This window comes from Tachypleus tridentatus, chromosome 10 (genome assembly GCF_004210375.1).
Source record: "Tachypleus tridentatus isolate NWPU-2018 chromosome 10, ASM421037v1, whole genome shotgun sequence".
Taxonomy (NCBI): Eukaryota; Metazoa; Arthropoda; class Merostomata; order Xiphosura; family Limulidae; genus Tachypleus; species Tachypleus tridentatus.
Genome location: NC_134834.1, coordinates 19,078,858 through 19,223,036, shown reverse-complemented (window position 1 = coordinate 19,223,036; position 144,179 = coordinate 19,078,858). Strand labels below are relative to the sequence as shown.

Sequence of the window (144,179 nt, the reverse complement as noted above, 5' to 3'; positions counted from 1 at the left end):
CCCCAAGGGTAATAGAAGTTACAAGAAGATTGGCGTTTTCGAGTGAACGTTCGTACAATGAACTACTGCCTGAGGTTACTTGAAAGTAAACAACGATTTGATCCACGAGACAATGTTTAATTCAATTTCATGGGGAAAGGAGGGAAGGGGGGTCTGATAGGGGGCAAGTAAAAATCACGTGGTAACTCTCATCATCTGAAAGATCAACTGGATGAATCAGTTTAAGAGTTCTCCAAAGCTTTTGTTTGTTTGAATTTCGCGCAAAGCTACTCAAGGGCTATCTGCGCTAGCCGTCCCTAATTTAGCAGTGTAAGACAAGTGGGAAGGCAGCTAACCATCACCACCCACCGCTAACTCTTGGGCTACTTTTTTTACTAACGAATAGTGGGATTGACTGAACATTATAACGCCCCCACGGCTGAAAATGCGAGCGTGTTTGGTGCGACGAGGATTCGAATTCGCGACCCTCAGATTACGAGTCGGATGTCTTAACCCACCTGGCTATGCCGGGGCCTCTCCAAAAGCAATCAGAGTCATCACACACATGTTTCGATCTGATTACAACAAACTACAATATTAAATATTTTTTTTCCACTGACGATACGCTGAAAGTTGCTTTAAAGACACAAAAGACCAGTAGCTGTTCCCACAGAGATTATCGTGGATATTACGTTTTTGACCCGGGACGGCCAGGTGGCTAGAGAACTCGACTCGCAATGTAAGGATTACGAGTTCGAACCTCCGCCTCACCAAACATGCTCGCTCTTTCCGCCGTAGGAGTGTTATAATGCGACAATCCCACATCCCACAATTCGTTGGTAAAGAGAGTACCTAAGAATTGGCGGTGGGTACTGGTGTCTAGCTGCCTTTCTTCTGGTCTGTCGCTACTAAATTAAGAACGACTAGCGCAGATAGCTCTCGTGTAGCTTTGCGCGAAATTCCAAGCAAATCAATTCAGTTCTACAGGCGATTATAGCCCTACGTAGGTTACAACTGAGGAGACACAACTTGAAACATTTTACTTAAAACAACAAACAGATTAATAATTAAATTAAATTAATAATTAAATAACTAAAAACGTTTCTTCTCATCATTTCTTTCTCTCTTTTCTTATGCAAGCTTTCATTATTTCTTTATAATTGTTACCCGTTCCAATATGGATTTTCTTTTGAAACGTTTCACTTAACACACTGCTAAACTAGCCTAGTGACAAATAAAACTAATCGTTCTTTTGTAGTGGCCCCAAATGTAACGGACTTTCCAACAAGATAGCTTGTAGAATTACAATTAATAGGTGTTTTAGTGACCCAAACTGTAATAGACTTTCGAAGAAGATAGGTTGTAGGATTACAATTAATAGGTGTTTTAGTGACCCAAACTGTAACAGACTTTCCAAGAAGATAGGTTGTAGGATTACAATTAATAGGTGTTTTAGTGACCCAAACTGTAAGAGATTTTCGAAGAAGATAGATTGTAGGATTACAATTAATAGGTGTTTTAGTGACCCAAACTGTAACAGACTTTCGAAGAAGATAGGTTGTAGGATTACAATTAATAGGTGTTTTAGTGACCCAAACTGTAACAGACTTTCGAAGAAGATAAGTTGTAAGATTACAATTAATAGGTGTTTTAGTGACCCAAACTGTAACAGACTTTCCAAGAAGATAGGTTGTAGGATTACAATTAATAGGTGTTTTAGTGACCCAAACTGTAACAGACTTTCCAAGAAGATAGCTTGTAGTATTACAATTAATAGGTGTTTTAGTGACCCAAACTGTAACAGACTTTCCAAAAAGATAGGTTGTAGGATTACAATTAATAGGTGTTTTAGTGACCCAAACTGTAACAGACTTTCCAAGAAGATAGGTTGTAGGATAACAATTAATAGGTGTTTTAGTGACCCAAACTGTAACAGACTTTCCAAAAAGATAGTTTGTAGGATTCCAATTGATAGGTGTTTTAGTGACCCAAACTGTAACAGATTTTCGAAGAAGATAGGTTGTAGGATTCCAATTAATAGGTGTTTTAGTGACCCAAACTGTAACAGACTTTCGAAAAGATAGGTTGTAGGATTACAATTAATAGGTGTTTTAGTGACCCAAACTGTAACAGACTTTCGAAGAAGATAGGTTGTAGGATTACAATTAATAGGTGTTTTAGTGACCCAAACTGTAACAGACTTTCCAAGAAGATAGGTTGTAGGATTACAATTAATAGGTGTTTTAGTGACCCAAACTGTAACAGACTTTCCAAGAAGATAGGTTTTAGGATTACAATTAATAGGTGTTTTAGTGACCCAAACTGTAACAGACTTTCCAAGAAGATAGCTTGTAGTATTACAATTAATAGGTGTTTTAGTGACCCAAACTGTAAGAGACTTTCCAAGAAGATAGGTTGTAGGATTACAATTAATAGGTGTTTTAGTGACCCAAACTGTAACAGACTTTCCAAGAAGATAGGTTTTAGGATTACAATTAATAGGTGTTTTAGTGACCCAAACTGTAACAGACTTTCCAAGAAGATAGGTTGTAGGATTACAATTAATAGGTGTTTTAGTGACCCAAACTGTAACAGACTTTCGAAGAAGATAGGTTGTAGGATTACAATTAATAGGTGTTTTAGTGACCCAAACTGTAACAGACTTTCCAAGAAGATAGGTTGTAGGATTACAATTAATAGGTGTTTTAGTGACCCAAACTGTAACAGACTTTCCAAGAAGATAGGTTGTAGGATAACAATTAATAGGTGTTTTAGTGACCCAAACTGTAAGAGACTTTCGAAGAAGGTAGGTTGTAGGATTACAATTAATATGTGTTTTAGTGACCCAAACTGTAACAGACTTTTCAAGAAGATAGGTTGTAGGATTACAATTAATAGGTGTTTTAGTGACCCAAACTGTAACAGACTTTCCAAGAAGATAGGTTGTAGGATTACAATTAATAGGTGTTTTAGTGACCCAAACTGTAACAGACTTTCCAAGAAGATAGGTTGTAGAATAACAATTAATAGGTGTTTTAGTGACCCAAACTGTAACAGACTTTCCAAAAAGATAGTTTGTAGGATTCCAATTGATAGGTGTTTTAGTGACCCAAACTGTAACAGATTTTCGAAGAAGATAGGTTGTAGGATTACAATTAATAGGTGTTTTAGTGACCCAAATTGTAATTGACTTTCCAAGAAGATAGGTTGTAGGATTTCTGTTAAGTAACTCTACATCTTTTTGGTTTTGTAAGAGGAACAACACCAAAGGTATCATAGTGATTATTCCATACGTTTTTTTAGGTAAATCAAACAAGGTTTTTTTATGGTTTTATTTGTTTGTGTTTGCATTTCGCACATTATAACATTGCTAAACTTGAAAGGGCGAACATGTTCGCTGTTAAAGTTAGATTCCAAGACCTTTAAATTCGTACTCGAGTTTCTTCCTCCCCTTCAGTGACGCAACATTTTGTTTGCAGACTGAAACCGCTAGAGTAGTTTCGATACTCGTGGTGGGACTTGTAATACTACAAGCACATATAGCCCATTGTGTTGCATTGTTCTTCATTCGAAACAAGCCATAATTAAACTACAATTTATTATACTGACTCAACGTTCAATAACGGTTTTGACTATACATGTTCATAAAGTGTTCATTTCGGATATTCTGACAGACCAGATGAAAGGTAATCACTTTACAGTTCCCATCATCAACCTTTGGAATTCTCTACTTGACTTGTAGAAGTTACTCTTTTAATACGTTGATGGCCTCAAAGTGTGAAGCGCTCTTTTGGGAACACGAACCATGGTTTAGTACGTTAATGATTAATTACAAGGCCACGCCCATTCCTCGTTACAAGAAAATAGTATTTTCTAACGGCAAGAAAACACAGAAGCACTTATATGGTTCAAATATTTATTAGTCCTAATCACTTCAACTCTTTCATTGAGTTGTACCGGTATTCCAGTTTTCTTCAGTAACTCTGGACAAAGATAAATCGAAAGGAAAAACCAAGTTTTAAGGTGACCCATTCATTACGTCACTTGGTAATTTTAACAGTCTCGTTTAATTAATTAATATTTGTATCCAATACATTTTGTTTTGTTTTTTAACAATGAACACAAACGTTTAATGTTGAAATAACTTTGTAAAAATGTTTTTGTGTGTTTTCTTATACGAAAGCCATAGCGGGCTATCTGCTGTGTCCACTGAGGAGAATCGAACCCCTGATTATAGCATTGTAGATCCGAAAACTTACTCCTGTTCCAGCAGGGAATTGCGAAAATGGAAAAATTCATAATTAAAATATATATCAGTATGTTTTGCTTGTTGTTTTTTTTTTTTCATATAGCAAAGCCACATCGGGATATCTACTAAGCCCACCGATGGGAGTCGAATCCCTGATTTTAGCGTTGTAAATCCGCAGACTTCTCGCTGTACCAGCGAGGGGCATACATATCAAACCTTTCCTTTGTTAAATCATGGTAAAAATGCTGAATATATGTTATCGGAATTTTATAAGCGTTCGATTATTTCAGTTATCAAGTGAAATCTTTATCTACGGACACTGTTGTTGTTGGTGTTTTTTGTTTTCGTTTTTTTGGAGAAAATTTTGATAGAAGATTTTAAGTCACCAATAAATGTATCTAAACATTTTTATTAGCAAAAAATTTAGAAACTGCGGATAGATAAAAGGTTACCGATAACCAATAAACAAAAATAAGTAAGATGGAAAATAGAACATCATGTCCAAGTTCACGTGCAGTTCGATTCTCTGTCCATCCGTAGATGTATTTTCTTTCTGTTATCAATAGTAGCGGACTTTTATCATCTACGTATTTCTCACACAAATTTCTTTAAGATCGATTCACACATACACTTGTTATTGTTTTTGTATCGAACTATTTTTTTAGGATTTTCGGCACTAATGATGGATAAATTAGATCCTTTTTAAGGGCATATTTTTAACGACATATTTTGATCAAACTGAGCTTATTCTGCCGACACGACGACCATGTATTCCTTTCTCACAAATTCCAATACTTGACATGACCTACTGATTAAAGAATTCGAATCGCAACCTGCGGATCTTAGGTTCAAATCTCGTCTCCGAATATGCTTGACATACTCATGGAAGGCGCATAAAGACCGTAATTTGTTCACGTTTCCTATGGTACAATTGTTTGTTTGTTTTTGAATTTCGCACAAAGCTACTCGAGGGCTATCTGCGCTAGCCGTCCCTAATTTAGCAGTGTAAGACTAGAAGGAAGGTAGCTAGTCATCACCACCCACCGCCAACTCTTGGGCTACTCTTTTACCAATGAATAGTGGATTGACCGTCACATTATAACGCCCCCATGGCTGAAAGGGCGAGCAAGTTTGGTGCGACCAGGATTCGAACCCGCCACCCTCGGATTACGAGTCGATCGCCTTAACCACCTGGCCATGCCGAGGCCACCATATCTGTAATTATACTCATCAAGTCATGATATTGTAAAAACATAAGGGGCGGTCATTAATTTAGGGTGGTTTTAGGGTGAAATAATATAAGAAATTAACAATTGTTCTTAAATGATTTGAAAGTGAATTAATATAATATATTAACTATAAGTCTCAGATTATTGAAAACTTAATTAACTTAATAGATTAACTATGATTCTCAGATTATTAAAGGTAAATTAATGAAATATATTAACTCTAATTCTCAGGTAATTTAAAGGTAAATTAACATAATAGATTAACAATGATTCTCAGATAATTTAAAGGTAAATTAACATAATATATTAACTACAAGCCTCAGATTATTTAAACGTGGATTAACATAATATATATCTATAATTCTCATATTATTGAAAACTTAATTAAGATAATAAATTAACTATGATTCTCATATTATTTAAAGGTGAATTAACATAATATATTAACTATAAGTCTCAGATTATTTAAGAGTAGGAAAAAGGAATTAGGACTGAACAGATATAAGAAGTTAGTTGTAACTTCCAGATTATTAAAAATGCCTTAGCGTTGGAGATTAAATGTAATTCTCAGGGTGTACGAGAGAAATATAACGTGAGAGATAAATTATAATAATCTAACAACTTTCAAAGTAACATAATTTATAAGCTCGTATTAAATTCCACAAACGTAACCCAAACAAAGAGTTGACGCTTCGTAGTTTGTAAGAATGCATAAACACAGTTAGGTCTTTATCTAATATCTCGATTAATAGGAAACGCCAACAAATAATGTTATTTGTGTCATGATTGTGCAGTGACTTAAAATATGCAGTGCATATATTTACTATTTTGTACTTTGTTGGTTTGGTTTTTGGAAAGCAAAATTCTGGAATCTCTCCTTAAAGTGACCATTGGGATAAATGGATGTATATTTGTATATCTTTTATTCTTTGCTATTATATGCCTAAACAAGTATAAATTGTGCATTATTTGAAGCGACACTGAAACTACAATACAAACTTGCTGCTTCGTTCCGGGTTTGAGAGTACAAAGAAATAAAAATGTTTTCGTTAAACAATGATAGCAGCCATAAAGCTATATTAAGGCCAGAACTATACATTTAAGTGTCTTGTTATATACGTATGTGAGTGCGTGCAATACGCTGTCAAAAGCAGACTGTATATTTCGTTACTTTAACATTTACTATTCATACGGTCCCTTTGTAGAAACACATGTTTGCTAACGATGCAATTTCTTTATCTCCATTATCCGCAGCCGGAACTAAGATGCATTTAGAGTATCTGGAGATAGGTTTTCAGAGGAAGTTAACGTCTTGCTTCAATATGGATTACGCTCTTACTCTCGAGTATGCTGTAATAAAATGCAAATCTCAAAACTTACCTTTTCTTTTCCAGCTAAGCTACGAAGCCGATTTTGTCCACCGATAAAGTATCTTTCCCTTTGAACGCTATAGAAAGATCGTGGATATTCATTCAGTGGATGACCAACACACCTTTGAAACTTAATTTTCTTAGAGTCCTAAAGGTCTCGAAATAGAGTTCAAGAGACTATACCGGTTAGAAATGGTCAACATCAGGGACTGCCTTAACTGTCAGCTAGATCAGCTAAAACTGACCATACTCACAATTGCTTTCTCTTGATGTGCGACATTGGTATGACTTGGCATTTAGGGTCATTTAGGGTTAAATACGACCCTGGTTTAGGGTTAAATCCGCCCCTGGTTTGCATAACGAAACGATAACATTTTCAATATACACTATAAGTTTGTTTGTTGTCAAAAAGACATCTGTCGGACTGTTTGTGCTGTGCCAACCATGCGCACTGAAACCCAATTTTTAGCGTTTACCACTGAGCCTCTAGGAAGCCAGTAATCTTTTTAAAATTAAACATTTGCGTTATCTTTCCCCTTTATTGAATGTGATTGTCACTGGTAATTTTCCGCTTTCTTATGTGTTTACTGGAATATAATGTTTCACCATTCAAAAAGCAAAAACAGGATCGGATTTAGTTGAAATAACCGGCTGCTAGATGGCGCTCTGCGAAAGTATTTTTTCACATTCATTGCGTTTCCAGTTTCCTTCATCTCTATAAGCGTCCTCATGTTGTTGTATATACGTATTTGTATTCTAAACGTTTTAAAGCGGAAATAAGTAAAATATGAAGGGTTTTTTTTAAATTATTGTCATTGCTTTAAAATATGAGGTATTTATATGATTAAATAGTTTAAGTAATTGCTAAATACGGATGACAAATAAGCAAACTATAAGAGAAAATTCGTATTTCTTTAAAATATAAGAATGGCATCAATGCTTATGTAAGGCAGAAAAAATAAACAACATTAAACTGCTTTTCAGATTTTTATCAGAAGAAATGAATTGATAAAAATATTTATATAGTCAGTGGTATAATACACGTTTAGTACACTAAACATCAATCAGTAGTATAATACACGTTTAGTACACTAAACATCAATCAGTAGTATAATACACGTTTAGTGCACTAAACATCAATCAGTAGTATAATACACGTTTAGTACACTAAACATCAATCAGTAGTATAATACACGTTTAGTACACTAAACATCAATCAGTAGTATAATACACGTTTAGTACACTTAACATCAATCAGTAGTATAATACACGTTTAGTACACTTAACATCAATCAGTAGTATAATACACGTTTAGTACACTTAACATCAATCAGTAGTATAACACATATTTAGTACACCATATGTCGGCGGCCTGGCATGGTTAGGTTGGTGGGTTGGGCACTCGATTCATTATACGTAGTTCTCGTGTTCGTATCCCCCATCACATCAAAAATGATTACCATTTCCTACGTGAGAGGATTATAAGGTAACTGTCCATTCCACTATTTGTTGGTGAAAGAGTAGCTCAAGAGTTGGCGGTGGGTGATGATGACTAGCTGCCTTCCCTCTAGTCTTACACTGCTAAGTTAGGGACGGCTCACACAGATATTGCTCGTGTTGCTTTTACGCGAAATTCAAAAACAAACAACTAAACATCAAAAATTATAATTAAATTTTATATATTTGTTTACTAGTGTTAGCATCAAGTTGGGAAAAAAAATTTTTTTTTGTCAACTCGCCAAAATAATTTCGTGAATTGAGAATTGGAAAAACGAAGATGACGCTGAACGTTCCTTTCAAGATAAGGTTATTCTGGTTATAGCGTCGAGCGTCGCTTTCAGTGTTTCACATAACTTTAGATGTCGTTTTAAAACGTTGAGTGTCTAATAATTCATTTCATTTTAGTTACAGGTTTGAGACGTTTAGCGCTACTCTCGTTTAACTTATTACATTTACTGTAGCGTGTATTATTTATTAGCACATTATACACACGTATATTACCTTTACATAACCATGTATTATTTATTAGCACATTATACACACGTATATTACCTTTACATTAGCGTGTATTATTTATTAGCACATTATACACACGTATATTACCTTTATATTAGCGTGTATTATTTATTAGCACAGTATATACACGTATATTACCTTTACATTACCGTGTATTATTTATTAGCACATTATACACACGTATATTACCTTTACATTACCGTGTATTATTTATTAGCACATTATACACACGTATATTACCTTTACATTACCGTGTATTATTTATTAGCACATTATACACACGTATATTACCTTTACATTAGCGTGTATTATTTATTAGCACAGTATATACACGTATATTACCTTTACATTACCGTGTATTATTTATTAGCACATTATACACATTAGCACATTATACACACGTATATTACCTTTACATTAGCGTGTATTATTTATTAGCACATTATACACACGTATATTACCTTTACATTGGCGTGTATTATTTATTAGCACATTATACACACGTATATTACCTTTACATTAGCGTGTATTATTTATTAGCACATTATTTTCACGTACATTAAATTTACATTAGCGCGAATTAACTATTTAATAGTACTTTATTGCGCAACTTTCCGCTTCGTTAGCGCTCCAGTGGCTCAGCGGTACATCTGCGGACTTACAACACTAAGAACCAGCTTTCGATAGCCGTGGTGGGCAGAGCACAGATAGCCCCTGATGTAGCTTAACTTAAAACAACAACACATTTCCACTTCGTTATAATTTTTGGTTTTGTAACGGTGTCGTCATTATGACGAACTTTACTTTTCATTTGTTTACAACAGTTTTCTTAAAGTGAAAAAGTGAAACGATTTTTATACAAAATATGGAATATCAGATTACCTCGTTTATTTCATTAGTAAGAGATGACAGCCATAAAGAAAGAATCAATTTCAATATAAAATATTATCATAGAGAACATATTAAAGTAGAACGTTAATTAATCCTGCCAGTGAAACTGTCCCCAGATTTATTTTGTTAAACATGAACAAATTTAAAATATCACGTAAAGAGATGTTTCCGTATATACAGCTGATTTATTTAATATGTTAGGTATTAGGGATTTTCTGATAGAGAGAACTTATCGTTTTCGTGTGATAAGTGTATTTCCAAAAGAGTCTATATCCTCTTTGAAGAGAACAACACGAACATTTAGTTACAAGAACCTGAGGTCTCCAACATGGGATCAAGGATAATGTGTCGAAAAACTTACGTTCCTTATAGGTGGCATTAATTTCCCTCCAGTGGTACAACGATATGTCTTCAGAATTACAACGCAAGATACCAGGTTTTGGTACCGTTTGTGGGCGGCGAACAGATAGCCCATTGTGTAGCTTTGTGCTAAATTACGAGCAGAGAAAATAATCAACTGTATGTCATTTCTATGAAGAACTATAAACGCTTGATAACATAAGAGAATGAAATTATAAATTATGGAACGTTATAAAAGCTCTTCTCGGTTCATGGTGGATGTTAATGGTATATTGTTCTTGCTATATCAAAATAATTAAAATCAATTGACCAATAACTACGCTTCTCTAATGTACATCATTAGTGAAAAAAAGATACACAATACGAATAGTTCATAAATAAAAAATCGGTTATCAGCTGCAATTTGAGAGTCGAGCGCCCCCTGACTTTTGTAAAAGAAATTAATTAACAACAAAACGTATTCGCCGATAAGAAGTTTTTTTCCAAAGATTTCAGAGAATGTAAACACTTGTGTAGCTAAATTTTAAATAATTATGTCTTAAACAAACGAACAAAGGAACAAATAACCTCCTAATATCCTGGAGATCCGGGCGTGGCCCATTGTTAGTTTGCTGGGCTGAGGGCTCACGATTCTCATTGTGTTGTCGAAAAACGTCACACTCCGTATCTCGAGACTGTTAGTGTGTTAAAAACACGATGATTAAATACATTAGGACAAGAACAACTGACTTTCAGCTAATCTGTTCGTTCAAAAATTGGGACAAATAACGCAGATAGTCCGCATAGAGATTCGCGCGAATATCGACGGTAACAAACCAAAGTTTTTGTATAAATGAAAAATAATAATTTAAGTTTGCTTACATGTCAATAGGGGAGCTTTCTTACTGGTTAACTGAACTTTCTTTACGGAAGAAGAAGGCTTAACGTGACATTTTGACAAGGACGTGTGTTTATCTTTCATTGATACTTAAACATCAGTGTTGTTATAGTATAAAACCTTTTAATTCAGGACCGGCTTGACCAGTAAGACAGACATAAGTAACCTAAAGTCTAACAACAATATATCCTAGTAGTCGGTGCTTATAGTAGAACATGTAGGTGATCTATATTGCTTCCTGATTTGTCGAAGTCCAACCGCGAGCGCTACCCCCACCACTAGCAACAGTGTATTTATTGGGCTAGAACGAGAAGACAGTTTAGCAAGCTTTGAATGCTTACACGCAAGTCAATGAATCTGAGTTACCCGTATTACTATCAAGTATATGATCGTCTGAAAGAGTAAGTTAATTATGAACTTTATGTTCAGGCATTTTTACTGTGCGTTAATTTGTTATCAGTTTCAAGAACGGAAATCAACTTTCGCTTGCTGGTTTCAATATTTAAAACGCGTTTGTTTTCGTACGTTTGTAAGCGTGACCATTCGTTTTTATAATTTAGTTAGTTTGATTCGAAGGCCCAGGAGGGCCAGGTGGTTAAGGCACTCGACTCGCAATTTGAGGGTCGGGGGTTCAGATCCCCTTCACACCAAACATGCCCGCCCTTTCAACCGTGGGGGCGTTATAATGTGACGGTCAATCCTACTATTGATAAAAGAGTAGCCCTAGAGTTGGCAGTGGGTAGTGATGACTAGCTGCCTTCCCTCTAGTCTTACACTGCTAAATTAGGGACGCCTAGCACAGATAGCCCTCGTGTAGCTTTGCGCGAAATTCAAACCAAAGCTATTTTATTTCTTCACAGACAACAGTACATGAAGTACATGATACATTGTTGGATCTTATTTTGAAAAATAGATTATCATATAATGTTGGAATAGGCCTCATGTAAGGACTGACCTTGTCACAACATTAATAAGCAGGAATTCTGAAATTAAATGCCCATAAGGTGATAAGAATAAATCTTGTATTAAAAACGCATATAAATAAAAGCCAACGGAATAACAGACCTTCCTCCCCCTAGGTAGATGGTTTTCTATTTAACCACCAGCTTCCACCACTTGGGAAGAAATCTCGCGTGGATTCCAACAATAAGCACTGCATTTACCTAAATGGGAAGCCACTCTGATATAATATTATTTCCGTAAATCAAATTATTTTTGTCTTCATTTCAACTCAGTCTTGCGCAAAAATGACAGTGAAACAATATTTAAAATTGCAAATATATTTTGAATTAAAAATTTAATAAGTAATATTATGAAAATCATATGTTATCTAAAAATTAAAAAATCAAATCGTTTATAAAAGTCAAACATAAAATAAAAATAACTCATAATGCTGATCATTCCTTCACGATAAAGAAGGAAATTATAACAGTAATCTTATTACAGTTTTAGTTTTAAAATCCTTCCTTGTGTTCTTTCAAATTCAAATATATATTTTGAAATTATAATACGTTGTTTAGTGTTGTCCTTATCTCTATAGTAAAAACACCAAAATAAATGTCGTCCAGTTATATCTCTCGTTCCCCTATCTTTAAACTTCGAGTCTACAAAATGTAATGTATAACAAAAGGATACAAACATTTTTTTTTTCCAAATAATCGATACAGACAATGAGTGCCTTCGTCACCTAAAGTTGACACTCGTCTCCTATAGTTTCTCTTTTACCAAAAGCTAGCAGACTGATTTATTGTCGCTCTCCGGGGAACGTCGGAAAAGTCACAAGCGGGGTAGAAATCAATGGGATTCTATACACGGTTTCGGATTTCAACCAGTTTCTTAACTTTTCCTCTCTCTGAAGTTAAGTTTCAACTCTGCGAAGTATTTCAAACACGACTGTTCCGAACATGATCTCGTTCGCAACTGATATGTTTACTGTATTTGTACTTCTCGCTAGATCATTGAATTACTGATTTTGTACTTCTTGACGGATCATTGACTTAATGTTCTTGTACTTGTCGACAGATCATTGGTTTAATGTTCTTGTACTTCTCAACAGATCATTGTTTAATGTTCTTGTAATTCTCGCCAGATCATTGCTTAATGTTTTTGTACTTCTTGACAGATCATTGATTTCGTGTTTTTGTACTTCTTGACAGATCGTTCATTTACTGTTCTTGTACTTCTCGACAGATCACTGATTTACTGTTCTTGTACTTCTCGACAGATCATTGATTTACTGTATTTGTACTTCTCAACAGATCATTGATTTACTGTATTTGTACTTCTCGACAGATCACTGATTTACTGTTCTTGTACCTCTCGACAGATCATTGATTTACTGTATTTGTACTTCTCAACAGATCATTGATTTACTGTATTTGTACTTCTCGACAGATCATTGATTTACTGTATTTGTACTTCTCGACAGATCACTGATTTACTGTATTTGTACTTCTCGACAGATCACTGATTTACTGTATTTGTACTTCTCGACAGATCACTGATTTACTGTTCTTGTACTTCTCGACAGATCACTGATTTACTGTATTTGTACTTCTCAACAGATCATTGATTTACTGTATTTGTACTTCTCAATAGATCATTGATTTACTGTTCATGTACTTCTCGACAGATCACTGTTTAATGTTCTTGTACTTCTCGACAGATCACTGATTTACTGTTCTTGTACTTCTCAACAGATCATTGATTTACTGTATTTGTACTTCTCAACAGATCATTGATTTACTGTATTTGTGCTTCTCAACAGATCACTGATTTACTGTATTTGTACTTCTCGACAGATCATTGATTTACTGTATTTGTACTTCTCAACAGATCATTGATTTACTGTATTTGTACTTCTCAACAGATCATTGATTTACTGTATTTGTACTTCTCGACAGATCACTGATTTACTGTTCTTGTACTTTTCAACAGATCATTGATTTACTGTATTTGTACTTCTCAACAGATCATTGATTTACTGTATTTGTACTTCTCGACAGATCACTGATTTACTGTTCTTGTACCTCTCGACAGATCATTGATTTACTGTATTTGTACTTCTCAACAGATCATTGATTTACTGTATTTGTACTTCTCAACAGATCATTGATTTACTGTTCATGTACTTCTCGACAGAACACTGTTTAATGTTCTTGTACTTCTCGACAGATCACTGATTTACTGTTCTTGTACTTCTCGACAGAACACTGATTTACTGTTCTTGTACTTCTCGACAGATCATTGATTTACTGTATTTGTACTTCTCAACAGATCATTGATTTACTGTATTTGATTTCTCAACAGATCACTGATTTACTGTATTTATACTTCTCGACAGATCACTGATTTACTGTATTTGTACTTCTCGACAGATCACTGATTTACTGTTCTTGTACTTCTCGACAGATCACTGATTTACTGTATTTGTACTTCTCAACAGATCATTGAGTTACTGTATTTGTACTTCTCAATAGATCATTGATTTACTGTTCATGTACTTCTCGACAGATCACTGTTTAATGTTCTTGTACTTCTCGACAGATCACTGATTTACTGTTCTTGTAATTCTCGCCAGATCATTGCTTAATGTTTTTGTACTTCTTGACAGATCATTGATTTCGTGTTTTTGTACTTCTTGACAGATCGTTCATTTACTGTTCTTGTACTTCTCGACAGATCACTGATTTACTGTTCTTGTACTTCTCGACAGATCACTGATTTACTGTATTTGTACTTCTCAACAGATCATTGATTTACTGTATTTGCACTTCTCAATAGATCATTGATTTACTGTTCATGTACTTCTCGACAGATCACTGCTTAATGTTCTTGTACTTCTCGACAGATCACTGATTTACTGTTCTTGTACTTCTCAACAGATCATTGATTTACTGTATTTGTACTTCTCAACAGATCATTGATTTACTGTATTTGTACTTCTCAACAGATCACTGATTTACTGTATTTGTACTTCTCGACAGATCATTGATTTACTGTATTTGTACTTCTCAACAGATCATTGATTTACTGTATTTGTACTTCTCAACAGATCATTGATTTACTGTATTTGTACTTCTCGACAGATCACTGATTTACTGTTCTTGTACTTTTCAACAGATCATTGATTTACTGTATTTGTACTTCTCAACAGATCATTGATTTACTGTATTTGTACTTCTCGACAGATCACTGATTTACTGTTCTTGTACCTCTCGACAGATCATTGATTTACTGTATTTGTACTTCTCAACAGATCATTGATTTACTGTATTTGTACTTCTCAATAGATCATTGATTTACTGTTCATGTACTTCTCGACAGAACACTGTTTAATGTTCTTGTACTTCTCGACAGATCACTGATTTACTGTTCTTGTACTTCCCGACAGAACACTGATTTACTGTTCTTGTACTTCTCGACAGATCATTGATTTACTGTATTTGTACTTCTCAACAGATCATTGATTTACTGTATTTGATTTCTCAACAGATCACTGATTTACTGTATTTGTACTTCTCGACAGATCACTGATTTACTGTATTTGTACTTCTCGACAGATCACTGATTTACTGTTCTTGTACTTCTCAACAGATCATTGATTTACTGTATTTGTACTTCTCAATAGATCATTGATTTACTGTTCATGTACTTCTCGACAGATCACTGTTTAATGTTCTTGTACTTCTCGACAGATCACTGATTTACTGTTCTTGTACTTCTAAACAGATCATTGATTTACTGTATTTGTACTTCTCAACAGATCATTGATTTACTGTATTTGTACTTCTCAACAGATCACTGATTTACTGTATTTGTAATTCTCGACAGATCACTGATTTACTGTATTTGTACTTCTCAACAGATCATTGATTTACTGTATTTGTACTTCTCGACTGATCATTGATTTACTGTTCTTGTACTTCTCAACAGATCATTGATTTACTGTATTTGTACTTCTCGACAGATCACTGATTTACTGTATTTGTACTTCTCGACAGATCATTGATTTACTGTATTTGTACTTCTCGACAGATCACTGATTTACTGTATTTGTACTTCTCAACAGATCATTGATTTACTGTATTTGTACTTCTCAACAGATCATTGATTTACTGTTCTTGTACTTCTCGACAGATCATTGATTTACTGTTCTTGTACTTCTCGACAGATCATTGATTTACTGTATTTGTACTTCTCGACAGATCACTGATTTACTGTATTTGTACTTCTCGACAGATCATTGATTTACTGTATTTGTTCTTCTCGACAGATCACTGATTTACTGTATTTGTACTTCTCGACAGATCACTGATTTACTGTTCATGTACTTCTCGACAGATCACTGTTTAATGTTCTTGTACTTCTCGACAGATCATTGATTTACTGTATTTGTACTTCTCGACAGATCATTGTTTAACTGTTCATGTACTTCTCGACAGATCACTGTTTAATGTTCTTGTACTTCTCGACAGATCACTGATTTACTGTTCTTGTACTTCTCGACAGATCATTGATTTACTGTATTTGTACTTCTCAACAGATCATTGATTTACTGTATTTGATTTCTCAACAGATCACTGATTTACTGTATTTGTACTTCTCGACAGATCACTGATTTACTGTATTTGTACTTCTCGACAGATCATTGATTTACTGTATTTGTACTTCTCGACAGATCACTGATTTACTGTTCTTGTACTTCCCGACAGATCACTGATTTACTCTATTTGTACTTCTCAACAGATCATTGATTTACTGTATTTGTACTTCTCAACAGATCACTGATTTACTGTTCTTGTACTTCTCGACAGATCACTGATTTACTGTATTTGTACTTTTCAACAGATCATTGATTTACTGTTCTTGTACTTCTCGACAGATCACTGATTTACTGTATTTGTACTTCTCAACAGATCATTGATTTACTGTATTTGTACTTCTCAATAGATCATTGATTTACTGTTCATGTACTTCTCGACAGATCACTGTTTAATGTTCTTGTACTTCTCGACAGATCACTGATTTACTGTTCTTGTACTTCTCAACAGATCATTGATTTACTGTATTTGTACTTCTCAACAGATCATTGATTTACTGTATTTGTGCTTCTCAACAGATCACTGATTTACTGTATTTGTACTTCTCGACAGATCATTGATTTACTGTATTTGTACTTCTCAACAGATCATTGATTTACTGTATTTGTACTTCTCAACAGATCATTGATTTACTGTATTTGTACTTCTCGACAGATCACTGATTTACTGTTCTTGTACTTTTCAACAGATCATTGATTTACTGTATTTGTACTTCTCAACAGATCATTGATTTACTGTATTTGTACTTCTCGACAGATCACTGATTTACTGTTCTTGTACCTCTCGACAGATCATTGATTTACTGTATTTGTACTTCTCAACAGATCATTGATTTACTGTATTTGTACTTCTCAATAGATCATTGATTTACTGTTCATGTACTTCTCGACAGAACACTGTTTAATGTTCTTGTACTTCTCGACAGATCACTGATTTACTGTTCTTGTACTTCTCGACAGAACACTGATTTACTGTTCTTGTACTTCTCGACAGATCATTGATTTACTGTATTTGTACTTCTCAACAGATCATTGATTTACTGTATTTGATTTCTCAACAGATCACTGATTTACTGTATTTATACTTCTCGACAGATCACTGATTTACTGTATTTGTACTTCTCGACAGATCACTGATTTACTGTTCTTGTACTTCTCGACAGATCACTGATTTACTGTATTTGTACTTCTCAACAGATCATTGAGTTACTGTATTTGTACTTCTCAATAGATCATTGATTTACTGTTCATGTACTTCTCGACAGATCACTGTTTAATGTTCTTGTACTTCTCGACAGATCACTGATTTACTGTTCTTGTAATTCTCGCCAGATCATTGCTTAATGTTTTGTACTTCTTGACAGATCATTGATTTCGTGTTTTTGTACTTCTTGACAGATCGTTCATTTACTGTTCTTGTACTTCTCGACAGATCACTGATTTACTGTTCTTGTACTTCTCGACAGATCACTGATTTACTGTATTTGTACTTCTCAACAGATCATTGATTTACTGTATTTGCACTTCTCAATAGATCATTGATTTACTGTTCATGTACTTCTCGACAGATCACTGCTTAATGTTCTTGTACTTCTCGACAGATCACTGATTTACTGTTCTTGTACTTCTCAACAGATCATTGATTTACTGTATTTGTACTTCTCAACAGATCATTGATTTACTGTATTTGTACTTCTCAACAGATCACTGATTTACTGTATTTGTACTTCTCGACAGATCATTGATTTACTGTATTTGTACTTCTCAACAGATCATTGATTTACTGTATTTGTACTTCTCAACAGATCATTGATTTACTGTATTTGTACTTCTCGACAGATCACTGATTTACTGTTCTTGTACTTTTCAACAGATCATTGATTTACTGTATTTGTACTTCTCAACAGATCATTGATTTACTGTATTTGTACTTCTCGACAGATCACTGATTTACTGTTCTTGTACCTCTCGACAGATCATTGATTTACTGTATTTGTACTTCTCAACAGATCATTGATTTACTGTATTTGTACTTCTCAATAGATCATTGATTTACTGTTCATGTACTTCTCGACAGAACACTGTTTAATGTTCTTGTACTTCTCGACAGATCACTGATTTACTGTTCTTGTACTTCCCGACAGAACACTGATTTACTGTTCTTGTACTTCTCGACAGATCATTGATTTACTGTATTTGTACTTCTCAACAGATCATTGATTTACTGTATTTGATTTCTCAACAGATCACTGATTTACTGTATTTGTACTTCTCGACAGATCACTGATTTACTGTATTTGTACTTCTCGACAGATCACTGATTTACTGTTCTTGTACTTCTCAACAGATCATTGATTTACTGTATTTGTACTTCTCAATAGATCATTGATTTACTGTTCATGTACTTCTCGACAGATCACTGTTTAATGTTCTTGTACTTCTCGACAGATCACTGATTTACTGTTCTTGTACTTCTAAACAGATCATTGATTTACTGTATTTGTACTTCTCAACAGATCATTGATTTACTGTATTTGTACTTCTCAACAGATCACTGATTTACTGTATTTGTAATTCTCGACAGATCACTGATTTACTGTATTTGTACTTCTCAACAGATCATTGATTTACTGTATTTGTACTTCTCGACTGATCATTGATTTACTGTTCTTGTACTTCTCAACAGATCATTGATTTACTGTATTTGTACTTCTCGACAGATCACTGATTTACTGTATTTGTACTTCTCGACAGATCATTGATTTACTGTATTTGTACTTCTCGACAGATCACTGATTTACTGTATTTGTACTTCTCAACAGATCATTGATTTACTGTATTTGTACTTCTCAACAGATCATTGATTTACTGTTCTTGTACTTCTCGACAGATCATTGATTTACTGTTCTTGTACTTCTCGACAGATCATTGATTTACTGTATTTGTACTTCTCGACAGATCACTGATTTACTGTATTTGTACTTCTCGACAGATCATTGATTTACTGTATTTGTTCTTCTCGACAGATCACTGATTTACTGTATTTGTACTTCTCGACAGATCACTGATTTACTGTTCATGTACTTCTCGACAGATCACTGTTTAATGTTCTTGTACTTCTCGACAGATCATTGATTTACTGTATTTGTACTTCTCGACAGATCATTGTTTAACTGTTCATGTACTTCTCGACAGATCACTGTTTAATGTTCTTGTACTTCTCGACAGATCACTGATTTACTGTTCTTGTACTTCTCGACAGATCATTGATTTACTGTATTTGTACTTCTCAACAGATCATTGATTTACTGTATTTGATTTCTCAACAGATCACTGATTTACTGTATTTGTACTTCTCGACAGATCACTGATTTACTGTATTTGTACTTCTCGACAGATCATTGATTTACTGTATTTGTACTTCTCGACAGATCACTGATTTACTGTTCTTGTACTTCCCGACAGATCACTGATTTACTCTATTTGTACTTCTCAACAGATCATTGATTTACTGTATTTGTACTTCTCAACAGATCACTGATTTACTGTTCTTGTACTTCTCGACAGATCACTGATTTACTGTATTTGTACTTTTCAACAGATCATTGATTTACTGTATTTGTACTTCTCAACAGATCACTGATTTACTGTATTTGTACTTCTCGACAGATCACTGATTTATTGTTCTTGTACTTCTCAACAGATCATTGATTTACTGTATTTGTACTTCTCAACAGATCACTGATTTACTGTTTATGTACTTCTCAACAGATCACTGATTTACTGTTCTTGTACTTCTCGACAGATCATTGATTTACTGTATTTGTACTTCTCAACAGATCATTGATTTACTGTATTTGTACTTCTCAACAGATCATTGATTTACTGTATTTGTACTTCTCAACAGATCACTGATTTACTGTATTTGTAATTCTCGACAGATCACTGATTTACTGTATTTGTACTTCTCAACAGATCATTGATTTACTGTATTTGTACTTCTCGACAGATCATTGATTTACTGTTCTTGTACTTCTCAACAGATCATTGATTTACTGTATTTGTACTTCTCGACAGATCACTGATTTACTGTATTTGTACTTCTCGACAGATCATTGATTTACTGTATTTGTACTTCTCGACAGATCACTGATTTACTGTATTTGTACTTCTCAACAGATCATTGATTTACTGTATTTGTACTTCTCAACAGATCACTGATTTACTGTTCTTGTACTTCTCGACAGATCACTGATTTACTGTATTTGTACTTTTCAACAGATCATTGATTTACTGTATTTGTACTTCTCAACAGATCACTGATTTACTGTATTTGTACTTCTCCACAGATCACTGATTTATTGTTCTTGTACTTCTCAACAGATCATTGATTTACTGTATTTGTACTTCTCAACAGATCACTGATTTACTGTTTTTGTACTTCTCAACAGATCACTGATTTACTGTTCTTGTACTTCTCGACAGATCATTGATTTACTGTATTTGTACTTCTCGACAGATCATTGATTTACTGTATTTGTACTTCTCGACAGATCATTGATTTACTGTATTTGTACTTCTCGACAGATCACTGATTTACTGTATTTGTACTTCTCGACAGATCACTGATTTACTGTTCATGTACTTCTCAACAGATCACTGTTTACTGTTCATGTACTTCTCGACAGATCACTGATTTACTGTTCATGTACTTCTCGACAGATCACTGTTTAATGTTCTTGTACTTCTCGACAGATCACTGACTTCATGTTCTTGTATATTAAAACCAGAAGATAATCAACAGATAATCATTCACATACGCTACATAAATATTCATAAAACAGTGACAGTCCTTACCTCTACATAACACGTACAAATATCACATACAATATATTTTCTTTTCTTATAATTACGGTTTCTAGCTTTCGTTAAACAAACGTACTGATAAACTACTGCAAGTGATCATTTTAAATTCGGTAGAGAAAATGTGGAATCTGAGAAGTATTTTATGATCTCCTACATCCACCCACAAACTGTAAATTATAAGGGGAGATGTTCCCCCTCTCCATATACAGTTAGAACATCCTGAAACACAGTTCAGTATACCAAACCACGCGCCACCCTATATGCTTTCTAACCCCTAGAGCAAAACCATTCACTTCTTTAAGTAAATCAGAGGTTTTGTCAGCATATCTAAAGGTTAACCTTGGGCTTTCCTCTGCCCCTTACCCTCGGTGGACTCAGCAGATAGCCTTACGTGGCTTTCCTTTAGGAAAACACACACAGACTAGGCTTTCCGATCCGCAATCGTTTCGCCAAGTTCGCCTCCTTTTGTTTGTTCACTCCAAAAACAAAATAGGAACCTAATAACGGATTTTATCTTTTAGCACAAGTGCTATGTAGTGACAACACTCATAAAGTAATACTTCTTCAAATACATGATATAATTAAGATATAAAAGATCCTAGGATGTTGAATTACAATAAACCTTCCGTCTAAATTCTTTTGTTATGGTCAGTTTTCATCAGTTTCCGTCTCATTTGTGCATTTACCGAAGACAAACTGGTGTGAACATTTATAATGTAACAGTTTATCAGCATTTCCATAAAACAAACAAACAAACAAACCCATAAACAAACAAATTCAATTTGGAGTAACTTGTTAAGCTGTATACCAATAAAACATTGTGTTTCTTTGGAGTAGCTGGTTAAGCTGTATACCAATAAATCATTGTGTTTCTTTGGAGTAACTAGTTAAGCTGTATACCAATAAATCATTGTGTTTCTTTGGAGTAACTAGTTAAGCTGTATACCAATAAAACATTGTGTTTATTTAAAGTAGCTTGTTAAGCTGTATATCAATAAAACATTGTGTTTCTTTGAGTAGCTTGTTGCTGTATACCAATAAAACATTGTGTTTCTTTGGAGTAACTAGTTGCTGTATACCAATAAAACATTGTGTTTTTTGAGTAACTAGTTAAGCTGTATACCAATAAAACATTGTGTTTCTTTGGAGTAGCTTGTTAAGCTGTATACCAATAAAACATTGTGTTTCTTTGGAGTAACTAGTTAAGCTGTATACCAATAAAACATTGTGTTTCTTTGGAGTAACTTGTTAAGCTGTATACCAATAAAACATTGTGTTTCTTTGGAGTAGCTTGTTGCTGTATACCAATAAAACATTGTGTTTCTTTGGAGTAACTTGTTAAGCTGTATACCAATAAAACATTGTGTTTCTTTGAGTAGCTTGTTAAGCTGTATACCAATAAAACATTGTGTTTCTTTGGAGTAAGTTGTTGCTGTATACCAATAAAACATTTTGTTTCTTTGGAGTAGCTTGTTGCTGTATACCAATAAAACATTATGTTTCTTTGAAGTAGATTGTTGCTGTATACCAATAAAACATTGTGTTTCTTTGGAGTAACTTGTTAAGCTGTATACCAATAAAACATTGTGTTTCTTTGGAGTAGCTTGTTAAGCTGTATACCAATAAAACATTGTGTTTCTTTGGAGTAGCTTGTTAAGCTGTATACCAATAAAACATTGTGTTTCTTTGGAGTAACTTGTTAAGCTGTATACCAATAAAACATTGTGTTTCTTTGGAGTAGCTTGTTAAGCTGTATACCAATAAAACATTGTGTTTCTTTGAGTAAGTTGTTGCTGTATACCAATAAAACATTGTGTTTCTTTGAGTAGCTTGTTAAGCTGTATACCAATAAAACATTATGTTTCTTTGGAGTAGCTTGTTGCTGTATACCAATAAAACATTGTGTTTCTTTGGAGTAACTTGTTAAGCTGTATACCAATAAAACATTGTGTTTATTTAAAGTAGCTTGTTAAGCTGTATACCAATAAAACATTGTGTTTCTTTGGAGTAACTTGTTAAGCTGTATACCAATAAAACATTGTGTTTATTTAAAGTAGTTTGTTAAGCTGTATACCAATAAAACATTGTGTTTATTTAAAGTAGTTTGTTAAGCTGTATATCAATAAAACATTGTGTTTATTTAAAGTAGTTTGTTAAGCTGTATATCAATAAAACATTGTGTTTCTTTGGAGTAACTTGTTAAGCTGTATACCAATAAAACATTGTGTTTATTTAAAGTAGTTTGTTAAGCTGTATACCAATAAAACATTGTGTTTATTTAAAGTAGTTTGTTAAGCTGTATATCAATAAAACATTGTGTTTCTTTGGAGTAACTTGTTAAGCTGTATACCAATAAAACATTGTGTTTATTTAAAGTAGTTTGTTAAGCTGTATATCAATAAAACATTGTGTTTCTTTGGAGTAACTTGTTAAGCTGTATACCAATAAAACATTGTGTTTATTTAAAGTAGCTTGTTAAGCTGTATACCAATAAAACATTGTGTTTCTTTGGAGTAACTTGTTAAGCTGTATACCAATAAAACATTGTGTTTCTTTGAGTAGCTTGTTGCTGTATACAAATAAAACATTGTGTTTATTTAAAGTAGTTTGTTAAGCTGTATACCAATAAAACATTGTGTTTCTTTGGAGTAACTTGTTAAGCTGTATACCAATAAAACATTGTGTTTATTTAAAGTAGCTTGTTAAGCTGTATACCAATAAAACATTGTGTTTATTTAAAGTAGTTTGTTAAGCTGTATATCAATAAAACATTGTGTTTCTTTGGAGTAACTTGTTAAGCTGTATACCAATAAAACATTGTGTTTATTTAAAGTAGTTTGTTAAGCAGTATACCAATAAAACATTGTGTTTCTTTGGAGTAACTTGTTAAGCTGTATACCAATAAAACATTGTGTTTCTTTGGAGTAGCTTGTTAAGCTGTATACCAATAAAACATTGTGTTTCTTTGGAGTAACTTGTTAAGCTGTATACCAATAAAACATTGTGTTTCTTTGGAGTAGCTTGTTAAGCTGTATACCAATAAAACATTGTGTTTCTTTGGAGTAAGTTGTTAAGCTGTATACCAATAAAACATTGTGTTTCTTTGGAGTAGCTTGTTAAGCTGTATACCAATAAAACATTATGTTTCTTTGGAGTAGCTTGTTAAGCTGTATACCAATAAAACATTGTGTTTCTTTGGAGTAACTTGTTAAGCTGTATACCAATAAAACATTGTGTTTATTTAAAGTAGCTTGTTAAGCTGTATACCAATAAAACATTGTGTTTCTTTGGAGTAACTTGTTAAGCTGTATACCAATAAAACATTGTGTTTCTTTGGAGTAGCTTGTTAAGCTGTATACCAATAAAACATTGTGTTTATTTAAAGTAGTTTGTTAAGCTGTATATCAATAAAACATTGTGTTTCTTTGGAGTAACTTGTTAAGCTGTATACCAATAAAACATTGTGTTTATTTAAAGTAGCTTGTTAAGCTGTATATCAATAAAACATTGTGTTTCTTTGGAGTAGCTTGTTAAGCTGTATACCAATAAAACATTTTGTTTCTTTGAGTAACTTGTTGCTGTATACCAATAAAACATTGTGTTTATTTAAAGTAGCTTGTTAAGCTGTATATCAATAAAACATTGTGTTTCTTTGGAGTAACTTGTTAAGCTGTATACCAATAAAACATTGTGTTTATTTAAAGTAGTTTGTTAAGCTGTATATGAATAAAACATTGTGTTTCTTTGGAGTAACTTGTTAAGCTGTATACCAATAAAACATTGTGTTTATTTAAAGTAGCTTGTTAAGCTGTATATCAATAAAACATTGTGTTTCTTTGGAGTAACTTGTTAAGCTGTATACCAATAAAACATTGTGTTTATTTAAAGTAGCTTGTTGCTGTATATCAATAAAACATTGTGTATTTCTTTTTCCCTGAAATAAATTAGATTTCCTGTACTATAGGCACGAATACGCAGAACCGTCCAAGCTCATTTTACGTACAGTACTCTTGTATTGATTTTGTGGTAAGCCCAATGGTAATGCTTTAGAGTGCAGAATATAGTGTTTGAACGCATAAGATAGATACTTTATTGGTATGGTTTGATTTTGGTATACTAAACTAGTAGCATTATCTACTATTTTAATCTGTACTTTGATATATATCTTGTTTTGTTTTTCTGGTAGTTATTTCTGTTCATGTTATGTCTTATATTGTTATTTATTATTGTTTTGTTCGTTTGGTACATATAATAATATTATACGTTTTATGTTATGAAAGAAACTGTTTGGTTAGATATTGTACTTTCACACCATAGAAAGATTAAAACTTTTAATCTTGAAATTTTATTACACGACCCCTCTTAACTAACTCATTTTGCTGTGTCAACAAAAGAGCTTCAGCTGTGATTTAACGAATTACTTACTCCCTTCGTAAAATCCGAGAATTGTGTTTATAGATGTTGAACGTACTGGTTACGTCTTAAAATCCATTTCCTTTCGAAATCTTGTTACGAAAAAAGTCACAAATTGAGTAATAAATCTGATAGATCCTTAGGGTATTCAGAACAGAAATACTGAAACATAAAAACAACACTGGTATCAGAACATTGATCCCGACATATAACAAAACAACAGTGGTATCAGAACATTGATCCTAACATATAATAAAACAACACTGGTATCAGAACATTGATCTAACATATAATAAAACAACACTGGTATCAGAACAGACCTACTAATACATAATAAAACAACACTGGTATCAGAACATTGAACCTAACATATAATAAAACAACACTGGTATCAGAACATTGATCCTAACATATAATAAAACAACACTGGTATCAGAACATTGATCCTAACATACAATAAAACAACACTGGTATCAGAACAGACCTACTAATATATAATAAAACAACAGTGGTATCAGAACATTGAACCTAACATATAATAAAACAACACTGGTATCAGAACATTGATCCTAACATATAATAAAACAACAGTGGTATCAGAACATTGATCCTAACATATAATAAAACAACACTGGTATCAGAACATTGATCTAACATATAATAAAACAACACTGGTATCAGAACAGACCTACTAATACATAATAAAACAACACTGGTATCAGAACATTGAACCTAACATATAATAAAACAACACTGGTATCAGAACATTGATCCTAACATATAATAAAACAACACTGGTATCAGAACATTGATCCTAACATACAATAAAACAACACTGGTATCAGAACAGACCTACTAATATATAATAAAACAACAGTGGTATCATAACATTGATCTTAACATACAATAAAACAACACTGGTATCAGAACAGACCTACTAATATATAATAAACCAACACTGGTATCAGAACATTGACCCTAACATATAATAAAACAACACTGGTATCAGAACATTGATCCTAACATATAATAAAACAACACTGGTATCAGAACATTGATCCTAACATACAATAAAACAACACTGGTGTCAGAACATTGATACTAACATATAATAAAACAACTCTGGTATCAGAACATTGATCCTAACATATAATAAAACAACAGTGGTATCAGAACATTGATCCTAACATATAATAAAACAACACTGGTATCAGAACATTGATCCTAAGATATAATAAAACAACCTGGTATCAGAACATTGATCCTAACATATAATAAAACAACACTGGTATCAGAACATTGATCCTAACATATAATAAAACAGCACTGGTATCAGAACATTGATCTAACATATAATAAAACAACACTGGTATCAGAACAGACCTACTAATACATAATAAAACAACACTGGTATCAGAACATTGAACCTAACATATAATAAAACAACACTGGTATCAGAACATTGATCCTAACATATAATAAAACAGCACTGGTATCAGAACATTGATCTAACATATAATAAAACAACACTGGTATCAGAACAGACCTACTAATACATAATAAAACAACACTGGTATCAGAACACTGATCCTAACATATAATAAAACAACATTGGTATCAGAACATTGATCCTAACATATAATAAAACAACACTGGTATCAGAACATTGATCCTAACATATAATAAAACAACAGTGGTATCAGAACATTGATCTTAACATACAATAAAACAACACTGGTATCAGAACAGACCTACTAATATATAATAAAACAACAGTGGTATCAGAACATTGATCTTAACATACAATAAAACAACACTGGTATCAGAACAGACCTACTAATATATAATAAACCAACACTGGTATCAGAACATTGACCCTAACATATAATAAAACAACACTGGTATCAGAACATTGATCCTAACATATAATAAAACAACACTGGTATCAGAACATTGATCCTAACATACAATAAAACAACACTGGTGTCAGAACATTGATACTAACATATAATAAAACAACAGTGGTATCAGAACATTGATCCTAACATATAATAAAACAACAGTGGTATCAGAACATTGATCCTAACATATAATAAAACAACACTGGTATCAGAACATTGATCCTAAGATATAATAAAACAACCTGGTATCAGAACATTGATCCTAACATATAATAAAACAACACTGGTATCAGAACATTGATCCTAAGATATAATAAAACAACACTGGTATCAGAACATTGATTCTAACATATAATAATACAACACTGGTATCAGAACATTGATCCTAACACATAATAAAACAACACTGGTATCAGAACAGACCTACTAATACATAATAAAAAAACAACATAGGACTAAGAACATAACTAATAACGTATAATAACAACAACAGTGGTCTAAAAACATAACTACTAACGTATAATAAAAACAACAGTAGTCTAAGAACATAATTACTGACGTATAATAAAACAGCACTGGTATCAGAACATTGATCTAACATATAATAAAACAACACTGGTATCAGAACAGACCTACTAATACATAATAAAACAACACTGGTATCAGAACATTGAACCTAACATATAATAAAACAACACTGGTATCAGAACATTGATCCTAACATATAATAAAACAGCACTGGTATCAGAACATTGATCTAACATATAATAAAACAACACTGGTATCAGAACAGACCTACTAATACATAATAAAACAACACTGGTATCAGAACACTGATCCTAACATATAATAAAACAACATTGGTATCAGAACATTGATCCTAACATATAATAAAACAACACTGGTATCAGAACATTGATCCTAACATATAATAAAACAACAGTGGTATCAGAACATTGATCTTAACATACAATAAAACAACACTGGTATCAGAACAGACCTACTAATATATAATAAAACAACAGTGGTATCAGAACATTGATCTTAACATACAATAAAACAACACTGGTATCAGAACAGACCTACTAATATATAATAAACCAACACTGGTATCAGAACATTGACCCTAACATATAATAAAACAACACTGGTATCAGAACATTGATCCTAACATATAATAAAACAACACTGGTATCAGAACATTGATCCTAACATACAATAAAACAACACTGGTGTCAGAACATTGATACTAACATATAATAAAACAACAGTGGTATCAGAACATTGATCCTAACATATAATAAAACAACAGTGGTATCAGAACATTGATCCTAACATATAATAAAACAACACTGGTATCAGAACATTGATCCTAAGATATAATAAAACAACCTGGTATCAGAACATTGATCCTAACATATAATAAAACAACACTGGTATCAGAACATTGATCCTAAGATATAATAAAACAACACTGGTATCAGAACATTGATTCTAACATATAATAATACAACACTGGTATCAGAACATTGATCCTAACACATAATAAAACAACACTGGTATCAGAACAGACCTACTAATACATAATAAAAAAACAACATAGGACTAAGAACATAACTAATAACGTATAATAACAACAACAGTGGTCTAAAAACATAACTACTAACGTATAATAAAAACAACAGTAGTCTAAGAACATAATTACTGACGTATAATAAAAACAACAGTGGTCTAAGAACATAACTACTACCGTGTTTTGATTGGTGTTAACATCTAGTAGACTAAGATAACAAAGTGTTTTGATTGGACTCAACGTTTAGTTGACTAAAATGATAAGTGTTTTGATTGAACTCAACATCAAGAACACTAAAATGACAAGTGTTTCGATTGGAGTTATCATTTAGTAGACTGAGATGGCAAGTGTTTTGATTGGAGTCAGGATACAGTGGACTGAGATGACAAGTGTTTTGATTGGAGTCAGGATACAGTGGACTAAAATGGGAAGTGTTTTGATTGAACTCAGGATACAGTAGACTAAAATGGGAAGTGTTTTGATTGAACTAAGGATACAGTAGACTAAAATGGGAAGTGTTTTGATTGGACTCAGGATACAGTGGACTGAGATGACAAGTGTTTTGATTGAACTCAACATCAAGAACACTAAAATGACAAGTGTTTCGATTGGAGTTATCATTTAGTAGACTGAGACGACAAGTGTTTTGATTGGAGTTATCATTTAGTAGACTGAGACGACAAGTGTTTTGATTGGAGTCCGGATACAGTGGACTGAGACGACAAGTGTTTTGGTTGGAGTCAAGATACAGTAGACTGAAATGACAAGTGTTTTGATTGGAGTCGAGATACAGTAGACTAAAATGGGAAGTGTTTTGATTGGACTCAGGATACAGTAGACTAAAATGGGAAGTGTTTTGATTGGACTCAGGATACAGTAGACTAAAATGGGAAGTGTTTTGATTGGACTCAGGATACAGTGGACTGAGATGACAAGTGTTTTGATTGGAGTCAGGATACAGTGGACTGAAATGACAAGTGTTTTGACTGGAGTCAAGATACAGTAGACTAAAATGGGAAGTGTTTTGATTGGACTCAGGATACAGTAGACTAAAATGGGAAGTGTTTTGATTGGACTCAGGATACAGTAGACTAAAATGGGAAGTGTTTTGATTGGACTCAGGATACAGTGGACTGAGATGACAAGTGTTTTGATTGGAGTCAGGATACAGTGGACTGAGATGACAAGTGTTTTGATTGGACTCAGGATACAGTGGACTGAGATGACAAGTGTTTTGATTGGAGTCAGGATACAGTGGACTGAGACGACAAGTGTTTTGATTGGAGTCCGGATACAGTGGACTGAGGCGACAAGTGTTTTGGTTGGAGTCAAGATACAGTAGACTGAAATGACAAGTGTTTTGATTGAAGTCAAGATACAGTAGACTAAAATGGGAAGTGTTTTGATTGGACTCAGGATACAGTAGACTAAAATGGGAAGTGTTTTGATTGGACTCAGGATACAGTAGACTAAAATGGGAAGTGTTTTGATTGGACTCAGGATACAGTGGACTGAGACGACAAGTGTTTTGATTGGAGTCAGGATACAGTGGACTGAGATGACAAGTGTTTTGATTGGAGTCAGGATACAGTGGACTGAGACGACAAGTGTTTTGATTGGACTCAGGATACAGTGGACTGAGATGACAAGTGTTTTGATTGGACTCAGGATACAGTAGACTGGGATGACAAGTGTTTTGATTGGAGTCAGGATACAGTGGACTGAGATGACAAGTGTTTTGATTGGAGTCAGGATACAGTGGACTGAGACGACAAGTGTTTTGATTGGAGTCAGGATACAGTGGACTGAGATGACAAGTGTTTTGATTGGACTCAGGATACAGTGGACTGAGATGACAAGTGTTTTGATTGGACTCAGGATACAGTGGACTGAGACGACAAGTGTTTTGATTGGACTCAGGATACAGTGGACTGAGATGACAAGTGTTTTGATTGGACTCAGGATACAGTGGACTGAGATGACAAGTGTTTTGATTGGACTCAGGATACAGTGGACTGAGACGACAAGTGTTTTGATTGGACTCAGGATACAGTGGATTGAGATGACAAGTGTTTTGATTGGAGTCAGGATACAGTGGACTGAGACGACAAGTGTTTTGATTGGACTCAGGATACAGTGGACTGAGATGACAAGTGTTTTGATTGGACTCAGGATACAGTGGACTGAGATGACAAGTGTTTTGATTGGAGTCAGGATACAGTGGACTGAGATGACAAGTGTTTTGATTGGAGTCAGGATACAGTGGACTGAGACGACAAGTGTTTTGATTGGAGTCAGGATACAGTGGACTGAGATGAAAAGTGTGTTGATTGAATCAATATTTATTAAACTAACATGTCTGCCTTTTTAACTTTTGAATGTTTCAATAGCATCTTTTAACAAGATGTTATCTTAGGAATCCTCAATTTTAGTTATCTGTTCTTACACTTTAAGAAGTATTCCTGAGATAAAAACATCTGACTAGTAAGCCTAACCTATCTATTCAAATGTATTAATCATAGGGAAGAAGTTCTTGTTAGTTGTCCTTCATTTACCCAGACTACAGATTTTAGTAAATTGGAAGTTGGTAAGCTAATCGTTGACCCACCGGGAGGTCACATACACGTATAAAAACGCTATTAATTCGAAACCCTCTTGAGAGAAAATATTTTTTCTCGGTTATTAAAAGGCATAATTTATCTTTTAAAAGCTCTGACGTTATATTGTATCTCCTTCTAATTAGTTTTCACGAATCAAGAAGCTGTTTTCTTCAGAATTGTTTTTATTTTAAAATTTTAATTCAGAAAGATACACCACCGAATATTAGTTGAGGACGACGTGATGTGAAGTTGTCACAATTAATTAAAGAGTTTGCTTGAATTTGTACTATATTATCATACGAATATATCTAAAACCCACATGATTAATATTATTAGTCCCTGAATTCGTAGACTAATTAATTATCATTATGTCAAATTATTAAGAAAAATCCGCCATGCAGGTGTTTACTAAACATGAGGTTTTTAGATTCAGTAATATTTGTATATATTTAATCTAAAATTATTATTTTTTTCTGACGTTGTTTCAGACGTGCTTATACTTTTGTAACCTCGTCTGGCACGTGCTTATATGTTTGTGACGTCATTTGGCACGTGCTTAAGAGTATTCTAGCACGTGTTTCTCCATATCCTTGCGTGTTGTTTATTCCATTTACTATTATTTTAAATTTGTGGGTGTGTGTGCTTTCTTATAGAAAAGTCACATCGGGCTATCTACTAAGTTCACGGAGGGGAATCGAACCTCTAATTTTAGTTTTAAATTTGTATTTAACTGTTTTTATGCCATTTAATACCGTTGCTCGAGGCAAATTTAGAGTCAAGCTGTTGTTTTCCCCAGTCAATAATTTTTGCAGTCGATAAGCACAAAAATAAATTGAAAACTAAGTAATTACCCCGCGAGCTGCGGAATATTTGCTCTCGATAAACAACAGTCATGACTCGTGAAACACTAAGGAAAAACGATACATGTCAATTTCCCCAGTTAATGATGTTTCACGTCAGCATTTTCAGTAAACAAGAGGAGGAGACCCAACTCGGATATTTAAACTAAAACTATTTATTTGACTTTATTATTGGGGCTCAGTGAACAAAATAACACGATTGGCATTACTCAATGAATGGTTAAAATTATGTTCAGCAAAAACTTTGAACTTACATACATACATTACGGTGTGTTTTAGTGTAAAATTACATTTCGATATCTGCTGTGCCCACCGGAGATACTCGAACCTCGGTTTTTACCTTTCTGAGTCGGTAAACTCACCGTAGTCCACCAGAGGGCTACATTTTACGATTTTATTGGTCGTTTCCTTTTTGGGTTTCGAATTTCGCGCAAAGCTACACGAGGACCATCTGCGATAGCCTACCTAATTCACCAATGAAAGACTAGAGGGTTGGTAGCTAGTCATCACCACCCACTGCCAACTTTTGAACTTTTACCAACGAGTAGTGGGATTGACCGTCACAGTGTAACATTTTCAACCAAATATAGAAAATCATTCGCGAAATTTGACGACATCTAAGGTTGGTTTCTTAATCGATATCTTGTCGAAATATATAATTCGATAGGTAATAAAATTTAAACCTTTCAGTTTAAACAAATCTTAACCTTAACCTATGGTTAACCATAAAGATGACCTAAGAAGTTCAAAACGTTGTTTCCTGCTTTATTAGTAAAAGTATTAATACACATACCAGTCGTCCTGAGATATATTGTTTTGAATTTCGCGCAAAGCTACACGAGGACTATTTGCGACAGCCGTCCATAATTTTGCAGTGTAAGACTACAGGGAATGCAGCAAGTCATCACCACCCACCGCCAACTCTTGGGCTACTCTTTTACCAACAAAGAGTGGATTGACCGTCACATTATAACGCCCCCACGGCTTAAAGGGCCAATATTAGCACATTGTAGGTCATTCGGTAACTATGTAACCGGAGTCCCACACTATATAAACTACATAGGACGAGGTAGCCAGACAATAAAAACTACATAAGACGGGCTCCAGACTGTATAACAAGGAGTTGCAGACTATATAAGCACTATAACAGATAGTTACAGACCATATAAACTATATAATGTGGAGCCACAAACCATATAAACTATATAACGGGAGTCCCACACTATAGAAACTACATAGGACGGGGTATCCAGACAATAAAAACTACATAGGACGGGGTATCCAGACAATAAAAACTACATAGGACGGGGTATCCAGACAATAAAAATTACATAGGATGGGGTAGCCAGACAATAAAAACTACATAAGACGGGCTCCAGACTGTATAACAAGGAGTTGCAGACTATATAAGCAATATGACAGATAGTTACAGACTATATAAACTACATAATGTGGAGCCACAAACCATATAAACTATATAACGGGAGTCACAGACTTTATAAATTATATAACAGGGAGTCATAGATTTGATAAACTATATAACAAGGAGTCATAGACTTTATAAACTATATAACAGGGAGTCACAAACTTGATAAACTATGTAACAGGGAGTCACAGACTTTATAAACTATATAACAGGGAGTCACAAACTTGATAAACTATATAACAGGGAGTCACAGACTTTATAAACTATATAACAGGGAGTCACAGACTTTATAAACTATATAACAGGGAGTCACAAACTTGATAAACTATATAACAGGGAGTCACATACTTTATAAACTATATAACAGGGAGTCACAAACTTGATAAACTATATAACAGGGAGTCACAAACTTTATAAACTATATAACAGGGAGTCATAGACTTTATAAACTATATAACAAAGAGTCATAGATTTGATAAACTATATAACAAGGAGTCATAGACTTTATAAACTATATAACAGGGAGTCACAAACTTGATAAACTATATAACAGGGAGTCACAAACTTGATAAACTATATAACAGGGAGTCACAGACTTTATAAACAATATAACAGGGAGTCACAGACTTTATAAACTATATAACAGGGAGTCACAAACTTGATAAACTATATAACAGGGAGTCACATACTTTATAAACTATATAACAGGGAGTCATAGACTTTATAAACTATATAAAAGGGAGTCACAAACTTGATAAACTATATAACAGGGAGTCACAAACTTTATAAACTATATAACAGGGAGTCATAGACTTTATAAACTATATAACAGGGAGTCACAAACTTGATAAACTATATAACAGGGAGTCACAAACTTTATAAACTATATAACAGGGAGTCATGGACTTTATAAACTATATAACAGGGAGTAACAGACTTTATAAACTATATAACAGGGAGTCATAGACTTTATAAACTATATAACATGGAGTCACAGACTTTATAAACTATATAACAGGGAGTCATAGACTTTATAAACTATATAATAAGGAGTCATAGACTTTATAAACTATATAACAGGGAGTCACAGACTTTATAAACTATATAACAGGGAGTCATAGGCTTTATAAACAATATAACAGGGAATCACAGACTGTATAAACTATATAACAGGGAGTCATAGACTTTATAAACTATATAACAGGGAGTCACAAACTTGATAAACTATATAACAGGGAGTCACAGACTTTATAAACTATATAACAGGGAGTCACAAACTTGATAAACTATATAACAGGGAGTCACAGACTTTATAAACTATATAACAGGGAGTCACAGACTTTATAAACTATATAACAGGGAGTCACAAACTTGATAAACTATATAACAGGGAGTCACATACTTTATAAACTATATAACAGGGAGTCACAAACTTGATAAACTATATAACAGGGAGTCACAAACTTTATAAACTATATAACAGGGAGTCATAGACTTTATAAACTATATAACAAAGAGTCATAGATTTGATAAACTATATAACAAGGAGTCATAGACTTTATAAACTATATAACAGGGAGTCACAAACTTGATAAACTATATAACAGGGAGTCACAGACTTTATAAACTATATAACAGGGAGTCACAGACTTTATAAACTATATAACAAAGAGTCATAGATTTGATAAACTATATAACAAGAAGTCATAGACTTTATAAACTATATAACAGGGAGTCACAAACTTGATAAACTATGTAACAGGGAGTCACAGACTTTATAAACTATATAACAGGGAGTCACAAACTTGATAAACTATATAACAGGGAGTCACAGACTTTATAAACAATATAACAGGGAGTCACAGACTTTATAAACTATATAACAGGGAGTCACAAACTTGATAAACTATATAACAGGGAGTCACATACTTTATAAACTATATAACAGGGAGTCATAGACTTTATAAACTATATAAAAGGGAGTCACAAACTTGATAAACTATATAACAGGGAGTCACAAACTTTATAAACTATATAACAGGGAGTCATAGACTTTATAAACTATATAACAGGGAGTCACAAACTTGATAAACTATATAACAGGGAGTCACAAACTTTATAAACTATATAACAGGGAGTCATGGACTTTATAAACTATATAACAGGGAGTAACAGACTTTATAAACTATATAACAGGGAGTCATAGACTTTATAAACTATATAACATGGAGTCACAGACTTTATAAACTATATAACAGGGAGTCATAGACTTTATAAACTATATAATAGGGAGTCATAGACTTTATAAACTATATAACAGGGAGTCACAGACTTTATAAACTATATAACAGGGAGTCATAGGCTTTATAAACAATATAACAGGGAATCACAGACTGTATAAACTATATAACAGGGAGTCATAGACTTTATAAACTATATAACAGGGAGTCACAAACTTTATAAACTATATAACAGGGAGTCACAGACTTTATAAACTATATAACAGGGAGTCACAAACTTGATAAACTATATAACAGGGAGTCACAGACTTTATAAACTATATAACAGGGAGTCACAGACTTTATAAACTATATAACAGGGAGTCACAAACTTGATAAACTATATAACAGGGAGTCACAAACTTGATAAACTATATAACAGGGAGTCACAAACTTTATAAACTATATAACAGGGAGTCATAGACTTTATAAACTATATAACAGGGAGTCACAGACTTTATAAACTATATAACAGGGAGTCACAGACTTTATAAACTATATAACAGGGAGACATAGACTTTATAAACAATATAACAAGGAGTCACAGACTTTATAAATTATATAACAGGGAGTCATAGACTTTATAGACAATATAACAGGGAGTCATAGACTTTATAAACAATATAACAAGGAGTCACAGACTTTATAAATTATATAACAGGGAGTCATAGACTTTATAGACAATATAACAGGGAGTCATAGTCTTTATAAACAATATAACAAGGAGTCACAGACTTTATAAATTATATAACAGGGAGTCATAGACTTTATAGACAATATAACAGGGAGTCATAGACTTTATAAACTATATAACAGGGAGTAACAGACTTTATTAACTATATAACAGGGAGTCATAGACTTTATAAACTATATAACATGGAGTCACAGACTTTATAAACTATATAACAGGGAGTCACAAACTTGATAAACTATATAACAGGGAGTCACAAACTTGATAAACTATATAACAGGGAGTCACAAACTTTATAAACTATATAACAGGGAGTCATAGACTTTATAAACTATATAACAGGGAGTCACAGACTTTATAAACTATATAACAGGGAGTCATAGACTTTATAAACTATATAACAGGGAGTCACAGACTTTATAAACTATATAACAGGGAGTCATAGACTTTATAAACTATATAACAGGGAGTCACAGACTTTATAAACTATATAACAGGGAGTCACAGACTTTATAAACTATATAACAGGGAGACATAGACTTTATAAACAATATAACAAGGAGTCACAGACTTTATAAATTATATAACAGGGAGTCATAGACTTTATAGACAATATAACAGGGAGTCATAGACTTTATAAACAATATAACAAGGAGTCACAGACTTTATAAATTATATAACAGGGAGTCATAGACTTTATAGACAATATAACAGGGAGTCATAGACTTTATAAACAATATAACAAGGAGTCACAGACTTTATAAATTATATAACAGGGAGTCATAGACTTTATAGACAATATAACAGGGAGTCATAGACTTTATAAACTATATAACAGGGAGTAACAGACTTTATAAACTATATAACAGGGAGTCATAGACTTTATAAACTATATAACATGGAGTCACAGTTTATAAACTATATAATAGGGAGTCATAGACTTTATAAACTATATAATAGGGAGTCATAGACTTTATAAACTATATAACAGGGAGTCACAGACTTTATAAACTATATAACAGGGAGTCATAGACTTTATAAACTATATAACAGGGAGTCATAGACTTTATAAACTATATAACAGGGAGTCACAAACTTGATAAACTATATAACAGGGAGTCAAAGACTTTATAAACTATATAACAGGGAGTCACAGACTTTATAAACTATATAACAGGGAGTCACAAACTTGATAAACTATATAACAGGGAGTCACAAACTTTATAAACTATATAACAGGGAGTCATAGACTTTATAAACTATATAACAGGGAGTCACAGACTTTATAAACTATATAACAGGGAGTCATAGACTTTATAAACTATATAACAGGGAGTCACAGACTTTATAAACTATATAACAGGGAGTCACAGACTTTATAAACTACATAACAGGGAGACATAGACTTTATAAACAATATAACAAGGAGTCACAGACTTTATAAATTATATAACAGGGAGTCATAGACTTTATAGACAATATAACAGGGAGTCATAGACTTTATAAACAATATAACAAGGAGTCACAGACTTTATAAATTATATAACAGGGAGTCATAGACTTTATAGACAATATAACAGGGAGTCACAGACTACATAAACTGTATAACAGGGAGTCACAGACTATATAAACTATATAACAGGGTGTTTCAAACTATATAAACTATATAACACCGACCCACAATCCGTTGCGCTAAACTCTGGACCACACTCGGTTTATTCAGTGCAAAACAGCTGATAATAAGATAACTGTAACTGTTTCAACCAAAAACATTTATTTAGTCTTTAACATAAAAGTTAAAAGATTTCAATGGGATAAGTTAGTAGAAAAACAAATAGTTTTCCCCGCAATTCGTCTGTTTCAATTCGAAACGTTCCAAGCACAACATAACCCATGCGTTTGATGAACGAATATTGTAATCCAGTAGTCGTAAAAATGTATAACCATGAAAGAAATGATATAACTTTCACTGTAATTTTCAAGAAGTCCATCACGAAATATTACGTGCTTTACAGCAAACGAAAATAAACCGGCGTTCGCGTTCATTTTCTCCTGGCAGAGTAGAATCCCCACATCAAAAATGTCTATGTGTATCTATATAGTTTGAACTGTAGCAGATTGCTGCTAATAAAAGAAATTAATGTACTCGCTATTCAAGTCATAAGTGGGTGTAAAAAAAACACTGCTAAAGTTAAGTTGTACATATGACGAGGACGTAAGGTTTGATATTGTAATATTAAATAGAGACCAACTAATTATTTTAATTAATTAAAATTATGTGGCAATATTTTATCAGGTGTTTCTTGCACCATCACACTTCTTTCAGACGTGAAACGATATTTTTTGACGAAAGGTGTGAATTCACATTGTTTTGGATATAATGCCAGTATCAGCACTTTACACATTGTTTTAACACATTTACTTCGCTGTGAAAATGCGTTGCAGGACCTAAAGACAGCGTTAGAAATAATTAACATGAACTTAACATAATTAACAATGGAACTACTTAGTTTGGAGAAATAACGCGGATGGATACAAATATCTCTTCATAACGTGTAAGAATAATTTACAGAGAACGTACAAAAGTCTTGACGGGTGTACTACACATATATCTGTATATATACTGTATATTATATGTGTATACATACAATCAGTGTGTTATATATCGATTTGATTGATCAACAGTCTGAAAAGAACCCAGTCGTGAAGCAGATATTTCTAAATAACTATTGTCTGTGCTATTGGATGATGGTTTGTTTCACGTCAGTTTTTACAACATTTATTAATAGCTAATCTTTTTATACGTCACATGCAAATAAGAGTCATAAACTGTGCATTTTATAGTTAATATTGGCAGCTGACAGAGGAGCCAAATTATTATTTTTTTTAAATTCTACATCAGTCTTTAGCAGATACTTTACATCAGTCTTAGCAGATACTTTACATCAGTCTTTAGCAGATACTTTACGTTTTAAAAACATAAAATAGACAGCTATGCTATTTTCTGTCGATTGGTTTGACCATTCTTAAGGAAAGCCACACGGAGCTACTTAATGTATCCACGGGGGAGGATCGAACCCCAAATTCTAGCTTTGTAAGTCTGCATACATACCGCTCTCCCAATATTCTGATTATCTATATATCTCGGGCAAATCACAACGTTATTACTGTCAGTACATTTTAGTGAAATTTTAAAAAAATCTTTGCAGGTCAAACCCTAATATTTTAAATTCAAGTCCTCATTTCCCTCAATACCACCCTAGTGGTTCATTGGTAAGTTTTATGGTTTGATCCTTGTAACAACGCAGATATCCTTTACAGCAACACTTTCATTCTCAGACTTCCATATTCCAGGAGATTGGCCTAATTATGTTCAAAGACTCGAAGGATGTACGTTTGAGCTGTGAAACTCCGTGGATATTTCGCAGTGTTATTTTTCAGTTTCCAGAAATATTTTCCTAGTGAGACGAGAGACTGGAATATCGTCGTATGGTGATTTTATTAAATCCTGAAAACAGCCGGAGCTACTAATATTCCGTGTTTGCAAAAATGTTAAAGCGATGAGTCTACAGACCCCCCGTTGTCCGAGTGCTTGACGTGAAGTAATTAACGGCAAAGTGAACCACGTTAAACATAAGGTTTTCAATATGAACATTCATAGCTGGTCATACTATGCACCTCTCTAGAATTGTATCTAGCAAAAGTGTTAGCTTCTAAACTAAAAACATAAACTGAATAAAGGAGTGTTTAGTGTTAAGTATATGACACACATACACATTATTTTTTTTAAAAAATGCGTTAAGTGATGGTTATTTAACCTTCCTTGTCTCGCATTATTTGATTAAAATAGTGTATTATCACTTTGTTTCATTTAGATCCACTAGGGGCAGATATATTCTTAATTAATAACGCATAAAGCATTCTTTGTTCTTCAAATTGTTTTCGGTTGCAGTTAAGTTTGCCTCCTAACGTCACAGCCGTATGTTTGCGGACTCACACCATTAAAAACTGGGTTTCGATACCCGTGGTGGGTATAGCACAGATAGCCCATTGTCTAGATTTGTAGTTAATTATAAACAAACAGAAACCCAGCATGGCCAAGCATGTTAAGGAGTTCGACTCCTAATCAGAGGGTCGCGGGTTCGAATACCCGTCGCACCAAACGTGCTCGTCCTTTAAGCCGTGGGAGCGTTATAATGTGACGGTCTATCCCACTATTCGTTGGTAAAAGAGTTGTCCAAGAGTTGGCGGTGGGTGGTGATGACTAGCTGCCTTCCCTCTAGTCTTACACTGCTAAATTAGGGATTGCTAGCGCAGATAGCCCTCGTGTAGCTTTGCGCAAAATTAAAAATAAAATAAATAAAAAAATAAATAGTTATTTTCGGGGTAAATGTGACCTACGGGACTAGAGTATCAGGCTGCGAATTGTATGATTCAAAGTTTGAGGGACGATGGGGTTCAACACGCTCTGCTCTTTCAACTTTAGGTGCATTAGAAAAGTGACAGTCCATTTCGTTAACCAGTTCAAAGGGCGAACAAAACCTTTGTGGCGGGAGGTGCAGCTAGCTTACTCCTGGTCACAAATTTGACATTAATGTTGAACTCCAGAGGTCTCTGACCTGACAATTTAATCTACATCTGTATAAAGTAATACCATTCCGTTTATAGTTATAAAGTTAATTCTACATTAGAATCTTGCACCGACTATTAATTGTGTGCAACATATACGTAGCTCTAACAGCGTTACAGCGTTTAGAATTTTGAAGACTGTAATTTTAATTAGCGAAGCTTGTATGTATACTCGTCTGTACAGATTGCATCCATTAACAATAAGATTACAGCAATTTATTAGTGGTACGTAGAAATAACCTACAGGGATCCACTGAAACTGATTAAAAATACACCAGTTTAATCGAAATATTGCGTAAAGTACGTACTGGGTAATAAATCAATTTCCTCTGCATGGTTTTGGTTTCGTTATTTTCTTATTTTTATAATCCTTTTCTATTATGAGATTTCACTAGCGATCAATCTGTTGGTATGTTCCATACGTACTGCGTTGTCATAAAATTATTCAAACAAGGAAACTTACGTATAAAATAAAATGTGAGCTTTATTAATAAAAAGAGCTAGCTACCTGAACGAAAGGAAATTTCAATCTGGCTTAATAGAATAAACATCGCATTCTCAGAGTTTAGAAAATCTTGCCATACTTTCATGAGTAGAAAAGCAAAAACGGAAAAAAAAAAAGCACGCCTTATTTAAACGTTTTGAATTTTAATGACCGATCCATGAAAACCTTTTTCAAACCAGTCTTCAAGTAACGTTTCGAAGTTTATATCAGTTACTTGATCTTGTTTGTTTTGTTTTGGAATCTCGCGCAAACCTACTCGAGGGCTATCTGCGCTAGCCGTCCCTAATTTAGCAGTGTAAGACTAGAGGGAAGGCAGCTAGTCATCACCACCCACCGCCAACTCTTGGGCTACTCTTTTACCAACGAAAAGTGGAATTGACCGTCACTTTAAAACGTCCCCACGGCTGAAAGAGCGAGCATGTTTCGTGCGACCGGGATTCGAACCCGCGACCCTCAGATTACGAGTCGCACGCCTTAACACGCTTGGCCGTGCCGGGCCGTTACTTGATCTTATTTCAGGAAATAGAAAGACAGTAAGATTGTTAATAACGAAGCCTAATTCATTTTATTTGTATTAAATTTATTCGTTTCCAACACAATGGAATTTTTGTTTTCGATATGTCAAAGAGAATTCATGTTTAATAAACGCATAACTTAAATTCCGTGTCTGCAAAAAAAGTGGATACATTTTCCTTGTCAACGCTTCTGTAGGTTCAAAATAACCTACCTACAAGCTGAAATTATTAGACAGCGTTGACAAAGATGACATATATAACTTTTAATACATAGCTTAATCTTCCGTGTGATGATTGGAGCTAGAATCAATGATGACAACTTCTTTCCAGACGAAGAAGACACTTTTACAAGGTAAAGGAATATTATAAAGAAATGAGGGATTATGTTTACGATGTTTTTTGTACGAATGTTCTTTCTTTGTTTTTTTTATTGTCAGTAATTTATCAATTACATGCATTAAAGGGGGCGCTGCACTTCAATATTTTTTTGCTCAGTGCGGAAGACAAAGGAATGCCTTTTACCAATAAAAAACACAAATGATTGGTGTCTTGATGTTCTTTTAAAAAATGGTTTACTCTCATCCTTTTTATATCAATCGGACATTAATGATCAAGCAGTCTGTCATCTCTCACCTCTCTGGACCTGTTTTCTTGAAAACCTCACGTTTTAAGATTTTCTTTTATTAGACTAATCTTTCCTATCAGGAGGAGGGTCTTAGCACTTCTCAAAGTCCATTAGAGTTTCTTTATTTCTTTTTGTCGCTTTTAATGACTTTTGATTGGCTCTTCTCTGCAATTGTTTACGCCTAACGATTTGGTTTCCCTGGCAGTAAATGATAAACTAGCTTATCTATATATATCTGCATTGATCAGTAGTTTATACGGGTAAGAATGACAGCCATATTGCAAGTTGCTAAGACCAGCATAATTTCTACCATATTGAAATTTCAGTTTTAAATCTTTGAACGTGCCTCAGTTACAATGACTTCCCAAGGCAACAATGCTTGTAACTTACTGGACTTTTCTATATTTTTAATAGATATAATTCTTTTACTGGACATCTGTTTTGTTTCTGTTATGGTTGGAGGATTAGAGATACTTCTCATACCACGATGTGTGGTCGCTTTGATCAACGTCTAGTGAAGATTTCCAGACTGTGGAAACTCATGGATTACGAATTTGTGTCCCAGCATGACAAGACACTCCACTCGTAAGTTGAGGGTCGCATGTTCGAGTTCCCGTCGCACCAAATATGCTCGCTCTTTTAGCCGTGGGTGCATTATAATTTGGCGGTCAATCCCACCATTCGTTGGTAAAAGAGTGGCCCAAGAGTTTGTAGTGGGTGGTGCTGACTAGCTGCCTTCCCTCTGTTCTTACACTGCTAAATTAGGGACGGCTAGCGCAAATAGTCCTCGTGTAGCTTTGCACGAAATTCAAAACAAACCAAACCAATACGAATTTCCTAAGACTCTGAGATGACAGGATTTTACTATACTGTTAAGAATTTGGGATGGCAGAAACTATATAGAAACTTTCTAAGAGTGTAATATTTCATAGAATTACGAGTCAGCTAAGATTTCATCGGGTTACAAGACTACTTGGGGTTTCGGGGGGTTTCGAGGTTGTCAGGACTATAGGTTGACAAGGAGCTAGCTACCAGAAAGCCGAGATTACGGGAGTACAGAGACTACATAGAAATTTGTTTAGATTGTGTAATGACCTGGGACTACGAGACTGTCAAGACTGTTGGATTACAAAACTGCTAATACTGAGACCTCAGTGGAAACTAGCTTGCTAAGAGTGTGACATGCCAAGGAACTACCAGCTGGCTAAGACTATTTTATGACAGAGGCTACACACTGGCTGAGACTGTGGGATTACAGAGAGCTACAAAACTGCTAACACTGAGACCTCAATGGAAACTAGCTTGCTGAGAGTGTGACATGCCAAGGAACTACCAGCTGGCTAAGACTATTTTATGACAGAGGCTACACACTGGCTGAGACTGTGGGATTACAGAGAGCTACAAAACTGCTAACACTGAGACCTCAATGGAAACTAGCTTGATAAGAGTGTGGCATGCCAAGGAACTACCAGCTGGCTAAGACTATTTTATGACAGAGGCTACACACTGGCTAAGACTGTTGGATTACAGAGAGCTACAAAACTGCTAATACTGAGACTTCAATGGAAACTAGCTTGCTAAGAGTGTGGCATGCCAAGGAACTACCAGCTGGCTAAGACTATTTTATGACAGAGGCTACACACTGGCTGAGACTGTGGGATTACAGAGAGCTACAAAACTGCTAACACTGAGACCTCAATGGAAACTAGCTTGCTGAGAGTGTGACATGCCAAGGAACTACCAGCTGGCTAAGACTATTTTATGACAGAGGCTACACACTGGCTGAGACTGTGGGATTACAGAGAGCTACAAAACTGCTAATACTGAGATCTCAGTGGAAACTAGCTTGCTAAGAGTGTGACATGCCAAGGAACTACCAGCTGGCTAAGACTATTTTATGACAGAGGCTACACACTGGCTGAGACTGTGGGATTACAGAGAGCTACAAAACTGCTAACACTGAGACCTCAATGGAAACTAGCTTGCTGAGAGTGTGACATGCCAAGGAACTACCAGCTGGCTAAGACTATTTTATGACAGAGGCTACACACTGGCTGAGACTGTTGGATTACAGAGAGCTACAAAACTGCTAATACTGAGACTTCAATGGAAACTAGCTTGATAAGAGTGTGGCATGCCAAGGAACTACCAGCTGGCTAAGACTATTTTATGACAGAGGCTACACACTGGCTAAGACTGTTGGATTACAGAGAGCTACAAAACTGCTAATACTGAGACTTCAATGGAAACTAGCTTGCTGAGAGTGTGACATGCCAAGGAACTACCAGCTGGCTAAGACTATTTTATGACAGAGGCTACACACTGGCTGAGACTGTGGGATTACAGAGAGCTACAAAACTGCTAATACTGAGACCTCAGTGGAAACTAGCTTGCTAAGAGTGTGACATGCCAAGGAACTACCAGCTGGCTAAGACTATTTTATGACAGAGGCTACACACTGGCTGAGACTGTGGGATTACAGAGAGCTACAAAACTGCTAACACTGAGACCTCAATGGAAACTAGCTTGCTGAGAGTGTGACATGCCAAGGAACTACCAGCTGGCTAAGACTATTTTATGACAGAGGCTACACACTGGCTGAGACTGTTGGATTACAGAGAGCTACAAAACTGCTAATACTGAGACTTCAATGGAAACTAGCTTGATAAGAGTGTGGCATGCCAAGGAACTACCAGCTGGCTAAGACTATTTTATGACAGAGGCTACACACTGGCTGAGACTGTTGGATTACAGAGAGCTACAAAACTGCTAATACTGAGACTTCAATGGAAACTAGCTTGCTAAGAGTGTGACATGCCAAGGAACTACCAGCTGGCTAAGACTATTTATGACAGAGGCTACACACTGGCTGAGACTGTGGGATTACAGAGAGCTACAAAACTGCTAACACTGAGACCTCAATGGAAACTAGCTTGCTGAGAGTGTGACATGCCAAGGAACTACCAGCTGGCTAAGACTATTTTATGACAGAGGCTACACACTGGCTGAGACTGTGGGATTACAAGGACTCACTAAACTGTGGGCTTTCAGAGTAACATCTTAAGGCTAGGAGATTCAAGGAACTGAGATGTTGTCGAGGGTTGGGGTCTACAAGATTACCAATACTTGGTTGGCAAGAGCTTGTAAGATAACAGTATGAGGTTAAGAGGTTGTATTACACTACAAGTGAGTAGCTTTGCGCGAAATTCTAAAAAAAAAAAACAAACAAACAACCTACCAGAGGTTGTTTTTTAATTTGTTTTTCGACCAGTGAAAAAATATCTTAAATTTTGAATAGAGAAAATTACTTATTTTGTTTTCTTGTCTTTCGAAATTCATTTGTCCAATCTCTGGACACGATTCTTTGCATTTGGTATTTTATATAACACTCGTTAAGCCTTAGAAATGCTTGATGAAACTTCGTAGAATGGAAGTACATGTTGTGGAGACCGTCAGCACCTACACACACACACACTAACTTGAAGACGAAAGACTTTCAAAACGTCGTCCTCTACACTTGTGTCTCAGACAGTTGCCGTCCATCCTACAAAGTTTCATCATGAATACTCTGCCTAAACAATCTATCAAAGAATACTTAGAAACATTTATTTAATTTGTTCATTTTAGTATGTACCCCACGGAGGAATAGGTGTTCGAATATCATTTATGCAAGGGAGAAAAAAGAAAACGAGTTAACTGAGCATAGGATTAGAAGATGATGAATCTTCGGCAAGTCCGTCAACGACGTCTCACGCGCTCCGAAAACACTTACGATTTCAGCGGCGGCTGGACATCGCTGATCCGAGAGTCGTTACTTCAAACAACGTGGCCTATTTCAATAAGTGTCGAATCTGAGGATGAAGAATACGACTTATTTCGCTTCCGCAGGTAGGTTTTAAAAACATTCTTTCACGGATTAATCGTATTTCATTGGTTAATGTATCGGTTGATCAACTTGAAGTCCACGTTGTGTTCGGTGAAGGACGAGATTACTGAGTGAGCCTAAAAAATACAAGTAATAATTCTGTTTGAAGATTACATATTACAACACCGCTTTTATCTCTTCTTCTTGGCTTACAAATAAATAAATCGATATTTAATTAAGCGAGTTCTCAAACGTTCTGATTAACTTACTATTCTAATAGCTGAAGGTTTATAAAATGTTGACTTTATGATACGACTAGTTTAATTAAAACTGTCTGGATTAGAAGAAAAAAATTCGCGTAACAAGAACCTCCTAGAAACTTTTTGAGTGCTGTGTTATTACTATGGAAACAGTATCTAAGTAACCAATCTGAGATCACTAGTCCTACCGTCTTTGAAACAAACTATTTGTCAATTGCTCAACAACATCGAAGAGGAGCTAAGTGACTTACATATATAGCGCCCCCAAGTGGAAACTATCATCAACTCTTTATAAGCATCGTTCTGTAGAAATCAAAAGGTATTAGAACTAACCCTTTTATTATTATTATGTTTAGCTCAAACAATTAATAAGAGTACTAGATGTGAAAGTGTCAAAATTGGGTGTAAGACGTGTCGCTTTATTTTGTTTAGAATGATAAATAATTTCAAAAATTTTAGAATTTAGAAAGCTACAGGATTCGTTTTTAGATCAAGTTATCATTAGTCTACAAACTTCATTTGATTGTTGTATTTTTGATGTTTTATATCGAAGTCAGTGTTAACAGGGTAACGAGGAGGCCTGCCCTGAAATGTTTTTACCTAACAAGGAGGCCTGTTCCCTGAAATCTTTTTACCTAACGAGGAGGCCTGCCCCTGAAATGTTTTTACCTAACAAGGAGGCCTGTTCCCTGAAATCTTTTTACCTAACGAGGAGGCCTGCCCCTGAAATGTTTTCACCTAACGAGGAGGCCTGCTCCTGAAATGTTTTTCCCTAACGAGGAGGTCTGTCCTCTGAAATGTTTTTCCCTAACTAGGAGGTCTGTCCTCTGAAATGTTTTTCCCTAACGAGGAGGCCTGCCCCTGAAATGTTTTTACCTAACGAGGAGGCCTGCCCCTGAAATGTTTTCACCTAACGAGGAGGCCTGCTCCTGAAATGTTTTTCCCTAACAAGGAGGTCTGTCCTCTGGAATGTTTTTCCCTAACGAGGAGGTCTGTCCTCTGAAATGTTTGTACCTAACGAGGAGGCCTGTCCCTGAAATGTTTTCACCTAACGAGGAGGCCTGTCCTCTGAAATGTTTTTCCCTAACGAGGAGGTCTGTCCTCTGAAATGTTTTTACCTAACAAGGAGGCCTGCCCCTGAAATCTTTTTACCTAACGAGGAGGCCTGCCCCTGAAATGTTTTCACCTAACGAGAAGGCCTGCTCCTGAAATGTTTTTACCTAACGAGGAGGTCTGTCCTCTGAAATCTTTTTACCTAACGAGGAGGCCTGCCCCTGAAATGTTTTCACCTAACGAGGAGGCCTGCTCCTGAAATGTTTTTTCCTAACTAGGAGGTCTGTCCTCTGAAATGTTTTTCCCTAACGAGGAGGTCTGTCCCCTGAAATCTTTTTACCTAACGAGGAGGCCTGCCCCTGAAATGTTTTCACCTAACGAGGAGGCCTGCTCCTGAAATGTTTTACCTAACGAGGAGGTCTGTCCTCTGAAATGTTTTTCCCTAACGAGGAGGTCTGTCCCCTGAAATGTTTTCACCTAACGAGGAGGTCTGTCCTCTGAAATGTTTTTACCTAACGAGGAGGTCTGTCCCCTGAAATGTTTTTCCCTAACGAGGAGGCCTGTCCCCTGAAATGTTTTTCCCTAACGAGGAGGTCTGTTCTCTGAAATGTTTTTACCTAACGAGGAGGTCTGTCCCCTGAAATGTTTTTCCCTAACGAGGAGGTCTGTCCTCTGAAATGTTTTTACCTAACGAGGAGGCCTGCTCCTGAAATGTTTTTACCTAACGAGGAGGTCTGTCCTCTGAAATGTTTTTCCCTAACGAGGAGGTCTGTCCACTGAAATGTTTTTACCTAACGAGGAGGTCTGTCCTCTGAAATGTTTTTACCTAACGAGGAGGTCTGTCCTCTGAAATGTTTTCACCTAACGATGAGGTCTGTCCTCTGAAATGTTTTTACCTAACGAGGAGGTCTGTCCTCTGAAATGTTTTTCCCTAACGAGGAGGCCTGTCCTCTGAAATGTTTTTACCTAACGAGGAGGTCTGTCCTCTGAAATGTTTTTACCTAACGAGGAGGTCTGTCCTCTGAAATGTTTTTCCCTAACGAGGAGGTCTGTCCTCTGAAATGTTTTTACCTAACGAGGAGGCCTGCCCCTGAAATGTTTTCACCTAACGAGGAGGTCTGTCCCCTGAAATGTTTTCACCTAACGAGGAGGTCTGTCCTCTGAAATGTTTTTACCTAACAAGGAGGCCTGTCCCCTGAAATCTTTTTACCTAACGAGGAGGCCTGCCCCTGAAATGTTTTCACCTAACGAGGAGGTCTGTCCCCTGAAATGTTTTCACCTAACGAGGAGGCCTGTACCCTGAAATGTTTTTCCCTAAAGAGGAGGCCTGCTCCTGAAATGTTTTTACCTAACGAGGAGGTCTGTCCCCTGAAATGTTTTCCCCTAACGAGGAGGCCTGTCCTCTGAAATGTTTTTCCTTAACGAGGAGGTCTGTCCCCTGAAATGTTTTCACCTAACGAGGAGGTCTGTCCCCTGAAATGTTTTCACCTAACGAGGAGGTCTGTCCTCTGAAATGTTTTTACCTAACAAGGAGGCCTGTCCCCTGAAATCTTTTTACTTTCCCAACTAAAATATAGTTGCACGATCAAAATAATTGAAAAATCCACATTAACAGGAGATATACGAAAGCTAGGTTACTTTCTCTTTGCTTATATAGAAAACACTGATTTAAACTGTCCGTGAAACACAAGTCTTTGATACTTCAAACACAAACCGACATGTTGCGTTTATTCTGATTGTAGTGATATAGCATTGAAAGGAATATTGAAAAGATGGACGTAATTCGTTTTGTGTCAGACGATATTGTACAGAAAAAAGTAAATTGCTTTTAGCAGAAAAACAACATCAGATTTTTAACACGTGAAACAATTCGGTAGCTCCTCGTGATTTGTAAGAAGAAAAAATTGGAATACAATATTTAAAAAAAAGTCCAGTTAAGACGCGCATGTTGCATGTCGACAGCATGAATGTGTTTGAGACTACTTTTAAAGTTCAAGACACGCCTACAGTTGTTGTTATCTAACAGTAGATGGCAGCACAAAAGCGCTCATCTCCAGTAGTAAATATTATATTACGTTATAATTACAAGAAACAAACCAATAATAAATATTTGAAGATACTCTTTCCGTAATTACTTGTGAAATGTTTATTTCCCAACTGCAATATTAAACCTTGAAGTTTTCATTCGATTTAATTATCTTTAGGCTGAAAGTGGTTAGGGTTGGCATTAATACGTGCTTTCGGAATGTTATGTTAGAGTATGTTTAGGAGAGAGGTAATTACATACAAATGTACACTATGTGATTTAACTCTGAGAAAGCCCAGACACAAACATGGGGAATGATTTGTGAATAGTTATTATATTCTAAAATTACTTGACTGCGTCATTATAAAACATGACCACTTCTGATTAAAATGAAAATAAGAACATCAACATGTTTTGGAGTCTGTTTTATTTCACTATATAGTCATGTTAATTAATTTAGGTACGTGAACAACGCTTTGACACATATGTACACTGAAATTTGCAACTGTTGTCGATACTTTTCAAAACGACGAGTCAACCATGATGTAAAACATGACTATTCATCGATGACTTAAAGCATGACTTACAGTCGATAGTTTAAGATTTGATGTTTTCTTTCACAGACCAAGTATTTTTTATATTATCTGTATTGTTGAAAGGGACAGTTTAAAAATTCAAATATAATCAAAAATTATATCCTTAATATATTGAAACTAATGACAAACGAAACGTAATGCAGCTTACACCCATTAAAACGATATAAACCATCTAGAACGTTAGATAATATTTTCGGTTATAATCAAAGGTTATAAAAGAAAGTCACCACATTTACCATTAAACGAAATACTTCGGTGTTGATAAAATAATAAAAACAGTCCCACATAAACCAACACGAACCAAATGTAGCTCGTTTAGAAATACATTTTATTGTGTTTCTGTGAATAATATTTTATTTAATATCATATAGTAAGACCAGCCGCAAGTTTTCATGGCAAGCTTTGTTCACACACGTGCACAGTAACTTGAAGAGTGAGCTATTGATTCAAAATGCATTACAATTTGGGTGATGTTAAGGATAACGGACATAATAACATTTTCAAATACTATTACACTAAAACTGTCGTTGATAAGACACGATTATTTTTAGCCCTGATTTTTACGTTCTCTACGGTGTAACTTTAAAAAGCATTTAAAAAATATATTTTGTGTTGAATTTCTTGACCTTAGTATCTTTATATATTGTAGGCGGCCGCTTTCCTCGTCGTGTTTGAAAAGCTGTGCACGCAGACAGAGCTCAACACTCACTTATCAAATGACGCTAGAACAGACATGAATAATGTCGAAGGTAAACAGTATTTCACTAACAGAATATTGTACATTAAACTGTTAGGAATTAATCACACCATCACTCATGTGTCAACACGTGACGTAACTCAAAGAATAAAACTGTGAATTCATCGTATGTTATTTATTCACCGGTTTTTAACGTGACTGAAATACTCAACGATCACTTTTTGTGGTGGACAGTATAGGTAGCTTTGACTCCAAGCAAACTCAAGAGTGTAACATAATTAACCTCTCTGAAGTCAATTTAAAGTATTTGTTTGTTTGTTTGTTTTTGGAATTTCGCACAAAGCTACTCGAGGGCTATCTGTGCTAGCCGTCCCTAATTTAGCAGTGTAAGACTAGAGGGAAGGCAGCTAGTCATCACCACCCACCGCCAAATCTTGGGCTACTCTTTTACCAACGAATAGTGGGATTGACCGTCACATTACAACGTCCCCACGGCTGGGAGGGCGAGCATGTTTGGCGCGACGCGGGCGCGAACCCGTGACCCTCGGATTACGAGTCGCAGGCCTTAAAGTATTTAAATCGATAGATTAACTTAATTTTTTTTTCCCATCACTGAGGACGGGTGCTTTTGCTTGTTAGATTTGCACAAGAAAAAAAAAAAAAACTCTCGAAATCGACCATAAATTAATTCACGCTATGCGTTTGACAACTTTTTCATGTGCAAGCTATTCATACTGTTTTGAAGCTAACCAGACCAAACTGTGGACTCAGGATGATGGTATGATGAACGAGCGGGTAAGAGTATGTGGTTATTTGACTGACCATAGAGCTCTGAGTTTTGTATTCATCATCCAGAGCAGTGTAGCAACTTTCAAAATACTAGAATCATCTGTTTTGTGTATATATATATATGTATATTATTAGTTTTTACCAATCTGTCAAAAAATTACGGAATAGAGTTTTGTAGCCCCATGCCTCCTGTATGTTCTATAGCAATCTTTGTTCACCAAAATCCCCCTGTACAGTTTAAGTAATAGTCCCTCTGTACAGTTTAAGTAATAGTCCCCCTGTACAGTTTAAGTAATTTTCCCCCTGTACAGTTTAAGTAATAGTCCCCTGTACAGTTTAAGTAATTTTCCCCCTGTAACTTATCTATGCAGTTAAGATAGTTTTCACTCCTGTAGGCTGATATGACCTATACAGTTAAGATAGTTGTTGTCTCTGTAAGCTGATGTGACCTGTACAGTTAAAATGGTTGTTGCTCCTCTAAATTGATATGACCTATACAGTTAAGATGGTTGTTGTCTCTGTAAGCTGATGTGACTTGTACAGTTAAGACAATTCTTCTGTGTTCTTTAGTTCGAATCTAATACACACAATTTTGTTGCTGAGAGACAAGGACGAACGACTCGTTACCAAAGGGCAACTGGTTTTTATATATATTAGCCCAGCCTTGCCCTACCCGTCAGACAATGACGGGTTGAGTTTTTTATTAAAAAAAACAGGTATCTCCACCCTTCCACCAGTTGGCAAAACTTCCTCTCCATCATAAAAGAAAAAGAATCATACATTCAGAAAATTGAACCACGCTAAAAAGGATGACACATCTTACACACAACGAGGGACCAATGGCGTTTATATATTTTTGACTAGTTATTCGGTATAATAATATGTAGGCTGTAGGAATCTAAGGCCTCGATGACCTAATCTTATCACCCAAACCTTGTCGTGTAATGTCCTTGAAGAAGCTGTTAAAGAATTAGCCTCAAATAAAATTAATATTAGCGTGAGGTTTGTATTTGTAACAGTCGACAAAGGAGTAATTATAGTTATCATACAGGCTAACTGTTTCCTTCACATGGGCCTCGGCATGGCCAGGTGGGTTAAGGTGTGCGACTTGTAATCTGAGGGTCGCGGGTTCGCATCCCCGTCGTGCCAAACATACTCTCCCTTTCAGCCGTGGGGGCGTTATAATGTGACGGTCAATCCAACTATTCGTTCGTAAAAGAGTAGCCCAAGAGTTGGCGGTGGGTGATAATGACTAGCTGCCTTTCCCTCTAGTCTTACACTGCTAAGTTAGGGACGGCTAGCGCAGATAGCCTTCGTGTAGTTTTGTGCGAAATTTAAAAAAACAAAAAACAAACAAACATAATTACAAATAAATAAAATAGCTGTGAACTCCAGAGAACCTTACAATAAGGTTTGATATACTGGACGTTTCGGTCTGAACTCCAGAGAACCTCACAATAAGATTTGATTTACTGAACGTTTCGGTCTGAACTCCAGAGAACCTCACAATAAGGTTTGATTTACTGAACGTTTCGGTCTGAACTCCAGAGAACCTCACAATAAGGTTTGATTTACTGAACGTTTCGGTCTGAACTCCAGAGAACCTCACAATAAGGTTTGATTTACTGAACGTTTTGGTCTGAACTCCAGAGAACCTTACAATAAGGTTTGATTTACTGAACGTTTCGGTCTGAACTCCAGAGAACCTTACAATAAGGTTTGATTTACTGAACGTTTCGGCTTTACTCCTTTATCAGGAGCTTTATCACTCATATAACTCATTACAGAAACTGTTCTTTCCTGCTGGAGGCGCAAAGTCGAAACGTTGAGCAAATAAAACATCTTGTAAGATTCGCTGTAAGTTCATAGTCGTTTTATTTATTTGACAAATAACGTTACTTCGTAATTATGTTTATCTAGCTCTCATTCACTCGTTTTACGTAGGTATTGAAACAGAAACGCTTATCGTATCAACTTAAAATAACAGTTTTTACATTGAGACAGTGAAAACAGATCATGTCGTTACTTGCTTTTCTTAACTCTCGGTGCAACAATTTAAGCCTAAATGCTGCGCGGCTATTTTGCAATATTTATTTAAAAAAATTAACACTCGCTTACGTCAGTTTTAGGTGTGATATTTGCCGTCATGTAATGCATATCTGTGTTTACTAGTTTCTATTCGTTCAAACAACAATATAAATTTTTAACTTTTTGATTAGGCACGGTTTAGTTAACATCTTCACTACTAGAGGGCGGGATGATTTATATCTAAAAAGTAACATTTCGATAATGGAATTATTTTTGGTACAATGTTTTGCAATTAATGCCAAAATATTGTACCAGTTACAAAAAATTTCACTTTATTCTTTGTTATTATCTGTAAGAAATAGCTATTTATTTTGTGTTCTTTGTGATATCACTGCACAACAAAGTTTTTCCTTCTTGAACACTGTTGGGTGTTCTTTATAGATTTTTGGCTGCTGATCACGAAAATCACATCCAAATTTGCTCATCACGTACCGTTTCATTGAAATCTTAGTTTCACCAGAACATTACTGCAATGGAGAAACGATATCAGGACAACTGGAATCCGTCAATGCTTGTTGACTACTGTTGTACACTGTAACGTGGTGCACCGGACATTGAATACAGACGAAAATCAGGAGCAAAACACTTTTAATTATGTTGAACTTAATAGCGTATTAGAAACAAACACAATTAAATACGTTATTGCCGGTAAACAGTTAACTGTCTATTTCTCAGAGTTTTAACGTGTTCGTTAAAGAAACAAATAAACATATGTAATATCGGCTTCGATGTAATGAGATTTTCCTACAAACCTTAATTGAATCAAATGGTAAACAAGACACAACAAATTAAATGTTTTTAATTATTATTTTTTCTGAATTATCTTCTCATGAGGATTTCCAGCAGTTGAACTTTCTGGACAAACGCAGACTCAGTTCGGTTCCCACCACCAGTGCTCCAGGTTTCCTTTTAGGAGAAATGAAATTGACCTTTCTGGACAAACACAGACTCAGTTCGATTCCCACCACTAGTGCTCCAGGTTTCCTTTTAGGAGAAATGGGCCTTAGAGTCTAGTCCCCCTATGGTTCAGCGAAAAGTCTTTAGGCTTATGACAGTATAAACCGGGTTTCGATACCTGTTGTGGGTAGAATACAGAGAGCTCGTCGTCTGAAAAAGTAAAAAAAAAATACTTAAAAATACAATTTTTAACAGATAAATTAGCCCCCAGTGGCGCAGAGATACATCTCAGTTCTTATATTGCTAGAAACCGGTTATCAAAACCTATGGTTGGCAGAGCACAGGAAGCGCTTAATTTTGTTCTTATTAATAAACAAAAGATAAATTTAAAAATGTATAAAAGATATTTTGTTAGATTAGGTAACACTGACTGGAGCATAATAGACATAATTAAAACGGCCCGGCATGGCCAAGCGTGTTAAGGCGTGCGGCTCATAATATGAAACAAACACAATTAAATACGTTATTGCCGGTAAACAGTTAACTGTCTATTTCTCAGAGTTTTAACGTGATGAAGCAAAACCAAACTATATTTGTACATACCCACCAGGTACCTGTCACGATCAGTAAAAACTTTTCAGGAAGCAAAACGTTTGAAAAAAATTGTTGGGCAGTGTAATAGGTTAATATCTGAAAAGGATACGAACATACGAATCAACGATATTATTATAAAGGAAGGCCTAGTATGATGGTTAAGGCGCTCAAATGGAAATCAAAATAGAAATCTCAGTATTCATGATTTGGTGAGTTTTGAAAAGCTTAATGCGTCTGCTGCGGGGAATTGAACCCCAGAGTTTAATGTTGTAAGTCCATTTCGTGCAAAGCTACACGAGGGCTATCTGCGCTCGCCGTCCCTAATTCAGCAGTGATAGGCTAGAGGGGTGGCAGCTAAACAACATTACTCACCGCCAACTCTTGGGCTACTCTTTTATCAAAGGATAGTGGGGTCGAATGTCACATTGTAACGCCCCCACAGCTAAAAGGTGAGCATGATCGGTCACTAGAATTCGAATCCGGGACTAGCATATTACGAATTAAGAGTCCTTTAATCATCAGGCCAATATTAAAAAATGGTTTCTGATAAATTAAAATAACAGTTGATAGGATCTTCTATGTAGGAGGTCTCTATGTACAGAAATGTTAGCCATTAAATACAAGTATAGAAGGTAAAAACCCGTCTCACTAAATACGAGTCAACTTTAAACTCTGTGCTCCATTATTTAAAGAGCACAATTTGTCGACAATGTGGAATCACCGATTTTTAGGGAAGAAAGTTTTTGTTTTATCAGTTGTATCACTTTTAAAAGCACCAGGTTAGAGCAGCCTCGCTTATCTTCCCTCCAGTGAAAATAAAATTAGCATCAGGATAGGTTTGTAACTGCTGTTTAGGTATTTAGTGTTAGCAGAATGAAAACAATACTTTATTGTTCATTTTCCCTCGACTGGCGCGAAACCTCAAACAATATCTTGTTTTTCCACACGTTTAATGAATGAACGAAGTCTTAAAATGTTCACAGTTCGAAAAAAAAAAACTTTACGAAGCCATCAATGACGTACCACAACTTATTGACCTATTGACCTCGAAAATCTGAGCAATAATTCTAAAATGCAAAAATAAAAAGATACATCATCACATGCGTTCGATTTGTTCGGGATATAATTTCCCTGAAACTATAAGCTGGCAAGTTTAGATGTCTCACCATCAAAGCACTTCAGATTACAGCAGCATTTGGTCCAATACTGAAGTACTAATTTAAACGATGGATTACCTGCTGAAAATTTGTAGTTCGAAGTAATTCACAAGTAAAGTTATTACACTGATTTCTATTCCAGAAACATGTTAATAAAATTAATACTTTGTTGTTCTAATAGGGACTTCCAATTCAATATATGTGCTTACACGACCCTTAAAAAAAAATTCTGTCATGCTAATTGTAGAAGACTAGTACAGATACCAAAACCTAACACATAGATACTGCGGTAACAACACCCAAGACACACGTGTAATGTTAATAGGTTAACACAGTTCAGGAAGGCCTGTGTTACAGCATTTCTTTCACAGAACTGTTCTCTTGTTCTGTTTTAAACCTACCAGTCTTTTTTTACGTAGGTTTAGTAGGTTTGGGTAAGACAAAATATTTTCAGAGTTTGTACATTTCCATCCTAGTAAACATGAATTTCTGAATCCCAGGATTTAGTAATTTCTGACATAAACCACGTCATCTTTACTTACACATGTCTGTCTTGTTAAACACAAACTGCACCTTTAGGAGCTTTTAGTGCTAATTAGTATACGAGAACTATGGGTTATAAAGTCCTTTAGATAGCATCCTGGTTATTCTCCACTGAAGAGATTTGTGTTCCACTAACAGTCATTGTAACAGTTTCTTCTCTTCGTGGTATCTTATAAAAAGAAATTAACCGACTCAGAAAATTAAATAGCATTTTCTGTTTAAGTTAATACTACGAGTCCTAAACCAGGGATTCCCGAAAGTTTCATACCTGAAGAGATTCCCATAAGAAAGAAAAAACATTCTGGAGCTTTAATAAAAAAAAAACAAGTGAAATAGAAACAATCGGTCACTAGCACCAGATAAAGTTTACTTCACAGATAGTTTACTTCACAGATAGTTTACTCCACAGATAGTTTACTCCACAGATATAGTTTACTCCACTGATAGTTTACTTTACAGATAGTTTACTCCACAGATAGTTTACTGCACAGATAGTTTACTCCACAGATAAAGTTTACTCCACTGATAGTTTACTTCACAGATAGTTTACTCCACAGATAGTTTACTTCACAGATAGTTTACTCCACAGATAGTTTACTCCACAGATAGTTTACTTCGCAGATAGTTTACTCCACAGATAGTTTACTCCACAGATAGTTTACTTCAAGCTTTCAGAATATAAATCTATAAGAATATCAACATGTAAAGACAAATTTTTACTTCTACTTAGTTGTTCAAACATTTCCACTTGTAAAATTTATATCAGTAAAAGTAGAGTGTGCTTATTTATTTATTAGTGGCTCGGATGGGCTTGCTTTTGTTCACAAAGTAGATCAATATTTGGAGTTATGTTTGTTACTTCATAAAGTAGTTCAATATTTGGAGTTATGGTCGTTACTTCTAAGCGCAAATCATCTTTAATATTAAGCCTGTTTCTAAATTTTGTCTTTGTAGCTGTGTACAGTGAAAATGGTTGTTCACAAATATATGTTGTTTGAAAACACATCCAGTTTTTCAAAACTCTGTTACGTATTTCAGGATATTCCATGGTCATTACTCTGTTACGTATTTCAGGATATTCCATGGTCATTACTCTGTTACGTATTTTAGGATATTCCATGGTCATTACTCTGTTACTTATTTCAGGATATTCCATGGTCATTTGAATCCAAAATTGTGTAATTTCTTCCTGCTGAAATTTTGTTTTTACGATGTAATCAGTTGAACTTTCTATAAGCTGTTCTTTCTCTTTCAAAGACATATCGTTGGTATTTGTAGAGTCAACAAAGGGATTTCGAACCCACAGTAATTTTTCTAAATGAGAAGTGAAGAACTCTCCAGTAGTTGTACATAAATCAGATACGTGCTGCAAGAGTTAAACTTCTGCATATTCACTTAAGGAGATTTTATTCATAAGTAAAACAACCACTGAGATTTTCGAATCAATCAAGTTCTTCCATAAGTATATATTCCACCCAAAGTTTTAGCTTGTGTTGAAGCGCTTTCATTTAACTCTAAGTTTTGAAGTACGTCATCCTGGTACCCTGCATTGTAGCAGTCACTTTATTTAGATAGACAAATAAATCCGATAGGTAAGCCACTTTCTGTATACAGCATTTGTCCCTTAATTTATATGCAAGTTCAAAATGACATTCAGATAAAAGAAACATATCTCCTCACGCAGCTCATAAAACTTAGCAAGCACTTTTTCCCGAGAAAGCCATCAGACTTCAGTATGAAGCAACACATTTTTATGTAAACTTCCCATATCCTCACAGAGTAAACTGAAGATCCTCGCATTGAGTAGTCTTGATTTTATAAAATTAGCTATTTTTATGACATCACCCAATACCTCTCAAGTCTTCCGGCATTTGTTTCATTGCAAGTGCATGACGATGAAGACAGCAGTGGAAACTCTGGATGTCAGGGTTTTTCTCTTTCATGCGTGATACTGCGTCTGAAATTTTTCCAACTATAACTGCAGCCCCATCAGTACAAGTACTTGAGCAAAGCTGCAATTGGATCTCATGTTTTTCCACAAATAAATCGATCAGTTTAAATATTTCTTCGTCTGTTGTTTGAGTAGGCAAAGGTTTGCAAATTAGCCTGTCTTCCTCAAAACTACCTTCGTGAATATAGCGAACAAACACAAGCAACATTGTATAACGTACGACATCTGTTGATTCATCCAGCTGAAGCGAATAAGTTGGACTCGCTTTTACCCGTCTTATCAACTCAGTTAAGCAATTTGCTGACATATCCTTGATTCTTCGAGAAACCGGCACAGAGTTAACGTTTTTAAGAAATTTCTCATCAATCGTGCACTCTACCAAATCTTTTGCGCATGATTTTATCAAACCTTCTGCAATTGTGTGAGCTTCACCTGCTTTTGTAATACGATAACTAATACGATATGAAACAATAAGAGCACCTTTGTTGTCCTGATGGACAAACGAACGAAATGTAGCTTTCCTTGTATTTAATTGTAAACACTTTCTTTTGAAATATTTGGAAGTTGGATTTTTTTAATCTGGAGTGTTTGGTTTCTGGATGCCGTTTTAACTTTGCTGGATGGACTGTTACTCAACATCGTTCCACATTCATCACACAATCCACTAGATTCATCTTCATTACCTGTCCATGTAAAACCATATTAAATAAAACATTTATCAGACTTTCTTTTATTTCTTGTTTTGTGATTTTTTGCGCCATCTTGTGTTGAAGTGCTTGCATATGACGATAACGCCAGTGAATTCTTATTAGGCCTAGGAAGATTTTTACTTGTATCAGATTTATTACTGATATTCAGCCACTTATCCATTGTAAGGGTAACAACTAACTATTAATTTGTCTAAAAACGTATTCTTATATCTTTGGCACTTCAAAAATACATTTACGGACACAAAATAGCTTCTTAATGAAAAATCGTTAAGCACTTTAGTTTTATCATTACACAGTGACATGCTGACGTAGGATACGTGCATATGACGTCATAGAACGCATTGGTATCTAGTTTCTTTAATTAAACTACAAAGAATCTAACCTAATCTAACAATTACTAATTATATAATTATACTTCGTATGAATATACTTTGAAACAATTGATGCTACATCTAACCGCATCATAACGTTCCAAATTTGGACAAGTTTCAGCTATGATGTCATGTTTCATTTCGTTCCAGATTTAGCCGCTAATCCAGATCTGGCTACTAAAAGACAGTTGACATCACTAGCCAGGGTTGACTGGTGTTTAGTACGAAAATTACTAGGCTATCTTGCATCTCCAACGACACATGACATCTTGAGGTGGTGCCATATTTACTAGCAAACAGTGGTGCTACTGTCGAAGTTAATTGAGATTGTATTAACACTTTCACTGCGAGAGCTTCCCCTAAGCTAAATAAAATCGTCTGGCGTTAGGCAGAATAAAATATTAAAAGGCTTAATACACAATAAACGTGTTATATTAAAGATATATTTTGCTTTTTATTTACAGCGTATTCTGATTCTATTTTATAGTTTTAGGAAAAAATATTAACATTCTAAAATTTTCTTGCGAAGCCCAAGGGATCCTCGGGGTATATAACATGAAAAAGGATGCTCTAATCAGAACCATGCACTTAAGCCCTTCTTTATTTTATATTAAACAGATTTAATCATATGCACGTGCAAGTAAACGTTATGGATTATCAGAACCAAACACCTCAGTCTTTATTTATTTTATATTAAACACCTTTAAAAAAAACGCACTCTCTTGCATGAGTTACAATAAACGTGTTTTAGAAAGTTTTACGTATGACCAAGGTAATCATTTCCGTATGTTATGTTAATAATGGAATTCCTCAATCAAGCACTTCTCCGGTTTTCAATTATTACGCGTTCCAATTCTGCAATAGCAACAATAACACTAAGTTAACAACAGATCCGCGGAAACATCCACATAGATATCAGTGTAACTACTATTTCATTAGTCCTAAGACTGCCGATTTGTACGGGGTCCACATATTTGTTTGTACAGAGTAACTTCATGTTTTTACCTCTTTTCAAAACAGTTGGGTGAAATAATTGATTTTCTACATAAAATGCACACGAAATATGAGCGGGTGTTAACCTGTTCCTATGAAATATCAGTTTGTATTTTATCATTTATAGTATAAACTATAATATAATTTGCATACATGTTTTTTTTTTCCCAATGGATCACATTAAACTCCTGTACGTGTAAAGAAATATGGTTTAATAATTATAATATTTGTAAGGTACATCTGAAGTACACTGGGCTTAGGTGTGGCTTATTGGTTACAGTACCCTGACTTTGGGTCCGAGTACTCAGTACGAGGTCCGTTGTTGTAGAAACGTTTTCAGTACATATATGTTGAAGAAACTAGCTGTCCGTTACATCAAAGACATATGTTGGAGTAACTAGCCGAACATGAAAAATATATGTTGGAATAGATGGTCGTCCCTTACATGAACGATATACACTGGAGAAACTGACCGTTCTTTACATAAGACATTTATATTGGATAAACTGGCTGTTCCTTACATGAAAGACATATATTAGAGAAACTGACCGTTCTTTACATAAGACATATTTATATTGGATAAACTGGCTGTTCCTTACATGAAAGACATATATTAGATAAAGTGACCGTTCTTCACATAAGACATTTATATTGGATAAACTGGCTGTTCCTTACATGAAATAGATAACGTCTCGCAGACGGATGAAACATCTAAACATTTTATATAACCTTCTTGATTATCTTCAAGGAAACCATTGAATCGAAACATGAGAACTCACTACAAAGAAAATATGTAGAATATATTTCAGTTTAATAGGAGAACATTCTACGCAGTTCTTGTTTAACTTGAAGCTTTAATATGCACTATCTGCACTCTGTTCATCATGAAGTATCAAATCTCAGGTTTTAGCGTCCATAAAGCTACCGCTAATCCATCGGAAAATCCCTTCTGAGGATGAATAGAGGTTTACTTTTGTTGTATGTTTAGTTAATAGATACGAGTTGGAAAGTGATGCCTAAACAATTGTTTTGTCTTTTTACTGAACTGTTCGGTTAAGTATAATGTTTTGTTTACCTATTTTACCCTACTTACTTTATGATTATCTTACACTCGGTTATTCTAGCTTAAGATTACTTCATTATTTTAATGTTGCCTAAATTTAGGTTTCCCGGAGGCACAGCTTACGGACTTACACCGCTAGAAACCAGGGTTATAGTAACCGTGGTTGGCAGAGCAATTGTGTAGTTTTATGCTTAGCTTTAAACAAACAAACTATTCGAGATAATTCAAGTTTTCCAGAGGCACGACGATATATCTGTGGACTTAAAACTCTAGAAACCGAGTTTCGATACCCGTCGTGGGGAGAGAACTAATAACTCATTGTATATCTCTAGTCTTAACTTCAAACAATCAAAGCCTAAATTAAATATATTGAGCGTAATCTGAAGATCGCGGATTCGAATCCCCGTCGCACCAAACATGCTCGCCCTTTCAGCCGGGGAGGTGTTGTAATGTGACGGTAAATCCCACTATTCGTTGGTTAAAAGAGTAGCCCAAGAGTTGGCGGTGGATGGTGATGACTATCTGCCTTCCCTCTAGTCTTAAATTCTTAAATTATGGACGGCTAGCGCAGATAGCCCTCGTGTAGCTTTGCGCAAAATTAAGAAACAAACAAAAAATTATATTGAGACAAAAATATAAATTTTTAATTAGTTACGAATAATACAAATTTATATTTCCTTTCCTAATTTCTCAGTATATCTTACACTCATATTTACGAAGTTGCATCTCCCATGTAGCGTCCACCTTGCTTCGCACTCTGTTGCACCATATTCTATCAGCTTATTTATAGGTACACTTTATCGTTTCACCATATTATTTTTAACTGTCCGGAGCATCCGTACCCTGAACCGAAGCATAAACTTTTAATGAATCATGAACTGACATCTTAGAACATGAAAAGTTGCTTCCCTGATACGTACTTGTAAAAGACGCAAAAACGTCTCTTAGAAACTGCAAGACACAGAACATGAAACAGCAACCTTACATGTTTTTCCGCACAGACCCAAAGAACCTCCATACTAGTTTTGATGGAGATCCATCCACACCCTGCGAAGTACTTACATGGACATGAAACAGACAACAGGAGGTACTATTATAGTTATATGGATACCACATCATTTGAATTGTGGGCGCGACAACATAAATTTAACGACTAAGAAAATCGAAAACAGGAACAAAATTAATGACATATTTATTCCGAGTTTAACGGTCGTTATTTCTATAATTTCGCGCTTAATGATAAACAAACAGAAGGTCTTAAGGTCACCTCGAATGAAACATCTGTTGTCATGAAGAAACTGGACAAGAAGCGGTTCCGCACGACCGTTTATACTTTAGGTTTCACAATAAAGCTACAATGGATGTTGGCTCTGTTTCTCTGCTAAAATGGGGTCTTGGAAGAGTGAAAAGAGAACTTCTTTGGATATATGGATTAATACTTGGTTCCATCATATAGGGTTACGTCTGCGGACTTATATTGCTTGAAACCTGGTTTCGATACCTATGGTGAGCGGAGCACACGTAGCTCTTTGTGCATAGTAACAAAATAAACACACAAATTACTATATAGGTTCTAAAATATTTTCCTTAGAGACTAGAATTAACCAGCAGTTTAACACGAGTTGTTTTTCTAAGTTAACAATCTGTGAAAGGTTCTTTTAGTCATTTTAAGCAGTAGCTTTAAACTTCTGGGCCATAACACCTCTAAATTAACAACCTGGGAAAGGTAATTATAGTCATTCTAAGTAGTAGGTTTAAACTTCTGGGCTATAACACCTCTAAATTAACAACCTGGGAAAGGTAATTATCGTCATTCTAAGTAGTAGCTTTAAACTTCTGGGCTATAACACCTCTAAATTAACAACCTGGGAAAGGTAATTATAGTCATTCTAAGTAGTAGCTTTAAACTTCTGGGCTATAACACCTCTAAATTAACAACCTGGGAAAGGTAATTATAGTCATTCTAAGTAGTAGCTTTAAACTTCTGGGACATAACACCTTTAGAAAGGTAATGTTTGTCATTTTAAATAGTACCTTTAAACTTCTGGGCCATAGCACCTTTACGTTAACAATATAAGAAAGGTAGTCTTAGTCGTTGTAAATAGTATCTTTCAACTGAATTTTATCTTGTATTCAGTTTTCCATAACATCTTAACTGTTAGGTCAGTCATAGACAATTCAAACTGAAACATAATAGATAACTCACGTACAAGAAACAATGAATTAGTCGGATTCATGAGTTTTTGTTGCATGAACTGTCCACCTTTCGTTTTTGAATTTTTTCTTTGTTTTTCTTTTTCATCTTCTGTACAAGTTTTTTCTACTGTTTTCTAACCCATATTCTATAAACGAGTGTCTTATTTACTTTCTCTCCCTCTTTTATAGGCCCGGCATGGCCACGTGGGTTAAGGCGTTCGACTCGTAATCTGAGGTTCGTGGATTCGAATCCCCGTCGCACCAAACATGCTTGCCCTCCCAGCCGTGGGCGTTATGATGTGACGGTCAATCCCCCTATTTGTTGGTAAGAGAGTAGCTCAAGAATTGGGGGTTGGTGGTGATGACTAGCTGCCTTCTCTCTAGTCTTACATTACTAAATTAGGGGCGGTTAGCGCAGATAGCCCTTGAGTACCTTTGCGCGAAATTCAAAAAACAAAACAAATAAACCGTCTTTTTCTTTATATCGACTTTCATTATAAATGTTCACTTTTTTTCTGCTATTGTCAGCGCATTTTTTTCTCCAAACTCTGCATCGTGCATCTTTGTTTCTGCATCTATTTTTCACTGAACTTCAACAGAGTTCATCCGTGACGCCTCGGGTCATGTTGACGCCAGCCAGAATAGAGCTAGAAAGCTATTAGACGAGAGACGGTTAATAGGTGCTACTGTACAGCTGTCACTTCCAGATAACAACATCAGTGTCATCTGAAAGTTAAACTATGACAAAGTAAACAAGTGCAGCTTCATGTGCATTTTAAGTAGGAACACCGGAAACTATTTCTTTCTTGTGAACATAATATTACCATGTCCACATTCTGCCCCCGAGATTCTGAATGGAAAAAAAAAATGATGGATCAATCTGAATATATAATATATAGTGACGAATCACATGATCGATCCATTGTCAAAGTCGCCTAATTATTCAGGCAGACCAAGAATCGAATCTTTACGAAAAGTCCTTCATTTTTCACAAAACCCAAGTATAGAACACTTACCCAAATTGCTTAACTATTCACAAAACCCAAGCATAGAACCCTTACCCAAATTGCTTAACTATTCACAAAACCCAAGCATACCACCCTTACCCAAATTGCTTAACTATTCACAAAACCCAAGCATAAAACCCTCACCCAAATTGCTTAACTATTCACAAAACCCAAGCATAGAACCCTCACCCAAATTGCTTAACCATTCACAAAACCCAAATATAGAACACTTACCCAAATTGCTTAACTATTCACAAAACCCAAGCATAGAACCCTCACCCAAATCACTATTCACAAAACCCAAGCATGCTTAACCAAATTCACAAAACCCAAATATAGAACACTTACCCAAATTGCTTAACTATTCACAAAACCCAAGCATAGAACCCTCTCCCAAATTGCTTAACCATTCACAAAACCCAAGCATAGAACCCTTACCCAAATTGCTTAACTATTCACAAAGCCCAAGCATAGAACCCTCACCCAAATTGCTTAACTATTCACAAAACCCAAGCATAGAACCCTTACCCAAACTGCTTAACTATTCACAAAACCCAAGCATACCACCCTTACCCAAATTCCTTAACTATTCACAAAACCCAAGCACAGAGCCCTTACCCAAATTGCTTAACTATTCACAAAACCCAAGCATAGAACCCTTACCCAAATTGCTTAACTATTCACAAAACCCAAGCATAGCACCCTTACCCAAATTTCTTAACTATTCACAAAACCCAAGCACAGAGCCCTTACCCAAATTGCTTAACTATTCACAAAACCCAAGCATAGAACCCTTTCCCAAATTCCTTAACCATTCACAAAACCCAAACATAGAACATTTACTCAAATTCCTTAACCATTCACAAAACCCAAGTATAGAACCCTTACCCAAATTGCTTAACTATTCTAAAAAGCTGATAAATAAAGCACCTCTGAAAACGATTGATTTCTTCCTTTGATTAACACACATTAAAACAGAGAATAGAAACGGGACATTCTCGTCACTCCTATTGGTTAGAAAGTCACGTGTTAATTTGTCTAATTAAATTACAAATCAATTAGCAATTACAGTTTGCTCTTTCGTTGTTGTTCCTTATTAGAAAGATAATTATACCAACAGCTAACGCATTTCTCATTTTACCCCCCCCCGCTAGTACATCGGTATGTCTATGGATTTACAACGCTAAAATCAGGGGTTCGATTCCCCTCGGTGGGCTCAGCAGATAGCCCAATGTGGCTTTGCTATAAGAAAACACACACATTTCTCATTTTTGTTTCCCAAACACGGTAGACTAAAATATGTTTAAGCTTTGTCGAACTTTAATTGTATTTATAAAAATTATTTATAAATTAATTGTATTTAAAAACTTAAAGAATTATCCAATTAGTTAGGTAAATAAAATTCAGGTTGCGTATGAAGTTGACGTCATTAACAGCAATCAGTAGAGCCTGCTGAAAACAAGGCTATGCCTTACATTTTGTCTAATTGGATGAAATGTGTTTTAAATTCTTTATTTTCGTAGAACCAGCGCCATCTATACAAAAAATTGTAACAAAATGACTGTTGACCCGCCATGTTTACTCTTCTCTTAAACATACTCCTTAGATGTGGAGTATATGTTCTGTGTTTGTGTGTTTTCTTATAGCAAAGCCACATTGGGCTGTCTGCTGTGTCCACCGAGGGGAATCGAACCCCTGATTTTAGCGTTGTAAATTTTTAGACTCACTGCTCTCCCAGCTAGTGATGTATACGTTCAGTATAACGTTTACGAAATGGTTTTTGCACATGTCATTTTTTGTTCCCAAAAAAATTCACTTTAGTAATTTTTATACTTAAAATAAAATTAATTGTTTTCTGTTTTATAGTTCGTTTGCTTAATTATTTTAAATGTAAATCTCCGTTGGGCTGTCTTCTGTGTCCACCGTTCGCCTCGTAAGCTGAGGGTCGTGGGTTCAAATCCCCCTCGCACGAAACATGCTTGCCCTTTCAGCCGTGGGGTCGTTATAACGTGATGGTAAATCCCACTATTCGTTGGTAAAAGAGTAGCCCAAGAGTTGGCGGTGAATGCCAACTGCAGAATTTTTTCAATTAGTGCCAGAAATCATTTATGCATGATTTGTCTCTCTTAAATTCTTGTAGGAATGTTTTAAAACTATAGCACTACAAAAGCTGGTTTTGAGTACAAGAGAAAATACCATTTCCCACATTAATATACATATATATATATTTAAAGTCACAATAGTTCAATATTTCTTACTCTTATAAAACGTAATCCAAAACTATTTATTTTATTCTACATTTACGTTTTCCAAGTAAATGAAACACGTTACAACAACTGTGACAAACAAGCACACAACATTATTGGAAAACATGAATAATCGTTGGCTCACTGACCACGTAAAATGAAGTACAACCTCGTGCGCTCACGTTTCATAATTGTAGTCAAAATAACTGTATTGTCCACAACATACTCCAAAATTCACTTCGAACGATCAAGTATATCTGATCGATAACTTATTTTCCTGGCCAATACACAAAACTGATAAACAAAATGATTTTATGGGATCGGTAACATTTAGTAAATGTCACAAACAAACTAAAAATATTTACCTAATATAACTCACATGGCAATACTGTTGCTACCAAGCACATTTTGCATTGTTATCCATTAGTTTCTCTGAACCTGATATTATCTCTACGAAGGATATGATTACGTATAAGGTTAAAAACAGGGCAACATTTTCTTTGTTTATGTCATGTCGGAAAACCATTATCAACTGTTTCTATGACAACATCGTCTGTAATAAGAGCTTTTGTTCGAAATGTTTTGACCACAAAATATCTGTAGTTTGAAGATTTATTTCACAAATAAATTATCCTCAGTATCACTACGTTAACAACTTATTTATATCACATAGTATTAACTATGTCTTCACATCAACACGATATTATATCATATTAAATTATTATCTACTATATAACTACAATATATTAATGTTTATCTACAATATAACTACAATATATTAAATGTTTATCTGCAATATAACTACAATATATTAAATGTTTATCTACAATATAACTACAATATATTAAATGTTTATCTACAATATAACTACAATATATTAAATGTTTATCTACAATATAACTACAATATATCAAATTATTATCTACAATATAACTACAATATATTAAATGTTTATCTACAATATAACTACAATATATTAAATGTTTATCTACAATATAACTACAATATATTAAATGTTTATCTACAATATAACTACAATATATTAAATTATTATCTACAATATAACTACAATATATTAAATGTTTATCTACAATATAACTACAATATATTAAATGTTTATTTACAATATAACTACAATATATTAAATTATTATCTACAATATAACTACAATATATTAAATTATTATCTACAATATAACTACAATATATTAAATGTTTATCTACAATATAACTACAATATATTAATGTTTATCTACAATATAACTACAATATATTAAATGTTTATCTACAATATAACTACAATATATTAATGTTTATCTACAATATAACTACAATATATTAAATGTTTATCTACAATATAACTACAATATATTAAATTATTATCTATAATATAACTACAATATATTAATGTTTATCTACAATATAACTACAATATATTAAATGTTTATCTACAATATAACTACAATATATTAAATGTTTATCTACAATATAACTACAATATATTAAATGTTTATCTACAATATAACTACAATATATTAAATTATTATCTATTGGGTTGAGGAATAATTCGTGAGCGTTTTTTCAAGTTAACAAAATATATTCATAAATGAAACGCTTTCGCAAAATATTTCATGTCATTTGGTAGATAATTTTTTGCTCTAATAGATGGTGTGTTTGACTTTCATATGTCTTTAATTTTTGCTTTCATTTTCAGCTCATTAAATGGAATGTCAAGTGGACAAAATCGAGCATTTTCGACATCATCTGCTTTTCGCATTTAATTTCTTGCAATTTCGTTTAAAACAATGCATACTATATACCTAGGTGTTACATGAAATAAAGTATCATAATAAATGTTTTGGGTGTAATGTGTTCATGCATTGAAGTATTGTATAGTCTTGCATGTAATGCTTGAATGAAATTATTTAAAAACGCTCACGAATTATTCCTCAACCTAATACAATATAACTACAATATATTAAATTCTTATCTACAACATAACTACAATATATTAAATATTTATATGTAACATAACTACAGTATATTAAATTCTTATTTACAACATAACTAAAATATATTAAATGTTTATCTTCAACATTTATAACGCTAAAATCAGGGATTCCTCTCGGTGGGCTCAGCAAATAGCGTGTTTTTTTCTTTTCTTATAGCAAAGCCACATAGGCTATCTGCTGAGCCCACCTAGGGGAATTGAACCCCTGATTTTAGCGTTGTAAATCCGTAGACATACCGCTGCACTAGCGGGAGGCAGCAAATAGTTCGATGTGGCTTTGCTGTAAGAAAACATACACACCTTCGTAACTTGAGGATGATTTTACAGCTAAGTACTATGTATATACAGGCTATTATTGCTTGAATTATAATCGTATTGACTGTGGAAGTTTGCGTTGAACACGTGAGAAAAGATAACATAAGCCACTCTATGTAATGCGTCAAGTGATAACAAGCTTGTTTACTGGTTGAAGCAATTCGGGTTTTATATATAACACACATAAATTCTGAGAACCCACGAACTAAAGCGAATGAGAATATATCTCCCACACTGCATCTACCATGTCCAGTGTCGACTTGACCTTTTTCCCGATACCTGAGCCAAGGAGATTTTCTTAGATACGACAGATATATATTTTTTATTTCACTTCAGTCTTGATCACAATTTTAAATTTGAATGTTCAAAACTAAGCCAGTGGTTTAGGGCTTAACGAAACTGTTCAGAAAACTTTGCTCTGGGTGGACACAGCGAATAACCCGATGTGGTTTTGCTATAAATAAGAAAACACACACACAATTCATATTTCCACAAAAAGAAATAAGTATAAAAAAAAAAAATTAATAACATCTAAATAAATGAAATTAATAAAATAATTTCGCAAAACGCAAACTAACGTGGCAGGGGTTTAGTTTAGAGAGAGAGAAATCAGAAGAGTTCTCTCTCCAACTGGGGTGTTCAAGAACGTTGTAGTTCCTCTTCGTCCCCTTACATGAGAAATATTTTTAAAATATTCGTGGAATTTTGCTTTATTTTTTAATATTTCAAAAATGGAGTGGGGTATTTGTGAGTGAGAGGAAGGACGGGAGAACTGGACGAGAGCAGCGAAAGTGAAGTGAGCCAGACCTTGGCTCGAGGACGGAGTACACTGGCGGCTGGCGAATTGATTTTTAAAACCTGCTATGATTGATTAGATACCCTGTGACTGGGTAAACGGCCCTTTTCAGATCTGGGATCTACAGGTCCGATGCCAGAGATTTTGCTGTGGGGGGAAACGGGAGTACCCGAGAAAACCCACTTTCACGGCCTGGGCGCCGAAAAATCTACCCATACCGTGCCCGAAAGTAGCTGGAAAAAAACAACAAAAAAAACACAAAAAAAAAACTGATGAACTATGTTGGTAGTATACGTGGAAACCGTTAGCTGCAGTCTTGTAGATCAGGTGGTAACTTCGTCATGAACTTGTTTTCACACTTGAAGCCCATTGGTGCAAGTGAAAAACGTGGTCTCGGTGGTGGAACTACTGGCTGTTCTTCGCTGGTCTGTGATGCTTTGTTCCTTCTTGTGATTTTGGTTTGAGTTTTCTGCGTGGAGGTAGTTTGCTTTTCAGTTTGTACTGTCGCGTCGATGGTTATCTTGGTATTGGTTTGAGTCTGGCTGGTTGTTGAATTCTGTGGAACTGGGATTGAAGTTTGGCATTAACTGTCCTTTTTCTTTCTTGAACTACTGGAACTTGGCGTGTTGCTAACAGTGGGAGTTGTCGTCTTCTGAGTCGAGTTGTCTGAATCTGTCTTCATGTTTCTTCTAATTGGATCTGGACTCGGCGGTATTTTGGTAGTTTCATGTTGGAAGATTTCCGTTGGTTGTTTGCGATATCTGGGTGCTTTGTTTGAACCATTATTGAGTGGTCGTCGATGTACAGTTCAGCTCTGTAAAATGAAATACTTTGTAACAGCTATCACGTAAAATACAGTCAGCACTGTACTTCGATGTTGTCACTATCTTCATGAAGTGCGTGGGATGGTTAGTGTTCTTAGAAAAAATTCGATGAAGTGCATATACCTTGGCTTGTATTTGGTGTTCTATGGTTTGTCTGATTTCTTCTGGTTGAATTGATGGGTCGACGCCCCTGAGGAATACAGAATAAAGATTGACTGGACTTTTAGTGGGGGAACAACTTACTTTAAATTCAGTGTTCCATGGCTGGCACAGATAAATTTGGTCTGCAGTAGTGGCTGGTTGGATGAGGATTCCGCCCCGGCGTAAAATTCGGGTCCTGGACGGTTCGATGGTTGCCCCAGGCTTGGCTCGGGCGATCAACGTGGTGACTTGGTACGGCGTGAGGTTTGGCGGTAGGCGGTCGACGATTATCGGCGGCACTAACGGCCTGACTGGCAAGGATGAACGTTGCGTTCTAAATAGCATGTTGGCAGAGATATTGGCACGTCTGACTTGCTCGATGACTAGCGCTGGACTCTCTTCCAATTTCCTTCTAATTTCCTTTTTTGCGCCTTTGGTATAAACAGTGATGTTACCAACGACTGTTATGGTATGAAGCAAAACATGCCCGCGAATCTTAATTACCGTTAAGTTACTTATGTAATTTACTAATCAGATTCTTACGTCAAGAATGAATAACACGACATTATTTACTTTAATTTTAAATATGTATTTATTGTTATTATTAATCAATTTTGTTATTATTCACAACAAGCCAGTATTCGTTTGTTTTGAATTTCGCGTAAAGAAACTTGACGGCTATTACCGCCCACCGCTAGGGCAACTTTTTTTACCAACGAATAAAAACCTTCACATTATAACACCCATACAGCTGAAAGGGCGAGCATTAGCGCTACTGGGATTCGAACCAGCGACCCTCGGATTACGACTCGAACGCCTTAGCACGCTTGGCTATACCGGGCCTGTTTGTTCTTTACGAAACATGTTTTTTATTAACTTGAATGGTCTTAAATAATTTGACCACAATTATCGATAATTGTGATAAAGGATTGATAAAGACTTACATTTAAAAGAAAAGATCATAACGTAATTTTATCGAGGATACTGCCCAGAATTAACGGTAGCAATGAAGTTAAAAGTATGTCACTAGGGCTAAATGCTAGGCTTAGTATGTAAGGATAAACAGATAGGCTGGTTGGACTTGTGAAGATCAGTTCAATGGAAGGAAGGATATTTTTGGAATGAATAGTTTACGTTTAAATAGGGTAGGGGCTGGCTTGCTTACTAAGACTATTAACTTAGCTGTAAGGGACGTTTTAAACCAGTACTTGAAATGAGGGTCAGGAGAAACTAAATGCAAAAAGAATAAAAAGAAGAGAAAACCTTAGCCCAGAAATATGTACAGAAAAATAAGTCTAATTGTTACTATTGTAATGCCAGAAGTATAATAAATAAAACAGAAGAAGAGGCCTAATTGTTACTATTGTAATACTAGAAGTATAATAAATAAAACAGAAGAAGAGGCTTAATTGTTACTATTGCAATGCCACAAGAATAATAAATAAAACAGAAGAAGAGGCCTAATTGTTACTATTGTAATACTAGAAGTATAATAAATAAAACAGAAGAATAGGCCTAATTGTTACTATTGTAATGCCAGAAGTATAATAAATAAAGCAGAAGAATAGGCCTAATTGTTACTATTGCAATACTAGAAGTATAATAAATAAAACAGAAGAATAGGCCTAATTGTTACTATTGTAATGCCAGAAGTATAATAAATAAAACAGAAGAAGAGGCTTAATTGTTACTATTGCAATGCCACAAGTATAATAAATAAAACAGAAGAATAGGCCTAATTGTTACTATTTTAATGCCAGAAGTATAATAAATAAAACAGAAGAATAGGCCTAATTGTTACTATTGCAATACTAGAAGTATAATAAATAAAACAGAAGAATAGGCCTAATTGTTACTATTGTAATGCCAGAAGTATAATAAATAAAACAGAAGAATAGGCCTAATTGTTACTATTGTAATACTAGAAGTATAATAAATAAAACAGATGACCTTAGAGCATTAGTAGGAATTGAGGATTTTGTTATAATGGGAATAACTGAAACATAGTTATATGTAGATAATTTTGATAACAGAAGTTTCTTTGATATACAGGGTTACAGGACAGAGTATTAATGATGGAGTATGCATGGTTTTATATGTAAAATGAGAGTTATATCTATTGAATTTGAGGATATTAAAGATAATAGCAAATACAATGAATCCATTTGTATTTATATTAGTGAATACCAAAGGAAAAGGATTTTGGTGGGAATTTGTTGCACACTATCAAATGATACTGATGAAATTAGTGAAAACACTTTGAAATGACATTAAGATTTCAACTGTTAATGAAGCCATAATTATGAGTGATTTAAATTTAGCATATAGACTGAGTAATGCTAGAATCATACTATGAAGGAGAAAGGTTTTTGAAAACTGTTAAAAATGAATTTCTTTACCAAATACTCAAGGAACCTACAAGAAATAATGCTATTTTAGTTTTATTGTTAATTTCAAATATAGAAATGATAAAGAGGTAGAAAATGGGGGACATTAGGATCGAAGTAATTCTTGATTCATTAGGTTCAATTCTTTACTGCACAAGGAAATAAGGTTGTTGTTTTTTTAATTTTGTGCAAAGCTACAGGAAGGCTATCTGTGCTAGCCGTCTCAAATTAAGCAGTGTATCACTAGAGGATAGGAAGCTGGTCATCACCACCCACCATCAGCTCTTAGCTTACTCTTTTACCAATGAATAGTGGCATTGAGCATCACATTATATCACTCACACAGCTGAAAGGGAGATCATGTTTGGTGTGAAGGGGGATTCGAACCCGTGACCTTCATATTACAAGTCGAGTGCCTTAACCACCTGTCCATGACCGGGACTGGAAATAAGAAATTATATGAAGGGATGTTGCAAAAATTATCTCTTGTGAACTGGGTAGCTGAGATATTTGGAGACTCTGATCAGATATGTCAAAATATTTGAAGAACAATTTTTTAAATGTTCAAGGTAAACATATTCCCTATAGAAAGAAAAGGGTTGCTGAATGTAGAAACATCAGGTTGGCTCTTAAAGGATGTGATATATAAAACTAAAGACAAGCGTAAGCATTTAAAAAATTTAAATTGATTGTCATGTCAGTAGACCAAGAATATTACAGAATGCCATGAAAGTTGGTAAAACAGGAAAGTAAGAAATCAGAAAGGTTGTATGAAGAACAGAAGAGTAAAACAAATAACATTAAAAATTTCTTTAAATACACTAAAGGTAAACAAAAAGTTAGAATGTGGGTAGAACCCTTGAGGAATAATAAAAAAGGCTCTCATCTGATGATTATGAGATTGCTGGGTTATTAAATTTTGCTATTTTTAGTGATGAATATTTAAACTGTGTTTTACATCTTGAAGAAATGATAGATGAAAACAAAGTCGAACAAGACAACTGCATAAATTCTGAGCTTGTTAAAATAAAATTGGGAAGTTTGAAAAATGATAGCATTTCCCCAAAGTTTAGGAAGAAGTCAGAGATGACTGTATATGTGAGCCACTTGTTAGGACTTTTTTTTTTATCAGCCCTTGAATAGTGACCAGGTACCAGAGGATTTTCAGTTAGTTAGTGTAAATCCTCTTTTCAAAAGAGGTGAACAAATTTTCCCAGCAATTGTACCTCCATTAGTCTCACTTCATTCGTGGGAACAGTTTTGGAAACTGTTAAAAGATGCTTTGCAAAGTCATTTAACAAAGTTTAGAAATTTACTGCATTGTCAACTTGTTTTCATTAAGGGAAAATTTATCTTTGGCATTCTTTGAAAAGGTTACTGTTTATGTAGATGAGGGTAACGGTGTAGATTTGGTGCATCTGGATTTTCAGAAAGCTTTTGACAAGTTGCCACATAAGGTTTGTAAAAATTAAAAAGAAGCTATTTCTTTAGGTGTGGGGGTTAAGTTTACAAATTTGTTAGAAGAGTGGCTGGATGGAAGAAAGCAGTATTTTTACAAATAGAGTTTAGTCAAACTGGATTAATGTCAGAAGTGGAGTAACTCTAGGCTCAGTCTTATGATCTTTGTCCATTTAAATTTGCATGAATGGCATAGATAAAGGAATGGTCAATAAATTTACTGATGACATCACGGTCTTGGGTGTTCATGGCTGTGAGGGTGCTTCTGATTAATAAAATGATTTAAAGTAGTCACTGAGTTGAACATATTAATGGCAAATGAGACTTAATTATAAGAAATGCAAGCTAATACGTTGGGTTATTATAATTTGGATGGGAATAACCTTAACAGTGTCATGAAAGAAAAGGATCTAGGTGTAATAGTTGATCAGTTTCAAAAGTCATCCCACAAGTGTGTTGTTGCTAGTGGTAGGACATATAGGATTTTAAGTTGTATCTACAGAAATATTGAATACACGCCTAAAGAGGTTAGAATTTCATTGAACAGATCACTGGTTAGGTAACATTTAGAATATTAGGTTCAGTCTTGAAATTCTTACCTCAGGAAAGACAATGAACTATTGGAAAGGGTTCAAAGAAGGGTAACTAAAATGGTGCCTGGGATAGAAGAGATGTCATATGAGGTGGTGCCTGGGATAGAAGATGTGTCATATGAGGTGGTGCCTGGGATGTAGGTGATGTCATATGAGGTGGTGCCTGGAATGGAGGTGATGTCATATGAAGTTGTGCCTGAGATAGAAGAGATGTCATATGAGGTGGTGCCTGGGATAGAAGATGTGTCATATGAGGTGGTGCCTGGGATGTAGGTGATGTCATATGAGGTGGTGCCTGGAATGGAGGTGATGTCATATGAGGTGGTGCCTTGGATAGAAGAGATGTCATATGAAGTGGCACTTGGGATAGAAGAGATGTCATATGAGGTGGTGCCTTGGATAGAAGAGATGTCATATGAGGTGGTGCCTGGGACAGAAGAGATGTCATATGAGGTGGTGCCTGGGATAGAAGAGATGTCATATGAGGTGGTGCCTGGGATAGAAGATGTGTCATGTGAGGTGGTGTCTGAGAGAGAAGAGATGTCATATGAGGTGGTGCCTGGAATGGAAGTGATGTCATATGAGGTGGTGCCTGGGATAGATGTCATATGAGGTGATGCCTTGGATAGAAGAGATGTCATATGAGGTGGTGCCTGGGATAGAAGAGATGTCATATGAGGTGGTGCCTGGGATACAAGAGACGTCATAGAAGGTGGTGCCTGGGATGGAGGTGATGTCATATGAAGAGAAGATGAAACCACTAAAACTATTTTATCTTGATAAAGAGAAGTTATGGGGGATCCGATTGAGTTGTTAAAGGGAATTGTTAGTGATGATGCATCATCTTTTATTTAACAGTGACAATAGTAGGAGATACAAGTATAAACTTTGGCAGATTGGAGTCATCTTCAGCCATGATAGTTTTATTTTGCTGAAAGGGTGGTTGGCCTTTAAAATGAGTTGCCTTCGGATATTGTAGAGACAGTAAATTTAAATGAGTTTAAAGAGATAAGAGGTGGCTTTCAGATTTTTTTTTAGGTAAATTAAGTTTAGGACGAGGAACAGCTGAAATGGACAAAAGTCCTATGTTGCCCCAAAACGTTGTGTTATGTTAATAGATGGAACCAAGGATTACTTACTCTAATATTAAGGTCTCTATCGATACAGCCCACCGCTAGTACAGCGGGAAGTCTACGGATTTACAATGCTAAAATCAGGGATTCGATTCCCCTCGGTGGGCTCACAGATAGCCTAATGTGGCTTTGCCATGAGAAAAACACACACACACTCTTTCGATACTGGGTTCCTTTATACTGACCGATGCAATCAACTGAAATACACCCAACCACTTCCTCTTTTCCTTCTTCATTTTGTCAAAGATTTCGTAAATATAGTGGTACTATCAAATGTAAACAAGTTTAGAAGAGTGAATTAAAGATGGCGTCCAGTAAACTCAACCAATGACAATGTCATTGAATTTTTCAAACGATGGTTGCCAGACTAACGTTTTCCGTTTCTCAGTACAGAAATTATAGCGTTTTCGTATTTTATCACACGTGCTCCACCAAGTGGGAGACACATAGTTTGAAATAGGTTCATTTATTTGTGTATTTTCTAAAGCTTTCTTTACGATTGAATTCTTGTAACTATATTTAACTCACTAACAGCAGTACGGCCTGGTATGGCCAAGTGATTAAGGCACTCTACTCATAATCTGAGGCTCGTGGATTCGAATCCCTCTCACACCAAACATGCTCGCCCTTTCAGCCGTGGGGGCGTTATAATTTTTACGCTCAATCCCACTATTCGTTGGTAAAAAAGTAGCTCAAGAGTTGGCGGTAACGACTAGCTGCCTTCAGTCTCGTCTTACACTGCTAAATTAGGTACTGGTAATCTGAAGGTTGCAGGTTCGAATCCCCGTCACATCAAACATGCTCGCCTCTTCAGCTATGGGGCGTTATAATGTAACGGTCAATCCCACTATTCGTTGGTAAAAGAGTAAGTCTTCTGTAGATATGATGAAGTGTAAATTTTGTTGTCCTGTTTCTTGATCACGAAGACGGAATTGTGTTGAAGTAGCAAGCACATGATTTCCCACAATTCCACGGTCTACCAAACATTTATAAGGCTCACGTTCCTCTTCACCAAGCAATAACTGTGGTCAAGTCGTTGTCCCCTCAAAATTTTTGTGTCCCCATTCTCTCATCACTCCTTCTTCTTGAAAGCATAAAAAACCACTTCCGACCCAGTTCAGTTTCCCCAAAATATGCACAACAAACCCCAATGACTTTCTGATAATTTTATACCTCTCTGGTTCCTTTTCATCCTACTTGTCAGAGACTTAGATGATAATGAAACACCAATCACCACTTGCGATATAGACTCAAAAACCGGAAACGGAAGTAACCCGAAACGTTAAGATGTATTAATTATCGCTTCCTGCCCCCCTAGCGGTACGTCTGCGGAATCACACCATTAGAAACAGAAACCGTGCTTCGTTACCCGTGGTGGGTAGAGCACAGACAGCCCATTGTGTAGCTTTGTGATTAATTCTGAATAAACAAACAAACTTATTTCTCGCCATGAAGAAACATTGGTTATTGAGAAGAAACTAACAGGGAAGTGAAACTGAACTGAAACTAAGATCCAGTTTGGGGCAGAAACTTAAATATTATTGTTATTAGTTGTTTTTCAACTTATTTGTTTTTAAATGACCAACAGCTAGATTAAAGAATAGTTGTTATTTTAACTAATCAGACACGTTCGTCATATAAATCCCGAAATGTGAACCAACCGCAGAGCTTTATTTACATGTATATTATTTCCACTCTGAGATATTGTAAAGAAACTTAGGAAACCTAAACAAATACCTGTAAAGTGCAAAAAAAACAAAAAAAACTGTTTTATCGTTAAAGTTTCTTTGTATAGGCCACGTTAATAATTAAATATCCTATTGAGTTTCTAGTAGTTTCCATTAAATCTGTGTGCTTCTTTCCAATCAGAAACTATATCAAAAATAAATATCCAATTTTGGAGAAAAGCCATAGAGCTCCAGTGATATAAACCAAATATCATCTTTTCGGAAACAAAAATTGCCCTATGATGTTACCTATTTTACTTTATCTTTATTAAATGTAACGAAGACGTCGCTTTAGTCAGGATTGAATAAAAGAAAAACAAGTTATTCAATAGTAACGTGTACGTGTTCTTATAGCTGAGCCACATCGGGCTATCTGCTGTGTCTACCGAGCGGAATCGAACCTCCAATTCTATCGTTGTATATACGTAAACTTAACGCTTCCCAGTAGGGGACTCAACAGTAACGATACTTGTAAATACATTACCACAACACAGTTAGTAATGATACTTATAAATACATTACCACAACACAGTTAGTAATGATACTTATAAATACATTACCACAAGACAGTTAGTAAGGATACTTCTAAATACATTACCACAAGACAGTTAGTAATAATACTTATAAATACATTACCACAACACAGTTAGTAATCATACTTATAAATACATTACCACAAGACAGTTAGAAACGATACTTGTAAATACATTACCACAACACAGTTAGTGATGATACTTGTAAATACATTACCACAAGACAGTTAGTAATGATACTTGTAAATACATTACCACAAGACAGTTAGTAATGATACTTGTAAATACATTACCACAACACAGTTAGTAATCATACTTATAAATACATTACCACAAGACAGTTAGAAACGATACTTGTAAATACATTACCACAACACAGTTAGTGATGATACTTGTAAATACATTACCACAAGACAGTTAGTGATGATACCTGTAAATACATTACCACAAGACAGTTAGTGATGATACTTGTAAATACATTACCATAACACAGTTAGTAATTATACTTGTAAATACATTACAACAAGACAGTTAGTAATGATACTTGTAAATACATTACCACAACACAGTTAGTAATCATACTTATAAATACATTACCACAAGACAGTTAGAAACGATACTTGTAAATACATTACCACAACACAGTTAGTGATGATACTTGTAAATACATTACCACAAGACAGTTAGTGATGATACCTGTAAATACATTACCACAAGACAGTTAGTGATGACACTTGTAAATACATTACCATAACACAGTTAGTAATTATACTTGTAAATACATTACAACAAGACAGTTAGTAATGATACTTGTAAATACATTACCACAACACAGTTAGTAATGATACTTATAAATACATTACCACAACACAGTTAGTAATGATACTTATAAATACATTACGACAAGACAGTTAGAAACGATACTTGTAAATACATTACCACAAGACAGTTAGTGATGATACTTGTAAATACATTACCACAAGACAGTTAGTGATGATACCTGTAAATACATTACCACAAGACAGTTAGTGATGATACCTGTAAATACATTACCACAAGACAGTTAGTGATGATACTTGTAAATACATTACCACAACACAGTTAGTAATGATACTTGTAAATACTTTACCATAACACAGTTAGTAACGATACTTGTAAATACATTACCACAAGACAGTTAGTAAGGATACTTCTAAATACATTACCACAAGACAGTTAGTAATGATACTTATAAATACATTACCACAACACAGTTAGTAATCATACTTATAAATACATTACCACAAGACAGTTAGAAACGATACTTGTAAATACATTACCACAACACAGTTAGTGATGATACTTGTAAATACATTACCACAAGACAGTTAGTAATGATACTTCGAAATACATTACCACAACACAGATAGTAATGATACTTATAAATACATTACCACAAGACAGTTAGTGATGATACTTGTAAATACATTACCACAAGACAGTTAGTGATGATACTTGTAAATACATTACCACAAGACAGTTAGTGATGATACTTGTAAATACATTACCACAAGACAGTTAGTAAGGATACTTATAAATACATTACCACAAGACAGTTAGTGATGATACTTGTAAATACATTACCACAACACAGTTAGTAATGATACTTGTAAATACTTTACCATAACACAGTTAGTAACGATACTTGTAAATACATTACCATAACACAGTTAGTAATTATACTTGTAAATACATTACAACAAGACAGTTAGTAATGATACTTCTAAATACATTACCACAACATAGTTAGTAATGATACTTCTAAATACATTACCACAAGACAGTTAGTAATGATACTTATAAATACATTACCACAACACAGTTAGTAATGATACTTATAAATACATTACCACAACACAGTTAGTAATGATACTTATAAATACATTACCACAAGACAGTTAGAAACGATACTTGTAAATACATTACCACAAGACAGTTAGTGATGATACTTGTAAATACATTACCACAAGACAGTTAGTGATGATACTTGTAAATACATTACCACAAGACAGTTAGTGATGATACTTGTAAATACATTACCACAAGACAGTTAGTAAGGATACTTATAAATACTTTACCACAAGACAGTTAGTGATGATACTTGTAAATACATTACCACAACACAGTTAGTAATGATACTTGTAAATACTTTACCATAACACAGTTAGTAACGATACTTGTAAATACATTACCATAACACAGTTAGTAATTATACTTGTAAATACATTACAACAATACAGTTAGTAATGATACTTGTAAATACATTACCACAACACAGTTAGTAATGATACTTCTAAATACATTACCACAACATAGTTAGTAATGATACTTGTAAATACATTACCACAACACAGTTAGTAATGATACTTATAAATACATTAGCACAACACAGTTTGTAATGATACTTGTAAATACATTACCACAAGACAGTTAGAAACGATACTTGTAAATACATTACCACAAGACAGTTAGTGATGATACTTGTAAATACATTACCACAAGACAGTTAGTAATGATACTTCTAAATACATTACCACAACACAGATAGTAATGATACTTATAAATACATTACCACAAGACAGTTAGAAACGATACTTGTAAATACATTACCACAAGACAGTTAGTGATGATACTTGTAAATACATTACCACAAGACAGTTAGTGATGATACTTGTAAATACATTACCACAACACAGTTAGTAATGATACTTATAAATACAATACCACAAGACAGTTAGTAATGATACTTCTAAATACATTACCACAAGACAGTTAGTAATGATACTTATAAATACATTACCACAACACAGTTAGTAATGATACTTATAAATACATTACCACAACACAGTTAGTAATGATACTTATAAATACATTAGCACAACACAGTTTGTAATGATACTTGTAAATACATTACCACAAGACAGTTAGAAACGATACTTGTAAATACATTACCACAAGACAGTTAGTGATGATACTTGTAAATACATTACCACAACACAGTTAGTAATGACACTTGTAAATACATTACCACAAGACAGTTAGTAATGATACTTGTAAATACTTTACCATAACACAGTTAGTAACGATACTTGTAAATACATTACCATAACACAGTTAGTAATTATACTTGTAAATACATTACAACAAGACAGTTAGTAATGATACTTATAAATACATTACCACAACACAGTTAGTAATGATACTTGTAAATACATTACCACAACACAGTTAGTAATGATACTTGTAAATACATTACCACAAGACAGTTAGTGATGATACTTGTAAATACATTACCACAACACAGTTAGTAATGACACTTGTAAATACATTACCACAAGACAGTTAGTAATGATACTTGTAAATACTTTACCATAACACAGTTAGTAACGATACTTGTAAATACATTACCATAACACAGTTAGTAATTATACTTGTAAATACATTACAACAAGACAGTTAGTAATGATACTTATAAATACATTACCACAACACAGTTAGTAATGATACTTGTAAATACATTAGCACAACACAGTTTGTAATGATACTTGTAAATACATTAGCACAACACAGTTTGTAATGATACTTGTAAATACATTACCACAAGACAGTTAGAAACGATACTTGTAAATACATTACCACAAGACAGTTAGTGATGATACTTGTAAATACATTACCACAAGACAGTTAGTGATGATACTTGTAAATTCATTACCACAACACAGTTAGTAATGATACTTGTAAATACATTACCACAACACAGTTAGTAATGACACTTGTAAATACATTACCACAAGACAGTTAGTAAGGATACTTATAAATACATTACCACAACACAGTTAGTAATGATACTTGTAAATACATTAGCACAACACAGTTTGTAATGATACTTGTAAATACATTAGCACAACACAGTTTGTAATGATACTTGTAAATACATTACCACAAGACAGTTAGAAACGATACTTGTAAATACATTACCACAAGACAGTTAGTGATGATACTTGTAAATACATTACCACAAGACAGTTAGTGATGATACTTGTAAATACATTACCACAACACAGTTATTAATGATACTTGTAAATACTTTACCATAACACAGTTAGTAACGATACTTGTAAATACATTACCATAACACAGTTAGTAATTATACTTGTAAATACATTACCACAAGACAGTTAGAAACGATACTTGTAAATACATTACCACAAGAGAGTTAGTGATGATACTTGTAAATACATTACCACAACAAAGTTAGTAAGGATACTTATAAATACTTTACCATAATACAGTTAGTAATGACACTTGTAAATACATTACCATAACACAGTTAGTAATTATACTTGTAAATACATTACAACAAGACAATTAGTAATGATACTTGTAAATACATTACCACAACACAGTTAGAAACGATACTTGTAAATACATTACCACAACACAGTTAGAAACGATACTTGTAAATACATTACCACAACACAGTTAGTAATGACACTTGTAAATACATTACCACAAGACAGTTAGTGATGATACTTATAAATACATTACCACAACACAGTTAGTAATGACACTTGTAAATACATTACCACAACACAGTTAGTAATGATACTTATAAATACATTACCACAACACAGTTAGTAATGATACTTGTAAATACATTACCACAACACAGTTAGTAATGATACTTATAAATACATTACCACAACACAGTTTGTAATGATACTTATAAATACATTACCACAACACAGTTAGTAATGATACTTATAAATACATTACCAGAACACAGTTAGTAATGATACTTATAAATACATTACCAGAACACAGTTAGTAATGATACTTATAAATACAATACCACAAGACAGTTAGTAATGATACTTATAAATACATTACCACAACACAGTTAGTAATGATACTTGTAAATACATTACCACAACACAGTTAGTAACGATACTTGTAAATACATTACCACAACACAGTTAGTAATGATACTTCTAAATACATTACCACAACAGAGTTTGTAATGATACTTATAAATACATTACCACAACACAGTTAGTAATGATACTTATAAATACATTACCAGAACACAGTTAGTAATGATACTTATAAATACATTACCACAACACAGTTAGTAATGACACTTGTAAATACATTACCACAACACAGTTAGTAATGATACTTATAAATACATTACCACAACACAGTTAGTAATGATACTTATAAATACATTACCACAACACAGTTAGTAATGACACTTGTAAATACATTACCACAACACAGTTAGTAAGGATACTTATAAATACTTTACCATAATACAGTTAGTAATGACACTTGTAAATACATTACCATAACACAGTTAGTAATTATACTTGTAAATACATTACAACAAGACAATTAGTAATGATACTTGTAAATACATTACCACAACACAGTTAGAAACGATACTTGTAAATACATTACCACAACACAGTTAGAAACGATACTTGTAAATACATTACCACAACACAGTTAGTAATGACACTTGTAAATACATTACCACAAGACAGTTAGTGATGATACTTATAAATACATTACCACAACACAGTTAGTAATGACACTTGTAAATACATTACCACAACACAGTTAGTAATGATACTTATAAATACATTACCACAAACACAGTTAGTAATGATACTTGTAAATACATTACCACAACACAGTTAGTAATGATACTTATAAATACATTACCACAACACAGTTAGTGATGATACTTATAAATACATTACCACAACACAGTTAGTAATGATACTTGTAAATACATTACAACAACACAGTTAGTAATGATACTTATAAATACATTACCACAACACAGTTAGTAATGATACTTATAAATACATTACCACAAGACAGTTAGTGATGATACTTGTAAATACATTACCACAAGACAGTTAGTGATGATACTTCTAAATACATTACCACAACACAGATAGTAATGATACTTATAAATACATTACCACAAGACAGTTAGAAACGATACTTGTAAATACATTACCACAAGACAGTTAGTGATGATACTTGTAAATACATTACCACAAGACAGTTAGTGATGATACTTGTAAATACATTACCACAAGACAGTTAGTAAGGATACTTATAAATACATTACCACAAGACAGTTAGTGATGATACTTGTAAATACATTACCACAACACAGTTAGTAATGATACTTGTAAATACTTTACCATAACACAGTTAGTAACGATACTTGTAAATACATTACCATAACACAGTTAGTAATTATACTTGTAAATACATTACAACAAGACAGTTAGTAATGATACTTCTAAATACATTACCACAACATAGTTAGTAATGATACTTCTAAATACATTACCACAAGACAGTTAGTAATGATACTTATAAATACATTACCACAACACAGTTAGTAATGATACTTATAAATACATTACCACAACACAGTTAGTAATGATACTTGTAAATACATTAGCACAACACAGTTTGTAATGATACTTGTAAATACATTAGCACAACACAGTTTGTAATGATACTTGTAAATACATTACCACAAGACAGTTAGAAACGATACTTGTAAATACATTACCACAAGACAGTTAGTGATGATACTTGTAAATACATTACCACAAGACAGTTAGTGATGATACTTGTAAATTCATTACCACAACACAGTTAGTAATGATACTTGTAAATACATTACCACAACACAGTTAGTAATGATACTTGTAAATACTTTACCATAACACAGTTAGTAACGATACTTGTAAATACATTACCATAACACAGTTAGTAATTATACTTGTAAATACATTACAACAATACAGTTAGTAATGATACTTGTAAATACATTACCACAACACAGTTAGTAATGATACTTCTAAATACATTACCACAACATAGTTAGTAATGATACTTGTAAATACATTACCACAACACAGTTAGTAATGATACTTATAAATACATTAGCACAACACAGTTTGTAATGATACTTGTAAATACATTACCACAAGACAGTTAGAAACGATACTTGTAAATACATTACCACAAGACAGTTAGTGATGATACTTGTAAATACATTACCACAAGACAGTTAGTAATGATACTTCTAAATACATTACCACAACACAGATAGTAATGATACTTATAAATACATTACCACAAGACAGTTAGAAACGATACTTGTAAATACATTACCACAAGACAGTTAGTGATGATACTTGTAAATACATTACCACAAGACAGTTAGTGATGATACTTGTAAATACATTACCACAACACAGTTAGTAATGATACTTATAAATACAATACCACAAGACAGTTAGTAATGATACTTCTAAATACATTACCACAAGACAGTTAGTAATGATACTTATAAATACATTACCACAACACAGTTAGTAATGATACTTATAAATACATTACCACAACACAGTTAGTAATGATACTTATAAATACATTAGCACAACACAGTTTGTAATGATACTTGTAAATACATTACCACAAGACAGTTAGAAACGATACTTGTAAATACATTACCACAAGACAGTTAGTGATGATACTTGTAAATACATTACCACAACACAGTTAGTAATGACACTTGTAAATACATTACCACAAGACAGTTAGTAATGATACTTGTAAATACTTTACCATAACACAGTTAGTAACGATACTTGTAAATACATTACCATAACACAGTTAGTAATTATACTTGTAAATACATTACAACAAGACAGTTAGTAATGATACTTATAAATACATTACCACAAACACAGTTAGTAATGATACTTGTAAATACATTACCACAACACAGTTAGTAATGATACTTGTAAATACATTACCACAAGACAGTTAGTGATGATACTTGTAAATACATTACCACAACACAGTTAGTAATGACACTTGTAAATACATTACCACAAGACAGTTAGTAATGATACTTGTAAATACTTTACCATAACACAGTTAGTAACGATACTTGTAAATACATTACCATAACACAGTTAGTAATTATACTTGTAAATACATTACAACAAGACAGTTAGTAATGATACTTATAAATACATTACCACAACACAGTTAGTAATGATACTTGTAAATACATTAGCACAACACAGTTTGTAATGATACTTGTAAATACATTAGCACAACACAGTTTGTAATGATACTTGTAAATACATTACCACAAGACAGTTAGAAACGATACTTGTAAATACATTACCACAAGACAGTTAGTGATGATACTTGTAAATACATTACCACAAGACAGTTAGTGATGATACTTGTAAATTCATTACCACAACACAGTTAGTAATGATACTTGTAAATACATTACCACAACACAGTTAGTAATGACACTTGTAAATACATTACCACAAGACAGTTAGTAAGGATACTTATAAATACATTACCACAACACAGTTAGTAATGATACTTGTAAATACATTAGCACAACACAGTTTGTAATGATACTTGTAAATACATTAGCACAACACAGTTTGTAATGATACTTGTAAATACATTACCACAAGACAGTTAGAAACGATACTTGTAAATACATTACCACAAGACAGTTAGTGATGATACTTGTAAATACATTACCACAAGACAGTTAGTGATGATACTTGTAAATACATTACCACAACACAGTTATTAATGATACTTGTAAATACTTTACCATAACACAGTTAGTAACGATACTTGTAAATACATTACCATAACACAGTTAGTAATTATACTTGTAAATACATTACCACAAGACAGTTAGAAACGATACTTGTAAATACATTACCACAAGAGAGTTAGTGATGATACTTGTAAATACATTACCACAACAAAGTTAGTAAGGATACTTATAAATACTTTACCATAATACAGTTAGTAATGACACTTGTAAATACATTACCATAACACAGTTAGTAATTATACTTGTAAATACATTACAACAAGACAATTAGTAATGATACTTGTAAATACATTACCACAACACAGTTAGAAACGATACTTGTAAATACATTACCACAACACAGTTAGAAACGATACTTGTAAATACATTACCACAACACAGTTAGTAATGACACTTGTAAATACATTACCACAAGACAGTTAGTGATGATACTTATAAATACATTACCACAACACAGTTAGTAATGACACTTGTAAATACATTACCACAACACAGTTAGTAATGATACTTATAAATACATTACCACAACACAGTTAGTAATGATACTTGTAAATACATTACCACAACACAGTTAGTAATGATACTTATAAATACATTACCACAACACAGTTTGTAATGATACTTATAAATACATTACCACAACACAGTTAGTAATGATACTTATAAATACATTACCAGAACACAGTTAGTAATGATACTTATAAATACATTACCAGAACACAGTTAGTAATGATACTTATAAATACAATACCACAAGACAGTTAGTAATGATACTTATAAATACATTACCACAACACAGTTAGTAATGATACTTGTAAATACATTACCACAACACAGTTAGTAACGATACTTGTAAATACATTACCACAACACAGTTAGTAATGATACTTCTAAATACATTACCACAACAGAGTTTGTAATGATACTTATAAATACATTACCACAACACAGTTAGTGATGATACTTATAAATACATTACCACAACACAGTTAGTAATGATACTTGTAAATACATTACAACAACACAGTTAGTAATGATACTTATAAATACATTACCACAACACAGTTAGTAATGATACTTGTAAATACATTACCACAACACAGTTAGTAATGATACTTATAAATACATTACCACAACACAGTTAGTGATGATACTTATAAATACATTACCACAACACAGTTAGTAATGATACTTGTAAATACATTACAACAACACAGTTAGTAATGATACTTATAAATACATTACCACAACACAGTTAGTAATGATACTTATAAATACATTACCACAAGACAGTTAGTGATGATACTTGTAAATACATTACCACAAGACAGTTAGTGATGATACTTCTAAATACATTACCACAACACAGATAGTAATGATACTTATAAATACATTACCACAAGACAGTTAGAAACGATACTTGTAAATACATTACCACAAGACAGTTAGTGATGATACTTGTAAATACATTACCACAAGACAGTTAGTGATGATACTTGTAAATACATTACCACAAGACAGTTAGTAAGGATACTTATAAATACATTACCACAAGACAGTTAGTGATGATACTTGTAAATACATTACCACAACACAGTTAGTAATGATACTTGTAAATACTTTACCATAACACAGTTAGTAACGATACTTGTAAATACATTACCATAACACAGTTAGTAATTATACTTGTAAATACATTACAACAAGACAGTTAGTAATGATACTTCTAAATACATTACCACAACATAGTTAGTAATGATACTTCTAAATACATTACCACAAGACAGTTAGTAATGATACTTATAAATACATTACCACAACACAGTTAGTAATGATACTTATAAATACATTACCACAACACAGTTAGTAATGATACTTGTAAATACATTAGCACAACACAGTTTGTAATGATACTTGTAAATACATTAGCACAACACAGTTTGTAATGATACTTGTAAATACATTACCACAAGACAGTTAGAAACGATACTTGTAAATACATTACCACAAGACAGTTAGTGATGATACTTGTAAATACATTACCACAAGACAGTTAGTGATGATACTTGTAAATTCATTACCACAACACAGTTAGTAATGATACTTGTAAATACATTACCACAACACAGTTAGTAATGATACTTGTAAATACTTTACCATAACACAGTTAGTAACGATACTTGTAAATACATTACCATAACACAGTTAGTAATTATACTTGTAAATACATTACAACAATACAGTTAGTAATGATACTTGTAAATACATTACCACAACACAGTTAGTAATGATACTTCTAAATACATTACCACAACATAGTTAGTAATGATACTTGTAAATACATTACCACAACACAGTTAGTAATGATACTTATAAATACATTAGCACAACACAGTTTGTAATGATACTTGTAAATACATTACCACAAGACAGTTAGAAACGATACTTGTAAATACATTACCACAAGACAGTTAGTGATGATACTTGTAAATACATTACCACAAGACAGTTAGTAATGATACTTCTAAATACATTACCATAACACAGATAGTAATGATACTTATAAATACATTACCACAAGACAGTTAGAAACGATACTTGTAAATACATTACCACAAGACAGTTAGTGATGATACTTGTAAATACATTACCACAAGACAGTTAGTGATGATACTTGTAAATACATTACCACAACACAGTTAGTAATGATACTTATAAATACAATACCACAAGACAGTTAGTAATGATACTTCTAAATACATTACCACAAGACAGTTAGTAATGATACTTATAAATACATTACCACAACACAGTTAGTAATGATACTTATAAATACATTACCACAACACAGTTAGTAATGATACTTATAAATACATTAGCACAACACAGTTTGTAATGATACTTGTAAATACATTACCACAAGACAGTTAGAAACGATACTTGTAAATACATTACCACAAGACAGTTAGTGATGATACTTGTAAATACATTACCACAACACAGTTAGTAATGACACTTGTAAATACATTACCACAAGACAGTTAGTAATGATACTTGTAAATACTTTACCATAACACAGTTAGTAACGATACTTGTAAATACATTACCATAACACAGTTAGTAATTATACTTGTAAATACATTACAACAAGACAGTTAGTAATGATACTTATAAATACATTACCACAACACAGTTAGTAATGATACTTGTAAATACATTACCACAACACAGTTAGTAATGATACTTGTAAATACATTACCACAAGACAGTTAGTGATGATACTTGTAAATACATTACCACAACACAGTTAGTAATGACACTTGTAAATACATTACCACAAGACAGTTAGTAATGATACTTGTAAATACTTTACCATAACACAGTTAGTAACGATACTTGTAAATACATTACCATAACACAGTTAGTAATTATACTTGTAAATACATTACAACAAGACAGTTAGTAATGATACTTATAAATACATTACCACAACACAGTTAGTAATGATACTTGTAAATACATTAGCACAACACAGTTTGTAATGATACTTGTAAATACATTAGCACAACACAGTTTGTAATGATACTTGTAAATACATTACCACAAGACAGTTAGAAACGATACTTGTAAATACATTACCACAAGACAGTTAGTGATGATACTTGTAAATACATTACCACAAGACAGTTAGTGATGATACTTGTAAATTCATTACCACAACACAGTTAGTAATGATACTTGTAAATACATTACCACAACACAGTTAGTAATGACACTTGTAAATACATTACCACAAGACAGTTAGTAAGGATACTTATAAATACATTACCACAACACAGTTAGTAATGATACTTGTAAATACATTAGCACAACACAGTTTGTAATGATACTTGTAAATACATTAGCACAACACAGTTTGTAATGATACTTGTAAATACATTACCACAAGACAGTTAGAAACGATACTTGTAAATACATTACCACAAGACAGTTAGTGATGATACTTGTAAATACATTACCACAAGACAGTTAGTGATGATACTTGTAAATACATTACCACAACACAGTTATTAATGATACTTGTAAATACTTTACCATAACACAGTTAGTAACGATACTTGTAAATACATTACCATAACACAGTTAGTAATTATACTTGTAAATACATTACCACAAGACAGTTAGAAACGATACTTGTAAATACATTACCACAAGAGAGTTAGTGATGATACTTGTAAATACATTACCACAACAAAGTTAGTAAGGATACTTATAAATACTTTACCATAATACAGTTAGTAATGACACTTGTAAATACATTACCATAACACAGTTAGTAATTATACTTGTAAATACATTACAACAAGACAATTAGTAATGATACTTGTAAATACATTACCACAACACAGTTAGAAACGATACTTGTAAATACATTACCACAACACAGTTAGAAACGATACTTGTAAATACATTACCACAACACAGTTAGTAATGACACTTGTAAATACATTACCACAAGACAGTTAGTGATGATACTTATAAATACATTACCACAACACAGTTAGTAATGACACTTGTAAATACATTACCACAACACAGTTAGTAATGATACTTATAAATACATTACCACAACACAGTTAGTAATGATACTTGTAAATACATTACCACAACACAGTTAGTAATGATACTTATAAATACATTACCACAACACAGTTTGTAATGATACTTATAAATACATTACCACAACACAGTTAGTAATGATACTTATAAATACATTACCAGAACACAGTTAGTAATGATACTTATAAATACATTACCAGAACACAGTTAGTAATGATACTTATAAATACAATACCACAAGACAGTTAGTAATGATACTTATAAATACATTACCACAACACAGTTAGTAATGATACTTGTAAATACATTACCACAACACAGTTAGTAACGATACTTGTAAATACATTACCACAACACAGTTAGTAATGATACTTCTAAATACATTACCACAACAGAGTTTGTAATGATACTTATAAATACATTACCACAACACAGTTAGTAATGATACTTATAAATACATTACCAGAACACAGTTAGTAATGATACTTATAAATACATTACCACAACACAGTTAGTAATGACACTTGTAAATACATTACCACAACACAGTTAGTAATGATACTTATAAATACATTACCACAACACAGTTAGTAATGATACTTATAAATACATTACCACAACACAGTTAGTAATGACACTTGTAAATACATTACCACAACACAGTTAGTAAGGATACTTATAAATACTTTACCATAATACAGTTAGTAATGACACTTGTAAATACATTACCATAACACAGTTAGTAATTATACTTGTAAATACATTACAACAAGACAATTAGTAATGATACTTGTAAATACATTACCACAACACAGTTAGAAACGATACTTGTAAATACATTACCACAACACAGTTAGAAACGATACTTGTAAATACATTACCACAACACAGTTAGTAATGACACTTGTAAATACATTACCACAAGACAGTTAGTGATGATACTTATAAATACATTACCACAACACAGTTAGTAATGACACTTGTAAATACATTACCACAACACAGTTAGTAATGATACTTATAAATACATTACCACAACACAGTTAGTAATGATACTTGTAAATACATTACCACAACACAGTTAGTAATGATACTTATAAATACATTACCACAACACAGTTAGTGATGATACTTATAAATACATTACCACAACACAGTTAGTAATGATACTTGTAAATACATTACAACAACACAGTTAGTAATGATACTTATAAATACATTACCACAACACAGTTAGTAATGATACTTATAAATACATTACCACAACACAGTTAGTAATGATACTTGTAAATACATTACCACAACACAGTTAGTAATGACACTTGTAAATACATTACCACAAGACAGTTAGTGATGATACTTATAAATACATTACCACAACACAGTTAGTAATGACACTTGTAAATACATTACCACAAGACAGTTAGTAATGATACTTGTAAATACATTACCACAACACAGTTAGTAATGATACTTATAAATACATTACCACAACACAGTTAGTAATGACACTTGTAAATACATTACCAGAACACAGTTAGCAAACAAGAACGTTGCCAAAACTTTCCAACAATATTAATAAATATTTCCTCATAAATAATAATAAATCAATAATAACGGAATCGAGAGAAAAAAGCCCAGAAAGAAAGAAATAATAAAAAAAAAATACAGTAAGTACAATCATTTAGAAGTACATTCAAATATCAATAATAATATCCACTGATAGGCAGTTTTTATTCACGAAGTTTCTCGTGACTTTTTTTTCAGTTTTTTCCATCTTACCCTGACGCTGCCTGGTAAATTAAGGTTTCCGACTCGAAATCTGAGGGTCGCAGGTTCGAATCCCTGTTGCACCAAATATGCTCGCCCTTTCAACCGTGGGAGCGTTATAAAGTTTCAGTCAATTCCACCATTCGTTGGTAAAAGAGTAGCCCAAGAGTTGGCGGTGGGTGGTGATGACTAGCTGCCTTCCCTCTAGTCTTACACTGCTAAATTAGGGATGGCTAGCGCAGATAGCCCTCGAGTAGCTTTGCACGAAATTCAACAACAAACGTACTCTTACGGTACTTGTTTACTCTCAGTCACATGGACGTATTTAGGCTTAGGTCTGCACACCCAAGAAATCTAACTTCTAGGAGTTCACTTCCGTCGGATGCAGTGGTATCTCTGGGCCTTGCACTCTCTCTGACTGTAAACTTCAAAAAGAAAACAAAGATCTCTGCATAACATAAAACGTACGTTATTTAAGTAAGTTTACGTTCTTATCTGTTTTATATGCACTGGGTGTGTATGTGTAAGCCTAAGGCAACAATGCGTCACAGTGTGTGTTTTTATGTTTTTGGAATTTCGCACAAAGCTACTCGAGGGCTATCTGTGCTAGCCGTCCCTAATTTAGCAGTGTAAGACTAAAGGGAAGGCAGCTAGTCATCACCACCCACCTCCAACTCTTGGGCTACTCTTTCACCAACGAATAGTGGGATTGACCGTCACATTATACGCCCCCACGGCTAGGAGGGCGAGCATGTTTAGCGCGACGCGGGAGCGAACCCGCGACCCTCGGATTACGAGTCGCACGCCTTACACGCTTGGCCATGATGCGTCACAGAGCCAGTATAGTAGCAAATAGGCAGAATTTAAATTACCAATTTCCATACTCAGTGTCCTTTAGTAATCTGTCTAGGATGTTCATCTTTTTGTTTCTTAATCTTGTTTTGATTGGAACTCGTCGTAAACTGTTATACTTTATTACTTTTTGTTTTTCGTAATCCCTTCCTAGCAAAGTAACTATGTGGCGTTTAGCGTAGGTTTATATCCATATAGTCGTAATAATAGCCAATGGTAAAGTTAAACAAGGACCTGAACAGTATCAGATTTCATTCCAGTTTGGGATATATTAAACCTAAACTAAGGAACGGCTTTTATATTCTTGAATATTTTAAGATATAATAATCTCTACTCTAAAATAAGATGAAAGTATAATGGTAATAACATAAAAGCAGAGATTAAATAAAGTTTTATTTTAAATTCTAATGCAGTTGATTTAGCCTAAAAAAAACACGTTTATTTGTTTACAATAACTTATTCATGTGAACCTGGAAATGTCTTATTTATCATGAGAAGGTATATAGTAAAAATAATGTGTTTGTGTGTTTTATAATAGCAAAGCCACGTCGGCCTATCTGCTGTGTCCACAAAGGGTAATCGAACCCATGATTTTACCGAAGGCTCACCGCTGTCCCAGGGGGTCAGGAGTAACATGTTTTACAGGATAAACAACAACAGTTTACTACTACTTAATGCATGAAGGCCCGGTATGGCCATGTGGTTGGGGTGCCTCGCTCGTAATATGAAAATCGCGGGTTCGAATCGCGGTCGCACCAGACATGCTCGCTCTTTCAGCCGTGGGGACGTTATAATGTTACAGTCAATTGCACTATTCGTTGGTAAAATAGTAGCCCAAGAGTTGGCGGTGGGTGGTGATGACTAGCTGCCTTCCCTCTAGCTTTACGCTGGTAAATTAGGGACGGCTAGCGCAGATATCCCTCGTGTAGCTTTGCGCGAAAATACAAAAACAAACAATAAATAAAATATGAATATATATAGATAAAGAACTTTTGAGAAACGCAATCTTTTGCGTAGTGTTTTACACGTGATCTGCCCCTGGTGGAAGAATGGTAAGTTTATGGCCTTACATCGTTAAAATCCGAGGTTTAATTCCATTCCCCGCGGTGGACACAGCAGACAACGAATATGTGGCTTTAAAACAAACAAAACAATAAACATAGTACGTTGTTTGTCTGTTTTCAGCGTTATCACTTCGCAAAGTGCCTGAAACCTGTTCACATAATGAGTTAGAAATCAACATTCCATTTGCCGACATGCATGCACTTCTGTTTCTTGGTAAAAGTAAAGTGTTTCCTGTTCATTATATAAACTGGAACACTCTCCCTAACAGTCCTCTCGTAATAGAATGAAAATTTAAAAAAAAAAAATGACTGAGCTACCTATTACGTCTTAGACATATTACGAAATTTCCTATTGGATATTTTGTTAAAACACGCCTACTTATTACTTTAACTTTATCACTAAATAATGTTGTTGTTTTTTATATAACTTATTATTTATTATTACATCGAGATATTGTTGGTTGCTCTAACCATTCGGAACCTTCTATTATAATTAAACTACAGATTTTATCCTTTTGGAAGTTCTATTTGATGTCGCATTTTGATAAAATGCAATAAGCCGTGGATATAACCGATGACATGGGTACCTAACTCCTTGGTGTCTTTACTGCCCCTCCTGGTGAGTCAGCGCCAATTCTGACGTTTTGTCACGTTAGAAACATCGGTTTGTTTTTCCACCTGCTGGTAAACTTAATTAACCACTTGTGTGGTGTATTCACTACGTGTTATTAGAGTAATAACGTCAAATAGTATTGTGCTGTAATAGTTAAGATGTTCCGTCTCGTGCTTTAATAACTGAGATGTTTCTTATCGTGTTCTGATCACTGAGATGTTTCGTCTCGTGCTGTAATAGTTGAGATGTTCAGTCTCGTGCCCATGACGTACAAACAAAGCTTCCCTTTTTCTTCAGAACTCTCGTACATTGTTTTAGTAAATAACAATGTTTAGTCGCATCCTACCAGACACAGTGTCTAGACTTCTTTTCATTTGAGAACTTTTTAAATGTATACAACTATGATATAAAAAGTCGTAAGTGAAACCTCGTGCTAGAGAATTGTATTCTGTGACTCCCAACGTTTGGAATTTACGTCTGTTAAACTTGTTAAGTAGATCATAACTAGATGTTATCACACTGTATTCTGTAGTTGAACGTTTTGGATGCTTACTGTTTTTGGTATTTCAGCATTTTGTTCTTAATACCAGTTCTGAAATAATCGGTGCAAATTAGTGCATCAAACACTTTTTGATTTGGTAAATAAAACAAAAAGGAATTACTCAGCATTTGAAAAAAAAATCATTGAGGATTTCTTTTTTCTTTGAATTTCGCGCAAAGCTACACTCTTTTACCAACGAATAGTGGGATTGACCGCACATTATAACGCCCCCATGATTGAAAAGGCGAGTGTATTTGGCGCGACGGGGATTCGAACCCGCGACCCTCAGATTACGAGTCGCACGCCTTAACCCACCTGGCCATGCCGGGGCCTTCAGGATTTTTAAAGCATCACTCTTATTTGCTGATTATCTTAAGCCTAAGACATTTTTAAAGCTGTTTAATACCTGTAATAGGGTTTGTTTGTTTTTAACGCCACATCATTCTTGAGAAATCTCCTATGGCTGTGGCATCAAAGAAAGATTGGCTCCCCTAGTATAAAGGATCCGAAAACTATTAACTAGGTTATCACTGTCTCCTTTCCTTAGGTTTCCTTCGAGCGAGATAAATCTTCTCATGAACAAACACGGTAGACTAAAATATGTTTAAGCTTTGTCGAACTTTAATTGTATTTATAAAAAATTATTTATAAATTAATTGTATTTAAAAACTTAAAGAATTATCCAATTAGTTAGGTAAATAAAATTCAGGTTGCGTATGAAGTTGACGTCATTAACAGCAATCGGTAGAGCCTGCTGAAAACAAGGCTATGCCTTACATTTTGTCTAATTGGATGAAATGTGTTTTAAATTCTTTATTTTCGTAGAACCAGCGCCATCTATACAAAAAATTGTAACAAAATGACTGTTGACCCGCCATGTTTACTCTTCTCTTAAACATACTCCTTAGATGTGGAGTATATGTTCTGTGTTTGTGTGTTTTCTTATAGCAAAGCCACATTGGGCTGTCTGCTGTGTCCACCGAGGGGAATCGAACCCCTGATTTTAGCGTTGTAAATTCTTAGACTCACTGCTCTCCCAGCGAGTGATGTGTACGTTCAGTATAACGTTTATGCACTAATATCATGTTTTACATTTACGAAATGGTTTTTGCACATGTCATTTTTTGTTCCCAAAAAAATTCACTTTAGTAATTTTTATACTTAAAATAAAATTAATTGTTTTCTGTTTTATAGTTCGTTTGCTTAATTATTTTAAATGTAAATCTACGTTGGGCTGTCTTCTGTGTCCACCGAGAGGAATTGAGCCCCGGATTACATGAGTTAAGGCGTTCGCCTCGTAAGCTGAGGGTCGTGGGTTCAAATCCCCCTCGCACGATTGGCTCCCCTAGTATAAAGGATCCGAAAACTATTAACTAGGTTATCACTGTTTCCTTTCCTTAGGTTTCCTTCGAGCGAGATAAATCTTCTCATGAACAAACAACGCGTAAAACACCCTAACGCCCCTCTGCGGTGTAAAAGAGGAACTACAATTCAAACATTACATTTGGTAATTAATAAGGTTAGACAGATATAAATGATGCATATGGTAGGACCAATTAGAAAACAAACACCGGACTTATCAGGTTTTTCCTTTGTAATGTCCTGGGAGTTAAATCTCTTTATTAATACCAAAGAAATTCGATATCTGGCTATAAATATAGCAGATGTTTATCAAAGGTTAGCTTAAATTTCTCAACTTTGTAAATATATTTTATGAGGTATCTGATTCATCATTTGGATAACAATCGGTATTATTTTGTTTGCTGTTATGTTCAATGAAGTAATTTTATTTACACATTCGTTAACACTGATACATCAAATTCTGTGGTATAGGTAATTGTAAATATTCTATAGACTGTTTATTGTGTCACTTTGTGTTAAAGCAAATAACTGTTCAAAAGTTAAACAACGACCGTAGAAGAAAGGAATATATAAACTGTATACATGTATAAAGAACAGAGACAATGGAACACTTGTAACCACTTGAAAAAACATCCAGTGACATTCGTACCATTTGTATTTGATTTATACATAAAGTTGACATTTGTTTGTTTGTACTGTTTGGAGTTACGCGCAAAGCTACACATTACGGGTATCGAAACTCGGTTTCTAGCAGTGTAAATTCACAGGAATACCGCTGTGTCACTGGCGTCGTTAAAATTTGAAACCGTAGATTTCACAGGTTAAAATTAAATTATTTGTTTAACATAAAGCTACGTAGTGGGCTACTTGTGCTCGGCCAACCGCAGGTTTCGATTAATTTGATCGGGATTTGGAGTGGTCATGTGCTGTGTTGACATCTCCATCCTTGTAACACTGATGTCTTCGTGATTCGTCCAGGTCAGCATCGTTAAACTGCTAAATACTAAAAATCACATAAATGATGGTTCTGTGTTTATGTAAAGTTATTACTATGGTAACGTTAATCATGTCAAGGCTAAGTCCACTTATTCTTCATGACGAGAAACCCACTTGAAATAACAATGTATCTCAGATACGGAACATCTCAACTATTACAACACGAGACGAAACATCTCAGTGATTAGAACACGATAAGAAACATCTCAGTTATTAAAGCACGAGACGGAACATCTCAACTATTACAGCACGAGACGAAACATACCAGTAATCAGAACACGATAAAAAACATCTCAGTTATTAAAGCACGAGACGGAACATCTCAACTATTACAGCACGAGACGAAACACCTAGTGATCAGAACACGATAAGAAACATCTCAGTTGTTAAAGCACAAGACGGAACATTTCGGCTGTTACAGTACGATAAGAAACATTTCAGTGATCAGAACGCGATAAGAAACATCTCAGTTATTAAAGCACGAGACGGAACATCTCAACTATTACAGCACGAGACGAAACATCTCAGTGATAAGAACACGATAAGAACCATCTCAGTTATTAAAGCACGAGACGGAACATTTCAGCTGTTACAGCACGAGACGAAACATCTCAGTGATCAGAACACGATAAGAAACATCTCAGTTATTAAAGCACGATACGGAACATCTCAACTATTACAGCACGAGACGAAACATCTCAGTTATTAAAGCACGATACGGAACAGTTCGGCTGTTACAGCACGACAGGAGAAAGCTAGCTTGTTTCACCTTTTTTTATCAACAAAGATGTTACAGTATCTTGTAGCCTCGAGCAACAAAAACCGTTGATTCCAACGTTGTACAAACCAGATCAGTATTTGATGCTGTTCGCAGTTCTTCCTCTTGTCAAAGCCCCAAGTTACTATAATAATGGGTAAAACTAAATAATTTAATTATTAAATAAGTGAATAATTAAGGAGAAATAATCTATTTCTACAGCACAATAGACCTAATTAATAGCAATTTGTATGCTAAGCCTAAATAATTGGAGGTATTAAAAAATTACACTATGTAACACAAATTTTGTTCCTGGATAGTATGTGTTATTTCTTAATTGGTTATATTGTAAAAGTACAGAAAATGGCCATTATTCCCTTTAAACTTTGATTTTGCGACCTTCATGGCTCAGCGGTGTGTCTTCGGACTTACAACGCTAAAATCCGGGTTTCGATACTCGTGGTGGGCAAAGCACAGATAGACTATTGTGTAGCTTTGTGCTTAATTCAAAAACAATAACAACAACGACTTTTGTCACCTGGATAATGAAATTTAGAAATTAACCTATTTTCTGTGTAAAAACAGACAAATTTGTACATTTTCATTTACATGAGGTCTGAATAAAACAACATATGAATCAAGATTTACATGTATTTATACTAAAGTTATACAAAAATGTTTAGAAGTCAGTAGTTTTTCGAAATTAGCGACTGTAGTGTAACTCACTTTCACGAATCAGCCCCAAATATAGTCTCCCATCATGTTTTTGTTATATGCTCCCAGGTCACAAAAACAAAGTTTGAATAGAAAAATAGGTCTTTTCTATTTACTTTAGGCATGAACAATTGTGAAATAACACTTTCTGTCCAGGAACAAGAAACAGTAAACATTTTGTTACATCGTGTAATCATAGTATTTTTAACTAATATGTATTCCTATTAAACCAACCACTTTAGCTTAACAATACTGAGTTTAATAACTAACGTAGATCACTTTGAAGATAAATGTTCACTATATTATTGTCCTCTGCCATTTTCAATTCGAAAATTAGTATAGGCACAGTAAATATACACAATTGTACATTGTGGCGTCATCGTGTCAGACATGAATAACTGACGCAATCCATGAGACATAAAATGTTGGATTTATTTTTGTTTATTTGTCTCTTGTTCGAATAACATATTTTTATTAAAGAAATAACGCGCCTTTAGATAAATAAAGTCCTTCGCCAGATTGGAATGTTTGTTCATTTTTGCACCAAGATACTCGAGCTGTCTGTGCTAACTACTCGTGAGTTAATCGTGGTCAAAAAGTGAGATTTGGCAGTCACTTATATCAGGGGTAAATGGAAGTTATTACAGCACAATACGAAACATCTGTTATTACAATACGAAACGTAACATCTGTTATTATAGCACGAGACGAAACCTCTGTTACTACAATACAAAACGTAACATCTCAGTTACTACAGCACAATACAAACATCTGTTATTACAATACGAAACGTAACATCTGTTATTATAGCACGAGACGAAACCTCTGTTACTACAATACAAAACGTAACATCTCAGTTACTACAGCACAATACAAACATCTGTTATTACAATACGAAACGAAACATCTCAGTTACTACAGCACAATACGAAACATATGTCATTACAATACGAAACGAAACATCTCAGTTACTACAGTATAATGTGAAACATCTGTTATTACAATACGAAACGAATCATCTCAGTTACTACAGCACAATACGAAACATGTTATTACAATACGAAACGAAACATCTCAGTTACTACAGCACAATACGAAACGAATCATCTCCGTTACTACAGCACAATGCGAAACATATGTCATTACAATACAAAACGAAACATCTCAGTTACTACAGCACAATACAAACATCTGTTATTACAATACGAAACGAAACATCTCCGTTACTACAGCACGATACGAAACATCTGTTATTACAATACGAAAAGAATCATCTTAGTTACCACAGCATAATGTGAAACATCTGTTATTACAATACGAAACGGTTTTATAAATATAATAGCAGATGCATTTAGCAATCAAATAGAGTATAACTTTCAGAAAACCTAAGAGGGGGAAGATCAGGAGATCAACGAATGATATAACGTAAGTTTTCTGTGTTCCATGTTGAATATTTTGAAGAATATATACAGAAAGAAGCAATTAAACATTTTCCTTCATCATTTGTGAGGCATCATTAGAACAAGACATTCAGAGAAATAGACAATTAACAGACTCGAACTTCCCCTTCCTTACACGTGAAATATTAGTCCTAGTAAATATGATTCTGGTAACTCCAAACATTCACTCAGGTTGTATATCAAGAAAATATTTGAGTCCCTCGTGAACACTTATATCGCACGTGCCAAAGTTCTAAAAATTACTTGCTATTAATGCTTTAACATAAAACGGTCGTTCTGATAAACCACGCTAGGTCTGTTATCACGGATCAACACTGTTAAAATTTCATACCACTAACAAACCAGCGGTACGGCCAGATGGTTAGGTCACTCGGCTCTTAATCTGAGGGCCGCGGGTTCGAATCCCTGCCACACCAAACATTCTCACCCTTTCAGCTGTGAGGGCATTATAATGTGAAGGTTAATCCCAATATCTATTGGTAGCCCAAAAGTTGGCGGTGGGTGGTGACGACTAACGGCCTTCCCTCTAGTCTTACACTGGTAAATTAGGTACAGCTAGCGCAGATAGCCCTCAAGTAGCTTTGCGCGAAATTCAAAGAATAAAAACAAGCATTAGCCGTCCCTAATTTAGCAGTGTAAGACTACACGGAAGGCAGCTAGTCATCACCACCCACCGCCAACTCGTGGGCTACTCTTTTACCAACGAATAGTGGGACTGACCGTCACATTATAACGCCCCCACGGCTGAAAGGGCGAGCATGTTTGGTGTGACCGGGATTCGAACCCGCGACCCTAGGATTACGAGTCGAACGCCTTAACACGCTTGGCTATGCCGGGCCCACGACCAATCCAGATAGCCCTTGAGTAGCTTTGAGAGAAATTAAAAAAAAAAATTAAAAATTAAGGAAACTTTTAGCAACTTCGTTCTTAGTTTCTGGTACATTGTATCTGTTCCATTGCTAATAACATGCTACATTTCCTAATACAGTGTCAAATATTACATATACACGCTGCCTTATCAGTCAAAATTTTAGAAGTTGTTATTAATTGAGTTAGCTCGTAATTAGTCGTGTCGGGTAATAAAAACAATATTTATCAATTACTTATTAGACTTTGATGACTAACCCAAATAACTAACCATGACAACGACTGATATCAGATCGCCACAACGCTACCACGAGTATTTCAGCGTTTCCATGACAGCATATAGCCAACGAATTGACAAGGTTTATTTACGTATACGTCACCTGTATTAGCTCTTCTAGTTCTTTACAGACCTATGTTGAATCAGGTTACTAAATGGTGAGTTATATTATAGGGATCTTTGATGATTCAAATTCAGAAAATTTTGTTCACCCGAAAATTTTTGACAAAAACAAGTTGATGTTAAGATCGGACCGGTGTGGCCAGGTGGGTTTAGACGTTCGACTCGTCATCCGAGGGTCGCGGGTTCGAATTCCAGTCGCACCAAACATGCTCGTCCTTTCAACCGTGGGGACGTTATAATGTGACGGTCAATCTCACTATTCGTTGGTAAAAGAGTAGCTCAAGAGTTGGCGGTGGGTGGTGATAACTATCTGCCTTCCCTCTAGTCTTACACTGCTAAATTAGGGACGGCTAGCACAGATAACCCTCGTGTAGCTTTGCGCGAGATTCAAAACAAACAAACCAATGTTAAGATCTGAATAGAGATTTATAATTATTATTTTATAAAAATCACGTAAGATGTTAAAAACAAACAATTTTGAAAAGCTATAATTATTCTATAACTTACAAATTATTTCCATGCTTCATATAACTATCAAAATCGCGATTTTGTAACTACAGCTCATCTTACTGGGCCCAGCATCGCCAGATGGTTAAGGCACTTGACCAGTAATCCGAAGGTCGCGGTTTCGAATCCCCGTCACATCAAACATGCTCGTCCTTTCAACCGTGGGGACGTTATAATGTGACGGTCAATCCCAGTACTCGTTGGTAAAAGAGTAGCTCAAGAGTTGGCGGTGGGTGGTGATGACTAGCTGCCTTCCCTCTAGTCTTACACTGCTAAATTAGGAACGGCTAGCGCAGATAGCCCTCATGTAGCTTTGCGCGAAATTCAAAACAAACCGAAACTCATCTCACTGTAATCAATACTGATAATACGTGTTATACGACGGATACGTCGTGCAATGACTGACAGATTATGTATTTCCCACAAGTATGTTTATTTATATATTACGGGCGTAATCTGTAGGTATAAAGCCTAATTAATTCTTCGTAGAGTAAAGATATACAAGACTTCAAATGAAAACCTTTTCTTATTTTTAAGTATTATCTTCTAAAAACTGGAAAACTTTTCCTTACTAATAATATACCTAAAATGCATTTATTCTAAACCTTCATATAAACCATGTGTTACATTAAACTAGCTTCTGCTGTGAATGCTGTCGTAACACAGTAACATTTCTGCTTCTTTTGTGTGTATCAAACTTTAAGATTTCCCGGTGGAGAGTGCGCTTACCGTTTTATTTATTTTAGTACTGAATTCAGTGTTTTACAACAAACAGAAATATTTTCTATGTTATAGACAAGAGTAATCTGAGAGTTAACAGTCTGGATTCTGCTCCGTATTGCAAGAATATGTTTGTGACTAAGAAATGTTAAATGTGTTATTAACACACTTTCAGCGGTTTCACTTTTATGGGAAATTATTGCAAACATAAAAATCGAAAAAAAATAATGTTCATAGTAGATGCAAATTTAGCTTCCATACTGACACCATCAGTCTGACGAGTTGAGTTTCTGTACTAACACCATCAGTCTAATAAGTGTAGATATTATGCTGACACCATCAGTCTGACGAGTTGAGTTTCTGTACTAACACCATCAGTCTAATAAGTGTAGATACAATATTAACACCATCAGTCTAATAAGGGTAGATACAATATTAACACCATCAGTCTAATAAGTGTAGATACCATATTAACACCCTCAGTCTAATAAGTGTAGATATTATGCTGACACCATCAGTCTGACGAGTTGAGTTTCTGTACTAACACCATCAGTCTAATAAGTGTAGATACCATATTAACACCCTCAGCTTAAAAGTTTAGCTATCATACTAACACCATCAGTGTAATAAGTTTAACTTCCATATTGACACTATTAAGTATAATAACATTATTTTAAATATCTGAACAAAACTTCGAACGAGGGTAAATAATTATGGAATTGTAATATTTTCGGAACAAACACCAAAAAATAGTTCCTACAATATACCTTTTCACTCATTAAGTTTGTGCTTAGAAAAATTATAGGTGGCGTTGTGAAGTAAGGGAGATTATATTTATTTTTATCATTTCCTTTTAATATTTTTTATTTCGCGCAAAGCTACACGAGGCCTATCTGCGCTATCCGTCCCTAATTTAGCAATGTAAAACTACAGGGAAGGCGCTAGTCATCACCACCCACCGCCAACTCTTGGGCTACTCTTTTACCATCGAATAGGGGGATTGACTGTCACATTGTAACGCCACCCCACCTGAAAGGGCGAGCACGTTTAGTGCGACGGGGATTCGAACCTGCGACCCTCAGATTACGCGTCGAACGCCTTAACCCACCTGGACATGCCGGACCTTATTTATTTTCAAATAAATTTCTTGAATAGATGAATTAAATTGTGAAATAAAATTATATAAATATAAACATATTTTAATTGTAAAGGTAAAGGCTTAACTAACTTATATTTATCATTAATCTAATCTTTTCAACTTAGGTGACGAGTTTGTATTTATATGATATTATGTTATGTTATGAAACCTGAATGTTCTAAAATTATACAATAAATTGGTAAACTCTGCATTGCGTTAATCATTATGAGTAGGTAATATGAAGAAGTTTTCCATATCCTTGAATGTCGTCAGAATTCGATGTCCACATTTACTACATAAAATCTGAATAAGTTATATATAGCAACAAATGAAAGGTCTAAATAATTAGTAAAAATCCTTAACATTATTGATTATTCGAATCTTAAATCGCTAGAAACCACGTTGCGATATCGTGATGGATGTAGCTTTGTGCTTAACTAAAACAAAATAAAATGTCATCTTAAGTATGTCTTAAGGAGATATAAACCGTAAGTCAAGTAGCACTCAACCCATTTAATAAATAGATCTATAATATAGGAGAGAAAAATAGGTCTTCTATGGCTTGATTAATATATTGAACATTGCAATTTGGAGTTAACCGCAAGGTTGCACGCTGGGGGCGATTAATAAAGTTGAAATTTGATAGAAACAACAATAATGATGTATTGTACTCAAATCTTTGATTTCTATGTTTTATTGTAAATGAATTCACGATGTGTCCCGGCATGGCCAGGTGATTAGGGCTCTAGATTCGTAATCCAAGGGTCGCGAGTTCGAATATTCCGTCACACCAAACACACTCTTCCTTTTAACAGTGGGGGCGTTATAATATGGCTGTCAATCCCACTATTCGTTGGTAAAAGAGTAGCCCAAGAATTGGCAGTGGATGGTGATGACTGGCTGCTTTTCCTCTTGAGTTACGCTGCTAGCGCAAATAGACGATTTATCACTGTTACAATACGTTGTTACAGAAATCATAAAATAGATGTTTTTACAAAGGTGTTTCTTGTTTGTTTTAAACATTCCTACTATAATAGTTTTATCAATATATGACAATAACATGTTGTTCCAAATAGATTGTTCTACTCCCTATAATTCAACCAAGTGTTTTATTAGCCCAGTTAGGTATTTTATTGTAAAAACAAAACAAAAATCAACTCGAATCGTCATGTTAAATAAACCTTGTTTAGTTTATACTGCGTTTACCTCTTACCGTGTGAATTACACACACAAAAAACTGTTATCTGATCAGTTATCTCCAGAAAAAAACACACAAAAGAGTGTTATCCAATCAGTTATTTTTAGAAAAAAAACACACAAAATAGTGTTATCCAACCAGCTATCATTAAAAAAAGGCACACACAGAACTGTTATTCAATTGGTTATCTTTAAAAACGTACACACAAAACTGTTCTCCAATCGGTTATCTTTAAAAACATACACACAAAACTCTTATCCAATCAGTTATCTTTAAAAAAATCACACATAAAACTGTTATCCAATCGGTTTCTTTAAAAAACGCACACACAAAACTCTTATCCAATCAGTTATTTATCACACATATAGTTTTTTATTTTCAACGAACTTCATTTTTTGGGTGATTCTGGTTCATTTTAACTCACCAGAAATATTCATCTTAACCTCATTGTTTTCACTAACCTACTTCTGACATTTTCTTTGATGTCTTTTTTTTTGTAATAATTTGTTTTCTTCTTCGTTCGGGCCCGGTTAGTACCTGAAAGGGTGACCACCTTGGAATATCGGGTGATCATGACATTTTAGGACCCGGCATGGCGAAGCGCGTTAAAGCGTGCGACTCGTAATCCGAGGGTCGCGGGTTCGCATCCCCGTCGCGCCAAACATGCTCGTTCTTTCAGCCGTTGGGGCGTTATAATGTGACAGTCAATCCCACTATTCGTTGGTAAAAGTGTAGCCCAAGAGTTGGCGGTGGGTTATGATGACTAGCTGCCTTCCCTCTAGTCTTAAACTGCTAAATTAGGGACGGCTAGCGCAGATAGCCCTCGAGTAGCTTTGTGCGAAATTCAAGGACAAACAAACTTCTCTTTCGACATTTCTTACAGCACTACTTAATCAAATCTCCACCTCCAATCTTTAACCATAACATTTTAACTTTCGTCACTGTTACTGCTTCCTTACTCACGTTTTTCTCCCACAAATTGTAGTTATTAATTTCAGGGTCTCAACATCTGTTTCGTCGAGACTTTCTTCACACTTCCAACTTCCACTTCTTTACGAATATTGAATTAGATAAGATAAATTTAACCAGAGTTTTTTTTTTTGCTTTTCTTACACCGTTAACCAAAGTATTACACCTACTTTGTCTTCTTCCTCCTTCTGTTCACCCACGCGATCAAGACAAGTCTGAAAAACAAAATTTCAATCGATTTGTTATCCTACGAAACTACCGATCTCCACAGCGACGACTGGCACAAGCCACGTTGCTTTTCACTTGTGCTCGACGTAGTATTTTAAGCCTGATTCTGAAACCAAGCCAACTTCTTTCATCGCGAAGCTTCAAAGCGATTCACACAGAACAGTGCGAATTTTTTTTTTTTACAAGCGAATAACTTATCCTTTGAGGTCGAGTTGGGTGAGGATATAAACGTAACAAACAGCTGTAATTCACTTTTTTTTTGGTTTTGATGGGAATCTTAATTTGATATCAGTGGTTTGAAGTTAACGAAGAGATAGTTAAAAAATAGAGCCATCGGTGTTATTCAGTCTCGTGTTCTTCAAAGTGTACGATGCATTTTTCACTCCGACTAAAAATTCTTTTATTCAAGGATTGGAAAGCCAAACAAAACGTTGAATAATGTTAGGCCGTATTACTCTCGTCTTCTTAAAAGTTTCATTTGTTGCCACCTACAGGAACGGAGTTTGAAAGAAAAACCAAATACCTGAAAGTTGATAAACTTATCCGTTAAATAAATATTATCATTCGATTATTTTCACTACTGCGAATTTCCCTGATGAGTAATTTTTAACAGACCAAGTACGAAACCCAAAAACACCAATCGTATATCTGTTACAAAGCTAGCATTACGTCCTATTACGTTCTCAGTTCATTTGTTAAGATAAAGAAACAAAACAAATAGTGATGTCTCACAGTTTGTTTATTAAAACTCATTGGAAAGAAGGGAAAAGTTCAAGTTTGGACATTCCAGCTGGTCAGAAAGGAGTACCTTGGACACGGTAGGATTTTTAAAATATTGTTTTATACGTTTTCACATTAAAAATGGACGATCGAGCAATGATTAATTTAATTTTTGTAATTTTATGTTTAAATACATTATTAATTTTATGTTTTGGTACATTATTACAAAACATAATTTTATCTTTTGGTACATTATTACAGAACATAATTTTATCTTTTGGTACATCATTACAGAACATAATTTTATGTTTTGGTACATTGTTATAGAACATAATTCTATGTTTTGGTACATTGTTATAGAACATAATTTTATGTTTTGGTACATTGTTATAGAACAATTTTATGTTTTGGTACATTGTTATAGAACATAATTCTATGTTTTTGTACATTTTTATAGAACATAATTTTATGTTTTGGTACATTCTTATAGAACATAATTTTATGTTTTGGTACATTCTTATAGAACATAATTTATCGTTTTTATCCTAAATTTTTGTTCTCTATCTACAGAATATCTACATACAACAATAAATATTTTTCCTTGTTATAGTACCTAAAATTACTCTGGAAAATAAGTAAGTCGAACTTATTCAATGCTGTAGCAGGGAAGCTATTGGTAGATTGTGTAGACTGATAAGTCCACAGTATTTATCCTTTTCAGTTCGAAATAACCTTTGTAAGCGCTAAGCCTACCAGCCAAAGGTGGCATTTGGATTCTCTTTATCTGCCGATACGTTGTAGAATGAAAACAAAACCTATATTATGAGTAATTTATAATAACTTCAACTGTAGGTGTCCCAGTTTGGTCGAATGAAGGTAATCTGAATATTGACATTAGCTCATAGCTGGATAACCTCCAAATCTCCGAGATGTCAGTGTTCACGTGGTTGTGTAAAAGGTATAATGGACTATAATAAAAAAGGTAAAATAATATACAATACAATTTAATTTCACACTGACGAAACAGTAATACATTTACACCGATACTAGTTTCAATATTCCACATGCCTACTTCAGTTCAACTTTGGTCTGAAAATAACGTGAGAAACGTCGGAATTACCATACCAATATAAATTTGGTATCAGTCCGTCATATAGGGCGTGGCACGGCCAGGTGGTTAAGGCACTCAAGTTGTAATCCGAGGATTGCGGATTCGAATTACTGTCGTACCAAACATGTTCACCCTTTCAGGTGTAGTGGCGTTATAATGTGACAGTCACTCCCCCTATTCGATGGCGGTGGGTGGTGATGACTAGCTGCCTTCCCTCTTGTCTTACACTGCTAAATTAGGGACGGCTAGCGTAGATAGCTCTCGTGTAGTTTTTCGCGAAATTAAAAACAAACAAACAAGCCGTCAATATGGGTTTAAATTTAAACTTTAACATAGTGGATTTTTATCCTCACGTTGCGACAATCAAACTTCCATTCGTATCATTGGCCTAGCTGGATTGATGACGTAGTTTGACATCGTAATTCTCATCCTGTTATGGATTGTGTTTTTGTGACGTCAACCGACGTATTTACTTATTCTGTATTTCGATGTCACTCTCAGTGTGATCACACTGGTGATATCAAAGTAAAACAGAAACTTACATTTGTATTGTATATTGTGTTTAAAACGTCTTTCTTTTCAACCAGTCAGCCATCTAGAGACAGAAACTTACATTTGTATTGTAGTGTTTAAAACGCCTTTCTTTTGAACCAGCCAGCCATCTAGAGACAGAAACTTACATTTGTATTGTAGTGTTTAAAACGTCTTTCTTTTGAACCAGCCAGCCATCTAGAGACAGAAACTTACATTTGTATTGTAGTGTTTAAAACGTCTTTCTTTTGAACCAGTCAGCCATCTAGAGACAGAAACTTACACTTGTATTGTAGTGTTTAAAACGTCTTTCTTTTCAACCAGTCAGCCATCTAAAGACAGAAACTTACATTTGTATTGTAGTGTTCAAAACGTCTTTCTTTTCAACCAGTCAGCCATCTAGAGACAGAAACTTACACTTGTATTGTAGTGTTTAAAACGTCTTTCTTTTGAACCAGTCAGCCATCTAGAGACAGAAACTTACACTTGTATTGTAGTGTTTAAAACGTCTTTCTTTTCAACCAGTCAGCCATCTAAAGACAGAAACTTACATTTGTATTGTAGTGTATAAAACGTCTTTCTTTTGAACCAGCCAGCCATCTAGAGACAGAAACTTACATTTGTATTGTAGTGTTTAAAACGCCTTTCTTTTCAACCAGCCAGCCATCTAGAGACAGAAACTTACATTTGTATTGTAGTGTTCAAAACGTCTTTCTTTTCAACCAGTCAGCCATCTAGAGATAGAAACTTACATTTGTATTGTAGTGTATAAAACGTCTTTCTTTTCAACCAGCCAGCCATCTAGAGATAGAAACTTACATTTGTATTGTAGTGTTTAAAACGTCTTTCTTTTCAACCAGCCAGCCATCTAGAGACAGAAACTTACACTTGTATTGTAGTGTTTAAAACGTCTTTCTTTTGAACCAGTCAGCCATCTAGAGACAGAAACTTACACTTGTATTGTAGTGTTTAAAACGTCTTTCTTTTGAACCAGCCAGCCATCTAGAGACAGAAACTTACATTTGTATTGTAGTGTTTAAAACGTCTTTCTTTTCAACCAGCCAGCCATCTAGAGACAGAAACTTACATTTGTATTGTAGTGTTTAAAACGTCTTTCTTTTCAACCAGCCAGCCATCTAGAGACAGAAACTTACACTTGTATTGTAGTGTTTAAAACGTCTTTCTTTTGAACCAGTCAGCCATCTAGAGACAGAAACTTATATTTGTATTGTAGTGTTTAAAACGTCTTTCTTTTCAACCAGTCAGCCATCTAGAGACAGAAACTCACATTTGTATTTTAGTGTTCAAAACGCCTTTCTTTTCAACCAGTCAGCCATCTAGAGACAGAAACTCACATTTGTATTTTAGTGTTCAAAACGCCTTTCTTTTCAACCAGTCAGCCATCTAGAGACAGAAACTTACATTTGTATTGTAGTGTTTAAAACGTCTTTCTTTTGAACCAGTCAGCCATCTAGAGACAGAAACTTACATTTGTATTGTAGTGTTTAAAACGTCTTTCTTTTCAACCAGTCAGCCATCTAGAGACAGAAACTTACATTTGTATGTAGTGTTTAAAACGCCTTTCTTTTCAACCAGTCAGCCATCTAGAGACAGAAACTTACATTTGTATTGTAGTGTTTAAAACGTCTTTCTTTTGAACCAGTCAGCCATCTAGAGACAGAAACTTACATTTGTATTGTAGTGTTTAAAACGTCTTTCTTTTGAACCAGTCGGCCATCTAGAGACAGAAACTTACATTTGTATGTAGTGTTTAAAACGTCTTTCTTTTAAACCAGTCGGCCATCTAGAGACAGAAACTCACATTTGTATTGTAGTGTTTAAAACGTCTTTCTTTTGAACCAGCCAGCCATCTAGAGACAGAAGCTCACATTTGTATTGTAATGTTCAAAACGCCTCTCTTTTCAACCAGTCAGCCATCTAGAGATAGAAACTTACATTTGTATTGTAGTGTTTAAAACGTCTTTCTTTTCAACCAGCCAGCCATCTAGAGACAGAAACTTACACTTGTATTGTAGTGTTTAAAACGTCTTTCTTTTGAACCAGTCAGCCATCTAGAGACAGAAACTTACACTTGTATTGTAGTGTTTAAAACGTCTTTCTTTTGAACCAGCCAGCCATCTAGAGACAGAAACTTACATTTGTATTGTAGTGTTTAAAACGCCTTTCTTTTGAACCAGTCAGCCATCTAGAGACAGAAACTTACATTTGTATTGTATATTGTGTTTAAAACGTCTTTCTTTTGAACCAGTCGGCCACCTAGAGACAGAAACTTACATTTGTATTGTAGTGTTCAAAACGCCTTTCTTTTCAACCAGTCAGCCATCTAGAGACAGAAACTTACATTTGTATTGTAGTGTTTAAAACGTCTTTCTTTTGAACCAGTCAGCCATCTAGAGACAGAAACTTACATTTGTATTGTAGTGTATAAAACGTCTTTCTTTTCAACCAGCCAGCCATCTAGAGATAGAAACTTACATTTGTATTGTAGTGTTTAAAACGTCTTTCTTTTCAACCAGCCAGCCATCTAGAGACAGAAACTTACATTTGTATTGTAGTGTTTAAAACGTCTTTCTTTTGAACCATTCAGCCATCTAGAGACAGAAACTTACACTTGTATTGTAGTGTTTAAAACGTCTTTCTTTTGAACCAGCCAGCCATCTAGAGACAGAAACTTACATTTGTATTGTAGTGTTTAAAACGTCTTTCTTTTGAACCAGTCGGCTATCTAGAGACAGAAACTTACATTTGTATTGTAGTGTTTAAAACGTCTTTCTTTTGAACCAGCCAGCCATCTAGAGACAGAAACTTACATTTGTATTGTAGTGTTTAAAACGTCTTTCTTTTGAACCAGCCAGCCATCTAGAGACAGAAACTTACACTTGTATTGTAGTGTTTAAAACGTCTTTCTTTTGAACCAGCCAGCCATCTAGAGACAGAAACTTACATTTGTATTGTAGTGTTTAAAACGTCTTTCTTTTCAACCAGCCAGCCATCTAGAGACAGAAACTTACATTTGTATTGTAGTGTTTAAAACGTCTTTCTTTTCAACCAGCCAGCCATCTAGAGACAGAAACTTACACTTGTATTGTAGTGTTTAAAACGTCTTTCTTTTGAACCAGTCAGCCATCTAGAGACAGAAACTTATATTTGTATTGTAGTGTTTAAAACGTCTTTCTTTTCAACCAGTCAGCCATCTAGAGACAGAAACTCATATTTGTATGTTAGTGTTCAAAACGCCTTTCTTTTCAACCAATCAGCCATCTAGAGACAGAAACTCACATTTGTATTTTAGTGTTCAAAACGCCTTTCTTTTCAACCAGTCAGCCATCTAGAGACAGAAACTTACATTTTATTGTAGTGTTTAAAACGTCTTTCTTTTGAACCAGTCAGCCATCTAGAGACAGAAACTTACATTTGTATTGTAGTGTTTAAAACGTCTTTCTTTTCAACCAGTCAGCCATCTAGAGACAGAAACTTACATTTGTATGTAGTGTTCAAAACGCCTTTCTTTTCAACCAGTCAGCCATCTAGAGACAGAAACTTACATTTGTATTGTAGTGTTTAAAACGTCTTTCTTTTGAACCAGCCAGCCATCTAGAGACAGAAGCTCACATTTGTATTGTAATGTTCAAAACGCCTCTCTTTTCAACCAGTCAGCCATCTAGAGACAGAAACTTACATTTGTATTGTAGTGTTTAAAACGTCTTTCTTTTCAACCAGTCAGCTATCTAGAGACAGAAACTTACATTTGTATTGTAGTGTTCAAAACGCCTTTTTTTTCAACCAGTCAGCCATCTAGAGACAGAAACTTACATTTGTATTGTATACTGTGTATAAAACGTCTTTCTTTACAACCAGTCAGCCATCTAGAGACAGAAACTTACACTTGTATTGTAGTGTTTAAAACGCCTTTGTTTTCAACCAGTTAGCCATCTAGAGACAGAAACTTACATTTGTATTGTAGTGTTTAAAACGTCTTTCTTTTCAACCAGTCAGCCATCTAGAGACAGAAACTTACACTTGTATTGTAGTGTTTAAAACGCCTTTGTTTTCAACCAGTTAGCCATCTAGAGACAGAAACTTACACTTGTATTGTAGTGTTTAAAACGTCTTTCTTTTCAACCAGTCAGCCATCTAAAGACAGAAACTCACATTTGTATTGTAGTGTTTAAAACGTCTTTCTTTTCAACCAGTCAGCCATCTAGAGACAGAAACTCACATTTGTATTGTAGTGTTCAAAACGCCTTTCTTTTGAACCAGTCAGCCATCTAGAGACAGAAACTTACATTTGTATTGTAGTGTTTAAAACGTCTTTCTTTTCAACCAGTCAGCCATCTAGAGACAGAAACTTACATTTGTATTGTAGTGTTTAAAACGTCTTTCTTTTGAACCAGCCAGCCATCTAGAGACAGAAACTTACATTTGTATTGTAGTGCTTAAAACGTCTTTCTTTTGAACCAGTCGGCCATCTAGAGACAGAAACTTACATTTGTATTGTATATTGTGTTTAAAACGTCTTTCTTTTGAACCAGTCGGCCATCTAGAGACAGAAACTTACATTTGTATGTAGTGTTTAAAACGTCTTTCTTTTCAACCAGTCAGCCATCTAGAGACAGAAACTTACATTTGTATGTAGTGTTTAAAACGCCTTTGTTTTCAACATGATCACTGTGTCTAATTTATTTAATTTGTAGCAGAACAAAGATCGTCACTGGAAAACATGCCTACGATTCACAATTGTAGGAGTGACAAAATTTTATCATTTTCAACAAAAACTGTAATTATGATAACTGAATTTAACAAAAGCAAAATTATGTATTTCTTAAAAACAGTTTCTCAAAGCTATAGATACCAACAGAGTCCACAGCGACAACCATCAGCTTTTCAAACAAATTGTGATGAATTATTTGTACAGCAAGTTCTTTCTTTGTATGTTCCTAATAATAACCGAGTCATACAAGGAATTTGAATTGAACATGTTATCATGTATTACAGGACTCCCTGTGTATCTTATGTAAATAAATTTGTGTTTCACCTAGTTGTTATAACTAGTTATTTGCTCTGAGCACTGTATTATGCAAAACAACATGGAATTATATCGTAAAATTTAAGTAGGTAATTTTAGGGTTAAGCATCTGGTTGCGTTTTGATTTTTTAAGAAATTTTGTTTACTTTTATTCGTATCTGTGTGACAAATTGTTGATAAAAATGTTTGTTTTTTGTTTATGAAATTGGTGCAAAGCTACACGAGGGCTATCTTCGCTAGCCGTCCCTAATTTAGCAGCCTAAGACTAGAAGGAAGGCAGCTAGTCATAACCACTCACCGCTGACTCTTGGGCTACTCTTTTTCCAACGAACAGGGGATTAACCGTTACATTATGACGCCTCCAAGGCTGAGAGGGCGAGCATGTGTGAGGTGATACAGATTGGAACTCGTGACCCTCGGTTTACGAGTTGAGCACCTTAATCACCTGGCCATGCCGAGCCTGAAAAAAATGTATTATATTTGCTTTTTAAAAAGGTGCCTACTTATTGTCTAGCAAATATCTGTTTCAGAACTTCGTTAAATGTGTTCTACCGATTGAAGTACATTTTTGGCAACATGTTGACAGAAAATGTTTTAGTAACTTCCCTTTATTGTTATTTGTTCGTTAAATTAAAATCATCCTGCCTGAAAATAACAATGATTGTAACTTTACAATGTGCAATAAAGTTTGTTCTGAGACAGACTTAAGCTTCTACTAAATCATATGTATGGTCCTTAAGATATTAACAATCTACGTTATTGTGTATTTCGGTAACCTATTCCATATGAACTCCTTTGATATACATTGTAGAAAATAATCGCAGTCTCTAATGTCACCTACATTTATATCATCAGAAACATATAATGGATATTTGTAATACTCTTAATACATTTTACAAACCCCTGTTTAAATATGATGCCTCCAAAATAATTTATTTAAAAAACCCACGCGCACTTTCGTGTTTCAAGTGTCCTTGTTGCTATAATTTTATCTCACGTCAATTTCACATTATTAATGGCGCGTACGTTAAGAAAAACGTTCACTAGAGAGCGCAGATATACTTTCGTGCATTTTCATTTATAGTAACATGGTTCGTTTGTTTGTTATCAAGCGGAAACCTACGAAAACGGTTATCTGTACTCTGACTACTAACATAATTCGATTTTGACTTTTACAAGGTTACCAATGAGCCAACGGTTGGAACGCAAAAAAAAACAAAACAACCAATCTGGTAGACTTTGATTTGTTACAGTAATGTAGGAACTTCTACTGGTTACGTGTTTGAGTTTCCGTCCTTCCTATCAATGGCTCAGTGGTAAGTATTATGGTTAATAACGTTAACACTTGTTTTCAAAACTCGTTGCGAAAAAAGCATAGTTAGTCCATTGTGTAGTTTTAAACTTAACAACAGACAGACAAAATGTCGAGCAATTCATTCACTAGGATTCCTTTTATCTTTGTTATTCTATAAATATTTGAAGAGCTCTGGTTCCCTGAAATCGTTTTCTATTCAGAAATTAAACAACTTTACAAGTGGAAAAGAAATAACTTTGTTTTTTGTTACTAACGTGTGTGTTTATGAAGACAAAAGTCACTAGAGGGCGCTAGTGTATTTTGTATATATATATTTTTATAAGCTATTACGAATATCGTTTTGGTACAAATATAACGACATTTATGTGATTTAGGACATTTTGGTACAAATATTAAGTCATTATTTACGTGATATGATTAAATCTTTTTTATTTGAATAAAATTGTAACGACTTTATTTACGTAATATTACAAAATATTTTTTTTTTAAATTTGAATCCAAATATAGAAACGCTGCGTCCGTTATATCACAAATTATTTTTGCGAGTACAGATATGAAGAACGGTAATTATACTTGAAACGTCATAGGTCTGACGTAAACACGTTACACAGTCTCGCACGTGCCTGCTGATAAAGGATTCGCGTCTCGTGCAGTTTTGCAGAAAAGTATTAACACTTTTTGCGGAGTGAATGAATGATCAGGTATTTTTATGTGAAACTTAAACGTGCAATGCATCGGTCAAGATCCATTATTTAACCTCATGAACATATTATGGCTTTCTCTTAGTTCCCCGAACTCACTTTAACTGCTTCAGTTGGACACTTTTGCTGATCATACTTATGATTAGTATAAAACTTTCCTAACTGTATACATGCTAAACAATCGTTCACAGTTTTTAGATTACTTATTTAAGGAAGCCTTCAGCCCATACAGAAAAAGGAAACCTAACTTTTATAACTTCTCATTGGTAACTGTATCATAAAATCGTCCTGATTTCTTTCCCGTGTTTACTGCCTACCCTCCTTTAAGTTCTTGCCTTATAAAGCTTAAGGCTTAAATAACTAAATCTATGTTGGGCACAGAATAGACAGTACATTGTGTACTTTTACTTTTAAAGAATGAATAATAATGCTTGTTAACTCTGACTATTCTACACAAGGAACTTTGTTAAAGAAACTTCTGATTTACTTTTCGGTAATCCTTCTTAGAGGAAAACTAAAATTTTAAAAACTGCTATAAATCCGCGGTGCCATCCTTTCTGTTTTCATCTGCCTGATAGCTGTTTAATAATGCCTTATGTCCTCGTTTTCTGATTATGCCATAAACAAATTCCATGAACGAAACATAAAAAAAAACCCCTACAACTCTCAAAAATCCTGCGAAGAAAATCAGTACAGCTTACAAGCTGTTTAGTTTGATCAAAATCAGTACAGCTTACAAGCTGTTTAGTTTGATCAAAGTCAGTACAGCTTACAAGCTGTTTAGTTTGATCAAAGTCAGTACAGCTTACAAGCTGTTTAGTTTGATCAAAGTCAGTACAGCTTACAAGCTGTTTAGTTTGATCAAAATCAGTACAGCTTACAAGCTGTTTAGTTTGATCAAAATCAGTACAGCTTACAAGCTGTTTAGTTTGATCAAAATCAGTACAGCTTACAAGCTGTTTAGTTTGATCAAAATCAGTACAGCTTACAAGCTGTTTAGTTTGATCAAAATCAGTACAGCTTACAAGCTGTTTAGTTTGATCAAAATCAGTACAGCTTACAAGCTGTTTAGTTTGATCAAAATCAGTACAGCTTACAAGCTGTTTAGTTTGATTAAAATCAGTACAGCTTACAAGCTGTTTAGTTTGATCAAAATCAGTACAGCTTACAAGCTGTTTAGTTTAATCAAAAGCAGTACAGCTTACAAGCTGTTTAATTTAATCAGTTTCTAAAAACACTAGCCTTACCCCAGTGGTACAGCTGTAAGTCTGCGGAGTTACAACGCTAGAAACTGGGTTTCGATACCTGTGATGGACAGAAAACAGAGAGTCCATTGTGTAGCTATGGGCTTAACTTCAAACTGAAACAACTGAATTTAACGTGTCGGTTTCAGTTACTAAAATATGCATTTTTGTGCTCCTATGTCAAATACATTCATCGCGGTATGCTTCTGTATAAGCATATAGATAGGTATGTACATAGCTAGAGTTTAGGTAAAACACAAATGTAAGTTAAATATAGGACAAAAATGTAGCTATCTACCCTCAAAATAAAACCTTCCTTGTTACTGATAGCTTAACACAGCAAACGACATGTAATAACATTGAGAAATTTTTTGTTTATATCAGAGATAAGTCACCTTACACAACCCGCTATATCTACCGTATAGGAATCGAACATAAGATTTTAGCGTAGAAAGTTTATAAACTTACCGCTGTCCCACTGAGATCTCGAGAGAGCAATCCTGTTAGAGTAGTGTTATGACTAGAATAATGTGTCACAGACTTTTTTCCGAGGAAAAATATTCGTATAGCGAGATTGTTAAAATACGTAAATCCATGTTACACAAAGAAAAAGGAAGAGAGCAATCCTGTTAGAGTAGTGTTATGACTAGTATAATGTGTCACAACCTTCTGAAGAATAGAACCAAAGTGAAAAAAAATATAAAACTTGTAAAATCACTGTCTAAACCGTTACGAAGTAACAGCCTCGTTCAGAAAGTGAAACAACATATATAAAAGATAATACTCCACTCAAAGAGATAGATGGATAAAAAGGTATTCACTGTTTCATACATTGTTAATATATATTTGAATTCTTTATTTAGTTTTTTTAGGAGATTCTATTGCTAGTTTTCTGGACTATTATGTTAAGGAGGGGCAGTTTTATATTCTCGTTCACGACGGTATTTGACGCCACTAAGAAGGCTGTGTCTGTCTCACATTCATTTTCTCTTTCCTTACTTTTGACAGTAAGTGTTTATATACCATGAGCTGGACTGGTTCTCTGGTGTTTGAACATACGTTTCACTTAAACCCTTCAATGCGCGATGTATAAGCGAAACGGGATCTCCAAAGTGTGACAGTTAGTTTGTATCAGACAAACACTGCTATAAAGCTCTTCACGAATGTTTATTAGTATCAGTGTCAAACTTCTATTGTAAGTAAATATCGATTTACGATTTAGATAAGAGCTTTATTCTTTCTCTTATAAAAAAGGTTCACGTTACAAATGTCATTTTGAAACTGTCAGGAGAAATCCAAGAGATATTCAACACAGAAAATTCTAAAGTTTCCTCAGAGTTTTGGAATATATTGGATTATATATCAGCATTCAAAGATAAGGTTTGCTGGGTATTTTTTCGAAGAATCATCTACGAGATAGAATATATTTTCAGGTCAACAAAAATAATATCCGTGACTACAAATGTTTTTTATTTATCATTAACGCCTTTTAGTGGAAGTATTTCTTTTTAGAATATCGATAGTAAAGATGAGATAAGCGATTTGTAGTTATTTTCAGCAAACAGAGATTTATATTGTTTGAAAAAAATTACACCTGATGGGCCCCGGCATGGCCGGGTGGCCATGACGTTCAACTCGCAGTCTGCGGGTCGCGGGATCGAATTTCATCACCGAACATGATCGTCCCTACAGTCATGGGGACGTTATAACTTGACGGATTATCCCGTTATTGGATTAGAGTAGCACAAGGTTTGGCCAAGGGCGGTCTTTCCTTTAGTCTCTTGCTTTAAAGTTAGGGACAGTAACCGAAGATAGCACCATCATTGCGTGAAATTCAACAAACAGACAAAATGTACAGGTGGTTTACAAGAGAAGATAAACTATAGAAATACGGTGTATTATCATTCATTTAGTATGCGGATCTGAGTACAGATTTGGCAATCATCATGTGTTAGCAGCCAATCAGCGCAGTGCTTCGCAGAGTTTTGTACGACTTCCCTGATCTTGAACAAACTGGTTTGGTTTTAAGATTGTTAAGCGTGTTAAGGCGTGTGACTCGTAATCCGAGGGTCGCGGGTTCGCATCCCAGTCGCGCCAAAACATGCTCGCCCTTTCAGCCGTGGGGGCGTTATAATGTTACGATCAATCCTACTATTCGTTGGTAAAGGAGTAGCCCAAGAGTTGGCGGTGGGTGGTGATGACTAGCTGCTTTCCCTCTAGTCTTACACTGCTAAATTAGGGACAGCTAGCACAGATAGCCCTCGAGTAGCTTTTTGCGAAATTCCAAAAAACAAACAAACAAGACAGCTCGCGCAGATAGCCTTCGAGTAGCTTTGCGCGAAATTCAAAACAAACCAAATCATATACGATCGAGGCGTAGTGGCTATCTCATTTGTCACCATAATGTTGGACTTACATTGTATTTGTATCCGAGGATCTAAATACACGTGGATTGTACGCTAGCTAATGCATTTCGAAAGTGAAATGTTCTGATCTAATGTTAATTTTTAATAGTACATTTTAACGATTTGTTTTAACACAGTATTGAGTATAGATAATTTGGTTTTCTGTCCCAAATTTTGTTTGTTTCTATTGTTTTTTGTTGAATTTCGCGCAAAGCTACATAAGAGCTATCTGCGCTAGCCGTCTCGATTTTGGCAGTGTAAGATTAGAGGAAGAGCAGCTAGTCATAACCACTCACCGTGGACTACTCTTTTAGTAACGAATAGTGGGATTGACTGCACGTTATAACGCCCCCACAGTTTAAAAGGCGATCATGTTTGGTGTGACGGGAATTCGAACCCGCAATCCTCAGATTATAAGTCAAGCACCCTTACCACTTGGCCTTGCAGAGCCCAATTTAGCACTGAGATACATGAGGGCTTTTTGTGCATAGCGTCGCAATTTCGACCTAATAGGCTGGAGGAACAACAGCTTGTCAACAGTGACCAGTGACCACTTGGACTGATATGCTTGACAGAATAATGGAATTTGACCGTCACCCTTGTGAAGCACCTAACAATCTATGACCCTAAAGTGCAGAACGTGAACATAGGATCAGTAGATTTATTACAGCCACAGTTTAAGCGCTAGTAGCTGACAAAATACTGGGTGTCACTAGATGTCGTTTTGCGTTCTATTTTGTATTTTTGGTAAAGCTATATACATAAAGACTACCTCCTGTTGTTAAAAGTTTTGAACTACTGACCAGGTGGAAGGCAACCACCCAACAAGCACTGCCTTACTGCTCACCTTCCACGCCGCGATTTCTCATCGTACAGTGTAGAGAATTTGTGGTTTTTCATGAATTTAAATCTTGATCGCCCCTTCCGAAATCCAGAGGTATATACAAAATGACCTTTCAGGTGGTCAGTGATAGGTTTACGGACTTACACTGACAAAAGCTGGGGTTTGATTCCTTGCGGTGGACAGTGCAAAAACAATTTATTTTGTACCTCTGCGCAAAAATATAAGAAAAAACTGGCAACCACAGGGCTAATCAGCGCCCAAAACTGATAGGCCTAACATTTGTGACAAAAATCATATATTTTCCAGTTGTTGTTGTTTTCCACATTTGACGAGTTTCGGTATTGGCGAAAGGCCTCTTGGGAAGGCAGTAACTTGTGTGAGAGGGAAAAGATAACTTTGCAATTTTTTTTTTTTACAAACCTGTAGCTTGGAGTTTGAAATGGGCAAATGAAGAGAAATGTAGGAGACGGAAGAACTTGGAGTTTGCGTTTGGCCAGACATAGACGAGAGCCATATTTGTTTAACCGCCCATATTTTTAACTAATTGACTTTAGAAAAGGAGCTAGTCAAAAGTATCCATTGTGGATACTTATCTGACCTTACAGTGCAATGTGACCTGTGACTGTTATTGTTTCGTAAATTGTGAAGTGCATTTTTACGGCAAAGGTCGCGAAAAAATTCCCCGCGTTCATAGTCCGGGCATGCTAACTATTGTAAGCCACGCCCAACTCAAAATACGAAAGAGAAAAAAATATTGTAATTTTTTTTTTAAGAAAATAAAAATAAAAGATGTAGGTCGAGGAATAATAAAACCGATAGAGTATTTAATTTTTGGAGCTATCAAGTTATTGAATGTAATATATGCATTAACAAACATAAAATGAAAATTATAAGACAGCATAAATTAGAGAAGGTGAAACCATCTAACACAGGGGTTCTTAACCAGGGGTGCGAAGATGATTCCCACGGGGTGCGAGGATGCCCATGAATAATTAATGCAAATCTATATTTTTACATAAGAGTATGCTTTATATTTTTAGCTTTTTTTATATTTAAGTTTCAGGGGTGCGAGAAATGATTACTGATTTGAAAGGGGTGCAAACACTGAAAAAGGTTAAGAACCACTGATCTAACAGATGTTTGAGGTTTAGTGAAACAACATCTGTGCCTGGAATATCTGAGTACTCATAACGCTAAAAATATAGTTTCAACACGCGCAGTGATCAGAAGGTAGTTTGTTGTTGTTTATAAGTTAAGCACAAAGCTACACAATGGGCTATCTGTGCTCTGCCAAGCACTGGTATCGGAACCCGGTTTGTAGCGTTGTAATACCGCAGACATATCGCTGTGCCACTGGAACGAGAATGGTATAGGTAGCCTGGTGTGGTCTGGTGGTTAAGGTGCTCGAGTCGAAGGTTCGAACCTCCGTCACAAAACATACTCGTCCTTTCAGCCGTGGAAGCGCTATGATGAGAAGGTCAATCTCTTATTGGTTATAAAAAGGTAACCAGGAGTTTTCGTTGGGTGGTGTTAACTAGCTGCGGTCCCCCAAGTACGCCCCCAGTGGCTCAGCGGTATGTCTACGGATTTACAACGCTAAAAACCGGGTTTCGATACCCGTGGTGGGTAGAGCACAGATAGCCCATTAATTCAAAACAAAAACAACAACCATCAAGTCCATCGCTGCAAAATTAGGGGCAGTTAGAGCAGACAGTCCTCGCGTACTTTTACGCGAAATTATAAAACAAACAAACGATAAGAGTGTGTTTTCTTACAGCAAAGCCACATCGAGCTATCTACTGAGCCCACCGAGAGGAATCGAACCCCTGAAACGATAAGAATGCAGGTTGCGTATTGGAAACCTTGCGCTTAACAAAAACGAAACGTGAAGTAACTTACAGCACGTGCTACTGCATAATTACATGGCTTGAGCCTGTGTCTTGAAATGAGAACATTACATAAGAGAGAAAATCTTGGGATTAGGTAAACGTTTACAAAGTCAAAAAAGCATAATGTTTGGAACATTGCACAAAGTTAATGCAATGTATATAAATAAACTCAGAGTGTATGTTTTAGAAATAAAATGTAGAAGTAAAGAAGGTTGTTTGTTTGTTTATTTTTTGAAGTTCGCACAAAGCTACTCGAGGGCTATCTGCGCTAGCCGTCCCTAATTTAGCAGTGTAAAACTGGAGGGAAGGCAGCTAGTCATCACCACCCACCGCCAACGTTTTGGTTGGGCTACTCTTTTACCAACGAATAGTGGGATTGACCGTCACATTATAACGGCCCCACGCCTCAAAGAGCGAGAATGTTTGGTGTGACGGAGATTCGAACCCGCGACCCTCGGATTACGAGTCGAACGTCTTAACCCACCTGGCCATGCCAGGCCAGTAAAGAAGAAACTACACCTAAATATTTGACGTAAAAATATGAGCAGAAACAAAAAAATATTAAATATGCGTGTCCAATCTAATGAAGTGACAAAATAAAAGTTGGAAAACACGCTACATAGATGTAATTGTAGCAGGTAAGTTTCAAGACTCGTAACCCTCAAGTCCGAGGTTCGATTCTCTGGGGTGGAACAAAATGGCTTTGAAATAAAATAAATAATTTGGACAATGATGTAAGAAATTAGAAGAAGTTGGATGCGAAATAAAAATATGGAAACAGAAAAGGACACTTAGAACTTAATGATCTTAGAAACTGATTTTTTGTTTGCTTGTTGCTGTTTACGATTTCCATAAACCTACGAAAGGTCCGTTTGTGCATAGTCGCACTCGTTCTTAGACTGATAGACCAGACAAAAATCAGTAGCACTGACCACTAAGATGCGGAGCGCGTTTATTGCAGCAACTGGACTAGGAACTCTTCTGTCCACAGTCCAGCATACTGTAAGAAATAAAAATGAGGAAGATTTAGAGAAAAATTATAAACAAAAATAGACATTTTAAGGTAACTGTTTCTTTGTTTTGAATTTCGCGCAGAGCTACTCGAGGATTATCTGCGCTAGCCGTCCCTAATTTAACAGTGTAAGACTAGAGGGAAGGCAGCTTGTCATCACCACCCACCGCCAACGCTTGGGCTACTCTTTCACTAACGAATAGTGGAATTGACCGTCACTTAAAAACGGTCCCCACCGTTGAAAAAGCGAGCATGTTTGAGTGCGACCGGGATTCGAACCCGCGACCCTCTGACTAGGAGTCGAACGCCTTAACACACTTCGCCATGCCCTCTTCTAACTCAGTGTTATATTCTGAAGTTGAAGTGTCTTCCATCGCTTGATTCACAATTGCACCAAAGAATGTCATCTTGTGTTCTATCTTCAAAATCCGACGGCAATGTTTGACTAATTATCATCCTTCGCCATGATGGTAAACCTTCTCTTTTACATAAATTTCTCGCACTAGCCATGACTAGTCTTGAAACAAATAGCACTGATTCCCGGGCATCAAGACTTCTCTTGTAACAGGCAGTTCTTTATTTCGTAATTTTCTGAAACACGTTACGACGGCGGCGTCAGTTTCAAGATGTCTTTATTTTCTTAGGCCAGATTTGTACTTTTCTAACAAGAAAACAACTTGGTTTTTACACCATGCCAACGATGTACATTTACCTCCCTCGCTGTATATTGTTTTACCGGCTGTATGATTCTCAATCTATTCGGCACACAAAATAAGTTGTTTTGTTTTTTTAATTGGTATCGTAGGCAAAACACTTTTCCATGGGTGAAAATCATTAAAATGGACCCAATAAAATAACGTTTGAAGAGGAAAACAAGATAAAGACTCAGGACGGTGATATCCAACTCCACCGCTAGAGGAGCTGACATCGGTAAATATGACGTATCGTGCGTGTCACAACAGACTTTACAACCTCAGTTCATTTTAAAAATATGTTCCAATTTGTTTGTTATTGAAAGATATTTTCGAAAATCTTTGTTGTTCGAAGAAAATGATGTTTTCGAGATTTTCGAAGAGTGAAAAATAAATCCTCGAACTTAAGGCGCCCCCTAATTTTCAGAACGAAACAATGTGAAAAAGTGCGTCTTAAATTCGAAATAATGCGGTGTGTGATGTGACGGAAATAGACTTGAGCTAATATCCATGTTCCATGGGAAAGCTGGGTGGACTTTAGGATTAAATAAATGTTTTTTTTAAATATATATGATAAATATTTCATATTATTTAAATAATTTAATTTGTAATACTGAATATGATGATAAAAAGCTTCAAGAACATATTATAAGTATTATTAAGTTTATCGAGTTTGGTGTATTCAGTATGTATATCAAAGATTATATAAAAGCTTCCAAGTATTAAGAAGTTAGTTTTATTTTGTATTCATTAATAACATTGTGTATTTTATAATTCATTATATAAAACTACCTTAATTTATATCTCACATTTATTAATCCAAAGCTGTACTAACACCTTACATTTATTAGTTCAGAGCTATACTTATAGCTTACATTTATTAATCCAGAGCTGTACTTATATCTTACATTTATCAGTTCAGAGCTATACTTATACCTTACTTTTATTAGTTCAGAGCTGTACTTATATCTTACATTTATTAGTTCAGAGCTATACTTATATCTTACATTTATCAGTTCAGAGCTATACTTATATCTTACATCTATCAGTTCAGAGCTATACTTATACCTTACATTTATTAGTTCAGAGCTATACTTATATCTTACATTTATCAGTTCAGAGCTATACTTATACCTTACATTTATAAGTTCAGAGCTATGCTTATATCTTACATTTAGTAGTTCAGAGCTATGCTTATATCTTACATTTATTAGTTCAGAGCTATACTTATAGCTTACATTTATTAGTTCAGAGCTATACTTATATCTTACATTTATTAGTTCAGAGCTATACTTATATCTTACATTTATTAGTTCAGAGCTATGCTTATATCTTACATTTATTAGTTCAGAGCTATACTTATACCTTACATTTATCAGTTCAGAGCTATACTTATACCTTACATTTATTAGTTCAGAGCTATACTTATATCTTACATTTATTAGTTCAGAGCTATACTTATACCTTACATTTATCAGTTCAGAGCTATACTTATACCTTACATTTATTAGTTCAGAGCTATACTTATATCTTACATTTATCAGTTCAGAGCTATACTTATATCTTACATTTATTAGTTATGAGCTATACTTATACCTTACATTTATTAGTTCAGAGCTATACTTATACCTTACATTTATCAGTTCAGAGCTATACTTATACCTTACATTTATTAGTTCAGAGCTATACTTATATCTTACATTTATCAGTTCAGAGCTATACTTATATCTTACATTTATCAGTTCAGAGCTATACTTATACCTTACATTTATCAGTTCAGAGCTATACTTATAGCTTACATTTATTAGTTCAGAGCTATACTTATACCTTACATTTATCAGTTCAGAGCTATACTTATACCTTACATTTATCAGTTCAGAGCTATACTTATATCTTACATTTATTAGTTCAGAGCTATACTTATACCTTACATTTATCAGTTCAGAGCTATACTTATAGCTTACATTTATCAGTTCAGAGCTATACTTATACCTTACATTTATCAGTTCAGAGCTATACTTATACCTTACATTTATTAGTTCAGAGCTATACTTATATCTTACATTTATCAGTTCAGAGCTATACTTATATCTTACATTTATTAGTTCAGAGCTATACTTATACCTTACATTTATCAGTTCAGAGCTATACTTATACCTTACATTTATCAGTTCAGAGCTATACTTATACCTTACATTTATCAGTTCAGAGCTATACTTATACCTTACATTTATCAGTTCAGAGCTATACTTATACCTTACATTTATTAGTTCAGAGCTATGCTTATATCTTACATTTATCAGTTCAGAGCTATACTTATATCTTACATTTATCAGTTCAGAGCTATACTTATATCTTACATTTATTAGTTCAGAGCTATACTTATATCTTACATTTATTAGTTCAGAGCTATACTTATATCTTACATTTATTAGTTCAGAGCTATACTTATATACTTATACCTTACATTTATTAGTTCAGAGCTATACTTATATCTTACTTATATACTTATATCTTACATTTATTAGTTCAGAGCTATACTTATACCTTACATTTATCAGTTCAGAGCTATACTTATACCTTACATTTATTAGTTCAGAGCTATACTTATATCTTACATTTATCAGTTCAGAGCTATACTTATATCTTACATTTATTAGTTATGAGCTATACTTATACCTTACATTTATTAGTTCAGAGCTATACTTATACCTTACATTTATCAGTTCAGAGCTATACTTATACCTTACATTTATCAGTTCAGAGCTATACTTATATCTTACATTTATCAGTTCAGAGCTATACTTATATCTTACATTTAGTAGTTCAGAGCTATACTTATACCTTACATCTATCAGTTCAGAGCTATACTTATAGCTTACATTTATTAGTTCAGAGCTATACTTATACCTTACATTTATCAGTTCAGAGCTATACTTATACCTTACATTTATCAGATCAGAGCTATACTTATATCTTACATTTATTAGTTGAGAGCTATACTTATACCTTACATTTATCAGTTCAGAGCTATACTTATATCTTACATTATTTATCAGTTCAGAGCTATACTTATACCTTACATTTATTTATCAGTTCAGAGCTATACTTATATCTTACATTTATTAGTTCAGAGCTATACTTATATCTTACATTTATCAGTTCAGAGCTATACTTATATCTTACATTTATTAGTTCAGAGCTATACTTATACCTTACATTTATCAGTTCAGAGCTATACTTATACCTTACATTTATCAGTTCAGAGCTATACTTATACCTTACATTTATCAGTTCAGAGCTATACTTATACCTTACATTTATCAGTTCAGAGCTATACTTATACCTTACATTTATTAGTTCAGAGCTATACTTATATCTTACATTTATCAGTTCAGAGCTATACTTATATCTTACATTTATCAGTTCAGAGCTATACTTATATCTTACATTTATTAGTTCAGAGCTATACTTATACCTTACATTTATTAGTTCAGAGCTATACTTATATCTTACATTTATTAGTTCAGAGCTATACTTATAGCTTACATTTATTAGTTCAGAGCTATACTTATATCTTACATTTATTAGTTCAGAGCTATACTTATAGCTTACATTTATTAGTTCAGAGCTATACTTATATCTTACATTTATTAGTTCAGAGCTATACTTATAGCTTACATTTATTAGTTCAGAGCTATACTTATACCTTACATTTATTAGTTCAGAGCTATACTTATAACATTTATTAGTTCAGAGCTATACTTATATCTTGCATTTATTAGTTCAGAGCTATACTTATACCTTACATTTATTACTTCAGAGCTATACTTATATCTTACATTTATTAGTTCAGAGTTATACTTATAACTTACACTTATTAGTTCAGAGCTATACTTATAACTTACATTTATTAGTTCAGAGCTATGCTTATACCTTACATTTATTAGTTCAGAGCTATACTTATATCTTACATTTATTAGTTCAGAGCTATACTTATAGCTTACATTTATTAGTTCAGAGCTATACTTGTACCTTACATTTATTAGTTCAGAGCTATGCTTATATCTTACATTTATCAGTTCAGAGCTATACTTATATCTTACATTTATCAGTTCAGAGCTATACTTATACCTTACATTTATTAGTTCAGAGCTATACTTATATCTTACATTTATCAGTTCAGAGCTATACTTATACCTTACATTTATCAGTTCAGAGCTATACTTATACCTTACATTTATTAGTTCAGAGCTATACTTATATCTTACATTTATCAGTTCAGAGCTATACTTATACCTTACATTTATTAGTTCAGAGCTATACTTATACCTTACATTTATCAGTTCAGAGCTATACTTATACCTTACATTTATTAGTTCAGAGCTATACTTATATCTTACATTTATCAGTTCAGAGCTATACTTATACCTTACATTTATCAGTTCAGAGCTATACTTATACCTTACATTTATTAGTTCAGAGCTATACTTATATCTTACATTTATTAGTTCAGAGCTATACTTATACCTTACATTTATTAGTTCAGAGCTATACTTATACCTTACATTTATCAGTTCAGAGCTATACTTATATCTTACATTTATTAGTTCAGAGCTATACTTATACCTTACATTTATCAGTTCAGAGCTATGCTTATATCTTACATTTATTAGTTTAGAGCTATACTTATATCTTACATTTATTAGTTCAGAGCTATACTTATACCTTACATTTATTAGTTCAGAGCTATACTTATATCTTACATTTATTAGTTCAGAGCTATACTTATACCTTACATTTATTAGTTCAGAGCTATTACATTTATCAGTTCAGAGCTATACTTATACCTTACATTTATTAGTTCAGAGCTATACTTATACCTTACATTTATCAGTTCAGAGCTATGCTTATATCTTACATTTATTAGTTCAGAGCTATACTAAAAGCTTACATTTATTAGTTCAGAGCTATACTTATACCTTACATTTATTAGTTCAGAGCTATACTTATATCTTACATTTATTAGTTCAGAGCTATACTTATAGCTTACATTTATTAGTTCAGAGCTATACTTATATCTTACATTTATTAGTTCAGAGCTATACTTATACCTTACATTTATTAGTTCAGAGCTATACTTACATATTAGTTCAGAGCTATACATTTACATTTATTAGTTCAGAGCTATACTTATAGCTTACATTTATTAGTTCAGAGCTATACTTATATCTTACATTTATTAGTTCAGAGCTATACTTATAGCTTACATTTATCAGTTCAGAGGTATAGTTAGAGCTTACATTTATTAGTTCAGAGCTATACTTATACCTTACATTTATTAGTTCAGAGCTATACTTATACCTTACATTTATCAGTTCAGAGCTATACTTACATTTATTAGTTCAGAGCTATACTTATACCTTACATTTATTAGTTCAGAGCTATACTTATACCTTACATTTATTACTTCAGAGCTATACTTATATCTTACATTTATTAGTTTAGAGCTATACTTATATCTTACATTTATTAGTTCAGAGCTATACTTATACCTTACATTTATTAGTTCAGAGCTATACTTATATCTTACATTTATTAGTTCAGAGCTATACTTATATCTTACATTTATTAGTTCAGAGCTATACTTATACCTTACATTTATTAGTTCAGAGTTATACTTATAACTTACACTTATTAGTTCAGAGCTATACTTATAACTTACATTTATTAGTTCAGAGCTATGCTTATACCTTACATTTATTAGTTCAGAGCTATACTTATATCTTACATTTATTAGTTCAGAGCTATACTTATACCTTACATTTATTAGTTCAGAGCTATACTTATATCTTACATTTATTAGTACAGAGCTATTCTTATACCTTACATTTATTAGTTCAGAGCTATACTTATATCTTACATTTATTAGTTCAGAGCTATACTTATACCTTACATTTATCAGTTCAGAGCTATGCTTATATCTTACATTTATTAGTTTAGAGCTATGCTTATATCTTACATTTATTAGTTCAGAGCTATACTTATACCTTACATTTATTAGTTCAGAGCTATACTTATAGCTTACATTTATCAGTTCAGAGCTATACTTATATCTTACATTTATTAGTTCAGAGCTATACTTATAGCTTACATTTATCAGTTCAGATCTATACTTATACCTTACATTTATTAGTTCAGAGCTATACTTATATCTTACATTTATTAGTTCAGAGCTATACTTATATCTTACATTTATTAGTTCAGAGCTATACTTATATCTTACATTTATTAGTTCAGAGCTATACTTATATCTTACATTTATTAGTTCAGAGCTATACTTATATCTTACATTTATTAGTTCAGAGCTATACTTATACCTTACATTTATCAGTTCAGAGCTATACTTATATCTTACATTTATTAGTTCAGAGCTATGCTTATATCTTACATTTATTAGTTCAGAGCTATACTTATAGCTTACATTTATCAGTTCAGAGCTATACTTATACCTTACATTTATTAGTTCAGAGCTATACTTATATCTTACATTTATTAGTTCAGAGCTATACTTATAGCTTACATTTATCAGTTCAGAGATATACTTATATCTTACATTTATTAGTTCAGAGCTATACTTATATCTTACATTTATTAGTTCAGAGCTATAGTTATATCTTACATTTATTAGTTCAGAGCTATACTTATACCTTACATTTATCAGTTCAGAGCTATGCTTATATCTTACATTTATTAGTTTAGAGCTATGCTTATATCTTACATTTATTAGTTCAGAGCTATACTTATATCTTAAATTTATTAGTTCAGAGCTATACTTATACCTTACATTTATTAGTTCAGAGCTATACTTATATCTTACATTTATCAGTTCAGAGCTATACTTATATCTTACATTTATCAGTTCAGAGCTATACTTATACCTTACATTTATTAGTTCAGAGCTATACTTAGTGCTTACATTTATTAGTTTAGAGCTACATTTTGACCAAGGTTAATCATAATTACAACAATATCACCACTTTTAATTTATATCAAATAAATTTCTCAGCAAATTTGTTTTTCATAAACATATAAAATAATGATATGGTACTGTGATTATACCTTCCATTGTTGCCCACTAGTGGCTGAGGGGAATGTTTAATGTCTTACAATTTGGATTCGATACCCGTGTTGGACCCAGAATGAGTCGATACTCCTTGTGTAGCTTTGCACTAAAACAAACAGAAACAGGATTACACCTCACCGCGATGACACATGTGCTTTGTTTTTCCTGATAATAAGAGAATTCCACTCGCAATATTCGTGTCACTGGTTGAAATCTCATCGGTAGATATGTTCAGCCATGAGTGCATTATGATATGAAAATATCACATTTTTTTGTTGTTAAAAGAGTGACCAGTCGTTGGTGGTGGGTGATGTTAATTAGCTGTTTCCCCTTTATTCTCTCGCTTATAAATTATGGACGTCTTGGTCGAGCAGCTTTGTGCCAAATTCATTCAACAAACAATTCACTGAGGTTACTCAATAATCTGTCGGTGAAACATATGAGCCTTTACACTGGCAACGTGTTGCCTGAAAAGCTCACGTGACGACTGTGATATTCATACGCTAACCCTACGCTGTAAAAGAGTATTGCTACACCAGAGGGAGGGTAGGGTTCCAGGGTATTGCATTTGGGTCCGTACATGTCTATCTTCGTTCTCGTATTCCGAAAACTAATAAACCGATCTATGGGAAATTTTTATAGGAAATAGTGTGTCGCTATAAGACAGTTCTGCCCCTGTCTGGATCCTGGAACACTTTGAAACGTTTTTTATAAGGAAGATATAGAGCATTTTATCAGTCTGTGTAGAAAAATGCATCTGATAAGTACTGAATTTCAGACACACATTGAAACCAAAAGTCCAAATAGTTGCGACAAGGCAAGAACACACAATCACCTCTTCTTTGTGGTAGGTTATTTTAAATCAATTCTACAGGCTCAATATTGATTTATCGTGAATGACGTAGCGCCTTAAGAACTCGCGTTACAAGTATAGTATTCATACGCTAACCCTACAATGGAAAGTTTTGTTTGTTTGTTTTATAATTTTGTGCAAAGCTACACGAGGGCTATCTGCACTAGCCGTCATAATTTAGCAGTGTAAGACTAGAGGGAAGGCAGTTAGTCATCATCACCCACCGCCAACTCTTGGGCTACTCTTTTACCAACGAATAGTGGGATTGACTATCACATTATGACGCCCCATGGCTAAAAGGGCGAGCATGTTCGGCGCGACGGGGATGACACTAGAAAGACAAAGTATTGTTTGTGATGGTTTGCTTTGATTCAACTGTTTAGACTCGGTATTACTTTAGTCTAAGAGGCTTGGTCGTGAACCAATTGGCAAGCACATATTTTATGTGAAACTATTATCTTAACGTACTAAACGTGAAATCAAAAAAACCTCACATGAACATACAGTTCTTGGAGGTTTTCTATAATTGTGAATTCTGAGAATAGTGTTATTAAGTTTATAGTTTCTATGCGAACATTACAAATCTGCTTATCTTTATTAACCTATAGTGAAGTAGTCCAAAACTAACAGTTTTGTTAAAAGATGGAACCTGGATATGACAAAGTGAACCATATAAACATTAGATAATGCAAACATTAGCGTGTGGAACTTGGAGTAGAAGAGTCGATTGGAATGACCAGTGAATAATGATATTTGATCCAAAAACCGGTTGAAATGACCAGGGAAGGATGGAATTTCTGTAAAAAGCTGACTGACATGACCAGGGAAGGATAACATTTCTTTCAAAAGGAAATACATAAACTATATACTTCGACACGGGGCTCGGCATGGCCAGGTAGTTAAGGAGCTCGACTCGAAATCTGAGGGTTCGGGGTTCCAATCCCAGTCACACCAAACATGCTCGCCCTTTCAGCCGTGGGGGGCGTTATAATGTGACGGTCAATCCCACTATTCGTTGGTAAAAGAGTAGCACAAAAGTTGGTGGTTCGTGGTAATGACTAGCTGCCTTCCCTCTAGTCTTACACTGCTAAATTAAGGACGGCTAGCGCAGATAGCCCTCGTGTAACTTTGCGCGAAATTCAAAATAAACCACACTAAACATAGGGGAAAAAAACTACACGTAGCACACAAACACAGAACAAGACTTGCAGTGCGAATATATCCAGTTTCCATGTTTATAAAACTCACTCGGCAGTGGCGAGGCCCGAGTTGTAAATTATAGAGTTCATTGTTTGCAACCTGTTGTCGTCAAGTGGTGTTCTGCATTTTTGGACATTAGGTGCGCTATAAAAGTGACCTACAAATTCTACTATTCCGGGCAAGAGTGGTCTAAGAGTTGGCGGTAAGTGTTGTTGATTAGCTGCCTTTCCTTTATTCTGCAACTTTCGACAGTAACAGACACACTGTTTGTGGGACCTCGCTAATTAAGTAAATATTTTGATTTTAAGAAATGCGTTGATAACGTTTGTATTGGATTTTATTGTTGTTGTTTTGAATTAAGCACAAAGCTACAGAATGGACTGTCTGTGCTCTGCCCACCACGGGTATCGAAACCCGATTTTTAGCGTTGTAAGTCCGCAGACATACCGCTGAGCCACTGGGGGGGCATTTGAATTCTAAATCATCTTAACATTTTAATGATATATGTATATATATGTAAATTATGTTCATACATATAAGAATAACAATTAAAATACTATTTAGGCTTCACACTGAAACCGATTGAAAAGATAGTCTGGTTTTTGGAACGTTATTTAACTCAACCAACGGACTCCCTCTTTGTCAATTATTTTCCAGAACAGACTTATAATGAAGGTGAACTGTTTCCATTGACAATAAACTGAAAAAGTTTAAAGCTTACTCATGCAAAAATTAAACCCTTTGAAAATTAAATTATCTTCGTACCTATGTGGACAACAAGACAAAACCGTTAACTTGGTAACATCTTTTAATAATTTAACTTTATGAACTCCATATTTACCACACTAATACCGTTTGATGTCAACACTGAAAGTACACCAGATGTACTTCCGCAGGTGGTCCGGCATGGCCAGGTAGTTAGGACGCTAACTCGTAATTTGAGGGATTTGGATTCGAATACCCATCACAACAAATATGCTCGCGCTTGCAGCCACGTTAGCGTTATAATGTTATGGTCAATCCCACTATTCGTTGGTAAAAGTGTAGCCCAAGATTGGGCGGTGGATGTTGATAACCAGTTGCCTTCCCTCTGGTTTTACGCTGCAAAATTATGGACGGCTGGCGTTGATAGCCCTCGTGTAGCGTTGCGCGAAATTCAATAAATAAACAAACACACAAATCTTCCGCAGAGTTCCCGAAAGTGTTCTGGTTCAAGAGTAAACAAAACCAAAACTACGAATAACACATATTTTTATTTTTTGCTTTTGAAGTTCATGTGTTATGTTGTTGTTGTAGGTTACAGGGTGTATAATTCTTCTCGTGATCCATGGCATGCGTATGATTTACTGACGTCACGACAGTAAAAATTAAAATTGTAATGTTTAGTGTCCCTTATGTAACCTCATTATAGTATCTACTGACTGACTGACAGATAGACAACAGTGTGTCTTCATCCACGTCTGATGATTATGATAACTTTCAAACACCGCATTACGTTGTTCTTAAACTTTGACTTAAACTTATGCAACTTCGTAGACAGAAAAGAAGGATCGATGTAGGTTTTAAATTACGAGTTTTCTTAAAAGTAGGCTTAGATAAATGTCCATGGTTTTCTTAAAAGTAGGCTTAGATAAATGTCCATGGTTTTCTTAAAAGTAGGCTTAGATAAATGTCCATATTTTTCTTAAAAGTAGGCTTAGATAAATGTCCATGGTTTTCTTAAAAGTAGGCTTAGATAAATGTCCATATTTTTCTTAAAAGTAGGCTCAGATAAATGTCCATGGTTTTCTTAAAAGTACATACCTGAGCGTTTTTTGACAGCTGTTGTTGTTTCTGAATTGAACACAAAGCTACACAATGGACTATCTGTGCTCTGCCCACCACTTGTTTCGAAACCTGGTTTTTAGCGTTGTATGTCCGCAGACATACTGCTGTGCTACTGGGGAAGGCGTTTTTTGACAGAGTTGGCGGTGGGTGGTGATGACTAGCTGCCTTCCCTTTAGTCTTACACTGTTAAATTAGGGACAGCTAGCACAGATAGCCCTCGTGTAGCTTTGCGCAAAACTCAAAAACAAAAAAAACGTAACTGCCGAACAAACAAGGACAACATAATCAGTTCTTTAGGCGATTTCTCTAGATGTGTTTATCTGTTCACATCATGTTTTCACCACATCAACTATGTGTGGCGTTGTTAAGAAGGATTTACTTATGATAATGATGTGGCACGTTATCGCAGGCAACGCGTTTGGTTTACGGCAAATTCTCTTCGATGGGGCAAATTTATTATACAGAAACTTGTGGTACCACAAATGTGTCGTAACTCGATCTGTGGAGACATAATCCCAGAGCGTTATGAAGACAGAAGACAGTAACAGTCAAAAGCGAATTCTTCAGCATTTTGGACAACAGAGGATTCGAAAACTACGTCTTAACCCAATCTGCTCCTATTATTTCCTGGGGCTTGTTCTGTCTTTAGTTTGCTTATAGTGACGAAACAAAATTGAAGGAAGTAAAAATAACTATTTCTATAAGTAAAAAATAACTATTTCCTTCTTTCTTTCTTTATTTATTTATTCTTCATTGTTTCCCTGATTTTCTTACGTATGAAAGTACTTCAAACTACAAATATGCCACAAAAATGTATTACTCACTGTTCAAAAGTACATAAAAATACTTATAAATATATATATGTTGCTTTAAAATTTAACAAAAGGACTGTCAACTACTAGAAGAGAAACGGACATTTGGAATTAACTGTCAACTACTAGAAGAGAAACGGACATTTGGAATTAACTGTCAACTACCAGAAGAGAAACGGACATTTGGAGTTGATTGTCAACTACTAGAAGAGAAACGGACATTTGGAATTAACTGTCAACTACTAGAAGAGAAACGGACATTTGGAGTTGACTGTCAACTACTAGAAGAGAAACGGACATTTGGAATTAACTGTCAACTACTAGAAGAGAAACGGACATTTGGAGTTGACTGTCAACTACTAGAAGAGAAACGGACATTTGGAATTAACTGTCAACTACTAGAAGAGAAACGGACATTTGGAGTTGATTGTCAACTACTAGAAGAGAAACGGACATCTGGAGTTGACTGTCAACTACTAGAAGAGAAACGGACATTTGAAATTAACTGTCAACTACTAGAAGAGAAACGGACATTTGGAGTTGATTGTCAACTACTAGAAGAGAAACGGACATTTGGAGTTGATTGCCAACTACTAGAAGAGAAACTGACATTTGGAGTTGATTGTCAACTACTAGAAGAGAAACGGACATTTGGAGTTGACTGTCAACTACTAGAAGAGAAACTGACATTTGGAATTGACTGTCAACTACTAGAAAAGAAACGGACATTTGGAGTTGACTGTCAACTACTAGAAGAGAAACGGACATTTGGAGTTGACTGTCAACTACTAGAAGAGAAACGGACATTTAGAGTTGACTGTCAACTACTAGAAGAGAAACGAACATTTGGAGTTGATTGTCAACTACTAGAAGAGAAACGGACATTTGGAGTTTACTCTCAACTACTAGAAGAGAAACGGACATTTGGAGTTGACTGTCAACTACTAGAAGAGAAACGGACATTTAGAGTTGACTGTCGACTACTAGAAGAGAAACGGACGTTTGTAGTTGACTGTCAACTAATAGAAGAGAAACGGACATTTAGAGTTGACTGTCAACTACTAGAAGAGAAACGGACATTTAGAGTTGACTGTCGACTACTAGAAGAGAAACGGACGTTTGGAGTTGACTGTCAACTACTAGAAGAGAAACGGACGTTTGGAGTTGACTGTCAACTACTAGAAGAGAAACGGACATTTAGAGTTGGTAAAGTCTCATGAGTGAGAAGTTCCTAGTCTCAACATTAAAAAGTGTTTTCTTTTTTGTGTGGAATAATCTGAAGTCCCAGAATAGCAAATCTTCAGATGAACTTGTTGTGTGTTTCTGTGCCCGTGTTGTGTTTATACGTGATCAGCTTCCAATTGAGAATTTTATGGATTTGGTTTAGAAGTTAGTTCAAAGCTACACATGGTCTGTCTGCTTTAGCCGTCTCTAATTTTGATATTCTGGTCTGCAGGTAACTAGTCAAGATCACCCACTACAAATGACTGGGCTACTTTGATTGAACTGATTGTTACTCTTATAACCTCTGTGGTCCCATAGTGTGGATGTCTGTTTGTTTTTTGAATTTCGCACAAAGCTGCTCGAGAGCTATCTGTGCTAGCCGTCCCTAATTTAGCAGTGTAAGACGAGAGGGAAGGTAAAATTCAATGGTAAAAGTGTAGCCCAAGAGTTGGCGGTGGGTGGTGATTACTAGCTACCTTCCCTCTAATCTTACACTGCTAAATTAGGGACGGCTAGCGCAGATAGCCCTTGTGTAGCTTTGCGCGAAATATAAAAAAAAGAATCTTTTTTTTTATGTGGTTATTGGAGACGTTAACAAGACAATGATGTTTCTTCCTTTTTTCCTAGGTGTCTCTCTCTACAAGTTAAATCAGCCCGATATTTTTTTTTTCCTTTATAAGACTAACATAATTACTTTTTCATTCAGTACTGTACGTCATATTTTCTTATGTATAAATAGTTCTGTCGAATACCGTTCACATATTTGAAAATTATGCGTTCAATGTACGTGAACTCTTTCTCATTGGGTTTTAGGGTTAAGATTTTTATTATTGTTGTTTTTCATTGTTCTTCCGTCTCAGTTCTATCACAAATAAAGCAACGTATTGTGAAAGGGAATCACGAATAAAGCAACGTCTTGTGAATCGGAATCACGAATAAAGCAACGTCTTGTGAAACGAAATTCTCTCTAACGGGAGAAATATTGATTTCGATAGTGGATTAACTCATATATCCACGACCTCAGGTAACTGGTTTCCCAATAATTTGCTTTTCGTCCGCAGTTCATTTACCAGCCTTACTTTACCCAATTTCGATTCGCATTGTAAAATAAATAACTCGTCAGAATTAATGGGAAAGAGATGGCGCACACTTTGAGAACCACTGAGATAGAGATTCCCGAAAAGCATGCCAACGTTTTGTCTAGGTCCTCACAAGTGTCGTAGCCAAACAACCAGATGAAACATCTTTGCCTATTGATTGGGTCTTATTTTTTCGTTCTCTGGTGTAATATCAAAAGTTTGAAAATAACACTAGTAATTTGGCACTCTCGCTTTGTTGAATGGAGTTAAAGTGTCTGTAATAAAATTATAATCGGTGTGATGGGTTATAATGTGGTTTACTATAATAGTGTCATGTGTTTGTTTGTTTTTTTTTAATTTCCCACAAAGCTACTCGAGGGCTATCTGTGCTAGCCGTCCCTAATTTAGCAGTGTAAGACTAGAGGGAAGGCAGCTAGTCATCACCACCCACCGCCAACTCTTGGACTACTCTTTTGCCAACGAATAGTGGGATTGACCGTGATTTTATAAACGCCACCATAACTTAAAGGGTAAGCATGTTTGATCTGTGACGGGGATTCGAACCCACGACCTTCATATTGCGAGTCAGAGTAGCATTCATAGCTGAATAATCACCTCATTTGGACCAAATCATGTACGTTTTAAGCTGAATAATCACCTCATTTGGACTGGATAATGTACGTTTTAAGCTGAATAATCACCTCATTTGGACTCGTAATGTACGTTTTAAGATGAATAATCACCTCATTTGGACTGGATAATGTACGTTTTAAGATGAATAATCACCTCATTTGGACTCGTAATGTACGTTTTAAGCTAAATAATCACCTCATTTGGACTGGATAATGTACGTTTTAAGCTGAATAATCACCTCATTTGAACTGGATCATGTACGTTTTAAGCTGAATAATCATCTCATTTGGACTCGTAATGTAAGTTTTAAGCTGAATAATCACCTCATTTGGACTGGATCATGTACGTTTTAAGCTGAATAATCACCTCATTTGGACTGGATAATGTACGTTTTAAGCTGAATAATCACCTCATTTGGACCAAATCATGTACGTTTTAAGCTGAATAATCACCTTATTTGAACTGGATAATGTACGTTTTAAGCTGAATAATCACCTTATTTGGACTCGTAATGTACGTTTTAAGCTGAATAATCACCTCATTTGGACTGGATAATGTACGTTTTAAGCTGAATAATCACCTTATTTGGACTGGATAATGTACGTTTTAAGCTGAATAATCACCTCTTTGGACTCGTGATGTACGTTTTAAGATGAATAATCACCTCATTTGGACTGGATAATGTACGTTTTAAGATGAATAATCACCTCATTTGGACTGGATAATGTACGTTTTAAGCTGAATAATCACCTCATTTGGACTGAATAATGTACGTTTTAAGCTGAATAATCACCTCATTTGGACTGGATAATGTACGTTTTAAGCTGAATAATCACCTCATTTGGACTGAATAATGTACGTTTTAAGCTGAATAATCACCTCATTTGGACTCGTAATGTACGTTTTAAGCTGAATAATCACCTCATTTGGACTGGATAATGTACGTTTTAAGCTGAATAATCACCTCATTTGGACTCGTAATGTACGTTTTAAGCTGAATAATCACCTCATTTGGACTGGATAATGTACGTTTTAAGCTGAATAATCACCTTATTTGAACTGGATAATGTACGTTTTAAGCTGAATAATCACCTCATTTGGACTGGATAATGTACGTTTTAAGCTGAATAATCACCTCATTTGAACTGGATAATGTACGTTTTAAGCTGAATAATCACCTCATTTGAACTGGATAATGTACGTTTTAAGCTGAATAATCACCTTATTTGAACTGGATAATGTACGTTTTAAGCTGAATAATCACCTCATTTGGACTCGTAATGTACGTTTTAAGCTGAATAATCACCTCATTTGGACTGGATAATGTACGTTTTAAGCTGAATAATCACCTTATTTGAACTGGATAATGTACGTTTTAAGCTGAATAATCACCTCATTTGGACTGGATAATGTACGTTTTAAGCTGAATAATCACCTCATTTGAACTGGATAATGTACGTTTTAAGCTGAATAATCACCTCATTTGAACTGGATAATGTACGTTTTAAGCTGAATAATCACCTTATTTGAACTGGATAATGTACGTTTTAAGCTGAATAATCACCTCATTTGAACTGGATAATGTACGTTTTAAGCTGAATAATCACCTCATTTGAACTGGATAATGTACGTTTTAAGCTGAATAATCACCTTATTTGAACTGGATAATGTACGTTTTAAGCTGAATAATCACCTCATTTGGACTCGTAATGTAAGTTTTAAGCTGAATAATCACCTCATTTGGACTGGATAATGTACGTTTTAAGCTGAATAATCACCTTATTTGAACTGGATAATGTACGTTTTAAGCTGAATAATCACCTCATTTGGACTCGTAATGTAAGTTTTAAGCTGAATAATCACCTCATTTGAACTGGATAATGTACGTTTTAAGCTGAATAATCACCTCATTTGAACTGGATA

General features: G+C 34.4%; 1 long non-coding RNA gene across 1 annotated transcript; it reads right to left on the bottom strand.

The window, feature by feature from the left end:
* Positions 1-55,401: 55,401 nt before the first annotated feature.
* On the bottom strand, positions 55,402-110,119 carry LOC143228021 (uncharacterized). The gene is made up of 2 exons (XR_013015150.1): positions 109,934-110,119; positions 55,402-55,937 (listed from the first exon to the last, which is right to left on the bottom strand). It is a non-coding gene; the product is annotated as an uncharacterized LOC143228021 (long non-coding RNA).
* Positions 110,120-144,179: the final 34,060 nt, after the last annotated feature.